We start from the raw sequence: 144,179 nt of genomic DNA on the forward strand, positions 1-144,179 counted from the left end.
TTTTGGAGTTAAGGTTGGTAATGGAGCACTAAAGATCTCTTCAGCCCATGAACTCAAATAAAACTTAATTACCTTCTTTCACAATTGAAGCATTCAAATTTTATAGTGTCATTTTCAGTTTTTAAACAATTTTCATAACCATTATTATTCATAAATGCCTGCACAACCAATTCAAGAACTATTTTTGTTTACCTTGTGCCAAATAATCGTTTGATGTTTTTTATTGAATGATGAAATCAGTAGGTATTTTGATGTCATATATACAACAAATATACTTGCCCATTTTGCAGACCTCTGCTTCCTCAGACTCTCAATATTCAGAAATAAATGAAATTTATTTATGGCATATCACTAAGCTTCACTGTAACACTTACTTATGACAACACATACGTAGTAGGTTGGTTTTCTGAAATGATTCCCACCGCCCTCCCCACCGCAATTTTGGGTCTTTGTACAAGAATTAAATTAAATATAATGCTTGAATCACGACACATTTGAATCATGGGTCAATGCATAGCCCATATTTATTTAGTTATATTTTAATAGTATAATAAGCGTTAACGAATACACCACTCTGAAGAAAAATCTAAGATCTTGAAAATAACCCTATCCTGTTTTGTATCTGGCAACCTTATTAAACTCTTCATTACTTCTAATAATTTGCCTTTAGCTATTTGTTGACTTTCATATATAAATGAGTATATCATTTAAAACAATAATTTTATTTCATCTGTTTCAACTTTTTTGCCAATGACATTTTTTTTTGGTATTATTTCACTGGCTAGGTTCTTCTATAGTATATGAAGTAAAAATAGAGCTTGTGGGCATACATTTTTCCCCCTATTTTAGAGGAGAGAGTCTCAAGTATTCTTATTTAGATGGCTATAAGTTTTAAGTTTTTATTTTATTTTTAAAAGTAACTTACAGGTTAACAAACTTTCCTTCTGCAACTAATTGACTAAGTTTCTTTAATCAGAAATGAACTTATGGGCCGGGCGTGGTGGCTCTTGCCTATGATCCCAGCACTTTGGGAGGCCAAGGCAGGTGGATCACCTGAGGCCAGGAGTTCGAGACCAGCCTGACCAATATGGAGAAATCCTGTCTCTACTAAAAATTACATAATTCGCCGGGTATGGTGGCACATACCTGTAATACCAGCTACTCGGGAGGCTGAGGCAGGAGAATTGTTTGAACCTGGGAGGCGGAGGTTGCAGTGAGCTGAAATCGCGCCATTGCACTTCAGCCTGGGCAACAAGAGTGAAACGCCATCTTAAAAAAAAAAAAAAAAAAAAAAAAAAAAAAAAAAAAAAAACAAAGAAAAAAGAAAGAAATGGAGTTAATATTTGACTTTTTAATAATAGCCATTCTAACTGATGTATCTCGTTGTAGTTTTGATTTGCATTTTCCTGATGATTAGCAATGATGAACCTTTTTCCCCATATTTCTTGGCCACTTGTCTTCTTTTCAGAAGTGTCTCTTCCTGTTTTTTGTCCATTTTTTTTAATAGGGTTGTTTTTACTTATTGATTTGTTTAAATTTCTTATAGATTCTGGGTATTAAACCTTTGTCAGATGTATAGTTTGTGAATATTTTCTCCAGTTCTATAGGTTGTCTGTTTATTCTGTGGATAGTTTCTTTTGCTATGCAGTAGTTCTTTACTTTAATTAGGTCTCACTTACCATTTTTTGTTTTTGTTGCAATTGTTTTTCAGGACTTAGCCAACAATTACCTGACAAGGCCGAAGTCAACAAGGGCATTTCCTGTGTTTTCTTCTAGGATTCTTATAGTTTGAGGTCTCACATTTAAATCTTTAGTTAATCTTGAGCTATTTTGGTATATGGTGAGAGATAGGGGTCCATTTTCTTTCTTTTGCATACGACTAAACAGCTATTCCAGCACCATTTATTGAATAGGGAATCCTTTCCCCATTGCTTCCTTTTGTCAATTTTGTTGAGGATCCGATGGCTGTAGATGTGTGGTATTATTTCTGCGTTGTCTCTTCTGTTCCATTGGTCTATGTGTTTGTTTTAGCCTTGTAGTATAGTTTGAAGGCAGGTAGTGTAATGCCTCCAGCTTTGTTCTTTTTGCTTATGATTGCTTTGGCTATTTTTCTGATTCCATATGAATTTCAGAATAGTTTTTTTGTAATTCTGTGAAGAATGATGTTGGTAATTTGATAGGAATAGTGTGGAATCTGTAAGTTGCTTTGGGTAGTATGACCTTTTTAATAATAGTGATTCTTCCTATCCATGAGCATAGAATATTTTTCTATTTATTTGCGTTGTCTCTGATTTCTTTTTGCTATATTTTATGTTTTCCTTGTAGAGATCTTTTACCTCCTTTGTTAGCTGTATTCCTGGGTATTTCCATTTTTTGTGGTTATTGTAAATGAGACTAGGTTTTTGATTTGACTCTCAGCTTGAATGTTACTGAGGTATAGAAATACTAATTTTTGTACATTGATTTTGTATCTTAAAACTTTACTGAAGTTGTTTATCAGTCCTAGGAGCCTTTGGCAGAGTATTTAGGGTTTTCTAGGTATAGAATCATATCACGATCAAAGAGAGATAATTTTATTTCTTCTTTTCTACTTGGATGTCTTTTATTTCTTTCTCTTGCCTGATTGCTCTGGCTAGGAATTCAAGTACTATATTGAATAGGGGTGATGAGAGTGGGCATTCTTATCTTATTTAAGTTCTCAAGGAACCTGGTTCTAGCTTTTGGCTATTCCATAAGATGTTGGGTTTGGGTTCGTCATAGATGGCTCTTACCATTTTGAAGTATGTTCCTTCACTTCCCAGTCTGTTGAGATTTTTTTTTTTTTTATCATAAACAGGTATTGAATTGTACCTAAAGCTTTTTTCTATGTTCATTGGGATGATTATGTGTTTTTTGTTTTTAATTTTGTTTACATGAAAAATCATATTTACTGGTTGCATATGTTGAAACAGCCTTGTAGTCCAGGAATAACACTTGATCATGGTGTATGAACATTTTGATGTTCTGCTGGATTCAGTTTGCTAGAATTTTATTAAGAATTGTTCATCAGGGCTGTTTGTCTAAAGTTTGTGTGTGTGTGTGTGTGTGTGTGTCTATTCCTGATTTTGGTCTCAGGCTGATGCTAGCTTCACAGAATGAGTTAGAAAGGAGTCCCTTCTCCTCAATTTTTTGGAACACTTTCAGTAGGATTGGTGCTGGTTCTTTGTATATTTGATAGGATTCATCTGTGAACCATCTAGTCCAGGGCTTTTTTTGGTTGGCAGGTTTTTTTATTACCAATTAAATTTTATGACTTGTTATTGGTATGGTCAGGATGGCTATTATTAAAAAGTCAAATAATAACAAATGTTGGCAAAGGCTGCAGAGAAAAGCGAATACTTATACACTGTCGGTGGGAATGTAAATTAGTTCAGCCATGGTGGAGAGTAGTTTGGAGATTTCTCAAAAAACTTAAAACAGCAAGTATTTAACCCAGCAATCCCATTACTGGGTATATATACAGAAGAAAACATTGTTCTACCAAAAAGACACATATACTCCTACATTAATTGCAATGCTATTGATAATGGCTAAGACATGGAGTCCACCTAGGTGCCCATCAATGGTGAAATGGATAAAGAACATGTGGTGCATATATACCATGAAGTATTTACGCAGTCACAAAAAAAGAACAAAATATGTCTCTTGCAGTAATGTGGATACAGTTGGAGGCCATAATCCTAAGAGAATTAATGTAGAAACAGAAAACCAAATACTGCATGTTCTTACTTATAAGTGAAAACTAAACATTAAGTACACATGGACATAAAGATGGGAAGAAGTAACACTGTGGAATGCTATGGTCTCACATTGCTACAAAGAAATACCTTAGACTAGGTAATTTATGAATAAAAGATGTTTAATTGGCTCATGGTTCTGCAGCTTGCAGAGGAAGCACAGTGGCCTCTGCCTTCAGGGAGGCCTCACAAAGCTCCCAATCATGGCAGAAAGTAAAAGACATGCAAGACATCCCATATGCCAGCAGCAGGAGCAAAAAAGAACAAGGAAGGGAATATTCCTTACTTTCAAATAACCAGATATCACGAGAAGTCACTCACTATCATGAAAACAGCACCAAGGTCATGGTGCTAAGCCATTCATGACAAATCCACCCTCATGATTCAACCACCTCCCACTAGGCCCCACCTCCAACATTGGGGACTACAATTCAATATGAGATTTGGTGAGGACACAGATTCAAATCATATCCTGCCCCTGGGCTCCCTTGTGTCCTTCTCATATTGCAAAATGCAATTATCCCTTCTCAACAGTCCCCCAAAACCTTAACTCATTTCAGCATTAACTTAAAATTACAAAGTTCAAAGTCTCATCTGACATATGGGTCTTCTTCCTATGAGCCTCTAAAATCATAAACAGGTTAGTTACTTTCAAGAATGTGGTATAGGCATTGAGTAAATAATTTCATTCCGAAAGGGAGAAATTAGCCAAAAGAAATGGGCTAGAGACCCTGTGCAAGTCAGAAATTCAGCAGAGCAGTCATTAAATCTTAAAGCTTCAAAATAAACTCTTTTGACTCCATGTCACACATCCAAGGCACACTGATGCAAGAGGTGGCCTTCTTAGGCCTTGGGCAGCTCTGCTCCTGTGGCTTTGCAGGTTTCAGACCCCATGGCTGCTTTCAAGTGCTGGCATTGTGTGCCTGCAGCTTTTCCAGTCATAAGGTGCAAGCTGTTGGTGGATCTACCATTCTTGGGGCTGGAGGACAGTGACCCTCTTCTCACAGCTCTGCTAGGCAGTACCCCAGTGGGGACTCTGTGTGGGGGCTCCAACCCCACATTTCCCCTCCACATTGCCCTAGTAGAAGTTCTTCATGAGGGCTCCACCCCTGCAGCAGACTTCTCCCTGGGATTCCAGGCTTTTCCATATCTCCTCTGAAATTTAGTCAGAGGCTCCCTAGCCTCAACTTTCACACTCTGTATACTTGCAGCCCTAACACCACATGGAAGCCATCAAGGCTTGTGGCTTGCACCCTTTGAATCAGTGGCCTGAAATGTACTTGGGCTCCTTTGGGCCATAGCTAAAACTGGAATGGCTGGGATGCAGGGACCAGTATCCAAAGGCTGTGAAGGGCAGTGGGACAATGGACCTGGCCCATGAAGCCATTCAGTCCTCCTAGGCTTCCAGGCCTGTGGTGGGAGGGGCTGCCTTGAAAATCTCTGAAATGCCTTGGATGTCTTTTCCCTATTGTCTTGGCTATTAGCACTTGGCCCCTTTTTGCTTTTGCAAATACCTGCAGTCTGCTTGAATTCCTACCCTGAAAATGGATTTTTCTTTTTCACCACATGGCCACTCTTCAAATTTTACAAACTTTTGTATTCTGCTTTCCCTTTAAATATAAGTTCCAAGTTTATGCCATTTGCTAATGCATATGAACATAGGTTGTTAGAAGCAGCCAGTCCATGTCTTGAACATGTTGCTTCTTATAAATTTATTCTGCCAGATACCCTAAATCATCATTCTCAAGTTTAAAGTTCTGCATATCCCTAGGGGAGGAACACAATACAGCCTAGTTCTTTGCTAAGGCATAACAAAAGTGACTCTTATTCCAGTTCCAAATAAGTTCCTCATTTCCATATGAGATCTTCTCACCCTGGATTTCACTGTGTACATTTCTATCAGCAGTTTGGTCAGAACCATTTAGCCAGTCTCTAAGATGTTTCAAACTTTCCTTCATCTTCCTATCTTTTTCTGAGACCTTCATATTCTTTCAGCCTCTGCCTGGTACCCAATTCCAAAACTGCTTCCACATTTTTAGGTATCTTTATATCAATATCCTACTCCTAGTACTATTTTCTTTGTATCAGTTTGTTCTCATCTTGCTACCAAGGAATACCTGAGACTGAGTAATTTGTAAACAAAAGAGGCTTAATTGACTCATGCTTCTGCAGGCTGTATAGCAAGCATAGTATCTTCTGTTTTTGGGGAGGCCTCAGGAAGCATCCAATCATGGCAAAAGTTGAAAGGGGAGTGAAGTGCCTCACATGATGGGAGCAGGAGCAAGAGAGACCAAGGGGTAGGTGCTGCACACTTTTAAACAACCAAGTCTCGAGAGAACTCACTCACTATCATGAGAACAGCTCCAGGGCCATGGTGCCAAACCATTCACAAGAAATCCACATGTATGAAGGAACCACCTCCCACCAGGCCCAACCTCCAATATTGGGGACCACAATTTGACATGAAATTTGATGGGGACACAGGCCCAAACCATATCAAGGAGGGAAGGAGTTGTGTAAGGGTTGATCAACTATCTATGGGTAATATGCTCATTACCTGGGTGATAGGATTTGTACCCCAAACCCAATATGCCCGTGTAACAAACCTGCACATGTACTCTCATATCTAAAATAATCATTGAAATTATTTTAAAAAAGAAATTATTTTAAATGTTGTCAAATGCTTTATTTATTTAGAGATGTTTTCTTTTAATATCTTACTGTGGTAACGTATTAAATGTTAATGGGTGGTAACTCAGTAACGTATTAAAAACATACATTACAGTAACAATAACATATTAAAAGAATCACATTAGTGAATTTTCTAATGTTGAGTAATTCTTAATATATAAGATACATCCAATTTGGTTTTGCTATATTATCTTTTCTCCAGAGTTGGACTTAATTTAAATTTTTTATATTTAGAATTTTTATACCTATATTTATTAAAAAGTATGGGTCTACAATTTTTTGTCTTTCTGTAACATTTTTGGGTTTGGTAATAAGCTTATGCTGAACACAGAATAAATTGGTCCATGATCCTTTTATTTTTAAAGTTTTGTAGATCTCAACTTTAAAGTAGACAAGGTCTGGAGTTTTCTTGTGAGAAAATTTTAAATCACTATTTAGTTTCTTTAAAAACCACGGGACTAATTATGCTTTATTATTGCTTCATGAATTAATTATAAGTCACATTTTACTAGAGATATGTTCATGTATCTCAGTTTTCTAAGTTGCTAGCAGATAGTTGATAATATTTGTATATCTGTTTTGTAACAGGTTTATGGAGATATAGTTCATAAATCATACAACTTACCCACTTAAAGTGTACAATTTAATAGTTTTTAGTACATTCACAGAGTTATACAACTGTCATCATAATGTAATTTTAGAATATTTTCATAGCCCCCAAACCCTATTCTCAATAGCTGTCAATTCCTATTCTCTGTCACCCCCAAGCACTAGACAACCGCCTATCTACTTATTTTGACAGATTTGTCATTTGGGGACATTTTATACACATGGAATCATATCATTTGTGGTATTTCATTATTGGTTTTTTTAATTTAACATACTTCATTTTTTTCAAATTCATTTATATCACACCGTGTGTTAATACTTCATTTCTTTTAATAGTTGAATGATATTCTATTGTTTAGATATACAACAATCTGTTAATCCAATCATTCATTGATTAATATTTGCATTGTTTACACATTTTGGCTATTATGAGTAATGCTACTATTTATATTTCTGTATAATATTTTGTGTAGACATATATTTTAATTTTTCTTGGGTATGTATCTAAGAATAGAATTGCTGGGACATGTGTTAATTCTAAGTTGAATTTTGTAAGAAACTCCCAGACTGTTTTCCAAAATGGCTGTGCCATTTTACATTCCCACCAGCTATGTGTGCAGATTTTGATTTCTCCACATCCTCACCAACACTTGCTGTTTTCTGCTTTTATAATTCTATCCATTCTGTGCTTTAAATGATATTTAACTGTAGTTTTGATTTGCTGCTCCCTAATTATATTAAACATTGTTTATATCCTAATTGACTCTTGTGTAACTTTTTAAAGAGAAATGTCAATTTAGATCCTTTGCCCATTTTGGGGTCTTTGGAGTTTGTTTTTTTTTTTTTTTTTTTTTTTTTTTTAATTGAGTCGTAGGAGTTCTATATATATTCTAGCTACAAGTCCTTATTAGATATATAACTTACCAATATTTTCTCACATTTGCTGAGTTATATTTTTACTTTCCTGATAGCGTCCTTTGAAGCATGAGCTTTAAATTCAATTAAACATAATTTCTATCCCATTTTTTCAACAAGGATGCCCGCTTTCACCACTATTTTTCAGCATAATACTGGAAGCCCTGGCCAGAACAATTAAGCAATAGAATGAAAGGGTATCCAAATTGTAAAGGAATAGATCAAATTAGCCTTGTTTGCAGGCAATATGATCTTATTCTTAGAAAATCCAAAAGACTCCACCAAAAAACTGTTAAAACTGATGTCAGTTCATAAAGTTGAAGAATACAAAATCAACATAGAAAAATCAGTAGCATTTACATATGCCAACAATGAACAATCTGAAAAAGAAATCAAGAAAGCTATTTCATTTAAAATAGCTATGAAAATACAAAATACCTAGAAGTAAATTCAGTGAAAGTGAAAGAACTACATTAAAAAAAAATGGAACTCTGGTGAAAGAAATAGAGGTTTACACACAAACAAAATGAAAGATATTCCATGATTATAGATTGGAACACTTACGATTGTTAAAATGATGATACTACTAAGAGTAGTAGACAAATTCAATGCAATCTCTATCAAAATGCCGATGACATTCTTCACAGAAATAGAAAAAAATATATATAAAATGTATATGGAACCACAAAAGACCACAAAGGGCCAAAGCAATCCTGAGAAAAAGAACAAAACTGGAGGCATCACGTTACCTGAATTCAAAACTTACTACAAAGTGCTGGCAACCAAAGCAGCATGATATTGTCATAAAAACAGGCACATAGAGCAGTGGAACAAAACCGAGAACCTGATATAAATGTACACATTTGCAATGAACTCATTTTCAACAAAGGTGCCAAGAACGTACTAAGAGAAAAGAACCATCTTTTCAATAAATAGTGCTGAGAAAACTGGGTAACTATATGTAGAAGAATGAAACTAGATCCCTGTATCTCACCATCACAAAAAAAAAATTAAAATGGATTAAACGCTTAAATCTAAGAAGTGAAATTTCAAAACTACTCAAAGAAAACATTGGAGAAATGTTCTAGGACATTGGTCTAGGCAAAGATAGTTTGTGTAAGACTTCGAAAGCACAGGCAATCAAAGCAAAAATAGACAACTGGGATTACATCAAACTAAAAATTTTCTGCACAGCAAAGAAAACAAATTGAGAAAACTCGCAGAATGGAAAAAAGATATTTGCAAACTATTCATCTGAAAATGGATTAATAACCTGTATTAGTTTGTTTTCATGCTACTGATTAAAGACATACCTGAGACTGGGAATTTACAAAAGAATGATGCTGTTTATTGGACTTACAGTTCCACATGGCTGGGGAGGCCTCACAATCAGGGAGGAGGGCAAGGAGAAGCAATTCACATTTTATGTGGATGGCAGTAGGCAAAGAGAGAGCTTGTGCAGAGAAATTCCCGTTTTTAAAACCATCAGATCTCATGAAACTCATTCACTATCACAAGAACAGCACGGGAAAGACCCACCCCCATGATTCAATCATCTCTCACTGGGTCCCTCCAACAACATGTGGGAATTATGGCAGCTATAAAATGAGATTTGGGTGAGGACACAGAGCCAAACCGTATCATTCCATCCCCGGCTCATCCCAAATCCCGTATCTTCACATTTCAAAACCGATTATGAGACTCGTAATCTTCACCTGTCTAGGGAGGGACCTGTAATCCCCAAGTGTGGAGAGAGGAAAGTGATTGGATTATAGGGGTGGGTTCCCCCATGCTGTTCTCATGATAGTGAGTGAATTCTCGCAAGATCTGATGGTTGTATAAATGGTAGTTTTTCTGCGCTGACACACGTGCTCTGACTTGACTGCTACCATGTAAGATGTGACTGTTTCCCCTTCTGCCATGATTGTAAGTATCCTGAGGCTCCCCCAGCCGTGTGGAACTGTGAGTCAGTGAGGCAATTAAACCTCTTTTCTTTATAAATTACCGAGTCTTGGGCATGTCTTCATGGTAGTGTAAAAACAGACTAATGCAATATGATAAAGTCTTTTTATTTCTGGGTTATGGTAAATACATCTTAGTTTTTTGTTTTTCGTTTTTGTTTTGTTTTGTTTGTTTGCTCTAGCTTTATTTTGTTTTATTATCAACAAACTTTTTTCTGGATGTTTTATCATTTTTACTTCATAGATCTTTGCAGTATTACATGGATTTGTCTTTATTCTTATTTAAGTATTTTATTCTAAATTTTAATGAGTCTTTTGTAACAAAAAATACAATTAACAGTTTTTTTTAAATTATGCTTTCATATTTGAATGATAGCTTGGTTAATATGACAGCTTTGATTCTAGGTCATATTTCTTCCTTACTTTGAAAAAACTACTTATTGTCATTTTGCATTGTTTTGTTATTTAAAAAATATGATATAACTCTGTTTTTTCTTTACATAGGATTTACTTTGTATATAAATCTTTTTCTAGTTCTGTAATTTTAGATTTTGGTTATTTGTCTCTGCTTATTCTTAAATTTTAGGTATGACACTGTAAATTCCTTATGATCTAAGTTTACACTTTATATGTATTCTAGAAAATTTCCTATTAAAATATTTCCTTTTCTTTATTTACATTAATCTTTCTGACACACGATCTTCTAGATGTTAGATCTTCTTTTTTTTATCCTCCACATCTTTTAGCTTTTATTTTTATATTTTTAACTATTTTTCCTTTTATTTTTTCTGGAAGTTCTCTGTAATCTGATTTTCCATTTTACAAATATACTCCCTTACTATATTTATTTTTCTCTTTATTCTGTCTATTGAATTATTTATTACAACTATTATTTTTTTATTATTAATGTTTCTGCTTGATTATTTGAATATTTTAGTCCCATATTGCTAATATTTTCTTGTATGTTTATTGTGTTAATCTCCTTTTAAATTTTTTTGCCTATTTTTCTACTTTTAATGAAATATATCATTCAGTTGATATTCATTTGAAAAAGACTGGATCCTCAAATGTCTTGTTATTTTGACATTTGCGTCTATTTTCCCCTAGAAGTATCGAATACTCTTTCAGGTAATACATAATGTGTAAAGTTAGGCCCAACTGTAAGTCAGCCCCAATAAAGTCACTGGAAGACGGGGAGAAGAAAAGTAGCAGAAAGTGATGGAATAAAGACTGGCTCCAGGAAACACTCAATCATATCACTTCCCATAATCAACTGCTTAGGCAAGACTTTATTCTTTTTGGGAAAGATAAATGAAATTGTAGACTATAATCTCCAATTATATTTCTTTAGCCCAGGGGTATTTGATGGAGGGTATAAACAACTTACTACTTGGAGTTAGTTACTCCCTCTGTCCCATTTTTCCCAGCTATGTTCAAGACTGACCTAATATAACTCTTGAGGACATGTGAACCAGAGCTACCACAAATGTGGCAGTAGATATATTTTGTTCCAAGGCCATGACAGAAGAACAATATCAGAATTTCAGGACTACCATTCCTATTTCAACACATCATAGCTATGCCAGGATGCTTCCTACCTGGGGATGGCAAAGCAATCACCTCATACACACCACTTCAAAACAGTACTCCGCTATCTGAGAATATAATTTCACTATTTCTCTCTAGTTATTTTCCCTCTAAAATTTATATTGGATTGTTCTTGGAGGAGGGAGCCAGATGTCATATCTAGTTTTTATTTAGAAGTAGAATCTTCACATATCTTTTTAAAGATTTCTTTGTTTGGAGTTATGAAAAGAATAACAATTAACAATTAGTGAGAACAAAAATGGAATTTTTGCTTTTTTATATTTGTGAAAACACCTTCACATTGTATTGTATGCACAAAATTTGCTAAGAGAGTAGATCTTAAATGTTATTACCACACACACACACAAATGAAAACTGGCCTGGCGTGGTGGCTCATGTCTGTAATCCCAGCACTTTTGGAAGCCGAGAAGGGTGAATCACAAGGTCAGGAGTTCAAGACCAGCTTGGCCAATATGGTGAAACCCCATCTCTACTTAAAACAGAAAAATTAACAGGCACGGGGATGGTCTCCTGTAGTCCCGGCTACTTGGGAGGCTGAGGCAGGAGAATCGCTTGAACCCAAGAGGCAGAGGTTGCAGTGAGCTGAGTTGGTGCCACTGCACTCCAGCTTTGGTGACAGAGCAAGACTCCATCTTAAAAAAAAAAAAAAAAAAAAAAAAAGGAAACTATATGAGGTGATGGATATGTTAATTAGCTTGATTGTGGTAATCATTTCATGATGTACACATGTAACAAAACATCACATTGTACAGCATAAATATTTACAATTTTTATTTTTCAATCCTATCTTAATAAAGCTTGAAATTAGTAAACCAAACAACTGATTAAAAAAAAAAAAAGAAAAAAAACACCTTCACACTTCACACTTATTAACTAGTTTGGTCATCATAACTATCCAGTTAAATAGACAAAATATATTGATATTTGAATCTCAGTTTCATAAGGAAACTATGCTTTCTTAGAGTCGAAGAAGCTTGGTGATTTGCCAAGATCCCATATTTAGTTTTTCATGTCTAATGACGCCTTACTCCTTCCTTAGAAAATTTTTTCTCAGTGACTGAACCTCAGCTCTTAATTACCCTCCCAATTTTTAAGCAAATTCCTGGTATCCTCCCTATGACCTCAAATTGTGTGTGATTTATTTTTCCTACTAGATGTTGGGAACTTACGATTTGAAGTAATAACAAAAGTAGGTACTTTGTGGTAAGAATCTGGGAACTGTGTACCCATACAAGATACCATCAATAGTCATAGCTTTTATTTCCTTTTATAAATAAATATTAATATGTAATATGTATAAATATTTTTATAAATAAATATTGATATTGACATATTTGTATGTCATATATAAATATTAATATGCAATCTTTTATTTTTGGTCATTTTCTTGAATTCTAGTTTTTTGAATTTTTTTGCATTTTTGTTTTTTTTTTATTTCAAGACTCCTATTATATGTATGTTAGATTTTCTTAGCCTGCCTTCTTTTTGTTTCAAATCCTTTTTATTTCTCTCTTTACATCTTTTGACCTTAATTTTTTTCTTTTTCCTCCTTCTTCATCTTACACTTCTTTTAAGTTCTTGTTATGTTTAATTGTTCTTGTGTTTTCAAAATTATTAATTCTTTGACATTTGTTTTTCCTTTGCAATTTTTTTTATTTGTCACTTCTCTTTAAATCTTTTTATCAGATCACCTCATCTCTGAATTTATTTAATTTTAATTTTTATTGTCATATCATACATAGCATCTGCCATTTTCCTAATTTGTTTACTTCATTTAGTTTATTTTAAAACATCAGCATTTATCTGCTTTGTGAACATATCTTCCTAGAATTTTTTTGTGGTCTTTAGGGATAATCTTTTCTTTATTTTCTTTAATTTATAAGCAACATCTATGAATTTGAAAGCCATCATTTTCTATTGCTCAAGTTTTAGACACCTAGTTTATCTTTAATTTTTGGATACTAGGTCTGCACATGCATAATTTACCCAGCGTCATAGTTCCAGAGAAACCTCTTTTATTGTTTCCACAAAATAATAAGATTATATGCCTCTTTGGAAAGTTTGCCTCCCCAGCTCTTTTCCACAGTTTTAATCTGACAGTTTATTTCACGGCTGATGTCTACCATCCTTGTCTTGTCCAATTAGGGAGATATTTCTGACAGTTTCTTCTCAGTGTAGATCTTTGTTTTGGTAGGGAGTGTCAGGTTGCCAGTATCAAGAGTTCATAGCCCACATGCAGCAAAGACATTTCAGGAACAACGAGCGTACCTACCTCTGGTATCTTGGCCTCCAATGCCTCACTAAAAAAAAGCCAGGGATCCTTGGAGAATGGGTGATTCTGACACTTGACAAGATAAGTACAAAATGAGCCTGCAACTTTTTTGTTGTTGCTGTTAATTGAAATGGAATATCACTCTGTTGCCCAGGCTGGAGTTTAGTGGCATGATCTCTGCTCACTGCAACCTCTGCCACCCAGGTTCAATTAATTCTCCTGCCTCAGTCTCCCGAGTAGCTGGGATTACAGGTGGCTGCCACCACACCCAGTTAATTTTTTGATATTTTTTTTTTTTTTAGTAGAGACAGGGTTTCACCATCTTGGCCATGCTGCTCTTGAACTCCTGACCTCTTGATCCACCCACCTCGGCCTCCCAGAGTGCTGGGATTACAGGTGTGAGTCACAACACCTAGTCCAGCCTAGAACATTTTTTATGTGTAAAAGTAAAGAAAAGTATTTAAGGAAAGAACAATTGCAGATACATCACAAGGACACTGAAGGCAGCTTGATGTGGTTTCCCCTAGTCAAATAGTTGAAAACACTTGCAGCATCTAAAATAATAAATTATAGGAACAAACGATATGCCATTGAAAAATCAGAATTTATGAGTTCATATAGATAATAAATTGACAAATAGCACAGATAAGAGGGATCTGTGTTCAGCGGGATAGTCATTGTTAATTGGTGAATATATAGAAAGAGGTTGGGCATGGTGGCTCGCATGCTGCAATCTCAGCATTTTGGGAGGCCAAGGCGGTTTGATCGCTTGAGCTCAGGAGTTTGAGAACAGTCTAAGCAACATGGTGAAATCCCATCTCTACCACAAATACAAAAAAAAAAAGAAAACAACAAAAAACTATCTGGGCATGGTGACGTGTGCCTGTGCTCTCAACTACTCGGGAGACTGAGGTGGGAGGATGGCTTGAGCCTGGGAGGTGGAGGTTAGAGTGAGCCAAGATTGTGCCATAGCATTCCATCCTGGGTGACAGATCAAGACCCCATCTCAAAGAAAAAACAACAAAAAACCACAAATATATGTATATATATGTATATATACGTATGTATATATGTATGTATATATGTATATATGTGTATATATGTATGTATATATGCATACATATGTTGGGACCTTATGATTTCAAGTAATAACAAAAGTAGTTACTTTATGGTAAGAGTCTGGGAACTGTGTATCCATACAAGATACCATCAATAGTCATAGCTGTTATTTCCTTTTATAAATAAATATTAATATGTAATATGTATAAATATTTTATAAATATTGATATTGATATATATTATTTATATGTATACATGTATACATACATATATGTATACATATATGTATATGTGTATATTATGTATACATGTGTGTATGTATATACATACTTGTATATATACGTGTATGTGTGTATATAGAGAGAGAGAGAGAGCTGGGGTTGGCACATCAGTATTTAGCAACTCTTACAGTAAAAAGTAAATCAGCCAAGGACAATCAATTGTTGCTAAATCAGAAGAAACATTTTGATAAGGATCAGAATATTTTAAAATGGCTCCCCACAGACTGCTTTAGTTGAATATATATATATAGTAATTTTAAAGTGGAGAAATCAAATAGCTGGTTGAACAGATAATGTAAACTAATATTACCAATGGGGAACAAATGGATATTGTTTTCCTCAGATGTGATGCCATGAGAAAGCACATCTCTTACACACTACTGTCCTAAAATACCTAACCTGAGTATAATCATAGCAAAATATCAAAAAAACCAAAATGAGGCCCTTTCTATCAAAAAGGGCAAATACTGTATTTTTCAAAATGTTAATGTCATACAATATACAAGATAACAGAATTTACAGATTGAAGGAATATGAAGAGCTCTGACAGATCAAAGCAACACCTGACCTTTATCTGGATCCTGCACTGAAGGGAAAAAAATGTTATAAGTAATATTAACAAGGTCAATTGAAAAAAATTTGAATAGGGATAATTGGTTAAATAAAATAAATTTGAGTGTCAAATTTACTGAATTTGATAACTACACTATAGTTATATATAATATCTCCCTTCTTAAGAAAAATACACCAAGCGACGTAGAGGTTATTCACTTCCTTCAAATGGTTCAGAAAAAAAATAAAATATATATTTTGTGAATGTGTACATATGGAGACATATTGACACACACAAACATGGATAAAGAAAAAAAGCAAATGGGATAAACATAATATACAATGTAAAGAATATGCAGTGTGGCTAAATGGTATATGGGTGTTCTTTGTATTAAGTTCTTCTAACTTTTCTGTGCATTTGAAATTACTTCTCAATAAAAAGTTTAAAATTTAAAAAGAAAAATATTTTATAGTTTAGACATCTTCAGCTAGCTCAGACCTTAGCCCAGTATGTTTGAATGGGAAGCCACAGCTCCCCTGATCCCCCCACCCCTACCTCCATCCCTACCTGGCTTCATCTAACATTCTCGTTGTTCTTTAGTGCTCTCCAGTGATAATTTGGGGATTTTTCATATCTTTACATCTGTCATTCTTCTACTGCTTTTCTTCCTCTTCTACAAAAATGCTTACATCATTTGGTTCTATTGGTTATTTATTCTCACTTATTTGTAACACATGCATAATATTCTAAGGGATGAATCATCACAATTTAATTAAGTACTTTTATATTTTTGGACAGAAGGCTACTTCTATTTTTTTCCTTCTAATAAATAGGAAATTTTTGTTGAAAATAGTTTTGTCCAGATTTTTTATTGTTGCTTTAAAGTTTTAGAAGTATAATTCCTGGATTAATGGATATGGAGTTCTTTTTAGAAGAAACTTAATACATATTGCCTGATTATGTAGCAATCCAGAAAGAATATATTTTTGTTAAAATATAGTATTTGCACACACCTCTAGAGAATACCTTAACAACAAAAAGGACTGCATTACAAAAGGATGTTAACTGGTAGTACTAATCATATTTTTGGTGGTCATGTTAATATTGCTATTTTGAGACAGATCTAGGGGGTAATGTGGAATAAAAAGAACAAGTAAGTGATATTCTAATCCTGTCATCCTTACTGATCTTGAAAATCAGAAGCGTTGGTGTGAAACAGAGTACACGAGGTTCACTAATAATCTCATAGTCCTGAATTTGAATAGGAAGTATTAATATGAACTCCTAATATATTTTATCTTATAAACAAAACATTTTCTTAGTTTTTCCACTAAAAAGACACAATGATCAACCCAGTAACAATGAGCACTCCTAGGTCCCAGATTGCAGTCTCTAAGTACAATTCCCTACTAGAAGGAACCAGCTCATCTTGAGAAACGGCTGATTACATGACTGGAGTAGGAAATACACAAGATGGTGTTAGAACACTTTGTTATACCAGATATCAAGGAGATTATGAAAGACTGCCAGGGTCATGTCCAAATGACTCAGTAGCCAATGTGAAAAGATTTATTTTTCAAAAGGTAGAGACATGACTTGAGGACTCATCCAATGGTATTACAGGTTATATTGAAAACGAATGAGGTTGTGCTATGTGTACTGCCATTAGAAGAGTTCTAGAATACCCTGTTAAATCTTTAAAAAGGGCTGGGAATGGTGGTTCACGCTTGTAATCCCGGTGCTTTGGGAGTCTGAGGAGGGAAGATCTCTTGAGGCCAGTAGGTCAAGACCAGCCTGGGCAACATAGTGAGACCTTGTCTCTACAAAAAGTTTAAAAAATTAGCCAAGTATGGTGACAAACACCTATATCTCCAACTACTTGAGAGGCTGAGGCAGGAGGATTCCTTGAGCCCAGGAGTTTGATGCTGCAGTGAGCAATAATCATGCCTCTGTATTGCAGTCTGGGCAACAAAGTGAGACCCGCATCTCAAAAACAACAACAACAACAAAACAAAACAGAAAAGAAAACTAATTAATAATAGAGTCATTAAGCAATATATAACATAAAACAATATGTAATATTATGCTTTTTATAGTGGTAAATATTCTGTGATAAATCAATTTGGTTTCAAGATTTTGCAAATTTTCTTGGCTGGTACATAGTCTTTTAATTTGAGATGTTATAGTAACTATTGTCAGTAGTTATAGCACTAGATTTTGAGCCTCAGTGGACAGGAATTATGCACATTTGGTGAGCTATTTGGCATTTATAAGGGTTTTATGCAAATAAATACATAAATGATTTTAGTAGATGCATTGACAAAAATAGAGAGATGTGTTAATCATATTTATTAAGAGGGAGGTTATTAAAACTTTTAATTCATGTAGTTTTCTCCTTTTTGTATCAGAATCACATATTTCTTTTATAATCAGACAAATAAAACAAGGTAAAGAACAAATAAAATGGAAAAATATAAGGGAAAGCTTAAGAATATGCGTCGCACACATCACCATCTGGAACCAAAATATTTTCACCATGCCAATGTTCACTGACCCAATAATTCCCTCTTGACCAATATGTGAGTGGAATGGATAACTTCCTATGAAGTTACTTCCGGTTCATTGGCAAAGAGCAGCCTATTGCACAACTGAGTGTCTGCTTACTTCCCTCCCATATTTTTATTTACAGAACAAGTACAAAAGCATTTGTTGCCGATTAGGAAGAAAAAGGAAATTCCAGAGAGTTTCTCAGAATGACTTTTATTTTGATGGATATTTTTTAATGAACCAAATTTATGTGAAAGGTTGTTCTGTTAAAAGTTCACAAAAATATCATGCATGATTGATCTCAAGACTGTGCCTTGTTCCAAAGACAACACACAACAGCAGTCAAACATACATTTTATGGGCATTTGGCTGTTTTGCAATAACACCGGAAAACATTCTTTAATTAAAATTTAAAACCGTAACTGATTAATTTTCTGAGTAAACAATCCTTGTAAACATGGAATGTCAGCATTTTAAGGCTGTGTGAGTATAAATTTTACTTCCGTTGCATAGACATCTGGGAAGGACTTTGGCACAAGCAAAAAAGATGACAAGGTGACCTGGAGGAGAAGGGCTATTTGGAGACCTTGCAAATTCTGTAATGTCACTCCTGTCCATGAGGTCGAGGCCCAGTCAGGGGTAGGAAAGCTGCCCTGTCCTGTGTGACCATGTTGGCTTGGGCAGCTGTCACTCCATCTATAACTCTTTGCTAGCTGTAAATTGCCAGGGGCGGGTGGTGTCCAAAAAGCCCACCCAGTAGCTGAACCTGCTGCTGCCTCATTGGGACAATGAGGAAGAAATTCTTAGGAATTTCGTTGTTGACATGACTGTGCAGAATTTAGACTGAGCACTTCCATTTGGTTTCTGTTGTTAAACATCATTACCAATTGTTACAGGAGCCAGAAAGCAATCTCATTTCTCTTAAGCAATTATATATATATATATTTTATTTTTTATTTTTTTTTTAATAGGGGGAGGTTTAAAACTGCTACTTAAAGTACTCTTGAATGGCTTTTTGAAGAAACATGGAAATATATTGCCAGGAAAATGGGGGAGTATGTTCAAAGTAAGAAAAAAATCTAAGACTCTCTGCTTAGGCATTTGTGTAAAACCTGAAATGTTTTTTCAAAAAGCTCATAATCAAGTTATTTTTATTAGACATTTATAGTCTTGCCAATAATAAATTTCGTGACCTTTGTTCTTCTAAAGTCTAGAAAGAGAACCAGAACTGAAGTGCTTTGAGCTCCTCCAGGTGATGTTCACAGCTTGGGTTTGTGTTTCCAGCCTCGTTCAGCTCTTTTGAACTCACTTCAACCTTTAGCTTACTTATCCAGACCAATCCTGCATGACAGATACCCTCCCTGGGGTGGGGAATGAAACCATTCAAATAAATACTTTCCTATTTCTGGACCCTGTTTTAGTCCTAGTAAACTTATTTTTTTCTCATCAGTGTGTATAGAAGCTTTTTAAAAGAAGTTTCCTAGCTAATTAATTATATTATTATTACTAGAGGAAGAAGAAGAAGAAGAAACTTTCCCCAATAAGAGAAACTTCAGTTTTTTGCCCTCTGCCTCCCAAGGAGGTCACGTATTGGCCATCCTTTAAAACTTTGCATGTGTCTGTGAAGGGATCTATTAGTTAATTTTTCCATCCTGTTGATTAGCAGTTTTTATTAAGTGCCTGATTCCTATAGTAAGTGGCATAGAAGACAAACATTCTGCATTTCTTTCATAAAGGAAGTGGAGAGGAAAAGAAGGTGCATCTGTAAGCTCTGCACTGAGAGGCAGACCTCAGGGTACTATAGGTTTGCTTCCAGATCACTGCAATAAAGCAAATATCACAATAAAGGGAGTCACACAAATTTTTTGGGTTCCCAGTACATATGAAAGTTATATTTATTTTATACTGAAGTTGATTAAGTGTGCAACTGCATTATATCTAGAAAAGTACACACCTTGATTAAAAAATAATTTATTGTTAAAAACACTGACACTAAGGCACAGAATGAGCACACGCTTTTGGAAAAATGGCACTGATGGACTTGCTCAGTGCAGGGCTGCCACAAATCTTCAGTTTGTAAAAAACATGCTATATCTGCAAAGCACAATAAGGTGAGATGCAATAAAATGAGGTGTGCATGTAAACAGTGAGGAATTCACATTTAATGAGCACCAACTGCAAGTCTACCGAGATATGTTATCTGATATTATACATGTAATTTCAGTTTTTCCATGCCTTTGGGAGATGGGGGAAGTGACATTTTTATGAAGCTAGAAAACTTGGCAAAGGAGGCAAAGACAAAATGCTACTGAGTCAGGATTTCAGGATTTAACCTGTAGTGCAGTTAACTTCAAGCCCGAGTACTTCCTGTCATAGCATCTTGTCTCATAGTCGACAGAATCAGTCGGGCAAAGGGATAATGTGGGTCTTATTCCATACTTTAGAGGAGAGTCAGATGTGAACCTTAAGGAAAGAGAATGAGAAAGCAGCAACCTGGGAAGCTAAACTGGGAGGCATGGTTAGGGGTAATTTTGTTGGGATAAAGGGAACGGGAGCAAACTGAAGCTGGGACACAAGATGGCTAGGCTTTTCCTTTAGGCAGTGAAACACCTGGGCATGTTACAATTCCTAAGGAACATACCCAGGTATTTTCTCGTTTCTCCTTTCAAAGACTCCCTAAGACTTGGGTCTTTGTGGCTAAAGGCCACTCCTTTTTAACTTATGGTACGCTGTTTAGGTGAATCATACCTACAATGGTCTTACTCAGACAACCATGCAACCACAGTCTAGACCCAGAGGTCTTTTTTTTTTTTTTTTTTTTTTTTTTTGAGACAAAGTTTCACTCTTGTTGCCCAGGCTGGAGTGCAGTGGCGTGATCTCAGCTCACCGCAACCTCTGCCTCCTGGGTTCAAGCGATTCTCCTGCCCTGGACTCCCAAGTATCTGGGCTTACAGGCATCTGCCACCACGCCTGGCTAATTTTTGTATTTTTAGTAGACATGGGGTTTCTCCAGGTTGGTCAGACTGGTCTCAAACTCCCGACCTCAGGTGATCTGCCTCCCTCAGCCTCCCAGAGTGCTGGGATTACAAGTGTGAGCCACCGTGGCCGGCCCAAAGGTCTGTCTTAATGGAACAGGTGGATTGGTTTCTAGGAAAGTAGCTGGGAACATGAGATGAGATCTTCTGACATCCAAGTTATCCAAGTCTTCCCTTGGCATAAAATAAAACGAACATATAAATGCCTAAGATGCCTACTTGCTCTTAACCATTAAACCAGAAAGCATATCTGTGGTATTAAATACGTACACTCTCCCACATGATCAGTGTTTCTAGATCATCAACCTTAGCAACCACTACGAAGCAACATTCAACCTTTGCCTTATTCCTATTTAGAATAGTACTGTGTACCTAATTAGACTAGAACTACTCTAGAACTCAATACGTTACCGGCAATGTTGGATGCCTGGCTTAGACAAAGTACTTGGGAATCTTGCTGGAAGGCATGGTGAACAGTTATCGCCAATAAAGCATCTAAACCTATTTTCCACATAGGCATTTATTCTCCAAACCATTTTGAAAACTATCAGACCAAGAGGTACTGAAGATCATCATCATCATGCTCATTTTTCAGATAAGAAAACGGACTGCATAAAGATAACATCTTAATCTCAAACAATCAGACCCACAGTTCTCATGAATACATGTGGAATTGCCAGAATATGCATATGGAATCTTGACTAGGAAATGGGGTCATCATCTATCAAACTGGAGAACCTCACACAGTAAGCACTTTTTTCATGAAAGTGATATAATACAGAGTTAGATGAGGATTTTTATCCTGGCTTCATTTTCCACGCATGTAACCTTAGATAAATTACATAACTTCTCTAACTCACAGCCTCCTCATCTGTAAAATTAGAAAACAAGAGTACCTGATTCATAAAGTTGTTGTGAGGATTACAACAACTTGTTAAGGAGGAGAAGATAAACAGGAGAAAATGAAATAATGCACACAAAGTGTGTTAACACAGTGATTAACACATTCATGGTTCAATATGTATTGACCTGGGCTAGTGTCAGCATTGGGCTTCCCCATTTCCAACTTACTCAGTTTGTCTTTTTAAACTTCTGCCTCCAACAGTGTGCACACGGCCTCACACACAACTGATAATCCTCTCCCTCTATAAATGCTAGTGGAATCCATTAATATGTTCTCTATTCAAGTCTTAAGCTATAGGTTAGACATCCAGAAATAATAGCTGGTATTTAACTCTCGTCTCACTTTGTCCCAACAAATCCTTCCCTACCCTCTTCTGCTCTGAGTCACAGGCACACACATGGCATCGTATTTCTTTATGTTGAGCTGGAAGAGGTGTTCATGTCGATACGAAACCTTCCTCCCACCCCACTTTGTCTGCCCTGCACTTAGGAACCAAGGTTGAGTTCAAACAGGGGTCAGGGAGATAAAAGCCTGAGGCTTAACCACCAATTCACTAGTCTGGTGGCTAAAAATTTCGTCATTTATTTATTGCCATTAAAAAGGATGAGTCGGGTCCTGTGTCTTGATGGCTGTAGGCAGAAGCGCCTGCCGTTTATTATCTACCCCTCAGTTGGGAAACAGAGCTGGCAAATGCCCCTTCCCCGGGACATGCTACCCTGCCTGTGTACTGCGATCTAAATGGAAATAGAAGTTTCCTTGCGCTTTATGGGCTCTTTTGTTTGTCATCAAGAGGCCAAGTACGGACATTTTGAAATAATTGTCAAAGACAGCACATGCAGGCTGAGGGGGGAGAAGCGGAGGGAGGAAAAAGGACAAACACCCAAGGGCTGTAGCCTCCAGACTGAAAGAGATTTACTGCAGCCACTACAGAGACTATTTGTTAAGGAGGAGAAGATAAACAGGAGGCATCTTTAGAGCCAATGGTCACACGGAAGGTGCTAGAAGCATTCCTAGGCAAGAGTAGAGCCCAGCAGAAGCGCCAGCTGGTTGCGGTTGAGTCAGGTCTGTCGTGCACAAAATCTTTATCCCCTGTTCAGTTCTTTGCATGGGCTCTTTTTAAATGTTAGTGCTAGGGAATCCAGCCAGGCACACAAAAAGGACAATTGCACAACAGATTTGAGCTAACAAGCTCGTACTCATGCATCCAAAGAAAACCTGGAAGGCACCAGCCAGTGGAGCCTGGACGAGAAAAGGGGTCTTCAGAATCCCTGCATTGGCTGACGAGCTTGCAGGAGTCTGAGCGGTGCCATTTCCCTCCTGCTGTAGATCCCCCAAGCTGTCTGCCCCCCTCCTCCACTTTGGCAAAGCGAACAAGATCATAAACGTCAGATGTGGGCTTGTCGCTGTAATGATCTCGTGGCTATGAATAAAAATGTCCGGGTAACACATTTGTGAATCGAATCCCCTTTCTGTGCGGTGGACCTGCGTGGGCCAGGGCTGCTGCTCGCGCTGACTGGGTGTGTGCGCTGCTCATATTAAACTTCTAGCCATTGAGAGTCCACAGGGTTAAGCCTAGAAGGCTAGAATGATATTTTCACCGCCTTTGATGACACACTAAAATAAAGAACGTCTCATTTTGCAGCAGAACATTGAGTCTGTGAAGCCAATGTACATGTGGTTACTATTTGCAGAATTTGGCATTTTCTGTGAATAGTATAAAGCAGGCATTGGATCGGCTGTCATGTTTTGACAGGGTTGTCCTTTTTTTCCAGAATGCCACTCTCCCTACTCCCCACCCTCCACTCCCTCTTATTTGAGCAGCAACCCTACCACTTTTTTTTTTTAAGTGGACTAAGAAAATTGATGAATAATGAATTAAAAGCTGGACTGGGTCAGGAGTTTAAGGCACAAGGAAACAGTCACCCTGAAGAGAGTGGGGCCCCCTAAGGGGAGCCCAAGTCCCTGTTATGACTCTTGGTCAGATTGTCTCCAGACACCGAGGGCCTCCCCCAGCCCCAGGAATGGGAACAAGGTCAGCTGCCAGATTAGTTAACAATGTGAAGCAGGAGTTTAAAGCTGTTTTGTTTACAAAGAGCTAATCAGCCTGACAGCAAAGGACCCCAGCCCCTCCCTCTGCTTAATATATTAATATTTGATTGCTGTTTGGGCCTTTGTTTTCCTATTCTCTCAACTTTAGACCTTTCTTTCATCCACAACCTAGACAGGAATGAAGTTGACAATGAGAAATAAGTTTATCTCCTCACGGTGACACACATCCATCAGTTTCAGGCATGGAGGTAAACCTGGGTGTGAGGCTTCAAGTTCTCTGTTTGCTGTGTTTTACCTGTAAGCCATTATTAAACACACACACACACACACACACACACAGAGAGAGAGAGAGAGAGAAAGAGAGAGAGAGAGAGAGAGAGAGAGAGAGAGAGAGAGAGAGAGAGAGAGAGAGAGAGAGAGAAAGACCTCTTTGAAACTCCTGAGAATTTGGGACTTTAGATTTTCACCTTGAGTCCTCCATTTGTTAATTAAACTTTTATTTCAAAAGCTGGATTCGACTCTCCAAGGACAACTTTATTTTTCTTTTACTTTTGTTCAACATATGTCACTTTTTCCTCTGTTTTCAAAGGAACAAAAGTCAGAGTGACCCTACATTGAATACCTTTTTTAACCAATCCTTCAGGTTTATATCAAAATGGTCTCATTGTGTATCTGTTTTTCTGTATTAGCAGAAGCAACTGATCTGGCAGTGGAAAAAATAGCTCTTGCATGTATTTCAAAGAAACAATGGTATTCTGATTAAGCAGCATTATCTTGCATGTTTTAATGAATGATACAATTACAGTAAAGACTGAAACCAATTGTCACGATGTCGACGTTGGCTTGGAATGACTGTAGTATAAATCTACTCATGGAATTTTGCAGAGCAGTAATAGGAATATCAAACAGGTCATGCACTGTATTCTCATTTCATTGTTATTTATGTTTGCCTGGACTTGATTCAAAGTCTCAGAAACCTCTTACTCTCATGATATTTTTACCTATGAAATCATCATATCCTACCAGAAGCCTGTAGATGAGCCATTCCTTAAAGAAAATGAAGTTCTAAAATTAAATTTGTCTTTTTGTCTATCTCTGATTTGTGTAGAGGTCACCACACCTCATGGCCATAAACACACTCGTTAATCAGATGAAAATGAATGCATTTAGCCATTCATTTATTTTTCATAAAACCTACTGAGAATCTACTGTGGGATAAACACTGTGATGACAATTTCCAGAGATATGAAGAAGATAAAAAAAGTGTGTCTCGAATTGCTCTTGAAATGACAGATAAAACGATGCACATGTAATCAATGATGGAATATATTTTATGTATGTAATACTGTGTATCAGATAGATATATATTTGTTTCTCTCTGTTCAGGGAAGACTCTATGGCATGAAGCTATTATCATTATTCATCATCTATTGAAAGAATATTACCATGCATGTCTTCAACATTGTACAGTTTAGTTTTTATATAATTAGTAAAGATAATTTGCTTTATACAAGGAGAGTTTCAAAAGACATTTACATCTATTAACTCATTTATCTGTGCTCATAATCTTTTTCACCTCACATTTCACATAATAAGGCATAACAGAAATTCTTTATCTAGGGACTTAGCAAATGCAAGAGTTTGAAGCGAGCAGTTCATTCATTCAACAACAAATGCATTTTGTTGTTAGCAAATATTAATAAATACATATATTTTGCCCGATCTTGGGTCGTGTAAGTAGTAACGAACAAAACAGTTCTTTTCCTTGCCTTATGTGGTGCATGCAGACTAGTGAAAGAAGACAGACATTGTACAACGAAACACATAATTAAATATTGGACAAATTGTTATTAGGAAACAGAATAGGGTTCTACGAAAGAGAAGATCAATGAAAGCATACAATTTAGAATCAAGAACAAAGAACCCCCCTCTGAGGAACTGGTTGGTACATGATCTGAGAATTGAAGATCAAATTAGTCAAAGAGTATTAGAAAGAGTGTCCCTAACACAGAAAAAATATATGCAAAGTGACAAAGTATAAAATTACAAATGTATTTAAGAAACTGAAGAATGCAAGAGTGCTGAGAATGTAACATGCAAGAGGAAAATAGTGCACAATGAGCCTGGAGAACTAGGCAAGAAGTGTATCAGAGAGGGCCAATAGGCTAGACTATACTGCAATAACAAATAACTCCTCAAATATCAGTGGCATAGCAAAAAAAAAAATTATACTAGTTTACATATATCATAGTCTGATATAATGGTGGTGATAGTAGATAGAAAACTTCAGCTCTGCCGGACATGGTGGCTCATGCCTTTAATCCTAGCACTTTGGAAGGCTGAGGTGGGTGGATCACTTGAGGCCGGGTATTGGAGACCACCCTGGCCAACATGGCAAAACCCCCTCTCTATTAAAAACACAAAAAATTAGCCAGGTGTAGTGCCACACGCCTGTAATCCCAGTTACTTGGGAGGCTGAGGCATGAGAATTGCTTAAATCCTGGAAACGGAGTCTACAGTAAGCTGAGAGAGTGCCATTGCATACCAGCCTGGGCAGCAGAGCAAGACCCTGTCTAGGGGGAAAAAAAAAAAAGAGAACTTCACCCCAGTCATATAGTCACAGGGGTTGGGGTGGGGAGAGCTACACAGAGAAGGTATGCATGCTTTAATTGCCTTAATTTATACGAGGCACTTATCACTTAAACACAATTTAATTGATGGAAACTAGTTCACAAGGGCCCACCAGGATGCAAATGGGTTTGGAATTGTTGTTTAGTTGCATGCCCAGTACAAATAAATGATTTGGCAAGGTGCTATCCGGTGTCTATTCAGATCATAGAGGAAGAAACTTTGTACTTTATCCTAAAGGTTACTACGGGGTGGTAACATTGCTATGGTCTGAATGTTTGTGTTCCACCAAAATGTGGGAGATTGTTAGGTCATGAGGGTGGGACCCTTATGAATGAAATTAGAGCCTTTATAAAACAAGCCTGAAATGTGATTGTGTCACTGTACTCTAGGCTGGGTGACAACAGGAGTGAGAACCTGTCTCAAAAAACCCCAAACAAACAAACAAAACCAGACAAAACAAGCAAAAGAGGCCTGAGGGAGCTCAGTTGGCCCACAGAGGGGAAGACACAAGGAGAGTGCATCCTTTCTGAGCCAGGAAGCAGGATCTTACTGGACACCAAATCTGCTGGTACCTTGATTTTGGACTTCCCATCCACCAGAACTGTGAGAAATAAATTTCTGTTGTTCGTAAGCTACCCAGTCTGATATATTTTGTTATGGTAACTCGAATGGACTTACAAACATAATCAATTTTTGTGTGATCACTCTACTATCAGTGTGAAGAACAGAGTAGAGAGGCTCCCTCTGGCCTCTGAGTAAACTTATGAGATAGATATATTTTTCTCTTCTGTTAGGCAAATGAATGATCCTTATGTTTCCATCTTCCTTTTCCAAAAAACTAAAACTTATAGCTAACTTTTCCTGAGAATCACACGAGGAAAAACAAAGTATCGCTGAAGTTGAGTCCACAATTTAAAAAAAAACTAACAGAGGGTTGGGCTCACACCTGTAATCCCAGCACTTTAGGAGGCCGAGGCGGGAGGATCACGAGGTCAGGAGATCGAGACTATCCTGGATAACAAGGTGAAACCCCATCTCTACTACAAATACAAAAATGTAGTCAGGTGTGGTGACACGCGCCTGTAGTCCCAGCTACTCTGGAAGCTGAGGCAGGAGAATCGCTTGAACCTGGGAGGCAGAGGTTGCAGTGAGCCAAGATCGTGCCACTACACTCCAGCCTGGGTGACAGAGCGAGATTCCATCTCAAAATAAATAAATAAATAAATAAATAAAATAAATAAACTAACAGAATAGATAAATAAAAACTCTTCCAAGATAAAGAACCAAAAAAATACAATAAACAACCTTCAGAGCTCCAAGAAGTAAAATTAGAATACTTAAAGTTATAAAAGAGCCTTAAAAACACCACACTAAAAAAAGCAACACTAAGCGATAAAATACAGAAACAGTATGAAGTAGAATTATAATTGTAGCATATAGTTCTTAAAATAAAATGACAGTAGTTAATAGAGTTAATAGATGAAATGGCAAATTAGACATATATAATAAATGCATTAGTGACTTGATTGAAAGTTCCATATCGAGGATCCAGTGTAAATGCCAAGATGGAGAATATAAGGGTGAGATCAAGTAATATGGGGAAGAGAATGGAAGGGCCGAAAGAGGGAATGGGGAAAGGGTATTTTGAAAAGGCAATGCAGCACTTTGGGAGGCCGAAGCAGGTGGATCACCTGAGGTCAGGAGTTCAAGACCAGCCTGGCCAACATGACCCGTATCTACTAAAAATACAAAAAAAAAAAAAAAAAAAGAAAGACAATTAACCAGGGGTGGTGTCAGGTGCCTGTAATCCCAGCTACTCAGGAGGCTGAGGCAGGAGAATCGCTTGAACCTAGGAGGTGAAGGTTGCAGTGAGCCTAGATCATGCCACTGCACTCCAGTTTGGGCAACAGAGTGAGACGCTGTCTCAAAGAAAAAAAAAAAAAAAGGCAATTCCTTGCCATTTTACAAAGGAGTTGCTCCTCGTATGTAAGAGGCATGAGACTGAAACATAAAACAATTAGAAGCAGTGCTGGACTGGACATGGAGGCAAACATCAGGAAATTGAAGAAAAGGAAAATTTTTAAAATGACTGTTAAGAATAGACATATTACCTCCAAATGCATATGCACTCGTTATATCAACCTTACATTTTTCAAAAAAAATTTTTCAAAAAAAGAAACATTTTCAAAACAGAATTTTTTTTTAATAGAGGAGAGAGGACATAACATTTTCTTATTCCTCTTTCTATCTGTATACCTCCAAATAGTTATAGAACCTGTATCTCTCATGGTATGTACAGCTGAAAAAGGAAAAATCATAAAAATGTCCAAAAGACATGCTATTTAATTGTGTGGAGGGATGAACAAACATTTAAAGAAATCATAAAATGTGTTATTTTTATTATTATCTGCATTCTCATCTAAATGATCACCTTTCTACATTTCCCATGTTATAATTTCAGTTTTTACACAGTGAGGTTTCTAACAGTCCACACACTTACAGTTTGTATAAAGGTGTATGTGTATGTGTATGTATATATGTGTATTTGAATATTTAGAAGTGAAGGCTCTGTGTTTAATGAAACCATGATAGAAAAGCATTCTCTGTGATATTAATTAAATTTTATTTCAGGGTGTCATCTCCTCCAGCTCTTATTCCATCTGCTTGTCTATTCCTACTTCTTAATTGACTACTTTCCCATAGACTAAAACCACATCCAAGATTGTGCCATACAATGAAACCCAACAATGAAACCTTGAGTTTAAGCCTCTAGCTGATGTGGTCTTAATAACAAATGCCACCAACCTCGCATGTCTCTCTGGCTCCAATTATCTCTTTCTCCTTCCCCTCACTGAGGGGTGTTTCCAAAAATGACCAGTCACCGAGGTCCTTACTTTAAATTTTCCTTTTCTCTAAATTTTTACCGAGCACAGGCTTTATCTTTTTGCTTTTTCACTATCGTCCCTCTGAAACTACCTTAGCAAGCTCATCAATCACATCACATTTCTAAACCCAATGCTTTCATCTTGCTCTCTTCCTCAGATGTTAGAGGATTTGACATCGTTGAACTCTCTATTCTTCTTGAAGTTCTAATGCTGGGCTTAGAGTCCTCACACTGTCCTGGCTTTTCTCCAGTCACCCTGGGCCTTCCTTTTCCGTTATTAATGCTGACTCCTCTTCATCTGATCCTCCCGGAACCGTGCCCCACCTCACCCCTGTGTTAGATGATGGTTTCTTCTGGAGAGCTTACGTTCAGCATAATCTGGAATGAATTAGCCAATTTGACGGCTGAGAAGCTTTTCGTCCAAGCCTTTGTGAATATCTTCTGGCTCAGCAAGACCCAAGGACATCAAGTCCCTTGTAAAATTCCGTGGTCTAGAATAAGGGATTTAGTGGGGAAGACGAGAAGGCCAAGGGAAACTAGAGGCACATTATAAACATCTGTTATTACAAATCTCTTCTCTAAGGCTGAGATTGTGAATCACAAGCCATTTAATTTCCACTGCCGAGTGGGAGGGTGAACAGTGTGAATCAGTGGTTAAGATGAGTAACTTAGGAAAACAGATACCTATGGTGATAGGGTCAGCTTCCAACTTGAATAACATTACCTCATTAGCTAAAGTATTTGATGTCTGTAATGTTGACGTTTTTGTTACTTTTCTCTATTACTTAAAAATAGTTGAATTTTGTATTCCAAATTCTTCTTCTATTCTAGAAATTTTTTTTTGCAAGTTTACCCAGTGAGATTCTGTATAAACTAGAAGAATATTAAGTCCTTCAAAACAATGAAACCTTGAGTTTAGGCCTCTAGCTGGTGTGGTCTTCATATACATAGTCCTTTTATAGCTGGCTGACAGTCCGTCAAAGGGACTATGGGTCGACCAGCAAGTGTTCATGCTCTAAATTGAGGAACATAAAACAAGGGGTGGGAGTACGCTTTGGGACAAAAATGCCGTAAGAAAACATTCGATTATTTTTGAAGTGGAAAGATAGATATTTTTGGAGACAGATACTTCTCTGGGTACTAATAGAAAATCCATTCCTTCATTCCTTTTCACCGATGGAATTTCTATTTTGTTGGGGCAGCAATGTTATAAGATAAAAATCACATTTCTAGGAAGATTAGATGACCAGCAATGATCATGTGAGACACATTTTTGGTCATTTCTGTGTATTTCTGAAAAATACTTTGCTTTCCTGATGTAAATGCAACGTCTTCTTGTTTCTAACTCGTTTCTGCAGTCTGGATTACAGTCACAATGGCTGGAATTGCAACTGCCTTCATGTGCCCAATCACATGAGAAACCAGAAAGCATTTTCTTTCCACCAGTTTCAGACTGTTTATGTCTGAATTTATTGTTATATGGAAGAAAAATAAATCTCTGTTTAGTCTAACTGGCGGTCACTTGGATTTTTTTGTATGCAGCTGAACCCAAACCCTAACTGATGCAGTTTCGAGTCAGATGAGCCAGTGCAGCAGAATGAAAAGAACGAAGACTTGATTCAGGCATCTGGTTTGCATCCCAGATTAGCTACTAACATCTGAGAGACCTGGGGCAAGATGTTAAAGCTTCTGAACCTCAGTTTCTGCGTCTGTGCATTGGAGCTTACGATACAGAACTCACTCCCTAAGTCAGCAATAAGGACTAATTGAATTAATGAATAGCTTCTGTAGACAGGAGTTAAAATTATAATGAAAACCTTAATAGAAGAATGTTTTGAAAGTGCTCTCCAAAGTAACATACATCCAGAAGAATCCATTTAAAGGTGGAGTCAGACTATTTCTGACCCAGTCCATTTGTTTTATGCACTGCCAGCAATATCATTGTAGCGGAAAACATATTTTATGGTGTGCTGGGTGGCTGGAGTAGCAGCACTCAGATGCACGTGCACTAATTCCAGGTCAGCAAGAAAGTTCCAAAACACCCCTGACAAGACCCAAACTGACCCCTTTTAACTCTTGAGTGAAATGTTATTTTACTCACCCAAGAAATCACTGAAAATAAAGCTATTTCTCAAAGGGGAATTTAAATAAATGCCAGAGAAAGAATAGTTCTCTCCAGGGCCTCATTCTGAACTTCCAGTTTGTTCTTATTGCTGTTTTTAAAATAATAATGCAGAGTATCAGGTGTGTTTTCCATTTCTAACCTCAGTATAACTACATACACTAACACACATTCTAGTTTGTCTTTTCCTGCCATGTTCTTTCCACTTTCAGGAGTGTGGGAATATTTATGGGAAATTTCCAATAACTCGAGTGTATCTTTGAGATAAGGTAAGCATAATGGGCCATGTAATTGGACAGAGGTGGCTGGTGGGGGGCCCTTCTTTTGGGTAAAAGGAACAGAGATATATCTGAGCAACTTCAGAAGGTAGCAGAAGAGAGAGGTGGTTACCATGTCCTGGCTAGAAAACTGAAGCAGGGAAGTAGATTGAAAGCAACATCCCTCTAGGAACCCGTTCTCCTGCATTGCACTCTCTTGTCTGTCGCTGACAGGCTTCTCTCTATTTTCTCTACCAAAGAATTCCCTTTGCAACAGAGTACAGAAAAACTAAATCCAGAGCTTCGTGACTCTGACTTTCCTAAGTAGGATCATAATGATGATTGTCTATAGCATGATTTAAAAATTCACTAAATGTTTTTATACCTATTTTCTTATTCCTCAAAGTACAACTTCTCTCACCCTTCATTTGAATTCATCTCTATTCTACTCTAAATTAATATATTATCTATGAGGATTCAAAATCTTCATGGAAAGCAATCTCCCAAAATCCAAGTTACAAATCCTGAACAAAATATCTATCTACACCCCTGAACTAAAATCAAAGTCGAATTTATTCTTCATATTCACTCTGCACTGCTCTTTTATTCATCACCATAACCATCACCTATAACTTTGGTTTTGCTCAAGCCATGGTCAAAGTACCATGTTGCTGAAAGATTGGAGACTTTGTGACTCAAACAATTGAACAGAGACTTGACAATCCCCTTTGATTCAATTGCCATATGTCAGTGTTTCCTGTCTGTCCTGGAAAGCTGCACCTTTCTCAGAATCACCCATGTCCTGCTTTCTTTTCCCGTGTTGGGTGTATGGCTTCCGTCAGTTCCTCTGGGGAGTGAGCTGCCCTTCTGTTGTGAAGCCTGTTTGCTTATCAACCTTTCAGGGAGGTTTTTGTTAAGGAGTCAGGAGGAAGTGCTCATCCAGATAGCACATGTGTCCATTCTTTTGGTGGTTGTAGTCACTAGGATTTCAAAAGATGTTCAATACATTAGCAATGATCAGTTTCTTTCAGCTTTTTCAGGGTTGCCAAAGAAAAGAAATGACAGGAACTATTTCACATAATAGAAAAAACACAAACAGCCAACCAACAAAAGACCTCACACAAATCAATTAGAGAATTATTAGGAAGCAATAGCAAACTTTTCAAGAGAGAAGTAGACTTAGTTACGTCTTCATCTATATGCAAAGATTTGGAGGGAAATAAACCACAAATTTGTATTTCAGTTGCAATGTGAAATTAGTATATTTTATTAGTCTTATACTTCTGTTTACATGTTGAAAACTATCCTAAATACCCAAAACATGAATGTGAATAGATTTCTTTATCATATTTGTAAGGCTACAGGGGTAATTCATGAGCAAAACAGATATACAGTAAATTCATGTATCTTCCACAAGGAAAGGCATCTTAGATTTCATTGTAATTTCTTAAAGCATTTCCAAAAATACAACCAAGTCTGTAAGAATGGAGGTTAGAGCGAAAGAAGTCACTGAAGCACCAACCTTTAAGTGGTTATTTCTACTCTCCTGTGTCTAAAGACATCCAGGAAGAACATTTCTCACCAGCCAGAAGCCAGATGAAAGGATATGTTAAGTATCCTTATGGCTTCCCACAACTCTAAGATAAGTTCTTTCACTTATTCCCCCTTTTTAACAAAGTTATAAAATAACATCAGTGTGAGAATGTTTCATAATGTACTACCTGGGGTGAAAACAACCCAAAATACTCCTCCATAGAAAAACCTATAGAATATATCTTAAAACCCCAAATTATGCTCTTTAAATGGATAGCCCATCTACAGATCTTTTGTGAAGCAATTTTGTCCATAAAGAAAAATAATCATTTTCTCTATGATCTCTTGAGTAGGGTGACTCTTCTTGGTGCTCCCATTGTCAACACAATTGGTGCTCCCATTGTTTACTTTTATCATCACTGTGGTTGCTGATTGCTTTCCCAGTAGATTAACAAAAAGCTAATTCCAAGGGATTGTAGTGGCCAGAAAACTAATATGCATAAATGATTTTTCAGGGAAGGAAAGGTGACTAATGTATCAATTATTGAGAAATATATATAATATTGTGTGTTACAAGTGCTATACTCTGCAGCCATTAGTCAGTTCTACAATTACATGTACATTTTACATAAATCACTATTTAATAAAAATAGGCATGATACAAATGTCAAAGCTATTGCTTTGTCTTTGAAAATCCACATTTAGGAAAATAATCAGCTTGCATATGGGAGGGATGAAAAAGAATAATGGGAGATTAACTAATGGAGATACAATACTTACAAGAGAATCTCTGGACCCAGTAACTGCTTCTTCAAAATTTTCAACTAAGGAAACAAAAGAAGGTTCTTTATAAATATTCTCTTGCAGCATTACTTTCAATAATAAAAGTTTGAGAACAACTTAAATGTTCAACAGAGGGGATTGATTAGGGGAAAACAGGGGTAAGTTGATAGAATATTAGTAACCATTAAAATTGAAAATTATAAAAAAGGAGCAGTGAAACAGCCACACTAAAATATGGCATCTCTTTCCTCATTGGAACCATTTAAAATTCATATGTGATTTTTTACAAGGCCTGGAGAGAAAGTGAAAAACTTGAAAAGAGTAAATTTGTTACAGTAGTGGAGTTATATATATATATTTAATTTGGCACTCTTGCTGTATCCTAGTGTACTAGTTGAACTAAAAAAAGTGTAAACTTAAAATTTCTTAGAAAGTCTAAGATAGCAAGAAATAAATTGACAAATATCAAGAGTTATAGGAGGCCAACACCTGAGACGCACATGATGAATGTACACAGTCAATGCTGAAATGTGAAGAGTGAAATCTTCCATGCCAACTGGACTGGACAGAGAGAGCCTTTGGGTGAGAGTCCTTCACTTATCTCTGTGCTTAATGACTTGAATCCCAAAGCTATGATTTTAGTTTTTTGCCTTGAACTTGTTTGTCCGCTTTGTCATGACAATGTTCTCCTGTTCCCACTTACAAACTGCAATACCTTGCTAGAGGAAGTCCCTGAATTGGGTGGAAGTGAATACTGCTGTCTTACACTATCTAAATACAATGGAGCTACCAATATGAATATGGATATTATCTGTTGATTTTACAGTCCATCGAAACTATTGTTAAGTATCTTCTTCACTCTGTAAAATAAGAGACATATGCCTTTGAGAGTGTGCTATGGTGGCAGGAGGATGGTTTTGCAGTCAGACAGACCTGAGGTCAGTTCTGGTTCTCCATCTATTATCATGTGAACTCCAACAAGATACTTACCTTCTGAAAGCCTCAGTGTCCTCCCACAAAAATGTACAACTTCAACAGTGCTGCTCTGAGACTTAACTATAGTGCTAGGCACATGAAAGGGGTTTAGCAAATGGTATTATTATTAAAACACTGCCAGCCAGGGGTGGGTGTTGGATGGGAAAGCATTCACAGCCAGGAGTTGAATGAGTGGGAGGAAGCATGGAAGGAGTGTAAGGTAACCCAAACTTTTCAGGCATGAGTGATTGGAGAGGGCTGTTCTTGCCACTAAGACAGACAAATACATGAATACAAAGTTGTAATTTTAGAAGAGCTGGTAGTAGGTTTTTATTTTCTTAGGGACCCATTCCATTTTTACCCTTCTCCTCTCTTAGAAGAAAAGGTGTCTAGCTTTCTTGAAGTCCTTTCTTTCTGATCGAAGCTCCTGCTCTCACTTCCTCCTTCAACTCTCCCTTGTGTCCATGACCTCTGGCCCTCCCTTTCAGCTGACAAGCCTTATGCCTGCCTCTTTCATGTACGCGTTCCCTGTACTGAGGACAGCACATGTGACTCTTCAATGCTAGCTACCCTGTTTTCCTTTCCACTCTAAGGCTTCTAGGATGACTCGTTTTTCTAAACTCTGCCACATCTTCGTTATCGTCTCACAACTTAACTCCCTGCATCTGATGTCTACTCTCATGACTAATCTAAAATTGTATTTTCTCGAAACTCCAACCATGGCTTTCTTTTCTTTGGATTCACATCTTAATCTATATTTTCCTTGGTGTACAGCCTTGATGTAGGACATGTTTTGATACTGCCATCTTCCTAAATGTTTCTCCTCATAGTCGCTTCTATATTTGTCAGCATTTTCCCCTCTGTTCTCTTTACTTCAGTTAAACACTATCCAATAGCTATGTAGTTAAGAAACTGTGTTGTAGTCAAGTACATTCTATTTGTATTTTCTTTGACCTTGCAACCTGGGCTTCTCTAAGCTTTAATTTTCCCATCTATAAAATGGGGTTAATAATCATATAACTGTTGTGAGGTTTAAACAAGATAATGGTCAGCACAGGGCTTTATACACAGAAACCATCGAACAATGCTATTTGTGTTGCTGTTACTCTTTTTTTTTCTTTTTTACGTTTTGGGACAGAGTCTCACTCTTTTGCCCAGGCTGGAGTGCAGGGGCACGATCTTGGCTTACTGCAACCTCCACCTCCCAGGTCCAAGTGATTCTCCTGCCTCACCCTCCTGAGTAGCTGGGATTACAGGGGCACACCACTATACCCGGATAATTTTTGCATTATTGGTAGAGATGGGATTTCACACGTTGGTCAGGCTGGTCTCAAACTCCTGACCTCAGGCGATCTGCCAGCCTTAGCCTCCCAAACTGCTGGGATTATAGGTGTGAGCCACTGCGCCCGGCCTGTTGTTTTCTTTTTTAAAAATTAGATTATAAAAGAGTGCTTGGGATTGGAATTTCCTTGCTTGGGACTGGAAACACTTGGCACTCTCATGAAACAATTTTACCTGTTCTTGGGAACAGCTGAGACTAATTAGTCAATTATGACAATTTCTTTTAGGCAATATTTACAGTATTTCCTGAAAGATACTACAGTTGAATGAATACTATCTAAACATCTATAATTAAATTTCCTTTGCTTAAGGGTTATGGTCACTTGCTCTTTATGTCATCCATCTCCTTGGACAGATGAGAAAGCAGCTTATCCCTCCTTATGCTAAATAAGGCAGTGATATGCTATTGCTTTTTTTCCCTACAAAACCACAAATAGCAACCTGGCAAACATAATTAAAAAGTCAGATAAGCCCTCTTTAGGTTAGAATTGATACCTTGCTTGTTCCAAACTCTAAACTTGACTCTAAGCCATAGTCAAGAAATCTCTTTCCTGTGCTCTCAACCACTAAACGAGCAACATCAGCACTGGCTTTTGAGATTAATCAAAAGGTAAAAGATTCAGAGGTTCAGACGGAGTGTACTGGAGGCATTAGGGAAAATATCTGGATTTTGGTCAGCATTGTTTCTGATGAGGAGTACATTGGGAGAAAGACTGTGAAACCCATTATGAGTTTTCTGTCTTTGGTATATCTCATTGAAATAAAAATATCAAAAAGTTGCCTGAGCTTTATAAGGGAGATGTCCCGCAAGAAGTAGACTCAAGCACAAATCCTCAAATACCTCATTTGTTTCCAAATGTCTTCAAATATTGCCTTATTTAGACATCTTCCAAAACTTTTTCTCTAGAAACATTAGAGGTTTATCTAGACACAGTTTGCTACAGTGATGATGTCACATGTGTTTCACCTTAAATGGCTCACTGTCTAAATGAACTCAACACTCTTGCCCTCTTCCCTTGTTGCAGATGAACCAGCTTCATAAAGAAAGTCCCCATTTGTGCAGTCCTCCAGCTCTGAAACCTCACAGTCATCATTAACTCCTTGTTTCCTTTCCTCTAAAGCCCAAACTGTATCAGTCCCCAAATTCTCTTGACATTATCATTGAGATCTTGTTATTTATCTCCAGTTTCTTCTGTCTTTAACTTAATTCAGATCCTTTTGTGTCACTGTATGTCTGGAGAACAATGAAAGCCTCATAACTCTCTCATCTCACCAATCCATCTTGCAGGAATAATTGAACTAAGAGATTGCTTTTCATCATCTTTGACCTTTCAAAGACCCTGTATCTTCAGAGTGAAGACCAGATTGACATTACAGTCTTCAACCAGCTGGTACAGACTATCATTACAAACTCACGCCTCTCACTGCTCTGGCGCATAAATTGTTTTCTATTCAAACTTGTACCAAAACCTGCTTTGTAGACTCTATATAATACACTAAGAATAACAGTTCTTCTCCTCTCTGTCTTTGAACTATTGCCCCTTCTCCAGAGCCTAATTCAAATTTCATCTTTTCTGTGTGACTGCCCTAATCATTTAGTCAGATTTTTTGCCTACAATTTTTTAATACTTTCTCTAATAGTCTGTTCTCATGCTGCTGAGACTAAGCAATTTGCAAAAGAAAGGTTTAATGAACTTATAGTTCCACATGGCTGGGGGAGGCCTCACAATCATAATGGAAAGCAAAGAGGAACAAGTCACATCTTACATGGATGGCAGCAGGCAAAGAGAGAGCTTGTGCATGGGAATTCCTCTTTAAAAAACCATCAGATCTTGTGAGACTTATTCACTATCATGAGAACAACATGGGAAAGACTTGCCCCCATGATTCAATTACCTCCTACTGGGTCCTTCCCACAACATGTGGGAATTCAAGTTGAGATTTGGGTGGGGACACAGCCAAACCATATCACTTTCTATAATATTAATAAATTTTTCAATCATGTCAGTTTCATTTCTCCATAGAATCTTTAACTTCATTGATGGTAAGGCCTACATTTCATACCTTTTGCAGTCCCTCCAACGGTCTGGCATAAGGACTTGTGCACGACATTAAAGATATTATTGATTGATGGCAGTAGAGTAGATGCTTGCATTCCAAAAGATGACTGAAAACATTAGAGTAAATGGATAATTCCTCACATCAGAAAGAGCCAAGTTTGGAATGTAAAGAATTAGCTGCCACTTAATCAGGGTTGGTGCATATGACAGGATAGGTTGTGCACAACTTCAACAACTGTGCATAGCAGCACAACAAAAGGACTTACCCCAGAGGTCAGAGCTGTAGGTGTTGATACAAACTTGTAAGAGTCCGTGAATTAGTTGCTTCCTGTGAAATTCATTCTATGCAGCTTACAAAATCTGGATGTGTCAGAGTTCTCACCTGTAAACGGAGAATGCACATAAATGAAAACTGTTGCACCACAGTTGTTACCAAACTGTCAAGGGGCATTCTTTTGTGTGCACAAACATCACAGTATATAATTTTTCTATCCTCGAAATTGTATTTTTCACGGAAAATGGTTCAGCCACTATGGGAACGTGTTTGGCAGGTTTTCAAGAAGCTAAACATAGAATTACCATATGACCCAGCAATTCCGCTTGTAGGTATATATCCAACAGAACTGAAAACAGATACTCAAATACACATATACACATGCTCCTGGCAGCACAATTTACAAGAACTAAAAGATGGAAACAACATAGTGTCTATCAATGAATAAATAAACTAATTGTGACAGATACATATAATAAGATATTTTTAGCCATGCTATGATATGGATTAAACTTTGAAACAATATGCTAAGTGGAAGAAGCCAGACCCAAAAGTCCACATATTGTATGGTTCTATTTATATGAATTACTCAAAATAGGCAAATCCATAGAGACAGAAAGTAAATTGGTGTTTTGTAGGGATAAGTAGGGGGAGGATACGGAATAATTATTTAGTAGGTACAGGGTACCCTTTTTGGGGTGATTAAAGTTATTTTGGGACTAGATTAAAGCAGTGTTCTCATATAGTTGTGAGTATATTAAATGACACCTAATTGTTAACTTTAAAATGGTTAATTTTATGTGAATTTTGCCTCAATTAAAAACATGGTTCTCCTTATTACTATGCAACATATTCATTATACTCATTGCTTTTTTAGTGTGTTTCCAGCATTACACTGTAAAGAAAAACAGTAAATAAATAAAACAGTTTCCCTGCTATCAAAGGTTTTTGAAACCATTTGGGAAGTAAGTCCTAATCAAAGCAATTGGATAATGATACAAAACAAGCTATAAAAAGATAGTACCATTAGCATCTGAGGAGGGTTTGCTTTCCTTAATTCCTCCCCGGGTTTTCCAGATAGCTTTTGAACCTGGGCCAGTCACTTGATGTCTCTTACTTAATAGAAAGAAAAGATTGAATGTGAGAGTCTCCAGGATTACTACTGGGTTCAAAAAGATTGGGAGATTTTAAAGGTGATATTGTATGGCAGAGATAATATATGTTATAAGGAGCAAATTTCTGGAAAATACATGAGTGGCAATAGTCCCCGGCAAATACTTCAGAGGAGAGTCGAAAGGGTGGATGTTGTCTTTAGCCTAGAGGACAGCGTTGGAGAGGTTGCCATTGCCATGTTACATGAGAAGAGAACCTAAACATATTTTTTATATTGAACTAATATGAGAGAGTATATTTTCTGTTAAAAAAAAAAAAGTGTGTTCTTAAGTTATAGCTAAGTCACTCACAGATTATCTTCTATTCAAGTTATCTAAGGGCATATTCTTCTCCATAACTGAGACCCAACCATATAAAAACATGGTGTCTATAATAAAATCATTAGAATCCCAACAGAAAACACATTATATTTCATCATAATGACAGTTAAATTTCTCCACATATGAAATGAAGTTCTCAATTGTGAATTTTGTCCGGTTTTATCCTCTGGCAGTTTGGATTTAATGAACCGAAGTTGGGATGAGTAAGATTGAGGTGTGAAAGCATGGAAGGATTCATCTTTCATACTGTGTATTACCAACCTCAAATCTATCAGTTATGTCATTCTCTCTATAAATCACACAAAACAAACTTCTCCCTAAGCAATAATTACACTAACGCCTTAAGTAGACATTTTCTCAACATCCCTAGAGTAAATGCATTATTTCAAAGGATGATAAAATGTCTGATGAAAGGCTACCAGGATTGCTGCACAACTTTGCATTCCCCATTACCATGTTACAGAGAAGAGGACCCGGATTTTCTTCTTTCACATTCTTTTACGATACACGAATAGTCTTTGAAAGGTGCTCTCCTTATCGCATTTCATCTGGTATGTAAATTGCCAAACTGCAAGTCTGCTTGTCTGAGATTGTTTTATAAACCATCATTGTTTATACATGTCACTGATTAGTTTCTCTTTCGTAGCTTGGATTGTTACTTATTTGAAAAAAGTGTTGCTCTTCAACTGAAGTGCCCTTGCGTCTCCTTTCTCCAACTGGAGTGGGGTGGGACAGTGGAAGTAGACTGAGCAATTCTTAACCTGGGGGGGAGCCACTTCCGGTCAGAACATCAATGACTGCCACTTGAATCAACAAAAAGAAGGAAATATCAATTTGAGTTTTGGAGAGGATGAATTTTCTTAATCGCAAAACTTGGAAGGCTATGATTACCTGTGGCCAGATTGACACACGACCCTCTTCGCACCCTCCCTCCAGAAGCCCCTTCACACACATATCCACTGATAACATGCCCAGGTAGAGAGGGAACCCTGAACACATTGCCCCAGCCATTGCCTCTGGCTCCTTGGGTGCTGTGGCTGCAAGTACACCTTTCAGAAAAGCAAGCAGGGATTTATGTTCCTTTTCACACCTTCTTCAGCAATCTTCTGTGGCAGAATCTTTGGGAATGGGAACAAGTACAGTAGCAAAAAAGAAAAAAAAAGAAAAAGAAAAACTGTTTATGAATAATGGAACATTTCAAATCCATCTGGTTTCTGAGACATTTTTTAGTTTCTCACTACAGCCAATTATATAGCATGCTTGAGTGAGAACTGGTTCTATCCTGAGGCTCATTCTGCTCTCAAATTTCTACATTGATAGTTGCTACCAACCTCTGAGGTTGGTAGCCATATGGTAGTCCAATATGGTACTTTATACTCTACTTGTTATATAGTAGGTGATATTCTGGTGAACATAAATCCACATTGTAGTAGGCATCATAAAGGGAGACCCAGGGTGGGGAAGCTGGAGGGCCTTCCCAGATTTTGGCAACATGCAATAGTTTCCCTTTTTAGTTTAAGGATGCTGGGGAATTATTTCCATAGTTTTTCCTTTTGCTGTCTATGTATATCCAGTGTGTCCCTGAGTAAATGACGAGAGCCCATGAGAAAAATAGGGAAAAAATATTTTGGTTTTGGGAAAAGGCATTTCATTCATTCCATTCTTCAAGCATCTTGCATTTCTATAAACTTTTATTATGAAATATTTGAACTTATAAATACATATCTATATACTATTTTTTCAATTTGTATATTTCAACTTATAATACTTATATGTATTTCAATTTATATATTTCGTTATGTAAAAGTAGAGCTAATACTATATTGAACCTTTGTATATGTCCATACATAGCTTCAAAAGACTACTCTCAAAAAATAAACTTAATATCATTGCTTCTAAAATTTTATATCAGTAAAGCTTTATCATCATTAAATATCCAGTCAATTTACAGAGTAATAAGGACTTTATATTTGCCTATTAAATAAGCAGTTTTCTTGTTATCTAAAGGCCTCTCTAGATGACTCACTAGAGACTACTATGATTGTCCATTTCTACAGATAAGGGACTGAGGCTCCAGAAATGTAAATACATTGTCCAAACTTGCAAGGTAAACAAGGAACAAAGTGCAGCTCAATCTCAAATCTCTGCCACTCAAGTCTGTTGTATTAAACTGCTTTGCCAGGAGCTCTCTGGGTCTAGCCTTAACCTTAGAGAGGCAGGGCCATTGTGGACAGTCCCATGCAAACACCCAATTTCCAACAACATTTGGCTGACTCTATGTCTGTAGAACTGGACCCTCAGGAGGGTTATGAATATGCACTGAATACACATGATGCATTTATATGCATGGTGTATGTGGTTGAAGTTTAACCTCGCCACAGGAGACAATGAGGTTTTGCAGTCCTTGTTCAGTGACTGTAGCCTTCTCTGGCTTATTCTCAAGTCCACTCTCTTTTCCTCTTATTATTGCCACTAAATTACAAATCTTTCAAGGCAGAAATGTATTTTAAATGTTAGCATACTTCTCCCCTTTGGCCAGCACTATATGTTGTATGTAGAAGTGAGAGGTGAAGCCTGCTGGACTTCCTGGGTCGAGTGGGGACTTGCAGAACTTTTCTGCCTTACAAGAGGATTGTAAAATGCACCAATCAGCACTCTGTAGCTAGGATTGTAAAACACACCAATCAGCGCCCTATAGCTAGCTAGAGGTTTGTAAAATGCACAAATCAGTGCTCTGTACAAACACATCAATCAGCACTCTGTGGCTAGAGAGAGGTTTATAAAATGGACCAATCAGCATTCTGTAAAATGGACCAATCAACAGAACATGGGCAGGGACAAATAAGGGAATAAGAGCTGGCCACCCCAGCCAGCAGTGGCAACCCGCTGGGTTCCCCTTCCATGCTGCGGAAGCTTTGTTCTTTCACTCTTCACAATAAATCTTGCTGCTGCTCACTCTGGGTCTGTGCCACCTTTAAGAACACTCACTGCAAAGGTCTGCGGCTTCATTCACGAAGTCAGCGAGACCACAAACCCACCGGAAGCAACCAACTCCAGACACAGAGGGACTAGATAAATACTGGTTGAATGAAGGAATATGAACAAAGCCACTTGTAAGTATTGTAAATTTACTGTTAACCATTTTAGGTAACATGTATCTACATTTCATTCCAAACAGCCTATAATAGATTATGTAATATGTGCAATAGCTCCTCAAGCTAAACTGAACAAGACAGTAAAAATGTAGAATATTTAATACCATATTCCAAGTCACAGTCCAATGAAGGATGGCGTATCTCAACAAGTGATTAATTTTTTTTTTTTTTTTTTTTTTTTTTTTTTTTTTTTTTTTGGTCTCTCTGTCGCCCAGGCTGGAGTGCAGTGGCGGGATCTTGGCTCACTGAAACCTTCGCCTCCTAGGCGGGAGTTCAAGCAATTCTCCCGCCTCAACCTCCAGAATAGCTGGGACTACAGGTGTGCACCACCACATTTGGCTAATTTTTTGTATTTTTAGTAGAGACAGGGTTTCACCGTGTTAGCCAGGATGGTCTCCATCTCCTGACCTCATGATCCGCCCACTTCGGCCTCCCACCATACTGGGTATTACAGGCATGAGCCACTGTGTCCAACCTGAATTTTGAATTTTCTGCATGTATCTACTCTGACCTTGGCATAGAGCATGTCAATCTGCTTTAGCTAACTACGTGCTTCTTCAACACGTAGAAACATGGCTGCTTCAACAGGAAGATCTGAGTGGTTTTATGTGGCCGGAGGCTTTCATTTCTCCACTGAATGGTAAATTTTAAGCAGCAGAAGATGATTAACCCACAACTTTATGTATCATGGAACAGTATTTTAATTCAGGTGTATCAAAGAAGTATTCATGTTCTCTAGTTTTTACATTTATATTAGGTTTAATGTCTTTCATATTTATGGGGTGCCAGGTACCTGTGCAGTTGTGATTTCCCTTTTCATTAAAAGGTGTTTATACTGTTTTCCTTATTTCAAAACTAAGAAAACCGAGATATGTAAAGATTGATTGGATCAAAGTGACGTCAGCTGGGTGTGTTGAGCTGGCCCTCATACCGGCATCTCTGACATTTTAACTTGTACTCTTCCCTCTTCAGGAATCCCTACTTTTTGGGTTTCTCCAATAAAGTAGAGTCACCAGTATAAGAATGAGAGGCATCTGTGTTCTCTAATTTCTAAAAGTGATTTCTAACTTAAAAATAATAATTAGGTTGAAGCAACCAGATACCTTCTCAACCATGATCTTACATGTAAAGTGCCTGGTATAGAGCTCAGCATATTGTCATTCTCACGAGTGGCAGGTAATTAAAATGATGTGTCGGTGCCTATTCCCTTCATTTCCTCATCTTTAGTGGTGGGCAAAAGGAGCTACAAGGGAAAGAGAGAACGGCTTTTCACCTACTTATTCAACCTTTTAAGCAAGTCTGCCTAGGGATCATCTGCTTGCAGGAGAATTGCTGTTCCTCTGTATGCATGAATTTTAGCACAATCCCTCAATGAGCTAGGCTCACCAAGTTTAATTCATTTAACACTCCAATACTAGCAAAATTTGTTAAGATTTTCTTGCTTGGTATTTGTGGAAATTGGTGAGGGGAAAAAAAACACGAAGAACAAATAGCTCTGGGCAAAACCAGGCATCTGAGAACAGATGGTGTGCGAGCTTCTACCGCTGAGCGTAGCTGATAAACCGTAACAGTGACCTGTTCCGACACACAACTACTGGGAGTTTCGTGAGAAACTAGAGAATTCCCAGCAAAGCCAAAACGTTCCCGAGTGACCTTGACTTTATTTTGTCATAACACCACTAGACATATCTTTTCTGGTGACATTATGGGATAACAGCAATATAAAAGTCCTTTTTAATAGAAATACTATAGGAAATATGTGGCCTCATCGTGCTGTAGAGAAGATACAGACATTGATACACTCAAAACAGATCTACAGTGACCTGGGGTATTCAGGCATTAGTCTGATTCCAGAAGGATTTTCACAAGTTTGGGAAAATCACAAGTCCTTAGTGACTGTGTATTCAGCCTCCATCTTTTACCCACCATTGGTCTCTTCCCTGAAAAAGTACAAAATAAGTCAAAAATAGCAAAAAGAAACCATTTAACTTGGCCAAATAGCTCTTTTAAATCAGGGATGCAATTGTTTTAACAGTATTCTAATCTGGAAACCTTAAGGTCATTTGTTATCCAGAATTTCCAATCTATGTTCCACATTCATTTTTGTCCTTTAATCCTAGGGATTATTTCTTTAACTGTCTCTCAAATCTGTGCCTTTCTGTCTTCCTCATTGTCAATCACACTTTTAATTCATACCCATATCATTTCAAACCTGGAACACTGTGACAGCCTCCCATCTGGTCTCTTTGTCTTGCATATAGTGATCATATCCTGTAGCTGTGAGAACACTTTGAGAAACTTCTCTTCTCGGACCCCGTGTATGTCCTGAGGGCCTCTGTCGACACCACAAACCCTCTCAGATAATGAGTTATTATCTTAGTTTAGCCAATATGTGATATAACCTAGCGATTTCTGCCATATTAATTTCCACATATTTTCACATAGCCAAAAATCTTGTGTCTCAGTATCCCTCTACTTCACTGCCTAAATTCAAAGCCTACCATAGATCAGACTTGTATAGGCACAGCCATTTATTCATTCAACAAATATTTATTGAGTCTGTTCTGTAAAAGGCACTATGTTCAGTGCAAGGAATGTAGCAACGGATACAACATTGACCCTTTCTCTATGGAGCTTATGTCCTAGGGGGAGGAGACAGACAGTAAATGGATAAGTAAAATATATATAGTGTATGATATTATGATAAATGTGAGACAGGAAAATAGGGCAGGGAAAGCGGATCAAGAACACCAGTGATCACTGTGCTGTTGCAACTTGTAAAAGGGGAAGTAAAAGACTAGAAAGAGATGAGAGAGTAAACCATGGCTGGCATTTGGGTAAAGAAAAGTTTATGCAGAGAGAATATCCATTGCACAGCCTTGAGGTCAAAGCGGGTCACATCTTTTAAAAAGAATATTATTATTATAGCAAGAATACCTGGGAAGCTGGAGTGTTGTTGGAGAGATGACAGAAGGCCACATTTGTAGAATCTTTAGGCCATTTCAAGGACTTAGGCTTTCCCGGATGGGGTGGAAACCCACCATTAGCAGGTTATAAGCAAATATGCAGCATGGATCATTTAGATGCTGTTATTCGTAGACCGAATGGGAGCAAGGCTCAAAGAAGACAGTCTAGTTAGAAGACAGTGGTGATAGTCCAGATGATGATAATGATGTCTTGTCCCAAGGGGACAGCAGTAGCTGGTGACAAGCAATTACATTCTAGGTATGTTTTAAATATTGAACATAAAGGAATTGACACTGAACTATATGTGAAGTGTGAGAGAAGAGTTGAGAATAATGGCAAAAACATGTAGAATGATGGCATTACAGCTTGCTGAGATTGGAGAAGAGGTAAGAAGAGCAGGTATGGGTCAGAAAATTATCAGCAATTTGGCTTTGTGTACGGAAAGTTTGGTAAACTCACTGGATATCTCAATAAACATGATGAGTAGGCAGCTGGAGATACAAATACAGAGTCCAGACAGTAGTCTAAAGATTTGCATTTGTAAGTCATTAGCAAATTACTTTATAATGGTTTCTACTTTGTGAATGAGCTGGAAATAAAGGTCATCAACTGAGAGTGAGAATGGGGAACAGTGGATTGGAAGTTTGAAGAGTTAGAAAGAATCATGAAATAGTGGTCTAGGAGAGCAGTGGAGTCAACAGATTAGGGATGTGATATGATTTCCTGTTGCTGACTTGAGCTGATGATGATGCTTGTCTCTTTTACACATGTGAGTGCAGGCAGAGCTGACTGAGCATACAATTTAACAACTTCCCTGACTTCTGTCCCATAAAGCTCCAAAGGTTTCTCGGGAATGCACGCTCTCGCACGTCTCAAACACTTTGCATTCCTCTTTCCTACATATCTTTCATTTCTTGTGTTCTGTTATTTAAATCATAACAAACTTTTAAAGCCATTCTCATGTCCTTCCTCCTTTATCGATTTTCTTTCTGATTTCACCTAGTATTTATTTATACCGCCTATCATATATCTTAGAATTTTATTTAATAATGAATAGTAGAAAAATAGAGTGAAAAACTTTGGAGTAAAAATAATTGGAATTAAATTTTGGCTATGTCACATATTATCTGAGAGATCTAGGAAAGTCACTTAATTTCTTTAAACTCCAATTTATTCTTTTAAAGAATGAGAACAAATGTAATAATCTTATTTCACAAAGTTCTAAGAATTTAATGAGAAGTCATCTCAAAATAGTTTGGAAATTATATGGGGTTAAATAAATTGAAGATTGTATTATTCAATTTTATATTTTCCATAAATTATATTAATACATTTAGTTTTCTTTCCCAAAGTAGATTTTCAGATCTTTAGCTATAAGGATTTCAGATCTATTTTATCTCTTACTGCAACCAGCCTAGTAACTTGTCTTACACACAGCAGAAATTTAATAAAAATAAAGTTGTTAAATAAAACCTTAGTAAAAATAATTCATTTTAAGAATAAATTAGTAAAAATGAACACACTTTAATGAAGGATTTTTACCCAGGAAATTCCAGAATTTATAATACAAACAGAATATAACCCACATATTGGTTAAGATTCTTTTAATTTGAGGTTGTCAGATTTAGCAAATAAACAACCAGGATGACCAGTTAAATTTAAATTTCAAGTAAACAAAAAATAATTTTTAGTACACATATATGTTTCGTGCAATATTAGGGACATACCTATACTAAGACATTTTTCCTTCTGTTTGTCTGGTTTTGAATTTAACTGGGTACCAGGGTTTGAATATTTGTCTCCTCCGAAACTCATGTTGAAATTTAACAGCCATTGTGATGATATTGAGAAGTGGGACTTTGGAGAGGTGTTCACATCACAAGAGTCCTTCCCTGGTGAGTAGACTAGTGCCATGATGAGGAGACTGGGTTTGTTATCATGAGAGTGTGATCATCCCCTCTCTTGCTTTCTCTCTCTCTCGTGGTCTCTTGCCCTTCTGCTTTCCCCCAAATAGGACACAGCAATAAGGCCTGGTTAGATGTTGACACCTTGATATTTGATTTTCCAGTGTCCAGAACCGTGAGCCAGTGTATTTCTATTTGTTGTAATTGCCCAGCCTCTGGTATTTGGTTGCAGCAGGACGAAACAGACTAAGACACTGGGCATACTCTATTTTATTTGGCAACCCTATAAATTTAGTTACAAATTAAAGGAATCCAACTCAAAGTAGCTTAGATCAAAAAAGAATAATTTAATGGACCATTTGTCCGAACTGTTGGCAGGGCAGGGAGTAAAGCAGCCTCTTGGTCAGTGGGGCAGAATGCGCAAATATCATCAGAAGTTTGGCTATTATTAACCTTTGCTTTTCTCTGTAGGAGCTTCATTACCTATAATGGTCTCATTCTGCCAGACACTTTGGGCTCACATCTTTCTAGAGCTGTCATCACATAAAATAAAGACTTTTTAAATAAGTTTAACTCACATAATCCCAGGCAAGGTCTAGGTTGATCGACCAGGACCAGGTCACCTGTCCATCCCCCAGAGCCATAACTGTAGAGAAGGAAATGTGATCTTCAGATTGGGAAACCTTTCCACACCTAGACCATATCCTCTGACCACGGAAGTAGATGGAGGCACCATTTCAGATCACGTATTTGTATAAGCAAGGAGAAACTGTTTCTCCAAAACGGGGAGAAAGAGATTCCCCCCAGCAAAAAGAGAAGAGATTCAGAACAGAAAAAGTAATAAATATTCACTATTACTTGAAATGTGAACAAATGGATTTCCTTTTAACATTATTAAACTGACTTCTTTCCCTCATTTTGACTGACAGCTTCATGGAAGTCTGCGTAATCTCTCCCGCTGTGATATGTATGTAGGTACATGGCTCAAAATTCTTGTGAGTCCTCACTGAAAACCTTGAATTAATTTTTGGATAGTTTTACACAACTTTAGATTCAAATCTCTCAGTCAAACTGTCCCAAGCTTTTATTCTTTTGCCTTGATAGAGGGCATTCTACATGAAATAAGAGGCCCGTGTTTCCTAATTTAGTAAGACAGGTTGTAGATCCTTTCTCAAATCTTTATAACTGGTACTTGATAACTCTGCAAATAAATTCTAGAAAATATATGCAAGTCTAAGTGACCAGTTCAGAATTTTATCTCCTGAAGAAGCTGGCCAGGCATTTTAGAATGAAATACATGCATTGCCCAGACTCTAAATTGGAAATGAGCATGTTTTAAACAAGTCCAGTGGAAAAGAATTAACAGTAGAACTAAAAACACCATATGCTTGTAACAGGAAAAGTCTCTCAGAGCAATATGCTATAATGATATAATTGAGTAAGGACCCAATTACATCAGGACAAAAGCTAAGATGCAGTGAGTAAGTTAGGCCTGATAACTCATGTTGCCTAGTTAAATTTACATATAAAAAACAAGGAGAATCTTATTGCCTTTTATTTATATTATAGAACAAAAATATCTCCAGTCGGACTTCTGCTTTTAATAATAATGTACTAGGCAATTTGGACTGGTGAGGATAACCAGAAAAGTCATTTATATCTTCTCTTTGAAGATACAAAATTGCTATCAGGACACTGCAAAGTGGCTAGGCCAGGATACAGAGGAGGAAAGAGATCTAATGAACAGGAGCCTGAGATTTGGAATCATTTTTCTCCTGGGGGAAGTTGCCATTCAAAATGGGGTGGTTGAGAGGAGAAGAGATCATCGATGATTATGACCACCCAAGGAGACTAGAGAATCAGAGAACAGAGTCTGGAACTTGGCAAAGGGGACCCAGATGAACATCCTTGTTTAAGCTGATCCACAGAAGAATTCACAGCTTAGGAGGAAGAGTAAAGTGGATGTTGACAGTCTCTCATAGAAATTGCAGCTCAGCTTTGAATCTTCCTAACCAATAAATTGGATGAAGAAAATTCCATTTTGATATTGCATCCAGTACCTGGTAGAAACAACTGTTAATCATCTCTAAAGGAGGGGACATTATCCTAGCTCTTACACTATTTCTACAAATAATTTTAAAAATATAACTTAAAGCACACAATAAAATTTCACCAGTTTACAAAAAAAAAAGTAACATGAATAAAATCCAGCAAAAACCTAAAGCACTACATAAAGCTGTTCAAAAGCTTGAGGGATTGGAACTATCAAACACAGAATTTAAAATATTCATGCCTACTATATACCAGGACATGGAACATAACCCACAGGTCAAAGAAAAAGTCAAAATGAGAATTAAAAAGATATCTGAAGATGGGTGATAATAAAAAAGTATGATATGTAAAAACAATGAAAGACGTCTAAAGCCATGCTTAAAGGAATATTTCTAGCCTTAAATGCACACCTTGGTAAATACGAAAGGCTGAAAGGTAATAAACTAAAAATTCGTCTCAGGTAAGAAAGAGAACAAACCAGCCCCAAAAGAAGTAGGAAAAAAATGAAATAATGAATATAAGAGCAAAAATTAATTAAAAGTAACTGCATCATAGAGAGAATCAGGACAGCCAAAAGTTGTTCACTGGAAAAAAAAATGCTGTAGTTGTAATGAATTTGTTCAAGAAATATCTGAGAAGGAGCAAGTAACTTATATCTGAGCCATAACCACTAATCCTATGATAAAAGGTTCAAGTATAAAAGAGGATAAAAGAGGATATTTTTGACAAAACTTGTGTTAACAAATTTCAAAATTTAGATAAAAAGGCAAACTTCTAAAAAATTTATTTAACAAAATAAATACAAAAATGAATGGGAGCATTGACTAACACCACTACTTTAAAAAAAAAATTGAATCGATAATGTAAAATTCTTGCCTCAAGGAAAAATCTTCTATAAATTAACGATAAGGAAAAGGCAACCAATTAGAAAAATTGACACCAGCCTTGTAAAGAGAATCCATAAAAGACTATGTCCATATGATCAAAAACATACAAAAGAGCACTCAACATTATCGTGTATAATAGAAATAAAATTAGAATCATGTATAATAGAAACAAAGTGATACTACTAAATATCTACCAGAATATCTAAATTAAAAGAAATACAAAAACAGAAACACTGGCTGTGTGAAGCAATGCAAACACATCCAGTTGTGTAAATTGGTCACATCCACTTTGAGAAACTGTTTAAGAATTTTTTCTAACATTGAGGATATGCATCTTGTATGATTTCTTAATTTGATTCCTAGGTATATACCCAGCAAAATGTGTTCAAATATCCACCATGAGACGGTGATATGGTTTGGCTGTGTCCCCACCCAAATCTCATCTTGAATTGTAATCCTCATAATCCCCATGGGTTGAGGGAGGATCCAGGAGAGAGGTGATTGGATCATGGCGGCAGTTTTTCCAATGCTGTTCTTGTGATAGTGAGTGAGTTGTCACGACATCTAATGGTTTTCTAACGCAGTTTTTACTGCTCTTTCTCACACATATAAGACATGCCTGCTTTCCCTCCCACCATAATTGTTAAGTTTCCTGAGGTCTCCCCAGCATTGCAGAACTGGGAGTCAATTAAACTTCCTTTGTTTATAAATTACCCAGTCTTGGGCAGTATCTTGGGTAGTAGCAGTGTGAGAACAGACTAATACAGATACAAGAAAGTTCATAGAGACATCATTTTTAATAAACTTAAACTAAAACAACCCAAATGTCCAACAATAACAGAATGGGTAAATAATGTATTTCTAAACACTGAAGTTTGTAGAGACTGAGTTCAGAGGATAATCACCCAACACATATCTCTGGTCCCTTGTCATATAGGTTCTGCATAAGCCAGAGAGACATCTGTGGGGAGGGTTAGATATTTGATGCCTTTTACAGTACTCTCAGTATCACTGTGTAGTGACATGACTGGTTGTACAAGCCAAAAATCTTAAACTTTTGAGAAAGATATAAGAACATATATTTTATGACCAATATATGTATCAAATAGCCTTGCCAACTAACCATCGTGGAAAGATCATAGGATTCAGAAAATATAGGTTCAAATTCTAATCCTGTTTCTTACTGGTATGTGATCCAGGACCATTTTCAGTGTGGACATCAATTTCCCATCTACATTGACAGTGAACATTATATGAGATAATGCAAGTGTAAGTGGCTAGCTGTTACTTGTGATACGGGCTATACAGTAGGTGCTCCATAAATGTTGGTCAAGTATTCACAGAAAATTCCCAAAACAATAAATAGAATGCATTGGGGAATATTTTAAAGGAAAGACACAATTTTGGAAAACATATCTCGAGAGATGGTTAATGCTTAACTTGATGGATTTTATTTTCCTTTGTCAGACATCCAAAGAGAACTAGAAATAAAGTGTACACTCCTGTGGGATAGAGACCTTTCTTCTGAGGTCCCTTTGAGGCTTCTTCCTTCCCTGCCCAGTAGTCAATGCTAGTGTTTCACAGGGTTCTGAGGCTAGTCGTCTCCTCTTTCAGTTACATCTGCTCTCTCCTCACTCGTCAATCCTCCCTGCTAAGTCACCATCTTTACACTGGCCACATCCAAATCTCCATCTTCATCACCATTGTACCACCTGAGCTCCAAAGCCCAGAATCATGGAAGAGATCCTTCCTGCATCAAATCTGCAGCTCTTTTTCTTTTAAATGAATATATTAATGGAGTTTGGAATACTTAAATGATGAGTTTTGACAGCACACTTCAGCCTGTGATATATATATCTGAGAAGTCAGTCAAGCAGAGGTCTCCTGGAATGCTTCTCAGGTTTCCACTGGTGTTCTGAGGGATTCAGTTCACCTGGAGTTATGATTGATTCTGAGCCTCAGGCAGTAAATGAGCAGCTGTCTACACAGACATCTCCTTTAGTCTTCAGTTATTACCATGAGAGTCTCATGTACTTGCAGTGGAACTTTTACTGGTATAATAGTCCTGTCATATACAAATTTTAATTCATTTAATTTTTAAGGAATTCGGTTTTCTATCAGCAAGAAGGACATAATTGAGTTTCCATGAAGGTGTAATTAAATACAGTGTATGTTGACCTTGCGGAGATTTAACTCACTTCACACAGGTTTGTATTCCAATGCCTTCAAATAATTTCCATCAAAATAATAGGTGTTTCCCTGGAAAATAGTAACAGAAAATGTGTTCACCATGTCTTCCCCAGTCCTTCAATGACTTCGCAGTCCATTACAGAGTTCCAGGCACTAGGTTGGAAACTGAGACTCTCCCAATAACTTAAAAACTCAACTGACTACAATAGCTCAATCCAGCACTGCGGTTTGAGGAAGCAGACAAAAAAGACTAGCTTGTAGATTCAAAGGAACTAACATGATCTATGATAGAGATGCTTATCTCCCTTATCTAAATTTTTTGAAAAAAACTACTCAGCACGTTTCCTTTTTTCTCCTCCCTCACTCTTCACATCTTTGTAATTTGTCTTGGGCCCCTACGCACCCCTAAGAATGCTCCAACTAAGTCCACCAATGACTTATTCACTCCTTAAAATTATATAGATGCTTATCAATCCTATGGTTTACTTTACTTCCTTGAAATGTACTACACTTGGCCTTCACTTCTTTCTTGACGTGTTCTTTTTCCTTGGTTTCTGTGGGAATGAATTCTCCCTCTGGGTTTCCTCCTACTTCTCTGGTATTTCTTCTTAGTCCTCTCTCCAAATCATAATAGCTTTTTTCCCCAACTGGCACAAAATAGTTTCTATTCTGAAAGCAAACACACCATAGAAATATATACCTTCTTAGACATCCCAAATGAATGTTTCATAGGCAAATTAAACTCCACACTGAAACAATCAGACTCCATATTTTCTCCCTGGAACAGGTTCTTTCTACTGAGTTCCCTATCAACCAAAGATATCACTGCCTTGCGGTTTCTTGGAACAGAAATTTGTGTATTTTCTGTGTTTCTTTGTATTTGGCTCCCATACCCAAGTAGTCAACAGTCTCTGTTGATTCTGTCTCCTGATAATTGCTGACTCTCCAGACTTTTGTCCATTCCACTAACCTTTCACTGCATTCAGATCTCCACAATGACTCACCTGTAAGTCCTAACTTCCATTGGCCTAGTAAGAAAATATAAATTCTTAATCCTTTACAGACTGACCTCTACTTAATTATCCAGTCTATTTTTTAATTCTATTCTTACCATTGAATTCTATATTTAAACCAATTCGTTCTACCTGTAGTTTTCCCCCAAAATGTGTTCTTCTGACAAGAGAAAGCATTCATCATCAATTTCCTAATGATATAAAGTTTTTTTTTTTTTTTTTTTCCTTTTCCCTATTTCTGCTTGGGTCATGACCTTAACTCAACAAGGAAGATAGGAAGATGCCCTTCTTACATGGCCCTATATCTTGAGCTTATGGATGATTTATTGCAACTGACTGTTACTTCTCTCCCTTGAGCTCACGGAGGGTGTCTTGGTCCTGATTATATTTCAAGCTGTGAGTAACACGGTTTCTAAAAGTGTAATAAGTTGTGTTGACTATTGAATGAATCAAAGAGTATCCAAAGTCCCACTGGGAACACAGAGGAGGGAGCAGTACATGCAGGTTCTGGAATGACTAAGTGTTTCATAATGGAAATGATATTAGGACTGGGTCTTACAAGAATATGAAGAGTGATACACAATTATGTGTCTATTATTGAAGAGATACCTCGGTTATGTTTATCTTTGCAACATAAGGTAAAATGCATCTGGTTATTCCGGCCATCCTTCTGATTCAAACTATCCCCTTTCCTGGTATGATATTTAAATTAGATGTTAGTCAACATTGGCCAGTACATGAAACTCACTGATTCTAGCTATGGAAGAAAGTGACCTAATTCTGAATAGTGTCCACTATCCAGGCCAATACTTTGTGAGTTGAACAAAGTTAAATGGAAATAAGAGATTAAATTAGTATGATTTCAGCTTGCACATTTAATCAGCATAAGTTAGAGAACAAAGACAGGCCAGGGAGGCAGTGAGGCTCATGGCGGGAGTTTATTGTATCACTGTTGTTCAATTACATGGCTGCTTCCTCCTCCAGTCCCTATGTTATAAAACTGGTGGGCCTGGGGCTGCCTTTGGATTACAGCCCCTTGAAGTGATAAACATGCTGTTTCTCTGAGATTTGCCCCAGGAGATAAACATTTCCGATGGATTTTTCTGACAAAGGCAAGAAAGCTAATAATTGCAATGTCAGGCAAAGAAAAAAAGTGAAAACTAATTCAGTGGGATCCCTTATGAAAGAAGGAAGAAGAGCAAAAGATGTTTCACAACTGGAAGCATGAATTGTCAAAGCCTTTTGAGGATCTTTTGAATAAGCACATCCGCCAGGTTATAAATAATGACAACAGACAGTAATTTGCATGGATTAAGGTTGTTAACATTTATCAATTTCTGCATTTTAAGATACTCCCAAATTCTGGATGAGGAGTGTCTCTTTGTAGTGAAGGATTGATAGTGGGAGTAAAAGAATCTGATGAATTTAAAACTCAGATGAGAGAAAGCAAAGCTGTCCAGATCTAAACGGAGATACCATTAGTAGTTCCCATAAATCAAATCATGTTTATAGTGAGGATACAGTTGAATTGCCATCTGGACTTTTTAACCTCGACATTTATTTCCGAATCATTCCCTAATATTGGAAGTAAACTTAACCCTTGCTTTCATCTCCAGGGTTTGCCTTGATGCCAGTTTTTTTCTCTTTAAGAGAAATGATCTGATTTTTGATAAGGACAGAATGCCATGTGTGGCATTAAGTTGGAAGAACCAGAGAAATTCTTGTGTAACGTTAAGCTATAAAAGAAAGAAAACATACTTAGCTTTAAACCACATCAGCTGAGAAGAATTTAAAGTGAAGTCAGGGGTTGGGGAAAAGCAGGAAATCTATATTTCATCTGCTTAAGATTGGGGCACCTAAATGAAGTTAAAATATATAAATATATAATTATTTGATTTCTTTCCCCCCAAAAAGTCCTATGTATATATAGAAAGGTTAGACTACAAATAGAGAGAACTCCACATAGATTTTCAACAACTAAGACCAAACCTCTCATTAAATGACTAAATAATCAAGTCACATATATCTTGAACTTTTTGGAACTCTTATTTTTCTTTTAAAATTTTCTATTGACAATGTTTACAGTGACAAAAAGAAAAAGCCAAACTTCACATATGAAGTACTCTTTTGTTGTTGTTGTTGTTGTTGTTGTTTTTGAGACAGAGGCTACAGTGCAGTGTTGCCATCTCAGGAGAATTTAAACTGCAAACTCCGCCTCTGGGTTCAAGCGATTCTCCTGCCTCAGTCTCCAAAGTCGCTGGGATTACAGGCACCCGCCACCATGCCCATCTAATTTTTGTATTTTTAGTAGGGACAGGGCTTCACCATGTTTGTCAAGCTGGTCTCAAACTCCTCACCTCAAATGATGCACCATGTCCGCCCTCTTTTCTTTTTAATCTTTAGACTTTAACACTTTACAAGGTGGGACTCATCAACTGCTTTAGTAATTAGTATAGTGTTAAACATAAATCAAGTGGCTCAACAGGAAAGAGAACCTTAGGGTAGGTATTGGCAGTGATGGTGATGGGTGAGGGGTGGTACTGAACAGTGGATACATTGCTTCCTCTGGACCTGAAGGGACAGACAAGAGGCGTGTGGATTCTTCTTGGAACAAATTTGGAATCAAATTATGAGAACACATCTTTGACTATTCAGATATTGCTATCCTATATAATAGAAAACCACTGCTTTAAGAGAATAGACATTTATGATTGAAGGGAAGTTTGTAAGCTGCAAGGCTATATAGTGGAAAGGATGAAGAATACAGACTTGGGAAATAGAAACACATAGGCTCAAATTTCAGATGTCACTTATTGGTGAAACGAAGTTGAACAAGTTTCTTAAATTCTCCTGAGTCAAAATTGGTATTACCCTTAAACTGAAGATAACAGCATCTAGCTGGAAGTTTTAACATGAAACCTAAATTATAAACAGTGCAGGTCATGACTGGATATATGGGTAGGTGATAGCTGATGTTCTATATAAATAAAACATTTAAAAAATGGGTTTTGTGTCAAATCATGAGATGATGGATGGGTGCAGCCCAAGCAACATGTGTGAAATTCACATTTGAGAGGCTTAAATAACCCCTAGAAAAACATGAAGAAACAATGAACAAGACAACCTGTGGTTTCAGATGTCAGCCTCAAACTCCAATTCAGAATGGCCGGCAATCCATAGTGATGGCTCCGACAGGCATGCAAGTGACTTTTCACCCAAGAATGTGCTGTGTTCCAGGGCAGTTAGCATTTTCTCTGATGGTTTATGATCCTGCCTATCAACCCCGGTGGAAGACAGTTATTCACTGCTACCAAGTGCAGAACTTTTTCACTTACTTTACCATTTAACTGTGAATATTATTAAAGACAAAGATCTTTTTCTTCTCCTTTCTAACATGTTAAACTAAGAACCTTCCCACTCTGAATTACTGGCATCTTACTTTTTGACCCCTTGACAAGAAGAGTTGGAGTTACTAAAATGCTGTCATTTAAAGTGTTAGAGTGGAAACCAGAACATTACCTATATCAAGAAGGGGTTCCTTCTCAGGCATTCAGGTCTGGATAACATTTGTGCAAAATGAATGGTCCATTTGGAAATGAGTGGTTGGAAAACAGTCTGAAACTTAATACAGAATGGTGAGTCAGACTTTAGAAGCAGGTACCTTAGCTCAGGCTGTTATAGCTTCCAGCTTAGACTTGGAGGCTTAGAAACAATAGACATTTATTTCTCACAATTCTCAGGCTAGAAGTCCAAGACCAGGGAGCCAGCATGATCAGGTTCTGGTGAGGACCCTCTTCTAGGTTACAGATTGCTGATTTATATCTTCACATGGTGGAGAGAGACAGCCCTCTCTGGGGTCCCTTGTATAAGAACACTAATAGCATTCATGAGCACTCTGCCATCATGACTTAACTCCCAAATTCCCCACCTCGTAATGCCGTCACATTTGTAGAAGTGTATTGGGATTTCAACATATTAATTTTGGGGGACAAATATTTAATTCACTGAAGCCCAAAGAAACAATCTTTTCAATTGCAGGATCTCTGAAATTAGCCTATCCTTTCCCCCCATGATACAGCTCTGATCTTGTTGTTAACATCTTTCTCAGAAGTTCAGCATTTCTAGTGCCAGGAGAACTAAATGTTAACTCCTGAGAAAAAATACCTTCCTTCTCCCTGGAATGTGCTCTTTCATCTTCCAGTTTTAAAGTGGAATGGAACATTTTTCTTTTCTCATTTTATACATGAACCAATTCTCTTGTCAATACCAACTGTATTTCGTCAGTGTCATTTATAGTTATTATGAAAAGTTAAATGGAATGAAATTTGATAAAAAATATAAACCACTTATTAAAGCTACCTAATTGGGGAAAGGTGAGTTTAATCTACTGTTTCATTTTTAAGTTTCTGTTTCCTCTCCTTTTCCTCATAAATAGGAAAAAAAAATTGGCACAGAAACTTGGCTCTTGAGATTGTGAAGAAAGTTTATTCTACATGGAATTTGACACAAGCTGATCAGGGAATGTCTTTTGTCTGCAGACTTTCTTTAAAAAAGAAGAATTGGTTTCTTAACTGCTTTCAAAGGTTGCCTTGATAAGTTTCTTTGTGTCATTGTATCTTTCATTTTGAGTTGAAGGTTTTTCACCCAGCCCTTATTATAGATGACCTAACATTTTGCTCTGGGGCTGATGCCAGAATCCTTTTCCTTTAGTTCCTGGCAAGGTTGCTGCCATTTCCTATCTCACGCCTTCCTGAATTTACCTAAACTGAAGTTCCAGGCTTTTGTTGAAATGCTTTTCTCCCTTCCGCTCTTGTGTACCCTGTGTCACATTATCTGCAAAAGGTTGCAACCAACTTCCCTTCACTGTGGACACAGGAAGGGGAAATGAAGAGGGGAGAAGTTACTGATCTGATTCTAGAGGTCAAGGGTGTGGGAGGGTGAATGTACATTTCTCAATAGCTTTCGCTGCCATGTGTGCTTTCCTTTGTTGACCATCCCTTGCTATTGTGTTGGGGAGTCTTTTAATAACACCCAGCAGAGTTGACTCAATGGCAATACCAAGATGAAAAAGACTTGGTTAAAAAAAAAAAAATTATATGTGCACATTTGCCTGGCACATACGCAACAAATAACCAGCTATTTATTTCTGCAGGATATTCTGCGTCTGCAGCTTTTCTCACGTCATAAAGAGTATCAACGTACTTAATTCTCACAGAGTCTCATTAAATTAAGTGTTCTTTCACCACTCTAAAGTGAATAAAACTATAAACAGAGAATTAGGGAGGAGCAGTCTGTTGTCTAAGATCACACAGCGAGTGACAGGGCCACTGTTCAAAATCGATGCCCACCCCTGCTTTTTCAAACTTCCAGGCTGCTGTTAATGTATGAGCACACAGGCTGCTGACGTGGAAATCAAAGTTACAATCTAGGACAACTTTTTCACATCAAAAGGGCAGTGAGATTATCTTTTCCATTTAAATTATTCTCTTCTGGTGCAGCAGGCTAATTAATGTTAGTGTATTTCCATTTTTCCAGCCCAGAGATCCTTGGATGACTCTCAAGGTGCCTCACTTGCAACCTGGGTCTCTTGCAGGCCTTAATTAATGAGATTCCTCTGCTCCACTGTCTCTGCAGGGCTGATGGTAACCCTGTGGCTCTTCCATCCAGTTTGTGGTGATTACAAAAGGAGCCTCGGAGTCATGTAATAGGCAGGACCACTGCTCTTAACAGGGTCCAGCATCTGGGAGGGTAAGGCCTGGCATGAGGCTGGGACAAAGCATGTTTACAACACCCTGAAGAGTGAGCTTGAGCTTTTCAAGACCATTGAGAGGATACTTTGGAAAGTGCAGGAGTGCATTAATGAACACACAAATGTCTTTGATTTATTAGCATCCCTTAAGCATGAGAACTAATAGAATAACACATCAAAGGTAACATTTGCGTTATGAACGGAGGGCTCTGTAAACATGAACAATGGAGAGAAAGAAAATAGACCTTCTGTAGAGATATCATATCCATCCTCACACCTGCTTCTGGTCGGAAGATGCAATCCTTCATTCTGAGCATTTCCTCTGGCCAAGTCCATACTTTGGGGCCAGAATTAAAGGGAAAGAAAAGGAAAGAGAGAGAGAGAGAGGAAAACAGAAAGGAAAGAGAGGAGAGGTGAAGCAGATAAATGGAAAAATCAATGAGGACCCAGAGAAGTAATTGTTTGCACTTACTTTAAATGTTGAAAGTTGTCTTCTTCACTGCTTAATTCAAGGACAAATAGTGAAAGTATTTTCTAGAGGGAAATAATGAGGCATCGAGAGGTTAAGTGGGCGGCTGGGAGGAGCATCCAAGGCTCTGACTTTCCGTCCCCATCCAGCTGCTCTTCCTCCTCAGTTGGGGCCAAGTCCAAGACCACAAAAGACGCACTAGGCGTCCAAATAAAGCAAATAAAACAGAACGTGCAAACCTTTATGCAGACTTAATCAAAGCAAATGGATGGGACATTTTAAAGATATAACTCTAACCAGACCATTGCCTAATGGCCATATTTTCAAGTCAAAATGTATCACAATCACATACTAATTTAAATTATCACTCTTACAGAAATTAGATAGGAAAATTTTAAAACTGTATGCATCTCTGAAACATTTAGAAATGCATTGCTCTCCAAAGCTAAATTTTGAGAGAAGCTGAGAGCTTACACTTATCGACATAATTTTTCTTCTCCACCCTTAACCTGCCTTTTATGTTACTTCCTTAATGGTCTTTCTTAAACAAACACAAAAGTAAAGATTTTCTTCTGATTTTAGAAGCAATAGGTACCTGTTTTAGAAAATTTGGAAAGCACACAAAAGTATCAACAATAAAAATAAAAGCCACCTATAAATGCAAACATTCCTTTACTTTGGAGCACCATATGGGGTAAGAGGCACTGGGAGTTAGATATGAACTGACCCAGGTTTAGCCCCAGCTCTGTCCCTCAATATTGATGAGTCTCCAGGAAAATTACTTAGCCCTTTCAGGACTCACAATGTCCTTTGCAAAATGGAGGTACTAAGAGTGCTTATATTGTAAGATGCCAAAGAGGACTAAAGGGTGTGTGTCCAGTGCCTGGCATGACAGCACCCAGCAGGTTTTATTGAGCACTAACTCTTTGCCAGATGATAAGTTCAGCTTTAAGTACAGATTATCAAGTTATCAGTGGGGGAGTTGAGATTTGACACCCCACCCACAATGATAAAAAAATTTTATTAAAATTCTTGCGATTATGTTTCCCAGAAATATTTTTCTAAAGTTGATATTATAAAATATGTATAATTTTGCATATTATGTGGAGTGCTGTAGCATAAATCCCCCAATAATATATACACTCAAATATTTGTGACAGCTGCATGATACTTCAATATAGACTATTACATGGTTTACGTAAGTAATCCTCAGTTATTGGACTTCTAAGTTTTCGTTTGTTTGCTTGTTTTTTGAAGAAAACACTTTTGTTTATCAACCTTTTAAGGAATCTTAGATTTCCCTTTACTTAGAATAATATGATTGAGTCAACATTAAGGTACACTTTTAAGGTGTAAGTTTCATCTCGATGAATTACTTTCTATATTATTATGTCAATTATTCATGTTAATATATAAAGGCAAAGAAACTCCAATTAAAACCCTAAAATGATTTATTTGAAGATCAGCTCTTTGACAGAAATTGTAAATTTCACCCAAAACACTAGTTGTTAGAATAGACAGAACTTTTTCTCAAGTGAAAAACTGAGATCTACAAAAGTTCAATTTCCTTAGTTCTAAAAATGTAAAATGAAAATTATATATGTATGTATAATTGGCTCTGAATTTTACTCTCTGAATGTAACAGCATTTTGGTCTTACTATGCTGCCCCCAGATTTAAATATTATGCTTTCATGTTTTAAAATACTGCAAATGAATTAACCCCCAATTTGCCATAGGTAAACCAGTCAATACTTAGAACTCTGAATTTTTCTCCAAAGCTGCGGGGTTTGCACATGCACAGTAATGAAGTCCAAAAATCTCACTTAGCACATATATCATATAACAGAAATATTTACCAGTTGTTCTCAAAAAATAAATAGAGGTAAAAAAATAATTTCTGTACAAATGGATTCAAAATCCCAAATTGGGACCCCAACTACGTAATGACATCCCTGCTTTGTCCCAGCTCACCTGCCCACCAGACAGCAGCTCCTGTCTCAGTTGCTGGATATATCTGGTGGCTTAGTTAGTGCAGGGTTTAAAGCAGGCAGGGTGAGGGCTGCTTTTGCGTTGTTAAGGGAGGCTGGAGAAGGGGATGGTAGAAGCTCAGGGCTGTGACCCTGTGGTGTAATGCTTGTCAGAAACTTGAAAGTCTTCAGCCTTTTATCCATTCCAAGTGTTATACATTTGGTCAATTTGTTTTGATGTCTACTTTCCCTAGCTTTCTCAAATCGTTATCCCCATCACATCCTGGTTATTGCTTATCAGCTCAAATCCTCATTATCCTGATACATTTAGAAGGCAAATAAATGCAGCCACAGCACAGTAAAATACAAGGACTTGGCTGAGAGTGAGATCAGAACTTCCTGTGAGGAAGCTACAATGGACTATAAAAGAGGTCATTTAAAGCCCTTGTTAGATGTAGTAACATTCCTTAAAATCATGTGGTTTGCTTAGGATTAGGGTGCTTGTAAGTCAGTTGGAAAAAGGATACTCGTAAAAATCAGTCTTTCCTTAGCCTCTTCACTCATAAGCTACTTTTCATATTCCTTATGAGAATATCCTATTCATTATTCTTATATAATGGTTTTAATGTTTGCCTGATATTTTCTTTATGAATGTATCCTGATTTTATAAAATACCCTTCTTTGAAGACTTAGATTTTTTTCTTTCTAATTTTGACTTGCTATAAACTACACCAGGATGAACATAGTTTTAGCTATTGCATTGTAAATGTTCGTGATTATTTCCTTAGGGCAAATTCCTGGAGAGGGAAATGCTGCACCAATGGATACATGAGATGTCTCCCAGAAAAATCATACCAAGGTTTATTCCTGCCAGTAAATATATATAATACATGTATACATACACAGATATAAGCACATAATTATATAAGCCAATGAATAGCACATATATGTCCACAAGCTTATACATATATATTAAATAATTGTCATTTTCAGTTTTTAGAACTAAAGAAATTGAGCTTTTATAGTCCTCAATTTTTTCACTTAAAAATTCTATCTATTCTAAGAATAAGTGTCTTTGGTGAAATTTGGAATGTTTTGTCAAATAGCCCATCTCCAGATAATTTATGTTGGGGTTTTAATTAGAATTGCATTGTCTTTATATATTAACTTGTGAATAATTGACTTTTGTTTAACAATTAATTTTTGGATTAGAGCATTCCATCTTTCACTGTCTATTCAAGTACTTTTAAGTGTCAGAAAAATACTTTGTAATTTTGTAAATGCTTATTGATACAAGAATTTCTAGACATTTTATAATATTAGTCTTACAGTAAATGGGATATTTTTTAATGTTAGAATCTAACTGATATGGTTATCTATAAGCAAAAGTGTTTATTTCATTATGTTAACTGTGTAACTGGTAATTTTAGAGCTTCTCTTATCAATTCCAGTAGTTCACTTTTTTAAGTTAATTATTTTCAGTTTTCCAGCCAGACAGTTATATTATCTGCAAATGATGATAATTGTTTTTCATTATATATACTTAATTACATATATTATCTATATTAGATGTTTACAGATATTTTTTATTATGTTGTATTTGTTAGCATTTGAAAACAACATTACACAGTGATGGGAATAGTTGGAATTCCTTTCCCTAGCTTTAATGAGAATATCTCTAGTGAATTATCATTAGGCATAATGTTGATGGCTTATTTTATCAGAACATAGAATTTATCATACTAAATAAATGTCATTCAATTTGTATATATTTTGAAAGTTTTATTCCAAATGTATGTTGAACTCTACCAGATGCCTTTTGGAAGATTTTTAGATGAATAGATGGTGTTTCCTCTTTGATATATTGATGAGGTAGCATATTAGTAGATGTCTTCACATTGAAAGATCCTCATACTTACAGGATAAACCCCATTTTACCGTGGATATTAGTCACCTGATATGATACTGCTGTGGCATTCTTTAATTATGGGAAGTTGATTTTCCATGTGTACTCAAGTCTGAGAGAAATTCATTTTGTTTTTATGGTGTGCCACCTCATGATAATAATTGTAGTTTTCCATTTTTTTTTCATCCTTGAAATTGGTATAAGAAGTAACTATTGGCCAGGCGCGGTGGCTCAAGCCTGTAATCCCAGCACTTTGGGAGGCCGAGACGGGCGGATCACGAGGTCAGGAAATCGGGACCATCCTGGCTAACACGGTGAAACCCCGTCTCTACTAAAAAATACAAAAAAAACTAGCCGGGCGAGGTGGCGGGCGCCTGTAGTCCCAGCTACTCGGAAGGCTGAGGCAGGAGAATGGCGTGAACCCGGGAGGCGGAGCTTGCAGTGAGCTGAGATCCGGCCACTGCACTCTAGCCTGGGCGACAGGGCGAGACTCCATCTCAAAACAACAACAACAACAACAACAACAACAAAGAAGTAACTATTCCTTGATGTGTGAAACACTTACATGTAATTAAGTGATGTGCCTTTGGTTGGACATAAGGTGGACATTAGAAGCAGCTGTATTTTGACAAATTTTCAAATTCCTGCCAGAGTTTTTGTACAAAAAGTTTGTATGTATAGTTTGGTTATGCAGTAGAAAACCACTTTTTTTAAACAAAATGTTCAACTTTATTACCACTAAAATGAAATATTTCCTTATAAATGGTCTACTAAATCTTTTTATAGATGTGAAATTTTTAAAAAATTCTTTGTAGGTTATTCTGTCCTTTCTTATCAGTAACAGAGATCTTTTCAAGAAACTATTCACAGATCTTATTGGTCTTTTCAAAGTCCATTCCAGATTAACCAATATTTACTGCTCTTTTAATTCATTAATTTCTGCTTTTATCTATATTATCTTCTTTCTTCTACTTTCCTTACATTCAATTCATTTTTTTTTTTTTTTTGGTTCAGTTGAATATGTGATTTATTTACCTTCTTTTTAATTTTTTTTTGTGTTTAATAAACACTAATACAAATGATTTTTCTTTACCTCTACGATATGGCCATCCGTACCCACAGCATAATTGCTAGGTCCGCTGGTAAGTATTCTGCTTAAACTTGATTTCTACTTAAACTTGAAGAGGATAAGTCTGAAGGAGATGGTTGTAAGGTTGTAATGGTCACTTTAAGCATGGGAAGTGTTGGTCTGAGTCATTCATTTATCAGTTTTTGGCTCTTAAGCACCAGAAATTAAGGACCTAGGTCCTGAAACTATAAAGTATAGAGCTTATTTTACGAATTTCTCTTTATTTGAATGGCTATTTTCTTCATCTTTGACTGGCTGTCTATATTTACAATTACGTCCTTCCATTTGTCCTTCCCAGAATTAAACCATAAATACAACTTAAAGCTGCTAGTTTCTTAAAATATTTTTAATCATCCAGAGATTCCGTGCACAAATGACAAATCTTTTTCTCTCCCCTAGCATATTAACAAAAATATGTTACCCTTGTACCTACTTTAATCAGATCTGGCCTAATAAACGTGGTAGGGAGGCTATGAACAGAAGTTAGAAACAGCATGAGCCTCAAAGTAGAAATACGAATCCAGAAAAATTATTTGCTGAATGAGGAAGATAGCAGGAATGATTGGGGAAAACACATACCCCAACAGCCATGAAGCAGAACTTTCATTCCAAACCATCTTTACATTAAGTTTATTTTATATTTAAATTACATTTTTATATATAGATTCATGATTGACTGCACCATGTACTATTTCTATTGTTACATTATATATATGTGACTTTAGATGAGGAAGGCATATTAATGAAAGAATTCTTGTGTTGGAAAATTTATTTCACTATAAATTTATTTTTTCATCTTCTGTTGAGGAAAAGGCTTATCCTGTACTTTATTATTTGAAGGACTGGTTTTATAGAAAGAAGTGCAAAAGGATACTTAGAAAAAGGGAAATACTCAGGGAAAATAGAAAGGACGGTAAGAAGAAATAAAAGTTGGGAAAATTAGTACAGCTTGTATGGAAAGAGAGTGGGAGAAGAGGCTGCACTTTACTGACTTGTTTCAAGACCCAAGTAACTTGCAATCCTTTTTCGGGGCACAAAGAACCCCTATCTTAGTAGGTGTGGTACCTGCATCACAAGTCAGGCTCTCCTGGATTCTCTGGATTCTTTTTTTTTTTTTTTTTTTTTTGCTTCCTAATGACTAATAAGAGACATCAACTTCTCCTGTGACTTCCACATCCTTGTTCAGTTTAGGGTCTTGGGAGCCTGAGATGCCTAGTCTTCCAAAAGTAAGGATTACCGATATGGATCTCAAGGTCCTTATGCAACTACAAACGTGATGGAAGATTCGTCTCTAGATCAACTAGAATTGTAGCCCGTATAACCCATTAGATTTTCTAAGGCCCTCATAAAACCTACCCTGGTCTCTCCATGCTTTATCAGAAATCATCTATTGCCTGAGGGAAGATAATGGGAAAACAATGTCAATCTTATTAAGTTTTCTTGTTCATTTCTCTGTTGTCTGTATCCACTCCCTAGAATAATTTTTATGAGAGCAGTGATTTAGTTTTCTTATTCCCTATCACATCCTCAATGCCTGAATCAGTGTCTGACACATAGTAGGCCATCAGTAAATACATGTTGAACAAATAATAAACACAGAGGAATATTTTCTTACAATCTGGCTGATTGTCACAAAGACAAAGTATGTTCATCTTAAATGAAACTCAGAAGGTTGTAAACAGCATTTCAAACTTGGAACTGCTCTTTAACTGTTAAGTACATTTACAGTTCAGTTTAACACAGCCTACATCTTCATTTATAAGCCTGGTGAGGGTAAGGATTTGTGGCTTTTGTAATTATTTTGTTAATTCTCTTTCCCAGAAGCCCCATGGTTTTGTCAGCTGAAATAGTACACCCACTATAGAGTAGAGTGAATTCAGTGTTTATTTCTGCTGATGATGAAGGAACCATTCCAAATTACTGTACCAGATTTACATTGAACATGGACAAAAATCTTTAATCAAATAAATTCATACAAAAGGAACTCGGGGTATTTAATCAGAAGAGAAGGAGACAGAGGAGGCAAAGATGCCATCGTCAAGTGTCGGGGAGTCCATATTGTCATTTAGAAGAGGGCGTGGTCCTGATCAGTGTTGCATATGTTATTGCTCCTTTCCATGCCTATCTCAGTAAAGAAAATAGAGCAGATTTTAGTTCAATATAATCAGTAAACAACACTCAGGTATAACACAGAAGCAACAGTTCTCTAGAAATACAAAGCTCTCCAAAATTGTATCAATTCAAATAGAAGCTAAGTTCCTATATGACTTTTTATAAATATGGTAAGAATGACTTCTTGCCTATGTGAAAAATGGGATTCAACTAGATGGCCCATAATTTGCGTTCCAACTCTAAATTTCTAGTGTATATGACTGAATGAGGACCTGTAAAATAGTTTGCATTCCCTAAGAGGTTAGGGAGCTCTTAAAAAGTGTAAAACTGGTCACAAATATTAATTAAGAAGGTTGCAATCTATTGAGGAGCTCACTGTCAGTTTTAAGAAAAAGAAATGAAACAATGCAATGCAGGAGTTCAATAAAGAAATTTCAGAATACATTGCTGCTTAGTCCTGTAATTTTCCATAGCTACAACATCTAAGGCAGATACGTGGTGTGTCCAGCCCAATCAAATATCGTTTGCTATATGAGCGCAAGTCCTTCTACTATAGGGGTTGTAGGATGGTCTTTAAAAAGTCAAGAAACTGGATTTGGAGAGTAAGGTATACTGTGATCAATAAAAGACCTTACTAGCAAAAGACCCAATAAGGTGCATTCTATTAATCCTCAGAGATAAGTGAATGGATATTTGAGGACTGGATTAAATGCTCTCAACTTGGAGCATTTCTAAAGTTTTTTAACTTTGCTCACTCATGAGCTTAAATGTAGAAGAACAGGTGCCACTGAGCTAGGCGATCAGTGCTTAAATCCGTAAGTGTCTGCATCAGAGTTCATTGATCTGTTTCATATCTAATATATAGTTCCATTCATTCCTCACATCTGCCCTGTGAGATAGGTATCTTTTTTCCCATTTTACGGATCAGAGCAGAAAACATCAACATCCTCAGAATATAGCCCTAATACAGCCCAAAACCTGGACTAACATAGCTGGAATGATGAATGGGTTTTGGGAGTGAAATAGGAGATTGGAGAATAACACCCACATGGAAAGATGGAGGACTACATATTTGGCTCCTTCAAGCTGTCTGTTCTCAGTCATATTTGGAGAAACGGAGGTAGTTGAATAACTCCTGTGGTTGAAAGCCCCTAGGATAGCTCCCAGTGACCCTGCCTCCTGATGTTCACCCACTGTGTAATCCCTTCCCCTGGAGTATAGGTTGAATTACTTTATTCTCTAGAATAGAATGCAAAAAAAAAAAAAAAAAAAAAAAAAAAGTGATACGTTGTCACTTCTGAGATTAGGTTACAAAAGCATCGTGACTTCCGTCTTGCTTGTCCTCTCTGGCTCTCTGGGAGAACCCCAGTGCCATATTGTGGTGGAACTCTGGAAAGGCCCAGGTAGCAAGAAACTGCCATCCCCAGGAGTAAATAAGGACTTGAGGCCTCCCAACAGTAGTGTGAGTGAGCATGGAAACAGGTCCTTCCCATGGAGCCTTGAGGTGACTGCTGTGCAGGCTGACACCTTGATTGCAACCTTGTGAGAAGCCCTGAGTCAGAGACACTCAGCTAAGCCATACCTGGATTCCCAACTCACATAAATTATGAGATAATAAGTTTGCTGTTTTAAGCTGATAAATCTTGCTATAACCTGTTACACAACAAATGATAACTCATACACTCCTGTTAAAAGTGAGTTATCTTTGGGATCTAGGAAAGTTTAAGAAGATTTTAGGAGGAGGAGTGGAAGTTTGAACTAGAAAATCTCGGCTAATAGAAAGTCTTGAATCAGTGCAGAAAACAAACCGGGAATATACAAAGATGCTGAGACTGATTTCCCCCGATACAGATAAGCAGAGCAGGAACTATAGAGCCACTAATATTAAGTGACAGATGATGTGCCAGGAAATAATGACACTTAAAACAGCTACCTGAACAGGTAGGGCAGTTGTTTACATTTGCTTTATTACAAGGATGCTTTATTCTGTTTTACTCTGGGGGTGTAGAAAACCAACCTTGTCACATTCTCATCCAGCACCTTTCCTTGGCTCCCCACTATCTACACAAACATGCCTGATCTTTCTAGTGAGGCACAGCAGGCCCTCCCGTTGTCAAGCATCTTCCTGCCCCTTCAGGTTCACCTCTTGCCCATCACTTCTTCAGACTTTATGCAAGGAGGTCTCTAAATGCATCAAAGACTTTAACACCTCTTGACCTTACAGCGATGGTCTCATGTTCCTGGAACGTTCTTTATCACCTTCTTCAAAGGTTAACTCCTCAGATGCTTTTATGATTTCCTGGAACCGTCCCACTGCCAAGGCAGAGTTTCCTTTCTGTGTGTCCCCTGAGGACCAGCTTTAAAGGCAACTGTAGAACACCCCATGTTATATTGAGATGATCTTTTCCTAGGTCTTTCTTTCCATCCCTCCCTACGGTAGGCGCTGAGCTGAACTGCCCTATCACTTGAAATATTTTGTGTGTAAACCCAATTTTATAACTGTGTTTTGCTTCATCAAAAGCTTGTATAGCTGCCCATTAGAGCTTAATATCAGACTGAGACAAGATCGGGATAGATTCAAACATACTCAATATATATCATTTATGTCAAAAGCAGATCATCTCAACATTTTTGTAATTTTACAGAGATGATGACATGGTTGCTCCGTTGCTCTTAGTCTCTTTAAAATGTTTTAGTAGCTCAAAGACACCTCCCTCCCCACTACTAGTGTTCTTAAAACCTGTAGAGGTCCTTGTGCAGCCCTGTGATTTCTTGTTTTCCTGTAGAATCTGTTGACTTTTTGTGAGCTACAAAGCAAAAATAAAATAAGGAAACCCATATGTATGCTTGTGTTATATATGCATCTTGAGTAAGTTCTTAGAAGTGCTGGAGCAGTGTTTTTCAACATGTTGCAGCCTCTGTGGTAGGGTTTAATGTTGTTAATTTTAATCAAACACAATGCCAACTACTATAGTCCATGCACCCCTTTGTCATATCTGCAAAACGAAACAGGGACATCTAATGGTTCTTGTCAACTCGTGTTTAGTAAAAAACCTCATATAATATTAGAAAAAAAGGAGACAGTGGCCAAAACGTCTCTAAAAGAGTGACATAGTTCGAAGGCTGGAAAGGATGTCAGAGACCGGCTGGTGCAACATCCTCACTTTTCCAGTGGCAAAAGTGACTGAAAGTTGTGAACTAACAGACTCAGTCACACAGCTGGTTAGTAGCAATGCTGGGAGTGATGTGGGAACACAGGCAAGTCAACAATTTTCTATTTTATAGGGAAAGGCAAATATCCTCAATTTTGCTTCAACTCTCTGAATATTTGGGACAGATCATATATTACCGTTAACAATGCAGATATCAGCCTTGGGCTCTGCTTCCTTTTGTCTGTATAAAGAGCTCACACTAGATCAATCAACATGATGCATTTGCATGGTGTTGTACTGGCTCACATTTTCTCTTGGATCCTGCCTTCTGTTCTTTCCATATCCCTTTTGTGTATGAAAACATGGAACACGTTGCGGTCTGCAGTTACACTGGCTGAGAACAGACATTGAATCAATCCCTGGGAGCAATAGATTCAACCTTGGGAAGCTCCAGCATGTTCTGGCAGCTGCTAGTGAAACTTGTACTATACATGTCTCCCAGAAATTTCCTGGGCATGTTGCTTTTTAAGAGAAACATTTATATAAACTACCCGTTGTGCAAACTTAACATCAGTTAGTGGTTTCTCATGCAACTTGTAGAAACTTTGCACAATTCTCTGAAGAGAAAGCAGTGATTAACCCAGAAAGAGACTTGCTGAGAGAAATAGGGCCCTGAGTAACTAGAAAGAAAACTCAAGTCTGTTGGAGACAGGGTTACTGACGTTCTGATTCTTCCTTTGCCTTTTCCTTGCTGTGCTAGAGAGAAATCAGTCCACATGACAAGATTTTAAGTATATATGAAATCTTACTTTTTAGGAGTTCAAGGAGAAAAACAAACTGAAACAAACAAACAAAAAAACAGCAGGTATATAAAAAACACGTGTGAAAAGGTGAGCATTTCAAAGGAGAGAGGGATAACAAATAATGAAGAAATGCACTGAAATATCCTCAAATAGATGTAAAGCAAAGTAATAATGCTGTATTCCTTTCTGCAAATTAAATTAAATACACTACATTTTATTACATTAATTTTTGTGGGTGTATGGTAGGCTTATAGATTCATGCGGTGCATGAAATATTTGGATACAAGTATGCAGTGTGTAATAATCACATCAGGGTAAATGGGGTATAGATCACTTCTACTATTTATCCTTTGCGTTAAAAACAATCCAATGATACTCTTTGTTATTTTAAAATGTACAATTAAATTATTTTTGATGATAGTCTCCCTGTTGCTTTATCAAATACTAGAACTTATTTATTCTCTCCATTTTTGTGTCAATTAACCACCCCAGCTTCTGGTAACCATTCTTCTACTCTCTATGTCCATGATTTCAATTGTTTCAATTTTTAGCTTCCACAAATAAGTGACAACATGCAAAGTTTGTCTTTCTGTGCCTGTCTTATTTAACTTATAATGACATCCAGTTCCATCTATGTTGTTGCAAATGACAGAATCTCATTATCCTGTAAGATTTCTACTGAAAAGCCCACTGCCAAATGTATTTGAACTTCATCACATGCTATTTGTTTCTTTTCTTTTGCTGCTTTTAGAATTCTTTCTTTATCCTTGACTTGGGGGATTTGATCATTAATGCCTTGAAGTAGTCACCTTTGGGTTATATCTGCTTGGTGTTCTCTAACCTTCTTGAACTTGAGTGTTGATATCTTTCCCTAGGTTTGGGAAGTTCTCTAACATTATCTCTTTGAATAACTTTTTCATCTCTGTCTCTTTTTCTACCTCCTCTTTAAGACTATTGACTCTTACATTTGCCCTTTAGAGGCCATTTTCAAGATCTTATAGGCATGCTTCATTGTTTTTCATTCTTTTTTCTTTTGTCTCCTCTGAGTGTGTATTTTCTTTTCTTTTTCTTTTTTCTTTTTTTATTTTTGAGACAGAATCTTGCTCTGTCACCCAGGCTAGAGTGCAGTGGTGCAATCTTGGCTCACTGCAACCTCCAACTCCCAGATTCGCTGCCTCACAGGTTCAAACGATTCTCATGCCTCAGCCTCCTGAGTAACTGGGACTACAGGTGCAACCACCATGTATGGCTACTTTTCTTTAATTTTTAGTTTTAGTAGAGACAGGGTTTCACTAGGTTGCCCAGGCTGGTCTCGAACTCCTGGAGAAACTTGCAGGCATCTACCAGCTTCAGCTTCAGGTATAAGCAAGGATTATAGGTGTGAGCGACCATGCCCAGCCTGACTGTATTTTCAAATAGCCTGCCTTCAAGCTCACTAATTCTTTCTTCTGCTTGATTAATTCTGCTATTAAGAGACTCTGATGCTTTCATCAACATAACAATTGCATTTTTCAACTGCAGAATTCCTGGTTAATTCTTTTAACTTCTTCGTTAAATTTATCTGATAGAATTCTGAATTCCTTCTCTGTGTTTTCTTTAATTTCTTTGAGTTTCCTCAAAGCAGCTGTTTGAATCCTCTGACTGATAGGTTATATAGCTCTGCTTCTCTAGGATTGGTCTTATTTATTTCATTTGGTGAGGTCATGTTTTCCCAGATGGCCTTGATGCTTTTTGATGTTCGTCTGCGTCTGGGCATTGAAGAGTTAGGTATTTATTATAGTTGTCACATTCTGGGCTTGTTTGAGCCTGTCCTTTTTGAGAGAGATTTCCAGGTATTCAAAGGGACTTGGGCCCCAAGTCCAATAATGCTGTGTTTTTTGTAGACTTGTATAGGTACTACCTTGGTGGTCTTGGATAAGATCCAGAAGAGTTCTCTGGATTAACAGGCAAAGACTCTTGTTCTTTTTCCGTACTTTCTCCCAAACAAATGGAGCCTCTCTCTCTGTACTGAGCCACCTGGAACTAGGGGTATATTGATGTAAACACCCCTATGGCCACCACCACTGAGACTGCACTAGGTCAGACCTGAAACTAGCACAGCATTGGGTCTGGTTGAAAGTCCTTCCCTTCAGGATGGCAAGCTCTCCGAGACCCTGGATATGTCCAGTGATGCTGTCTGGGAGCCAGGGATTGGAGTCAAAAACCTTAGCAATTTACATGATGTTCTACTCTACTACAGCTAAGCTGGCACTCAAATTATAATACAAAGTCCTTCCCACTCTTCCCTCCTCTTTCCACAGTGGCGGAACTGGTCCCTTTCTCTGTGGTCACAGCCAACAGTGGTCAACAGGGGATTCTGCCAGGTGATTGCCATTGCTCACTTAGAGCCCAAGGGCTCTTCAGTCAGCTTGTGGAGAATGCTGACTGGCCAGGGATTCACCCTTCATGGTAGGTCCAGAAATGTTGTCCAAGAGCCTAGGCCTGGACTCAGGGCCCCCAAGAGCCTGCTTGTTGCTCTGCTCCACTGAGGCTGAGTTGGCACCTGATTTTTAGTTTCTGTGACAGTGTTTATCTGTGTGCAGACAGTTGTTAAAATTTGGTGTTCTAGCTGTGGGGATGAATGGTATAGGTTTCTATTCCATCATCTTGCTCCACCAAAAAAAAAAAAAAAAAAAAAAAAAAGCAACATACAAAGATACTTTATTTCACTTATTGATAATACACTATCATTATTTATGTAGAATATTTTATTCATGCTAAAATTAGAGTCAACTTTAATATCCATCTAAAAAGAACAAATAATTATTTTATCTGTTACATTAGGGAAATTTTAATAAACATAGTAACAATGTGTTACCTGTCAAAAAATGCTTTTTTAACTTTTTATCTCAGTTGTTTTCACAAAAAAGTCTCATGAGGAAAGAAGAGTAAGAATTATCCCAATTTTACAAATATAAGCAATTCATCTCAGAGATTAAGTAATTTGGCCAAGGTCATCAAAAGTTAGAAGTGTAGTTGGCAAAGATTCAAGAGTTGATTATGCCCAGGGACATTCCTATGATATTAACCTGCCTTGGAAGGCCTGGAAAGTCCCTTATAGACCCAGAAAACTTGATTAATAAAGAATTGAGGAGAGCTGCAAGAGTATGGATCAGGGCGTCTCAAAAGTGACACTGTCAGGGTTATCCACTGGAGTGGAGTAAAGAGAACAGGCCCAAGGATACCTCATGTGGGCTCCTACCCAAAATGAGCAGGCCCAGAATCCAGCAGAGGAGAGAACTGAGATGATAGGGAAGTCAAATACTAAAGAAGAGATCAGGGGACATTAAAGAGAAACTGACTTATTGACAATTTAAACCACGGTCCTTTTAATCACCACAATCTATTTTTCCTTCTACAGTAATTGAGTTGGAGGCAGGCACATGGCAAGACAATATTTCTCAGCCACCCTTTCAGTAAGGTTTGGCAAGGATCTAAGCTGTCCCTAGTGGATATGTGTCTTCAGGTGTAGCTCATGATAGAGTATGTGACTTCTCCCTATTTCCTTCTGCTTTCCCACCTGCTAGAACCCAGATATGGTGGTACCATGCAATACTAAGGAATGCAGTCCCTGATTGTCTATGTGGGGCAGGCTGACTGCCAGCCGAAACTCTCACCTGTGTCTATATGAGCAAGAGAAAAATATCTTTGTTTCCCCAAACTTTTTGGCATGAGGGACTGGTTTCATGGAAAGCAATTTTTCCACGGACTGGGAGGGAGATGGTTTTGGGTTGATTCAAGTGCATTACCTTTATTGTGCACTTTCTTTGTTATTATTACATTGTAATATATAATGAAAAAGTTATGTAACTCACCATAATATAGAATCAGTGGGAGTCCTCAGCTTGTTTTCCTGCAACTAGACAGTCCCATCTCAGGGAGATGAGAGAGACAGCAACAGATCATCAGGTATTAGAGTCTCATAAGGAATACGCAACCTAGATCCCTTGCATATGCAGTTTGCAATAGGGTTTGTGCTCCTATGAGAATCTAATGCTGCTACTAATCTGACAGAAGGTGGAGCTCTGGCAGTAATGCAAGCGACGGGGAGTGACGGTAAATACTGATGAAGTTTCACTTGCTGCCCACCTCCTGCTGTGTGGCCCACTTCTTAACAGGCTATAGAACAGTACCAGTTCATGACCCTGGGGTTGGGGACCCCTGTCCTAAGATATGTATTTTTTTCAAATTGTATCAACTTTGTTTTACCTCCTGAATGCAGGAGTAAACTAACATTTACATCCTATGCCCACACCCAATTAGATGCTTTACCAGTGTCTGATCAGATAGTTGTAACAACTCTGCAAGGTGGATATAATTCTTCTTATTCTGTAAATGAGAAAACTGGGTCTAAGAAGAGATTAACTAACTTGATGAAGGCTCCATGGGAGACAGTGAAATGTAAGGGTGGGAAGTGGAGTTTTGACTAGCTGGTTGCAAACCCTGCCTGTGCTCTTCATTGAAATGTAATTTTTAATCTCCCTAAGCCTCATTTTCTTCTTCTGTAAAATAGGGATAATTACAGAACCTGTCTCTTAGGGTTCTTGGGAAATTCAATAAGATAATCAATCTGAAGTGTCTGATATAGAGTAAGAGCTCAGTAAGTGCTGATGTCTTTATTCCACAGCTAGTAAACGGTTGAGATAAGATCCGAACCAAATTCTCTGATGCTCCAAAACCCATAATCTTGTCACCCAGGGAGCAAGATCTGATCCGTCTTTGTGCTGCCTGTTTCCTGCTTTTAGAGCACGTTTTTCCTCCCTTCCCACACTTGTAGCTGCTACCTTTTTAGTGGATTGCTTGTGAGGCTTAGGCCTAGTATTGTATCTGCTACTGAAACTAAAAGTGGTCATAAAGAAAATATAGTTTCCTGCCATTAGAAAGACTTTCCTCTGCGTCCAGGGAAAGATGTTTCATCCTTTTAATACATAACACAGTTATACAGGTCCTCCAGTCAAAACACTCCAAAATATATATTTGTAAAAACATAGTTAAGATGTCATAGTTTTCCCTACAGTACTTTAGAACTAAATGTGTAGCATCATTTGTTTCTGTTTCCTCATCCTGAGGTCCCTCCCCTTTCTTCCAGGTCACCCATCTGCTGACTGTTCTGGTCCTTTTTATGTAAGCACATCAGTGTGGCCACTCGAAGATCCACACACCTGAAGGAATTCACTTCCAGGAAATGTAAATGCATTTGCCCAGTATCAGTGTCCCATTTTATTTTTAGTCCTTTTCTTTCCTAATAGAATTCTTATCACCATCAGTGAAAACCAAAATTGGGGGTTGGGGAGAGGTGGGTCAAAGGACATAACTTTAAGTTAGGAGAAATAAGTTCAAGAGATCTTATGTTGTACAATAGTTAGTAACAACAAATTGTATTCTTGAAAATCGTTAAGAGAGTAGATTTTAAGTGTTTTTACCACACAGACACAAAAATGGTATGTGCGTGAGGTAATGCATATGTTAATTAGCTCAATTCCACCATTCCATAATGTATACATATTTCAAAACATCACATTGTACACAATAAATGCATACACTTATTTTTGGTCAATGAAAAAAAATGGGAAGTCTTTTTCATATTCCTCTAGGGCATCCCTGCTCATTAGAACTGTATTAGTCCATTTTCAAGCTGCTGATAAAGACATACCTGAGACTGGGTAGTTTATAAAAGAAAGAGGCTTAATGGACTCACAGTTCCACATGACCAGGAAGGCCTCACAATCATGGTGGAAGGTGAAAGGTATGTCTTACATGGGGGAAGACAAGAAAGAATGAGAGCCAAGCAAAAGGGGGTTCCCCTTATGAAATCATCAGATCTCCTGAGACTTATCCACTATTAATTATCTCCGACCAGGGCCCTCCCACAATATGTGGGAATTATGGGAGCTACAATTCAAGATGAAATGTGGGTGGGGATACAGCCAAACCATATTAAGAACTCTCTGCAATGATGGAAATGATTTGTATCTGTGCTATGCTGGCCAGTATGGTAGCCTCTAGCCACATGTGCTGTTGAGTACTTGAAATATGGCTAGTTTAACTCAAGAAACCAAAACTATAATTGCAGCATATTTAATTTTTATTAAGTTAAATTTAAACTGCAATAGGTAGCTAGTGACTACTGTATTGGCAGCACATTTCTAAAGTCTAGTCCAATAGGAAGCATAATATACAAGCCACATATGTAATTTAAAATTTTCTAGTAGCCACGTTAAAAAGCTAAAAGAAAAGAAATGAATGCAGATAAAAGTTATTTTTAGCAACATATTTTATTATCATGTTATTATGGAATCTTCACGTACAATAATAAACATGTAATTAATATTAACATTTTTTCAGACTTTTTTTTTACACTAATTCTTTGGAAAGCTCTTTTGTATTATATTTTAGGCTTTCAGACATCTCAGTTGAAACCACTCAGATTTCAAGCACTCAACAGACACAGGACCTGTGGCTACCGTATTGGATGATGCAGCCCTATAGCATTAAAGTGTATGCTTCTTAGCGGCAGGGGTCTGTCTTATCTGTCAATAAATCCCTTGCTTTCAACACTACACTGGCCCATAAGAAGTCTTTAATAATTGTGTTTATTGACTCCCATTCAAGATGATCAATTCTCACACTGGATTTACAGTTAAACCAAATAATGCCTACAAAAATATATTAAGCTCTTATATTAGCACTTACATTTAGAGTTAAATCTGTTTTATTTTTACAAGTACCTAAATGTTATGAGTTTCCATGTATATTGTGAATTTTAATGCTTGAGAGCAGGAATCAGCAACCATTTTCTATAAAGGACCAGATAGTAAATATTTTAAGCTTTGCAAGTCATATAGGCTCTGCCGTAACTACTCAAGTCTGCTGCTCTAGGGCAAAGTGATCATAAACCGTATGTAAATATATGGGTGTGGCTGTGTTTCAATAAAGCTTTATTTACAAAAATCAAGCATCAGGCAGGATTTGGTCCTGAATGCTGAATTTTGCTAGCTCTTGCTGTACCTTACAGTAAGGTCTGTATTTTAAATATATGTTGTCCTTAACACTTAACATGGTACTGCATAAACTAGAGGTGTTCAATATGTAAATGCTGACCTAATATGAGAAAAGTATTCTGCTTCTGTTTAAAACCATCAGTTCACGTAGTTACTCTTTTATGAAACATTTATTGCATGCTTAAATTGCTGCATCCTCAGGACCTTGCACCATGCCGGACACATAGCAAGTAATTAACAAATGTTTATTAATGACTAATAAATGGATTAAATAGCTTACTAGGGGCTGAAGGAATCCAGGAGGACTTCAAAGAGGTGGTAGCATTTGAAATGAGTATTAAAGGTAAGAGATAGCAGAGAAACCTGTCAAATACTACCTCAGCTAGGTGAAAAAAGTCAAGGTCAATATCAGTAGTCACAAATTATGTTAATAGTAGGTATTCTTCTTTGGGAGGTTGGGGCGTGTGCAGCGTTTCACTCTGTCACCCAGGCTGGAGTGCAATGGCGCGATCTCCCCTCACTGCAACCTCCGCCTCCCAGGTTAAAGCAGTTCTCCCGCCTCATCCTCCGGAGTAGCTGGGATTACAGGCGAGCGCAATCACTCCTGGCTAACTTTTGTATTTTTTGTAGAGACGGGGTTTCTCCATGTTGGCCAGGCTGGTCTCGAGCTGACTCAAGTGATCCGCCCACCTCAGCCTCCCAAAGTGCTGGGATTACAGGCATGCGCTACCGCGCCCAGCTGATAGTAGGTATTCTTGATGTGGTGTAATAAAAATAGCCCTTTACCTCTGCATTTTTCTTCCCAATAACTCATAGAACCAGTCTTATTATGTGAAAAATATTAGATAAATTCCCATAGAGGGACATCCTACAGAACATTTGAACAGTACACCCAAATTGTCAAGGTCATCAAAAACAAACAAAGTCAGAGAAACTATCATGACCAGGAGGAGCCTAAGGAGACATGAGCACTAAATGTCATGTGTTATCCTGGGACAGAAAAGGGAATTCTGTAAAGACGAAGGAAATCTGAATAAAGTATGGGTTTTAGTATATGATAATGTATCAGCATTAATTCATTAGTTGTGACAAATATCCCATAATAATCTAAGATGTTAATAATAGGGGACACTGAATCTGGGGTATATGGAAACGCTGTGTACTCTCTGCTTATATTTTTCTGTAAATATAAAAATTTTTTTAAAAATAAAGTCTATTTAAAAATAAAGAGCAGATGCAATCTACCAGCCAGCAGGCCTGGAATGCTAATTGCAAAACTGGCCAAAAATTTAAAAGTAAGGTTCTCTAGAAAGAAGAAAAGGGCACCTGAATCCAGCTACAATGAACAGCATGAGCAAGGACATGGAGACTTGGCATAGTCAGTGGCATACACTTCTTGCTAATGACAGGATGAGACATGAAAGGTTTGGAGGTGAGGTGGAAAAATATGACCAAATTTGTGTTTTAAATCTGAGGAGTGGGACAGTGACATTGGTGGTGGGAGTCACCTCTGTGTGTTTTATAGTGGACAATATCACATTGCATCACATCAAGAATAGTGCAGCATTAATCTGCTTTTTACTGTTAAAAGAACCCTCTAGGCTCAGCCCTTTTACACTGGCAGAAGGAGGCAGATGAACTCATACAACAAAATCAGTTAGTTCTAAATAGTTTCTTTTTTCCTTTTCTTCTGTTTTGTTTTTGAATTAGTGATATGGTAACGGTAGTGAGAGCCAAAGCTTGCAGTTGCAAGAACTAGACTGAGGACCTCAGCATGAAGTTGAGACAGTGAATGCCAACTACATCTCTGCTAATAGCCTCATTTTCTAGATGAATAAACAGAGCCATGGAGGGATTAAGTTACTGATCCAAGGCCTTACAGTCAGAATTCAAACCTTAATACCACACAGTACTACTGTTGCTGTAACAGATATCATTCTGGTTAAAATCATACTCTCTTGTTTAAGTGAGAAATGATTAAGGTTATCACTTTGGTTTTTAAAACTTCCATTAATGGGTAAGTGAAGCCATGTAGACTTGCAAATATATATATATATATGCCTGATATCCTAGCCACTTAGAGGGAGATTTTGAAAAGTTGCCACCTTGAATCACCAGATGGTGCAACGTTCATGTCAGTGGTAATGATAATAACACAGAACTGGAAAGAACCTATCTGTAGAAAGCTATTTAGTCATGTTGAATCCAGTATGTAAGTTTCTTGTGGCTGCTGTAACAAATAAGGACAAGAATAGTAGCGTAAAACAACAGAAATCAATTCCCTCACAATTCTCGAAGCCAGAAGTCAAAAATCAAGGTGCTGGCAAGGTCATAGTCCCACTGGAGCTTCTAGGGGGATTTTCTTGATGCCTCTTTTAATTTCAGGTATGTTGCTGAGAGAGGAAGAAGAGGGAGTGGTAGTCTGATAAATAATAACAATTTAAACTTCTTCCTTATGTGTCATATTAAACCACATGAATTAATTTTATACTCTCACCACCTGTACCTTGGAATGTCAATGATTTAAGATACCAAGAAGTAGTTCTTTCATACTCTAATTTTTTTTTTTTTTTTTTTTTTTTTTTGAGACAGAGTCTCGCTGTCACCCAGGCTGGAGTTCAGTGGCACGATCTCAGCTCACTGCAACCTCTGCCTCCCATGTTCAATCAATCATTCTGCCTCAGCCTCCTAAGTAGCTGGGATTGCAGGCACCCACCGCTGCACCCAGCTAATTTTTGTATTTTTAGTAGAGACGGGGTTTCACCATGTTGGCCAGGCTGGTTTTGAACTCCTGACCTCAGGTGATCTGCCTGCCTCGGCCTCCCAAAGTGCAGGGATTACACATACTCTGAATTTAAGGACCTCTAGTACAAGGCATTTTTAGTTGCTTGACTTCCAGTTATCTTAATACAAATATATTCCATTTACTCTTGTGAGTTGGTCTGTATAGAGAATTCATGTGGGGATCTGGTTTGAATATGAAAATGTACCCTTGGACACAGGTGTCCATATATGTGTCTGTTCTCATGGCTATAGTCACCACAATTCTAAGATCAAAAACAGTGGAGTGAGATGGTATTCAGACTGATGAGAACGTGTTTGGCAGAGACTTTCAGTGCTGAATCTCAGCGGCTTTGTGAGGATGCAAAGCCTGTGGTTCAGGCCTAGTGTGTGAGGGATGAGGCCTTCAAACTCTGACTGTCTCCATACTCTGACAGAGTTTTTATCATAGGCATGGGGCTTCAGATATTTATCATTTTCGTCCCTTCTTAACAATGATGATAACTTCTTATATCTGAGTTCACCATTATTATGGAATTTCCTCAGAGTGTTGGAGATTTTACCTTCAACTCTGCTGTGGAAATTTCACATACCAAGGAGATTACAACACCATGGCTCTCCATATCATTTTTCTCCTAAGTATGCATTTGAAAGCGCTGCAAAGTAGCATGCGTTTGTGGTTGAACATGAGGTGTATGACTGTAGCTGCGACTTCATGGCCTGAGGTTGCTGACAGATTTGGTGATTGTCCAATTAATTTGATTAATATTGACAACATAAACAGGCATTTCATCTCAATGTGAGACATGTCTGTTTTACATTTTTAAAAACAGGTTTATTGAGATTTAATTCCATGTCATCGAGTGTAATAGTTTAATGTGTACAAGTAAGTGGTTTTTACTATGTTCATAAAAGTTCAGTTATGTGTAGATCAGCATTGGCTAATTTCAGAACATTTTCACCACCCCTAAAAGAAACCTCATATGTATTAGCAGTCACCTCCCATTCCCCCTGCCCCCAGCCCATGGCAACCACTACTATAATTTCTGTCTCTATGGATTTGCTTCTTCTGAACATTTCGTATATGTGGAATCACATAACACTACAGCCTTTTGTGCCTGATTTCTTTCACTTAACAGAACATTGTTAAGGTTTGTCCCATGTTTATAGCACACATCAGAACTTCATTCCTTTTTGTGTCTCAGTAACATTCTGTTGCATGTATATATCACATGTTAATCTTTTCAACACACATGTGGTGTATACATGCAATAGAATGGACATGGATTGTTTCTACTTTTTTGCTATTATAAATAATGCTGCTATAACAATTTGTGATAATTTGTTGTGTGGACACATTATCATATCTCTTGAGTATATATCTAATAGTAGAATTATGAAGCCACATGGCAACTATGTTTAACATTTTGAAGACCTGGCAAACAGATTTTCAATGTGGCTTCACCATTTTACCTTGCCGCCAGCAATGTATGTATATTTCAGTTTCTCCAAACCCTCTTCAATACTTCTTAGTGCCCACCATTTTTTACTATGGTCATAGTACTAGGTATGAAGTAGCATCTCATTTTGGTTTTAATTTTTATTGCTCCAGTGACAATGATGTTGAGCATTGTTTCATATACTTATTGGCCATTTCTATATGCTCTTTGGAGAAATGTGTATGTAGATCCTTTGTCTATTTTATATTTGTGTTGTCTTTCTATTGTTGAGTTTAATCAATTCGTTAAATACTTGGAAAGTGGTCTCTTGACAGACATATGACTTATAAATACGCATTCAATTCTTGCATTCAATGGATTGTCTTTTCACATTATTGATAGTGCCCTTTGAAGCACAAACATTTCAGATTGTTGTAATGTTCAATTATCTATTTTTCTTTTGTTGCTTGAGCCTTTGTTTTCATATCAAAGAAACATCTCCTAATCCAGGGTCATGAAGCTCTATAACTGCTTTCTTCTAAGAATTATATAGTTTTAATATATGCATTTGGCTTCTGATCCAATAAGAGTTAACATATGTATGTGGTATGTGGTAAGAGGTCAACTTTATTTTTTTTTGCATGTGGATATCTAGTAGTCCTAGTCCCATTTGTTGGAAAGAATTTTCTTACTCTTATTCAATTTTCTTGCAACACTTGTCAAAAAATCAGTTCCCCATAAATGTAAGGGTTTATTTCTGTACACTCAATTTCATTTTATTGACTTATATATCTATCCTATGCCAGCACCACACTGTCTTGATTACTATAGTTTTGTAGCAAGTTTTGAAAATCAGAAAGTATGAGTTTTTCAATGATATGTTTTTTCATTTGTTTGGTTCTTCCTTAGTTTATTTCAATAATGTTTTGCAGTTTTCAATGTGTAAGTGTTTCACTTCTTTTGCTACAGTTATTTTTAAATATCATATTATTTTATGCTCTTATAGATGGAATTTTTTAAATTTCATCTTTGTTACTCCTCTTTTTTTACATTGGCTTGTATCTTGCAATCTTGTTGAATTCATTTATTAAATCTAATAGTTTTTTGGCAGATTTGATAGAATTTTCTATATACACAGTAATGTCATCGGCAAATAGAGATAATTTCACTTCTTTCTTTTCAATTTGGATGTCTTTATTTCCTTGCTTAATTGCCCTGGCTAGAATCACCGGTACAATGTTGAATAGAAATGATGGGAGTGGACATCTACATCTTGTTCCTGATCTTCAGGGAAAGTATGCAGTCTTTACCATTAAATGTAATATTAATTGTGAGGTTTTTGTAGATGCTCTTTATCAGGTTGAGGAAGTTTCATTCTATTCCTACTGTGTAAGTTGTTTTTATCGTGAAAATATATTGAATTTTGTCAAATGCTTTCTTTTCATCTATTCGGCTGATTACGTAGATTTTGCCCTTTCCTCTATTAACAGGGTGTATTACATTGATTAACCTTAGTACGTTAAAGTAACCTTGAATTCTTGTAACATATTCCACTTTGTTACAGTGTTTAAGTCTTTATATATGCTGCCAATAGTGACTTCATAGAATGAATTAGAAATTGTTCTTCCCTCTGGAATTTTTTGGAAGAGTTTGAGAAGGATTGGCATCAATTCTTCTTCGAAAGTTTGATAGAATTCACTCAAGAATCCATAGAGGACTGGGTTTCTCATAGTGGAATTATTTTATTGTAATTCAATACCTTCATTTGTTATAGGTCTATTTCTTTTTTTTGTTATACTTTAAGTTCTGGGATACATGTGCAGAACATGCAGGTTTCTTACATAGGTATACACGTGCCATGGTGGTTCACTGCACCCATCAACCCATCATCTATATTAGGTATTTCTCCTAATGCTATCCCTCCCCTAGTCCGCCACTCGGCCGACAGACCCCAGTGTGTGATGTTCCCCTCCCTGGGTCCATGTGTTCTCATTGTTCAACTCCCACTTATGAGTGAGAACATGCAGTGTTTGGTTTTCTCTACCTGTGTTAGTTTGCTGAGAATGATGGTTTCCAGTTTCATCCATGTCTCTGCAAAGGACAAGAACTCATCTTTTTTATTTTTATTTTTTGGCTGCATAGTATTCCATGGTGTGTATGTGTCACATTTTCTTTATCCAGTCTACCATTGATGGGCATTTGGGTTGGTTCCAAGTCTTTGTTATTGTGAAGAATGCTGCAATAAACATATGTGTGCGTGTCTCTCTATAGTAGAATGATTTATAATCATTCGGGTATATACCTAGTAATGGGATTGCTGGGTTAAATGATATTTCTGGTTCTAGATCCTTGAGGAATCACTACACTGTCTTCCACAATGGTTGAACTAATTTACACCCCCACCAACAGCGTAAAAGTGTTCCTATTTCTCCACATCCTCTCCAGCATCTGTTGTTTCCTGACTTTTTAATGATTGTCATTCTAACTGGCATGAGATGGCATCTCATTGTGGTTTTGATTTGCATTTCTCTAATGACCAGTGATGATGAGCTTTTTTTCATATGTTTATTGGCCACATAAATGGCTTATTTTGAGAAGTGCCTGTTTATATCCTTTGCCCACTTTTTGATGGATTTTTTTTCTTGTAAGTTTGTTTAAGTTACTTGTAGATTCTGGGTATTAGCCCTTTGTCAGATGGATAGATTGCAAACATTTTCTCCCATTCTGTAGGTTGCCTGTTCATTCCAGTGATATTTCTTTTGGTGTGCAGAAGCTCTTTAGTTTAATTAGATCCCATTTGTCAATTTTGACTTTTGTTGCCATTGCTTTTGGTGTTTTAGTCATGAAGTCTTTGTCCATGCCTATGTCCTGAATGGTATTGCCTAGGTTTTCTTCCAGGGTTTTTAAGATTTTAGGTCTTACATTTAAATCTGTAATACAGCTTGAGTTAATTTTTGTATAAGGTGTAAGGAAGGGGTCCAGTTTCAGTTTTCTACATATGGCTAGCCAGTTTTCCCAGCACCATTTATTAAATAGGGAATCATTTCCCCATGACTTGTTTTTGTCAGGTTGGTCAAAGATCAGATGATTTTAGATGTGTGTTGTTATTTCTGAGGCCTCTTTTCTGTTGCATTCATCTATATATCTGTTGTGGTACCAGTACAATGCTGCTTTGATTACTGTAGCCTTGTAGTATTGTTTGAAATCAGGTAGCATGATGCCTCCAGCTTTGTTCTTTTTGCTTAGGATTGTCTTTGCTATACAGGCTCTTTTTTGATTGCATATGAAATTTAAAGTAGTTTTTTTCTAATTCTGTGTAGAAAGTCAATGGTAGCTTGATGGGAATAGCACTAAATCTATAAATTACTTTGGGCAGTATGGCCATTTTCACAATATTGATTCTTCCTATCCATGAGCATGGAATGCTTTTCCATTTGTTTGTGTCCTCTCTTATTTCCTTGAGGAGTGGTTTGTAGTTCCCCTTGAAGAGGTCCTTCACAACCCTTGTAAGTTGGATTCCTAGGTATTTTATTCTTATTGTAGCAATTGTGAATGGGAGTTCACTTATGATTTGGCTCTCTGTTTGTCTCTTATTGGTGTATAAGAATGCTTGTGATTTTTGCAGGTTGATTTTGTATCCTGAGACTTTGCTGAAGTTGCTTATCGCTTAAGGAGATTTGGGGTGGAGACAATGGGGTTTTCTAAATATACAAACATGTCATCTGCAAACAGAGACAATTTGACTTCTTCTCTTCTTATTCAAATGCCCTTTATTTTTTTCTCTTGCCTGATTGCCCTGGCCAGAACTTCCAATACTATGTTGAATAGGAGTGGTCAGAGAGGGTATCCTTGTCTTGTGTGTTTTCAAAGGGAATGCTTCCTGTTTTTGCCCATTCAGTATGATATTGGCTGTGGGTTTGTCATAAATAGCTCTTATTATCTTGAGATATATTTCATCAGTATCTAGTTCATAGAGAGGTTTTAGCATGAAGGGGTGTTGAATATTATTGAAGGCCTTTTCTGCGTCTATTGAGATAATCATGTGGTTTTCGTCATTGGCTCTGTTTATGTGATGGATTACGTTTATTGATTCGTGTATTTCGAACCAGCCTTGCATCCCAGGGATGAAGCCGACTTGAACGTGGTGGATAAGCTTTTTGATGTGCTGCTGGATTCGATTTGCCAGTATTTTATTGCAGATTTTCGCATCCATGTTCATCGCTGAAACTGGCCTGAAATTCTCTTTTTGTTGTGTCTCTGACAGATTTTGGTATCAGGATGATTGATGCTGGCCCATAAAGTGAATTAGGGAGCAGTCCGTCTTTTTCTATTGTTTGGAATACTTGCAGAAGAAATGGTACCAGTTTCTTTTTGTACCTCTGATAGAATTCGGCTGTGAAACCGTCTGGTCCTGGGTTTTTTTGTTGTTGGTAGGCTATTAATTACTGCCTCAATTTCAGAACTTGTTATTGGTCTATTCAGAGATTTGACTTCTTCCTGGTTCCATCATGGGAGGGTGCATGTTTCTAGGAGTTTATCCATTTCTTCTAGATTTTCTAGTTTATTTGCGTAGGGGTGTTTATAGTATTCTCTGATGGTAGTTTGTATTTCTGTGTGATCAGTGGTGATATCCCCTTTATCATTTTTTATTGTGTCTATTTGATTCTTCTCTCTTTCCTTCTTTATTAGTCTGGCTAGCACTCTATTTTGTTAATCTTTTCAAAAAAAAAACCAGCTTCTGGATTCATTGATTTTTGAAGGGATTTTCGTGTCTCTATTGTCCATTTCTAGTTTCTATGTCTTCCTAAATCAGATTCAACAGTTCATGTCTTTATAGAAATTTGTCAATTTCATCTAGGTTATCTAGTTTGCTGGCCTACAGTTGTTCTTAATATTCCATTATAACCTTTCAAAGTTTTGCATAGGTCTGTAGTGACATCCATTCTTTTATTCCTGATTTTAGTAATTTGAGGCTTCTTTGTTAGGTAATCTAGATACTGGTTTGTTAACTCTGTTTATCTTCTTAAAGAACCAGTTTTTAGTTTTTTAAAATTTTTTATTGTTTTTGTTTTCTCTTTTTAAGTTGATTTCTGTTCTAGTATTTATTATTGTATTCCTTATGCTTGCATTAGGTTTAGTTTTCTTTTTATGGGGTTTTTTTCAGGTGAAAGGTTAGGTTACCAATTTGAAATTTTAAAATATAGGTGTTTATAGCTATAAATTTTTCCTCTAGTGATCACTTTAACTTTATTCCAAAAGTTTCAGTATATTGTGTTACCATTTTTATTAAATTCAAAGTGTTTCCTAATTTTCGTTTTTATTCTTTCTTGCCCATTGGTTACTTAAACACATGTTTTTTCATTTCCACACATTTCTGAATTTCCTAATTTTTTTTTTCTGTTTTTGATTTCTAATTTCCTTCTGTTGTGATCAGATAATATATTTTGTGCAACATCATTTCTTTAGAATTAATTCAAGCTTGTTTTATTGCCTAAAATAATGTTCTGCCCTTGAGAATGTCATATGCACTTGACAATAATCTGTATTCTTCTTTTATTGGGAGGGATAATCTATAGATACATGTTTAGCGTAGTTGGTACATGGTGTTGTTCAAGTTATCCATATCCTTGTTGATTTTTATGCCTAGTTGTCCTATCCATTATTAAAAGTGTAATGTTGAAGTCCCCAGTTGTTGAATTATCTATGTCTCTCTTCCATGTTGTCAGTTTTTGTAACATATATGTTGGAGCTCTCTCTTTAGGTACATATATATTGTCTTTTTTATAATTATAAAATACCCTTCTTTGTCTCTAGTACCAATTTTTGTCATAAAGTCTATTTTTTCTGATACTGGTTTAGTACCTCTAGATTCCTGTTGTGTACTATCTGCATAGTACTTCTGTTTTGATGCTTTATCTTTCAACTATTTGTGCGTTTTAATCTAAACTGTATTTCTTACTGATCACATATAGTTGGTTCATGTTTATTTCTCCATTCTGTCAATCTTGGTTTTTCTAATGTAAGCATTTAATTTATGTTCAATGTAATTACCAATAATGTCCAATTTACATTTGACACTTTGCTATTTATTTTTCTCCATGACTTATGTCTTTTTTATTTCCTTATTTCTGCCTTCTTTTGTGTTAAATATTTTATAGAATATCCTTATTTCTTTTACTATATGTTTTTGTGTCTTTTTTTAACAGGTGCCCTGGGGGGCATAATTAACATATTAACTTAAAACAATCTAGTTTAAATTAATACCAACTTATTTGCTATTAATTCAGTGGTGTGCAACATGATTGCTCCATTTCAGCTTCATTTCCTCTCTTCTCTACTCTTACTGACATACAAATTCCATCTTTTTTTTTTTTTTTTTTGAGATGGAGTCTCACTCTGTTGCCCAGGCTGGAGTGCAGTGGCATAATCTCAGCTCACTGCAACCTCTGCCTCCGGGGTTCAAGTGATTCTCCTGCCTCAGCCTCCCGAGTAGCTGGGATTACAGGTGCACTCCACCACGCCCAGCTAATTTTTGTATTTTTAGTAGATACAGGGTTTCACTGTGTTGGTCAGGCTGGTCTTGAACTCCTGACCTTGTGATCCACCCACGTGGGTGACCCAAAGTGCTGGGATTACAGGCATGAGCCACAGCGCCCGGCCACAAATTACATCTTTATACATTATAATCCTGTCAATAAAGAGTTATGATAGTTTACACAGTTGCTGCTGTCTAATCAAATAGAATAAGAAAAGTATTAGGAATGAAGATATATTTATAATGTTTTTTAAATTTATGTATGGATTTACCATTGCCAGTGTGTTTTATTTCATATGTGTTTAAGTTACTGTCTAATATCCTTTCATTTAACCTGAAGCAATCTCATTAGTGTTTCTTGTGGACCAGATCTGCAAGCCATGAATTCTGATTTGCTTCTCTGGTTTGTTTCATCTCCTCTTCATTCTTCATTTTTCATTGGTAGTTTTGCTGGATATATATATATATATAATTTTCTTTTTTTTTTCTCGACAGTCTTCTATTTCAACATTTTTAGTGTGCTATCCCACTGCCTTCTGGGCTTCATGGTTTCTAATGAAAAGTCAGATATTAATCCTATGGACAATCACTGGTTTGCAATAAGTTGCTTTTCTCAGATTACTTTCAAGAGTGTCTCTTTGTCTCTGGCTTTCAGCAGATTGATTGAATGTCTCTAGGTATAGGTCTTTGTGTTTATTTTACTTGGAGTTCATTGAACTACTTGCATTGCAGATTAATATTTTTGTGTCAAATTTGGAAGGTTTTGGCTATTCTTTTTAAAATATTTTTTGCATGAAGTTTTAGGTTCACAGCAAAATGAGAGGAAGGTACAGAGAGTTTATATGTACTCTCTGCCCTCGCACATTTAGAGCCTCTCCCATTATCAACATCCTCTATACTTGTTAAAATTAATGGACCTACGTTGACATATCATAGTCACCCAATTCTGTCTTCAAATATAGTCTCTTCCCCTTTCTTTCTCTTCTCTTCTTCTGGATACCCCAATATGCATATGTTTGTATGCTTCATGGTGTCCCTAAGTTTCTGAGGCCCAATTCTTGTTCCTTTTCCTTCAGTTTTCTTTCTCAGATTAGGTAATCTCAACCTACGCATCTGCGTATTTGTTGTTTCTTCATTCTGTCAATTGTAATCCATTGTCAAGTCCCTCTAGTGAATGTCTTATAGCACTAATTTTACTTTTCAAATGTAGAATTTCTAATTGGTTCATTATTTATTTTATGTCTCTATTGATCTTTATTTGTGATAACATATAGTTCTGATTATTTTCTTTAATTTTGTGTATATATTTTCTTTAGTTCTTTGAACATATTTAGGATAGCTGATTTTAAGTCTTGGTCTAGTAGGTTCAACGTCTGAATTTCCTTAGGGAAGTCTCTGTTTTTTCCCTTGCACATGGATCGTAGTTTTCTGATTTTTGTGTGTCTTGCAATTTTTTATTGAAAATTAGATATTTAAGATAATGTAATGTGTTACCTCTAGAGATCATATCCTATCTCCCACCATGGTTTGTTGTTGCTGCTTTTTTATAGTTATTATTTAGTAATTTTCCTTGATTGTTTCTTTAAAGTTTGTATTTTTTTTTGTCATGTGTGGCCCCTGATGTCTGCTCAGTTAGTTTAGCATAAGCTAATGAGCAGACAGAGATTACCTTAAATGCTTGAACCAATGAGTCTCCCCACCTTTTCAGAGAGGCCCTGTTGAGCATGCTTTCAATGTTCTGACAGTCTAGCACTATGTCTTAACCTTCACTACTTCTTTGTAAGGAGCCTAAAAGTCAGCCAGAGGCACAAGCTTAAGGCCTTCTCAGGTCTTTCCTGAACATACACACAACTCAGATAATATGCACAATCTTGCACATATGCATGGCTTTAGAGATTTCCAGGAATATGTTACAGCTCTTTAAAGACCCCTTTGCAATATTATTCCCTAATTTATCCCTTTCAGTTTTTTTGGTCAGTGCATTGTTAGATTAACACATATCACGGTTCTGGCAATTGTAATGTTAAATAATTGCTGCTGATTCTTTTCAGCAAATACCCAGTGGGTAGGACTGCTCACGCAGAGTGAGCTTCAAGTCAGGTCAAGTAAAGGCAAGCTCGGCAAGCAGACTTTTTCTCAAGCAGCATTCAGGTCAAATAGTACTGCTCCCTAGGAGCAGTTATTCGAGGCTTTTAGAGAGCTCCAAACTGTTCTGGGCCTTCAAGTGGATAGTAGCCTACTTCCTTTCATCACTACTGTAGTTGTGATACTGTTGGCTTTCCAGGCCATTATGGTCTGGAAATAGCGTGATGAAATTAGGGCAAGTTAAAATACTAGAAGGCTTACTGTTCTTATTAACATTCAGTTAACTTCTTCAATAAACACTTCTCAGATTGTTGCAAGCCTTAATTAATTTCCCGACTTCATATGCTTTTGTAGAGGAGTGGATTTCAGAAGTCCTTACTCAGCCATTTTGGAAATCAAGCTCCTCTGCTTTGCTTTTGATGATCATAACATTTGAATAGCATAATAGCTTTTAAAAGGGACCTCACGTATTATCTCTTTGCTTCTTTTTAAATTTGATCTATGGAATATTTTAAAAATCAATGTAGAAAAAACAATATATCAGATACTCAGATTTCAAAGATGTTCATATTTTTCTATATTTTCTTCAAATTCCTCTATTTATAAAGAAAAAATTTTTTATCACCCTTCCTTCTCTCCCTCTGAAGAGGTTGACCCTCTTTTGATGTTGATATGCCTTAATTCTAATCACACTTATTTCATTTACATATGAATGCATAGTGTGTGTGTGTACAGTTTTGCATGTTATTTAAATAATGTCTTATGATAAATATATGCCCTTTGAAATTACCTTTCCTTTACTTGGTATTAATTTTTTGAGATTAACAAAATAGTATTCTATTGAATGATCAACTGAAATCTATTTATTCAATCTTACAATAATGAGAACTCAGCATAGTGGTTCTCACTGTGAGCCCTGAATTGTGAGCCCTGAAGCTAGACTTCCTGAGATCTAACCCTTATTTGGTTAACTCTGTTTGTTTTTTTGATCTTGGGAAAATTATTTGATCGCTCTGCCTTCATTTACTTATACTATACCAATATTAATAACTCTATGTCACTGTATGACCACATAGTAATTTGGGGGATTAAATTATTATTATTATTATTAGTTTGAGATGGAGTCTTGCTCTATTGCTGGGTTGTAGTGCAGTGGTGCGATCTTGGCTCACTGCAACCTCCACCTCCTGTGTTCAAGCAATTCTCCTGCCTCAGCTCTCAGGGAGCTGGGACTACAGGCATGCGCCACCAAGCGCAGTCAATATTTGCATTTTCAGTAGAGACAGGGTTTCACCATGTTGACCAGGATTATTTTGCTCTCGTGACCTCATGATCCACCCACCTCAGCCCTCCAAAGTGCTGGCATTACAGGCATGAGCCACCACACCAGGTCTATTATTATTATTATTGTTACTCAGGCTGAATTGTATTATTTTTAGCTAATAAAAAGTTTAGACTAGTTCTCAGGAATCAGCTAGTGTTTAGAATGAATTAAATATTCCTATAAACAGTGCTGCAGAAAACATCTTTATACATATCTCATGAAATTTCTGGATTATAGCACCTACAGCATCCAGTTCCAACTGATGATATCAAGGTGCATTTCCACCAACAATTCTTGCTTGCCAATTACACTGACATAATTAGACAACCCACAGTCTAGGAAAAGGTGATTTCTGTGCATATATATATTCAAAAATCACTGTTTAAATACACATTTAATAAAACTTCCTACAAGTTGAAAAAAAAATTCCCACTAGAAAAATGAAAAAATAAAAATAAAAAGAGAATTCACTTAAAACCCATATGACTAATAAACTGAGCAAAACTAACTGACTAAGTGGTAGTTAGAAACCTTGTTAATAAGTGATCCAATGTATCTTGGATGTATATCCAGCCTTTTTCCACTATTCCACTTTTTTTCTTCCAAATAATCAGCAACTATCGAACGACAGTAAGTGTCTGCTTCTGTAAGTGATGCGTAACAGCATCGTCCTTTCCCTCCTTTTGGAATATCCTTTTATTTAAAGAAAAACAATTTTTTTTTTTTTTTTTGCTAGGAAGAGTTTCTCTGAGCTGAAATTAGCTGGTGCAACTTGTAACACATGGCGTATTGTCCACAGTTGTGAGCATGTGTTTTTAAAAGCCTGTGTAGGTGTTTCTACAAGTGTATGAATGTAACAGGTGTCCAGGCACACATGTTTTTTTAAAGCTAATGCTAGTAAAATAGTCAATGTAAGTAATCTCCTTTCAGAATGGCAACACAGCTAACACTGCTATTCATTTCAATTCGCATTTACTGAAATAAAATGAGAATCTGGCAACTTGACTCAGAGTAACCAGAGGCTGGTATGCTCATGGGCCTCTGAAATATATGAGGGGAAAACATTTCCTATCCAATCTTTGACATTCTATGTTCCAAAAGATTTTTATTTTAACCCCAGTCTTAATTGCCCTTCAGTATCAGAATTAATTGTGTTTTCCACTAAAAGGCCAGTGCAGCTTAAGGTTACTCCAGGGTCTCAGCAGCCAATGCATCTTCTGTAAATGGCTTGATTGCCGTCTGAGGAGAGGAGGGCTGGGAAAGATGTGCTTGATCGAGGCTATCCATTATAGTCCAATTAGTGTGGAGATCACTACATGAGAGTCTTTAACTTTATCTAGTAACTGTCGGAATCTCTCATGGAGACCACAGATAGAGTGGACAGGAATTTAGAACCCACTTTCTCTGCCAGGCAGAAGGGGAATGGCTTTGGCTGTGTACCAGATGACCACCAGGTCTACTTTTCTCAATTTTTCTTTTCCTCACACTCATCTAGTCCTCCCACCATCCAAAGAGTTAAAAACAAAGCCAGAACATTGAAGGTACATGCAAGCATAGGCAATATAAAGTCTAGCAATGGTTCCTTGTAAAGACTCTGGAGTCAAGGACCTTGGTTGGAATTTCAGGCTATTTGACTTCAGTTATTCAAAACTCTCTAAGCTGTAGACTCATCAATTAATAACAGGAATAATAATTACAACCATCTTTATGGAATTATCAGAATTATTAAATGGCATTTCAATTTTAAAAAGCCTATCTGGCACGCAGTAAGTAATTCATACATGTTTGCTTTTACTATATCATTATTGAATATTAAAGGAAAATAAAGTTCTAAAGGGGTTCCAAAGTCAGGATCTGTATGTTAACTCATCACAATTGTTCATTATGTGGTCTTATAAAGTCAGCTTCCAGGCATTTTCTCCATTGCCCTAATTTCTCTCTGGTCATTGAACATTTTCTAGAACCACTTAAGCTCAACTCTCTGCTTGTGATAAGGTTTTATTATAGGAGTTCTCTGATCTCCATCATAGGAGGACTGGCCCCATCCAACCTATTTCTTGTGAGTGCTGCTTGTCAATACTACTTATCAGTGCTTCCTTTTATCTCCCTTTTCCTAAAGACTTACCTTCCACCTGACCACAGGTTTGAGGTTGAAATCTGCACTTTCATTTCTGGTCTGACCATGCCCCTTTCTCATGGATACACTCCAGGCTTGTTTCATCTCTCACTTAATAACATCTGGCTCTACTGAGAACAGGAGGAAAATGTATGCCACCTCATATCCATGGACTTAGTCAATTTCCTTACTCCATCTCTTCCTTTTTGAGAAAAGAGTCTTCTCTTCTTAGATATCTCCAAGGTCAAAGGCAGAGTAGAAGATTTAAACCAGCCTCCGCCTAGTGAATTATAGGATCTTAAACACTCTCCATTCTCTCATTATAGCCTAAGTACATACAATTCTGTGCAAAGGAGACTACTTAATGGGCCAGTGCACTTCTGCTGAACAGCAAAATTTGCAACAAGATGTTTCGTGAATATGATGCTTACCAAGAATCAGTTGTTTGTTCAAAATATATTCATACCATGTTTACCATTATTATAATTACATACTTTCATTAATTAATATAGAAATGGATAATACATTTACGTGAGTTGTTACCACTATTGAAACTAAATTGCAAGCTTTAGAAAGATAAGATAAAGTAAAATCATTGTCTTAGCCAGTGTGGGCTGCTGTAACAAAAATGTCATAGACTGGGTGGCATAAACAATAAACGTTTGTTTATCATAGTTCTGGAGGTTGGGAAGTCCAAGTTTCAGAGCCTGGCCAATTTTATTCTTGGTGTAGGCCCTCTTTCTTGTTTGCAGATAGATGCTTTCCTGCTGTATCCTCACATGGAGGAGAGAGTTCTAGTCTCTTTTCTCCTCCTGTAAGGACATTAATCCCATAATGGAGTTGTTACTCTCATAATCTCATCTAAACTTGATTATCACCCAAGGGCCCCACATCCTAATAATATCCCATTGGGGGTTAAGGTTTCAAACATGCAGTCCAACAAGCATCGAAATATTTTTTAGAAATCAATTAGGGATGATAAAACAAATAGGAAATAATTGTAAAAAATCAAGACTCTGTAGCAAGTGCTGTATGTCAGGGGTCCGCAGTCCCCAGGCTGCTAACTGGTACCAGTCCCTAGGAACCAGGCAGCACCGGGGTGGGGAGGGGTGCAGGGGTAGAAGGGTGGGGGGATGGGAGTTTGGGAGGCAGTGAGCATGAGCACCTGAGCTCTGCCTCCAGTCAGATCAGCAGTGACATTAGATTCTCACAGGAGTGCTAACCCTATTGTGAACTGCACATGCCAGGGATCTAGGTTGTGTGCTCCTTATGAGCATCTAACTAATGGCTGATGATATGAGGTAGAACGGCTTCATCCCAAAGCCATTCTCCCCCTAACTCTGGTCCATGGAAAAATTGTCTTCTGTGAAACCAGTCTCTGGTGCCAAAAAGGTTGCGGACTGCTGCTTTATGTTATTGCCAATTTTAAGGAACTTAAAAATCATTGATGATACATTATAGACGTAATTTACACTTTTCATTCTTGGGATAATTTCCATGGTTTGAGATAAAAATAAAATGTTTTAAGTAGTATGCATGTTTTTTTGTTGGTTTGTTTTTGAGATGGAGTCTCACTCTTTTGCCCATGCTGGAGTGCAGTGGCGCAATCTCGGCTCACTGCAACCTCTGCCTCCCAAGTTCAAGCAACTTTCCTGCCTCAGCCTCCCTAGTAACTGGGATTACAAGTGCCCACCACCACACCTGGCTAATTTTTGTATTTTTAGTAGAGATGGGGTTTCACCATGTTGGCCAGGCTGGTCTTGAACTCCTGACCTTTGGTGCATAATGGCTTATTTTAAATGAGTTTAAAAAAAGGAAAAGGAAGACCAAATACTAAGTTAACTGCAGAGTCAGAGAATAGGCTTCTACTTTAGATGAGAAGTTTGGGATACATTCTAGAATATGGACTTAGGCTTCGGTCAGGATCAATCATTTTATCCTATCTCCTTTGCCTTCTCCGCTGAATCAGGTGACCATGTCCGAGGAGAAAGCTGTGAAACCACTACCTAGTATGGACACTAAGAGACCTTAAACCAAAGACAGGAAGTAAGAAGACTTAGGAGTGACACACTGGGAAGGGCTAGGAGAAAACAAAGAATTAAAGAGAGCAAGGACAGAGAATTTTGTGGGGTAAGGATACTTAGTAATTAAATATACATGCATTTATAAATCCACAAATAATTAAATAGTGAATATTTAATGAGAATTTACTACATGTTAAGTGCCCGTGTATAGTCTCATTATAAAAGAAGTTGTTTTTTTTTTTTTTTTTTTTGTATTGAGTCCAAGAGGATCAGCCTTCAATCCATATCTCAGAAAACCCACATCACACTGAACAATTTGTAGGCTCCTATTAATTATGTTAATCAAGGAAAATGTTTCATAAACTTTTTTATGAAAAACATTCAACATAGTGAAGGTCATTGATGGTCCTGGCTCTCAGTAAAGTCTTTGAAAATATTTTCAAGGGCCTCTTCAGGGCCTCTTCAAGACTACCTTCTACTCTCAAACACCAACTCTTAAGGTAAATAAAGACTATTTCCCATGTAATTTTATTGACTTCTATTTTTAGTTTTTTATGTGTATGACAAAATGAAAATAATGATATAACAAATTTCAAAATTCTTAACACATTATGAAATTGATAAAGTAAATGTACTTATGATGTTAAAAAGAAAAAAATTACTCCATCATTCTGCCTTCAGTGAAAAATTACAAATATAAATAATTCAGGGTCCATATGGATTAAAGGTGATGTATATAAATTGCTTGGCATATAGAAGTTGCTCAATAATGTTAAATATCATTACTGAAAGAGTTCTGTGAGCTTTGTTCTACTCTCCTGGGAGATAGACGTGTATTTTTAATGTTATTTACATAGAAAAATACTTTCCCAGTGCCAAGCGTCCAATTTGCAAATGAAGTTTCTGGACAACACATTCAGACATCATACATTATCTACACGAAGAGAGAGAGATAGATGCTTAACCTGCAAAGCATAGAAAGAGCAATGCCAGAATCTCATCATTTGCATCATCCCTTTGTTTCCACCTGTTCCCAAGGTGGCTCAAATTTGAATGTTGGTAGAAATGTTGCCATGTTTAGGAGAAAAGTTCTTCCAAATCAACTTGGAGATTATGAAGGCAGATGAGAGGGATCAATCAAAAATAACAGAGTAAAAAATGATCCAGACTTCTTTTTATATTTAGAAATAGGAATGTTTAATCATAGAAATGCCTAAAGACTAAAGCACAATATTTATTGTAATTTTTAAAAATAGTCAAATCTAAGTGCATAATCCAGGGGATTAGTAAGTCTAACGATGGTGCATGTGCACAATGGAATACTCGGCAGCTGATAAAAGTGATGATAGAAAATTATTATTTCCTGCTTCTTGCAATTACAGTGTATTCATGCGATATTGTAAGCTGAGTGTGTGTGTGTGTGTGTGTGTGTGCGTGCATGCCTACGAAAGCCATGTACAAAATACTCACAGCTGTGATGTCTAGGTATTTAGATATTTGGTGACTCTACAAGAAGTTATTTTTTTCCTGTCAATATTTTCTGTTTTCCATACTGATTTCGTAACTTACTAAGTGAGATATCTGGTTATGCTTTATTTCTCATTGTTTGTATGTTTTCTTTTCCCAGGGCACTCAGAAACATACATCTAAGGAAAGATTCACTTAAAAACCAGCCAAGACACAATCATATAATTGGGATCTCCAGGGCCCTGATTAAAGACAGTCTCCTTCCACTTGGTTGTCAGTAAATCAAACCCACAGATGGTAATAAATTTAATAAAATGAAGTCTTTAATTGCAACAAATACCACATAGAGGAAAAGATGGCTTTCAAATTGATTATTTTTTTTCCAGGGCATTTCCAGGCTTTCCTGTGAATTTCTTGCAGCTACAGAGCCTGGCCAAATACCACAATTCTGAAGGCCCAGAAACACTGGGAATGCACAGGGGAGTCCAACTAGACACGAGGCTCTGCGCCTTCTCACTCGTCTTCAGAATAGTTTGTGGAAAGTCCCCTTGCCCTCTGCCCTAGCTCGAGTATGCCATCTGCCCTTAGTCCAGCCGTGGTGGCCTCAGCCAAATTTAGATGCATTAATACCACGTGCGGTTAATGGATGGTACCAAAAGGGCGCACGGCTCCTATCTCCCTCAGCCTCGCTTTGTTACCTCTGACAACCACTCGAGGCTGGGAAGAGACCTGTGTCGTTTCCACTCAGCTCCAGCCCAGCAACTAAGTACATTCATACTAGGGACATCAATCTCAGATGCCAAAGCCTGGAGATTTGCATTGCAAATAGCCGAACGTGGTGACATTTCACCACTGGGAGCAGAACCTGAGGCATCCTCCTCCGTGAGAGCTAGGCAGGGGAAATCCACTTTGTAGTCAAATTGAGTGCAGAAGGAAGGCAAGAAGAGGGAGGGCAGAAATTGGACCACTCTGATTTTGAACGACAGAAAGAATATTGATTTTTGAAATATTGAGGTCACCGGTTTGTTTGTTTTGTTTTGTTTTTTTGTTTGTTTTTTCAAACCATGGGCTTTTCCTCCAGTACTGAGATCAGCCTTCTGCATTCCCACTTCCAACCCATGGCTGAGGCCCAACCTGTCTGTGTGTATCCTATGGACTGCCTTTTCCTGACCCATGTCTTCTGGAAGGCTTACTTACTTATTTTTAAATTCTTACGTGCCATTCAGATGTCTCACTTCTGTAATTCTCTATCATTTAAAATCTTTAATAAGGATTCTTCTACAAAATGGTGATAAACAGAAAACTTTTCTTTGAGTATTAAATAAGTTACTGTAAAGAAAGGGTTTTGTACTTGATACATCTTAGCTGTTACTGTCTTTGCTATTTTGTTAGGGCAGTTATTTTTTTAGGAGGCAGTGTTGGGGGTGGAGAACCTGGTTTTGACATAGAAAGATCTGGGTACCAGGCCAGGTGCGGTGGCTCACATCTGTAATCCCAGCACTTTGGGAGACTGAGGCAGGCGGATCACAAGGTCAAGAGATCGACACCATCCTGGTCAACATGGTGAAACACTGTCCCTACTAGAAATACAAATATTAGCTGGGCACGGTGGCGCACACCTGTAGTCCCAGCTACTTGGGAGGCTGAGGCAGGAGAATCGTTTGAACTCAGGAGGTGTAGGTTGCAGTGAGCTGAGATTGCACGACTGCACTCCAACCTGGTGACAGAGTGAGACTCTGTCTCAAAAAAATAAATAAATAAATAAGTAAATAAGTAAATAAAAATAAAAAAAAGAAAGAAAGATCTGGGTATGAATCTACTCTACCAAGTTTATCACTTGACTTCAGAAAGTTGCTTAACATCTACAGCTGGAGTATGCATATATAAAATGGGGATAAATATAGCACTTACTTTCTAATGTTGTTGTAGGAATTGAATGTTGGACATAATGGTCTTAGCCCAAGGATTTACAAATACTAAAGTCTGATGAAGAACTGGATATTGTTATTTAATTATATACTGGCTTGCTGAATAGCCTCATGTTCTTGGATTTGTAGTAAGACAGACCTGGTTTGGATTCCAGACCTGCTGCTCAGTTGCTGTAGAACTTATTGAAACTTTCAAAGACTAATTTTTCTCAACTGCAAAATATAGATGTTAAATCATACCTTGGATGGTTGTGTGTTAGAACACTCAGGCTGCTATAACAAAATGCCATAGACTGGAGAGCTTAAAAGCAACAGAATTTTATTTCTCACAGTTCTGGGAAGTCCAAGATCAAGGCCGCAGCCTGTGGATCAGGTGTCTGGTGAGGGCCCACTTTTTGGTTTATAGTTAGATGGCGCCTGCTCACTGTATGTTACCATAGTGGAAGGAGCTAGCTAATTGTCTAGGATCTCTTTCATAAGGGTGCTAACCCCATTCATAAAAGCTCTGCTCTCATGACCTAATCATCTCCCAAAAGCTCTGCCTCCTAATACAGTCACACTGGGGGTTAGGTTTTAACACAGGAATTTGTGGGGGGGTGCAAACATCCAGACCATAGCAAATTGTTTTGAATATTAAATGAGATAATATGGGGCCAACATCTGGTAACATTTGTTTTTAAATTTTGTGTTATTCAAACAGTATAAATTGGATACAGTTTGGGACTGAACTGCAGCTACACCCCTCCTCCCCCTTTTTTTTTCTACTAGAGCTCCATCTTATTACAATGGTTCTCTCAGCATGGCCTAGGAAACTGTCAGAGTCCCTGACACTCTTTCAGGGTTTTGTGAGGTCAATACTATTTTCATAGTAATACTAAAATATTATTTACCTTTCCTACTATCATTTTCACACAACTGTACAGTGAAGTTTTCCAGAGAACGCATGGGATGATCATCACCTTGAAGCTAACATGCAATGAGTTTACAGTTTTCCATTTTAAAATAAGTGTTTATAAATGAAATCAGTATGTTGAAGAGATATCTGCACTCTCATGCTCATTGAGGCATTATTTGCAATAGCCAAGACATGGAGTCAACCTAAGCATCCATCAACAGATGAACAGATAAAGATAATGGGATACATATATACACAATGGAATACTATTTAGCCTTAGAAAGAAGGAAATCTTGTCATTTGCATCAACATAGATGAACCTGGGGAACTTTATGCTAAGTGAAATAAGCCAGACATAGGAAAACAAATATCCCATGGTCTCATTTATATGTGGAATCTAAAAAAGTTGAACTTCCAAAAGTAGAGAGTAGAATGATGGTATTAGTAGATGGGACTGGGGAAGGGAGGAGTGAGATTAAGGAGATGATGGTGAAAGGGTAATAAAATCTCAGACTGAAGGAATAAGTTCAGGAGATCTATTATAAAACATGGTGACTATAGTTAATAACTACATAAAATCTCTGGAAGAATGGATTGTAATGTTCTCACCAAACACAAAAATATTGGTAAGCATGTGAGGTAAAGCATATGTTAACTAGCTTGATTTAGCCTTTCCACAATGCATACATATATGCAAACATTATGTTGTTCACCATGAATATATGTAACTTTTATTTACTAATTAAACCAAATGAATGCATTGAAAAACCACAAAAAATAAATGTTGTAAATAAATATTTTAAACTTTTAAAAATGTAATTCCTAACAGGAAATACTGGCAGATATAATCCATATAAACAAAATCTTTTCGAAGGTCCTCAATACTTTTTAAGAGTGTAAAAGAGTCCAGTGACCCAGTTTGATAATCACTATCCTATTATATTGTAATTTATTTGTATATGCACATCTGCATATATTTGTATACGCATCTCTCTAGGAGATCCTTTGAGACAAGTGCTATATTTAATGTTTTGTTCATAGTTCCTAGCTCAGTACCTGCAACCAGTAAAGGTTCACCACCTGTGTGCTGAGAAAACCAATGACCTATAATTTATGTTGGTTGTTACAGCTCCCCACTTAGAATGTAATCCAGTTAATTTGTACATTTTCTATATACTATTGTTTTCCCCTCCCTGTAGCATCTAATCATGCTGTATGTGAATCAGCTGTCCCTGGGCTCCGGTAAAACGAGTGTTATCGTAGGAGATGTGTTCTGGTTTTTAGTGGTGAGGTGGAGTCTCCAGGTACAGCCTGACTGCCAGGAAGTCCCCTGGACTCCTTAGGTCCTGATCACTTCCTAGGCTGGAGTTGTGGCTGAGCTACTTCTGCCAGCGCCAAAATCACAAAACAGTGAGCTCTGCCCGCTCTGTCTCCTCTGTTTCATCAATGGTTTGTGTTTATTATTGCAGTATTCCCACAATACTTGTGGAAGAATTAGGGTGCAATTATTCTCTACTTTTCCCACCAATTCCTTACTTCTTCAGCCTATTTTTATTTTATTTATTTATTTATTTATTTTCTGATATCTCCATCCTTAATGCCTGGTGCCCTTAGCTATGAATAGTTTCTGACATGTCTGGATCTTTGCCCACCCTGTCTCTTTCCCCTAATATTACCTGTCCTTTGTCTCTACCTATCAAAATCTATCCGTTCGTCAAGATCCAAACTTACTGTCGTACGTCCATGAAACCTATACGAATTCAGCACCTTTCCTTATGGTTGCATAGCCTTTATCACTGTCAGTCTGATAAAAATCCATCATCCTTGGAATGCCTATTTTTCCAGTATCCTGTAAGTTTCATATGGGAAAGAACTAATTCTTGCTCAACGTCATTGAACACTGTACATGACTTTTAATGAAAGTTCCCTATGAAATCTGGAATCTCTTTTATTCAAACCTTGATTGCACACCCTAAGTATCTTTCCATATTGTTAAAATCATCCTCTTGGAAAATCACAGGGAGAGACAATTTCTTTTCACTCATATTCTATGAAAGAAAACCAGGTACTATGAAATATATCCAAAAGGAAAAGGAAGTCATTTTTATCCACGAGGGCTGTTCATCAGTGTTTGACAACGGGCATTTCACTGTTGCCTGCAATAGCATGTACGTTCAGGGGGTATATAAACATGTATGGGATGCTTGCTGAGTGCAAAGATCTGTGCTCAGTGCAGTGGTTACAAAACTTTAGCCTTGATATGCACACCCAGAGAGCACATCCCCATTAAAGCACAAAAGCAAATTACCAAGTGAGAATAACTAGTTAACGAGAAAGATGTTGGTAAAGAGAAAAGAAAGAGGTTGTTGTAGCAAAAGCCAGATTATGGAGGGTCCCATATGCCATATTCAAGAGTTTCCAACTTTTTCTATGCAAAACTCTATAAAATAATGTAACAGGAAGTGATAGAATCCTCATGACTCACAGGGGAAAGATTTACAGGTTCACGAACTAGAGGCCATCAATGCTGCCCTCAAACCACGGAGCTGATAAGAAGAGCCTCAGCCGCCCCAGTTTGCAGGTTCAGTTGTTCTTAGGCAAACTGCATTTGAGTGTATCATTCCCACCTCTAAACTTTTCTTGAGTTAAAAGCACAATTTAATATTTATGTTTTTTCTGGAGCATATCATGACCCCTCAGGACTTCAAAATTAGTCAGGAAATATCCCACAGGCAGGCTCGTCTGACATGCTTTCCAGACTTCACAAGAGAATCTCAAAGGGTTTTATTTCTCAGGGAAATACAGTATTCCTCCCTCAGCCCAAAGTTAGCTCTTTATCTTCAAGTAACTATAAACAAATACAGTTTTGGCAATCACCACTGGGAAAGATAATGCTGATGCGGTTATCAAAAATTCCACTTTCACTCAGCCTCTCTTTTTCCCAGGATTTCACAGCTGTTTCATGTTTCCTTGCATTCTTCAGTTGCACTACATTTTGTTCAGTATTAAATGGGCAAAGCAGAGACTCTGCTTTCTTTAGAACATGACTTTCTGTCTCTGAACTGGAAGCTCTGTTTTAAGTGTTAAGACTCTCGGTTCCCAATTTACCAGTTGCTCTCCATTTAAAGCAGCAACAATATCCCCAGGGCAATTGAGTAAATGAGGTTACATTCTCTACAATTAATGAAACACATTAATATCATTACACTTTTCTCCACTTCTTCTTCCAAATTTTTAAATAAGATTTCCAGGCATATCTGCTTTATACTGCAAAACCAGAAGAATGATACTGAATAAAAAGGAACATAAATGAGCAATATTTTACATTAAGGGGGAAAAATCATTTTACAGCATTTTTAGTCCTGTATGCCCTTTCTTGATGAATTGTGTTGACCCAAGGCTAAATTGGCTTAGTGGACTTTTCTTAAAGATACAACATGCTAATTTGCTTTTATATTAAACATTTAATTTAATTTAATATATTTTCTGGGCTTATTCTGGAAAATATTTTCCTCATTTCTTGGTAAGAATAGACTTCAATTTTACTAGCATCAGAAAGCAATAACAACAGAAAAGACTAGTGCCACCAATGACAACATTAGAATACTACTACAAACGTGTGACTTAAATTATAGCTCTATATGAATAAAAGATGGGGAAATTCTCTAGTGTTATCAACAGATAAACAGATAACTGATAGCTATTAGTCCACTTGATTATGACTTTTTATATATTTTTAATTTTTCTACTAAAAATTTATCTTACTTTTGAAGTCAGAAAAATAATGTAAATTTATTAAAAATTTTAAAATATATGTAATTTGAAATTATGTATATATTGCCTTGATCCAAAACTGATTTCAGGCAAATTTTAGAGATGTGTAGGCTTAAAATTTATATTTTGATTATCTCGAATAATAGATACATTCATCAAACATTCATTGTAAACCTACTGTGTGCTAAGCACTGTGCTAGGAGAATAGACATCGTTTGTAATATCTGGTTAAAGTGCACCTGCACACACACACACACACACACACACACACAGAGCAGATATAATTTGTCCCTCAGCAGATTTACCTTTCTAATTATGCTTTTCTTAAGCCAATATTAAAATCAGCTAGCACTCCCTAAACACAAATCCACTAATGGTAGAGGAAGTGACTCTGGAGTAAAAGTAATCTCAGGGTATTAGCAGTTCAAGCTCTTCAGGCTCTCTCAGTTTCACACCAAAAGGACTACAGCAGGCCCTCTCTTGCAGAAAGTGTAGCAATGATTTACTACCCCACTAATTCCTCATGTGTTGTGCTGTAAGCAGCAGACCCTTGGTTGTCAGAGATGACGTCTTTCAGATGCGAAGTCAAGATGATCATTAAAGCACCCATAGCATGTTCCACCAGTGCAGGATGGTTGTTAGTTCTAATGATCCTGGCAGCATTCCAAGCTGGGAAGCCATGTGCTACCTCTCTTGAACATTCCCCTGAAATTTCAGCTGAAGAAGTTGCTTTTCAGTTACCATCCCCATCTATTTCTAGTGCTTCAGACAGCTGCTAGACAGATGCCATGTCACACCCCAGACATGACTGATTTCAATAATAGGCACAACAATGTCATTGGAATCATTATTTTGGATTCAGGGTCCAAACATGCTAGTTTCTGTGGAAGTTATGACTATAAAATTATTAATATTGCTGGCCGTAATGGTTGTACTAGGATGGAAGTTGCACTATTTTAGATATTTTCTTTTTTCATTTTTTGAGACAGTCTCTCTCTGTCACCCATGCTGGAGTGCAAGGGCGCTGTCTCGGCTCACTGCAACCACTGCCTCTCGGGTTCAAGTGATTCTCCTGCTTCCACCTCTCAAGTAGCCAGAATTATAGTCACCACGCCTGGCTAATTTTTGTATTTTTAGTAGAAACGAGGTTTCACCATGTTGATCAGGCTGGTCTCGAACTTCTGAGCTCAAGTGATCCATCTGCCTTGGCCTCCCAAAGTACTGGGATTACAGGTGTGAGCTATGGTGCCCACCCAGAAATGGTTTTACTAGTTGTTATCTTGAATGTGATTTAATCTGGCATAAGTGAATATGACTGATGTTTTCTTTTTGTCTACTACTTTTACACTTTCACTTACTATCATCTAATGGTTAGAGTAGGTACCGCCCTCTTCTTACAGCTGAGGAAGTTGAGGCTCAGAGAGTCTAATTCATAGCTCGTTTAAGGTAACTTAATAAGTGACAGGGTCTAATTTCTCCCTTATTACACTGTTGTCTACACCTATTAAATTGTGAGTTCCAGGAGGGCTTGGAGCAAGTCTGTTTCATTTATCCAGCACCAGCATTCTCTTAAAACTTGAGAATAATTCAATAAAAATTTTGAATTCATGAGCAAAAAGGAGTTGAGTTTTAAACTCATGCCTCCCACGAAACTAGGATTTTTCAATCTGGAACATATTCTACAGACCCATTTTCTGGAAATTGCCATCCTCTACAATTACTTTGCAATTTTTTAGTGATCCTATAAAGAAAACATGAGCATATTCTGGACTGTCTGGAAATTAAGTTCTGCCACTCAATTTCAGTGCTGTAATTTACATTTTTTTGTTTTCAATGTATTAAGCCAAAATGAAGGCCAAATTGCATCTGAGTTCATTATTTAAACTGTGTTTAAGATGAATACCATATTCACCTTCAAGACAGACATATTGCATGGATCATGTTTTTATGTATAACAGCATGCGCCATTTCCTTAGCAGTAGGTGTAATGCTGAAAAGACAATGACGAATTTTTTTCTATTTCTATTTCCAGTTTCAGCAACAATTGAATGAATTACATACCCATTTAATGCAGTTATCACTAATGCAATAACACCAACATTATATTCAAGTGAACGAGAACGTCTTACAGATGTAACAAATAATTCTTGTTGTTCAAGGTAATGAAAAACAGTGCACCAAACCAAATGGTGTTTGAAGGTACGTCACATGCAGTCTGTATAAAATTTGAGGCTCAGTAATCTCAGAATAGCAAACAGGGTCTTAGAAAAGTTGTTATGTGTATATAGAGAACAATCGTTTATATATATATATATATATATATATATATATAGAAATTACATATCCATGGAACAATTGTTTTATATCTAGAAATTGTTTTATATATAGAAGTTATATGTATACATAATCAGTGCTATGTCTTCTAAGAATTTCATTCCTTTACTGAATTATCATATATGAGTGTGTGTTATATCATATACATATATAAATAATCATTTCTTTAATAAATTATTCCTATACAATTGTAATTATATAACTCTAACTATATATATATAGTTTCACCACACAAAAATTCTGTAATAACAATGAAGTTGAAATACACACATAAACTTTTTGCATAGCCATATACGAGGCTACATGCTTCTACTAGAAACCTCAACTTTTTAGTTTCAGTAAAATAAAATAATCTACCACATTAAAGGTAATGTTTTTAATGGGACTTTATTGGCTTTATGGTTTTGCATGCATTGAATTTATGAATTTGCTTAGAACTTCTAGTTGTAAAGGAATTGTAAGCATAAATATTTTCTATCTAGTTACATCTATATGCATTTAACAACATTATAACAATGATGACTTAATGCTATGTCTTCTAATAATTAATTTCTTTACTGAATTATCACATATGAGTGGGTGTCATATAATATAAACATATGTGTAATAATCATTTATTAAATAAATTATCCCTGTATAATTGTAAATTTCCCAAAAGAATTTATTATAACATTGTTGTTGTTTACAAAGTATAAGTGTGCTTGTATGTATGTACATAATAAACTAATCTCAATGGAGGGAAATGATAGGCTTCAAAAAGAATTAAAAAGTAAAAACTAGAATGCCAAATTTCAAAAAAAAGATGAAAAATAACAGCATTTTACTTTTTACTTTTAAGTCCTGGTTTTTGTGTAAATAGTAACATTTCAAACTTTAAAAAAAAGCCTGAGATGAAATTACTTTAATGTTTTATCATTATACTTAAACATAGTATTTTCAAATATCCAGTATCATATTTTACTCCTGAAGGGATATTTTGAGAAATTACATGTATATTGGAAACTAACAGCAATTTTGAAAACATTATTCACTAAAAATGTATCAATAAGTACAAATCACGTTTTAAAAACATTTGACAAATTTGGGGTAAAAAATGGTAACAAGTTATTGTAAATAATTCAAGCAGAAAAATATAAAGGAAAAAAAATGAATTGTTGAGTCCCACCATTCAGAGACAGCCACTGTTAACATTTTAGGGTACTTTCCTTCAGACATTCTACTATATATTTACATACATTATAATGCGTATGTTTTATTTTGAAGCTGTTTCTAAGTAGGTACCAGGTACATGCAAGGAATGATTGAAGCAAGTGAATCCATTTAATAAAGGCAACTAACATCAGTCTCACTATTGAAGAAAACTAAGTAGAAGAACCCATAGATTATGCAATTGATTAGTGTAATTAAATTTAACAGTAAAGAAACAATTATTATAGGATAAAGGAATTACCAATAATTTAAACCAAGGAACTGTAACATGAGTTTTTCCCACTGGATCTAGCTTACGTTGAGCAATTATAATGTTCCTTTAAGAAAGCTTGAATTTGTAATAAAGTAATAGGAAGAGGGAAAGGTGTTATTATGTTAGCGTTTTAGGAATTGCACGCAATTACATTATTTGCTAGTATCTCTAAATTAATTAAGAAGTCTTTTAGAAGTATTCTTAATAAAGCTGGCCAATTTTTAATTCAGGTTGACACCCCTGAAGATATAATTGCTATTGGTTCAGAATCTGGAGATTATCTGATACCAGGCCTTAGCACATGTTCAAGCGTAGTAAAACCCTCATTAATTTAAACTTCTTCATTTGAATTTCATGACAATTTGAACAAGGTACACTGTCCTTCATTAATTTGAAATAGAAGTTCCCAATAGGAAAAAAAAAATAGATAAATAAGCCCAACATGATCTCAGAGTACAATGTAAAGAATGAATAGAACAAACAATTTTCAAAAATTTAGTGTTATTTGTGTGTACACAAATGTAGTGACTATGCAATGAACAGATATAACCTGCTCTTGAAGAGAAAGTACATTTATCATGACTTGTATTTGGAAATACTCCTAGTGTAATGTGTTTTCTATTTGTCTGTCTGCCTATCTGTTCATCCATCTTTCTGCCTCATCTATCTAACTCTTAAAGTTCATATCTCTACTAATTAATAATGGCACCCTTCCATGCTTTTTCATATTAATTGCATTTAATTTATTGGGGAAAAGTATGTTATCAAACTTGTTGAAACACCCACATTCATATAGACAGTATCTCACAGGAAATGTAAATATGGAAGATCATTTCAATATCTTGAAATCTTTGCTATTGTGAATAGTCCGCAATAAACATATGTGTGCATGTGTCTTTATAGTGGCATGATTTATAATGCTTTGGGTATATACCCAGTAATGGGATGGCTGGGTCAAATGGTATTTCTAGTTCTAGGTCTTTGAGGAATTGCCACATTGTCTTCCACAATGGTTGAACTAGTTTACAGTCCCACCAACAGTGTAAAAGGATTCCTATTTCTCCACATCCTCTCCAGCACCTGTTGTTTCCTGACTTTTTAATAATCACCATTCTAACTGGTGTGAGATGGCATCTCATTGTAGTTTGATTTGCATTTCTCTGATGGCCAGTTATGATGAGCATTTTTTCATGTGTCTGTTGACTGCATAAATGTCTTCTTTTGAGAAGTGTCTGTTCCTATCCTTACAATAGCAAAGACTTGGAACCAACCCAAATGTCCATCAATGATAGACTGGATTAAGAAAATGTGGCACATATACACCATGGCATACTATGCAGCCATAAAAATCGATGAGTTCATGTCCTTTGTAGGGACATGGATGCAGCTGGAAACCATAATTCTCAGCAAACTATCGTGAGAACAGAAAACCAAACACTGCATGTTCTCACTCATAGGTGGGAATTGAACAATGAGAACACGTGGACACAGGAAGGGGAACATCACACACTGGGGCCTGTCATGGGGTGGGAGGAGGGGGGAGGGATAGCATTAGGAAATATACCTAATGTAAATGACGAGTTAATGGGTGCAGCACACCAACATGGCACATGTATACATATGTAACAAACCTGCACGTTGTGCACATGTACCCTAGAACTTAAAGTATAATACATAATAATAATAATAAAATGTAAAAAATATATCTTGAAATCATGGCTTAACCTTGAAAACTTCAAGCTACCAAAATGTTAATGGCAATGCTTCACAACCAGGACTTGTTTTTGCCCATCAGAGAATATTTGACAAGCTCTAGAGGCATTTTTATTTGTCACAACTGGGGGTGCTACTGGAATCTAATCAATAGATTCCAGGGATGCTGTTAAACACCCTACAATGTACATGGCATTCCCTGACAACAAGGTACTCAATAGGGCCAACATAGTATTTTGATTTTAATGATGATGAAATTGGTTATTGACATAATTTAATACATTTATTGTCCAAAATGCCAAACATGAAATTGACTGGCTGGGCAGAGTGGCTCATGCCTGCAATCCCAGCACTTTGGGAGGCTGAGGCAGGCAGATTATGAGGTCAGGAGATTGAGACCATCCTGACCAACATGGCGAAACCCCATCTCCACTAAAAATACAAAAATTAGCTGGGTGTGTTGGCTCATGCCTGTAGTTCTAGCTACTCAAGAGGTTGCAGTGAGCCGAAATCGCCCATTGCGCTCCAGCCTCGCAACAGAGCGAGACTTTCTAGAAAGATAGAAAGGAAGGAAGGAAGGAAGGAAGGAAGGAAGGAAGGAAGGAAGGAAGGAAGGAAGGAAGGAAGGAAGAAAGAAAGAAATTGACCAAAAACATTAGTTTGGCAATACTGAGGTCCACTGCAAATCACCTCCCAAAAAATATGACCTAGTTTGCCCCCAAGTTGAATCAGAAATATTAAAGTTGGTGAGACTTTTATAATAATTCCATGTAAAAGCAGGACCTACAACAGACTTGTTGACCCAATGCACGCTCAGGTTAGTCAAGATGAAGAAAAAGCAACTTGAGGCAAGGGAAGATGTGAAACAATTCAAAGCGATGCATATGACTCCAGCTGCTGCCATGTGAAGTACCACTGTGAGATACAGCAGCTTTCTCAGCAGGCTTGTCTACGAAAACATCAGGGACTCCCCTGGATATTGTGCAAAGTAAAACCTCAGAGTCTTTTTTGGAAGGTAGCAAAGAAGAAAATTTTATTTTTGTCATTGGTCAGAGTTTACCCCATGAGGCATTTAACTCTCAAACACATTTCTGATTGGCATCATCTCTTCCCTTTTGTGACTTAAAGGATGCCAGAATCCTGCCTTTGCCTTTCATCAAAGTGTTAGTGTGGTAGAAGACTCCAGGTGTGTGGCTGTTTGGCTGGCATCGTCTCAAGCCCAGACCTATATTTACTGACTTAGAATCTATATTTTAACAAATGGGTGATTTGTGCATACAGTGAGGTTTAAAAACCACTACACTATACCACACGGCCTTTCCACAACCTCATATGGGTCAATTATTCCTTGATATTGGTTCAGAACCAACTTGGGTGCACATCTCAAGGAACAATTGTTTTCTCTTCTTCAGCTATTTCCTTTGAAGACCTGGGGAAATTGTTTGTATGCCACAGACCCCAAAAGTGGGGTACACGCTCAAACCGTCTAGGAGGTTTACTTCAACATGAAATGGCAATGAAAGTTTAGGTTTCTGTCCTGGGCATGCCCAATATGAAATCTCTCCCAGGTAGTCAGGCAAATTTTGTCTGTGGCCTTGAAAATTATGGCCCATGCTTGGAGCTTGGAGCTACCCCAAGCTCTCATGAACGTGATTCAAGATCCTTTCTAATCTGGTCTCATGTTTCTAATGCTCCAGATACCATTTGCAATAACTGTCCACCAAGTGGTAAAGCATTATAACAATTGAATACCGGTGGCTTGAGTATTAGTCTTCATTCAGCACACTTTTAGTAAATACCATCTCTGTGCAGACAAGAGGCAAAGTACTGGAAATACAAAATGGATCAAGACACAGCCTCGTTCTCAAGAAGTTCACAATCATTTTGGACGTATTGCTTGACATTAACAAATAAGCAGGCTCACAGTGGGCTTTAACACAGAAAAAACAGCACTAAATGATATACATTGATAACAAGGTCATAGTCAGTGAGAATGTTCATGATAATGATCATCTAATATGTATCATATGCAGATAAATTATGGTTCCACGCTTATGTGGCTCTAATAAGCAGTGTCCGGTATTTGTGGGAGCACAAATTGTAACAGTTGTAACTGTTGTATGTGCTCTACTTGCTTGCAGCAGAATATCTTGTTTGTGTGGGATTCTTCAGTCTGCCCTCCCATGGGAAAACTGATCAAGAGAAAGCAGAGGCATCTACCTGTGATGGATGTGTTGGAAAGTTTATTTGGCATGCATATTCCATGGCAGCATATGTAAATACATTTAAAAGGTACTGACATGTCCTGGGGAAATTAATTTTTGTGTATTAAAATTATTCCAGTCTCCCTGGATATGTGAGGCTGCCTTGGATCAGTTTCTCTAATTTTTAACACTGGCTTGGTCCCTAAGCATAGCTACTGTGGGTCTGTTTCATGACTGGGATAAGTCCAGGGAATACCTAAACACTTTACAGAGTTTATTTTTAACATTGAAAACTTCTATAAGAAAGGTGTATCTGGAAAAGGATAGAAAACGAACAAATAGAAATGTTATAGCAATTGCAAAAGTGGTCATGATTGTATTTTCATTCTCTACCCTAAAGGTGTCTTTGAATACCATTCTTGGAAAATTCTTGGCTCTTTAAAAGTATGGCATAAACTGACAAAATTCTCATTTCGGGGATAAACAATTCCCAAACAGACTCTTCTTATAAAACCAAATACTTTTAAAGCTTTGAAAATAGTTTTTTAGTCTTCTTTAACTTCCAACGACAGCTTGGGGGATAGAAAAGAAGAGGTTATTTGGCAGGAATCCAAAGGTTGAAATGCTTTCAGTTGACTTCATTTTTATTTCTGTCCAAAGTTTGACCATGTTTGCTTAAAACTGCACTGACCTTCACGAGAGGGCCAGTGGTTGGAAAAATTTCAAAATACAAATAAAGGCTAATTCCAAAATTAAGCCTACAACATATGGTATAATCTCCTGAACAACATATGCAAATAAAATGTTTCTAACAGAGTTTCAATGCCATGATTATATGAAACAGAGACTTGACATAACTTAAAAACAAGAAAGACAAGAGGGGGTGCTCTAAGGTACAAGTATCTGAGAAAAACTCCACATTTGCCATTTCAGAGAGCACCCTAGCATGTCACACATAGAACCAGAAGCATATAATCCTGGGGCTATTACCTGCTCTGTGTATCACAGAAAGAGTTAGGTAGCTTGAATAAGTTGCCAAAGGCCTAGGGTTCTTATTTGTTGAATAGAACTGTTAGCAACTTCATTTGGTGTGGGTGTTACATGAGGATTCATTAATTAGTGTTTGCATAGCACACCAAGGATGAAAAGCTCTAAACATTAATGATAACCAATTTCACATTCCTCAGCAATGCCTGCAGTGATTTCTGCATGTAGAGAAATGATAGAAATAAGCTTTCATACTTCATCAACACATCACTTAAAAGGTGACTCTTCAGTGGATTAAACAGAATGCAAAATTGAAAACTGGGAGACAAGGGAGTTTGCAACGGTATTAATTATATACATGGGCATTTTAATGATTGACAAATGAAAGAGAGAAGCACACAATTTACATACATCTCTGAGCAAGTGAAGTTTGTTTGGTCGAATAATTTAAGGAACAAGATTCTTTGCTGTTTGACCCCAAAGACAATGGATAATCACTGTTTCACATTAGACCATCAACATTGGCTTAAATTTTTCAAATGTCTACAAGGAAAATACTGGCACTATCTAGTTGTTAATAGACTATTTTTTTTTCTTTGCAAAGTAATTAGTATTGGCTTTATTTTGTTTGACATAATACATGTTCAGTTCAAGGATAACAATTGCAGACACTGGGTTATTTTTCTTTTTCTTTTTTTTTTTTTCATTCAAATTAGTTTTTCGGTTAAAAGTAGCAGTCTTGCCTCCTAGGACATCAAGCATGAAACTTTTACATTATCCCTAAATTCTCTCAAGTATTTTTTCAGAAATAAATGATCTATCCCAATTGATGAGATCCACAGAAAGGACTACAACACTCAGTGTCATAATTTTATCATTCACTCAGCTTTATTTTGTAACTCAAAGAGGAAGTTATTTATTTCTTTTCAACTAGACATATGTGCCTTAAAGTATAATGAGTTTCAGCAAAAAGAGCTTTCCTGCCCCTGTAGAACATTTTTAAATTTTAGACTTATGTGGAAAATTCTATTTTGCAATTGATATACATACAACATATACATATGGATAGAATCCAATGAATTTGGTACGATAGCTAGACATGTTCAAATTAGCAGTCTTCATTTGGAGCACAAATCTTGCTAAGGCACCAGCAGAACCTGTCTAGGAAAAAGATGGAGTTCAAGATGGCCAGAGTAATCACTGTAACACCCTTTAGTGTTTCATAGAGAAAACTAAGGAAAGATGACAATAGCCTTTAAAAGTGCCAGAAAAAGGAAAAAAAGGATCCAATTTCCAAAGAAAAGTAAGTCAGGGGTCAGACCAGATATCAGCATGCACAGCTCACGAGAAATATGCCCCAAGCTCCAGCTGCTAAGTGATTTCTTTAAACTGTCAGATCATTGTCTCTTTTGATAGATATTTAAAACAAATAAATAAACTTGTTAGTGGGATAACAGGTCATGGAATCCTCCTGCTTGCTACAGAAGAAAAAGACAATAAATCGGACCAAAGCAAGTTTATATCTGAGATTCACTTCCTAGTCTACAGCTTAGAATACAGCCTAGTAAAATTGTTTGTGTGTGTGTGTGTGAATGTGTGTGTGTATATATTACCACGTTGAGTGACAAAATGGTAGCTGTCATAATGTGCCAGTTAACATGTTCAATAGAAGCTGATTGTTGAGTGTCCCCTGGGAAAAGAAGACAGAAACATGACAAAGAACAAAGAACTTGGATCAATAATGCTTGGGGAAATAAGACAGAGAAGGTTATTTACTTGCATTGATCCGCTGCTGCCGTGGCGTAAACTTGGCCTGTTTTTCTTTTGTTAACCTTTAAGCCTGAGTATACTCAGAGGCAACCAAGGAGCCAACTAACAGGTGTAGATTAAGGATCGAAGGAGGTCATCGTACCTCTGTCACCACCAGGCACCCATGTAACAACATCCCTGAAGAAATTTAAACATCAATAGCCATAATAAGGGCAAATTTATCAAGCCTGGCCAGCTCTAGCTGTGAACCTGCCTGCGTCCAGCTGGTTTGCCCTTGCTAAAGCTCAATTGATTTGGACATTCTTTTACTAGAGTTGATTATCAATTGTGACATAGCAAATTTGTTACCTTCCAAGTGCTGAGCGTAATGTAGCCATTGGAGTCTCTGAAGTGAAAACACCTGGACTTAAGTTACCCCTCACTAGTGAAAAGACTGAAGGGGGTGACAGTCTTGCTCTTTGGTGCACAGGCCAAGCCAGCTGCACTTTGGATGCAGTCTGGGCTTCTCCTGGAGAAGAAGATGAGGAAGACACAGAAAGAAAGGATTTTTCAGATCAGTTGAGATTTGTTGAGAAAAAAGTTAAGTGCCCTATTGAAAGCCCCATCTGTAAGCTAGATCAAATTCCTTTTTTTTTTTTTTTTTTTTTTTTTTTTTTGAGATGGAGTCTCACTCACTTGCCAGGCTGGAGTGCAGTGGCGCAATCTCGATTCAATGCAACCTCCGCCTCCCAGGTTCAAGCGATTCTCCTGCATCAGTCTTCCAAGTGGCTGGGACTACAGGTGCACGTCACCACACCCAGCTAATTTTTGTATTTTTAGTAGAGAAAGGGTTTCACCATGTTGGCCAGGATGGTCTCGAACTCTTGACCTCATGATCCGCCCGCCTTGGCCTCCTAAAGTACTAGGATTATAGGCATGAGCCACCACACCTGGCCTAGATCAAACTCAAGACATGCTATTTTCTGCACCTGGAACATCCTTGCCCATCCATCTCCATTTACCCAAATTGGACCCAATCTCCAAGCCAGAACTTGGAAGCTCCTTCTCTGAAATTTGGGATGTTAAGTAGTTTTCTCTCACTCTCTCTCACTACTCTGTATTACATTTACTTTTCTAATGTCTCTTTCTTCCCTTGAAAGAGTTTATCTACTTGAAAGAGATAAGAGTAGATAAACTCTTTCCAGTAGATAAACTCCTTGAAAGCAGGTGGTTGGTTTACATACTACCGTATTTACTAGGTCACAATACTGCAAGTATCAACTATATTTAATAAAACTTGCTGGTGGCTGAGTTCTGTGGCTCGTGCCTATAATTCTAGCACTTTGGAAGGCTGAGCGGGGTGGATTGCTTGAGCCCAGGAATTGGAGACCAGCCTGGGCAACGTGGTGAAACTCCATCTCTACAATAAATACAAAAATTAGCCAGTATGGTGGTGCGCACCTGTAGTCCCAGCTATTCATGGCGACTGTGGTGGGAGGATTGCTTCAGCCTGAGAGGCAGAAGTTGCAGTGAGTTGAGATGGCACCATTGTACTCCAGCCTGGGTGACAGAGTGAGACCCTGTCTCAAAAATAAATAAAACTTGCTGGTGCATGAGTGTAAATGAATAGAGAAATATCATAATTTAGATGTAAGTAATAATTCCAAATTGAGGGATTAAATGATTAATATCAGGGTCTAATCAGAGGCAAAATTGCACATAGGTGGTTCATGTTCCGTAACTAGATTTTCTTTTCTGGGGCAATTTCCCATGACTAGTATAGCTCTCTCTTCTCCACCTCCGCCTCAGCTGCACCTCCAGGCCTCTCTTCTGTGTACGTTGAGTTCCCTTATCTGCCACTAGCAGTCATAATTAGTTACTGGTTATTTATGGGTCAGTGTAACTCAGTAGTAGGACTCTGAGGGATACATATATTTGCTAACATTTTGTTAAGAATTTTTGTATCTAAGTTTGTGATAGGTACTGGTCTTCATTTTTCTTTTTTATACTGTTTTGGTATCAGGATAATGCTGGTTTCATTCAACTATTTTTGTAAAGAAAGTTACCAGTGGTGGAGTAACTGACCACCCTTGTAGAAAGCTTTGTACCCATAGCATCCTTTAGATTTACAGTACCAGGTATTTCACATATAAAGTACCCTGCTGGTGTGCACAATAGCCATGTGGTAGAAGTATGTCCTACTACCTCTGCTCCACTGTTAAGGAAATTGAGGCTTAGGGTGGCTCATTATTAGCCCAACATCACCCAGCTAGGAATTGGATAGCTTAGACAGGAACCAGCATCTTCTGACTTAACACTCCTGTTCTTTGGAGGCCTCTGGATTTTAATCTGTATCCATATAGTGCTATTTCATACAAAACACAAACTATACAAGAAAAAGTAGGACTTATTCTGTAAAAGATTGTAGATGGAAGAAGTAGGGAGCGGATATGCATTACAGAAAGTACAATTCCACATTGTTCCTGCACAGTACTTCTCACCTACTTTCTCTCTTGATCCATAAGGCAGGTGGGATCACATTCAGAAAACCACTCAGACCACCTTATTCTCCAGTGCCCAAAAAGGATAAGTAGTTTAGCAACTTGTAACCATTCCAGCTTCACAATGCATTGTCAACTGTTTCCTACCCAGGGCTGTGGTGGAACTCAGAATCCCTATGAAGTGTCAATGATCTGTGGCAGGATGATCTATATAGCCAGAGTGCACCAGGACCCCCAGGTAAAAAGGCGCCCCTCCACTGTCCTCCCCTTCCCTTGTGGAGAAGGTCTATGTGGTACGGTCCTCATTAAGACCCGTGGTAGCCTTGCTCTGCAGTGTCTGGAAAGCTGCTGTCTCCCAGCAATGTGTCCTTTTCCTAAAACACAAGAGTTTTCGGTTCACTCTTTCCAGGCCTGGTATCCACATCAGGAAAACAAAATAAATTAAAAACCCGAAACACCTTTCTAATGAGCCCTAATTGCTGCCTCTGCTGATGAGATCTGCAGAAAGGCCGAGCTTGGAAGGGGCCTTAGAAAACAGACTTCTTTGTCTCGTGAACTAGACTCCCCCAAGGCGGCAGTAAGTGCTGGACTTGAGGACATGTTGCTTTCCAGTTGCCCATGTGTCCTGCCTCCTGCACGCAAAAGCTGGAGGGTCTCCTGTGGTCACAGTGGGGTTTCCTGAAATGATCCCTCACCTAAAGATGACAAAGAGCAACACTGAACTCTTCCTTTTTAATTTTGCCTGATTTGGTAGCAAAATGCAAGCAAACATACTCTACATAACATGATAATGCCATGTTGTGACAACTGGAGGGTAAAGGAGTCAGGAATGTGTTTCCAGGAGATTGAATGAACCCCACAACTAGACTTTTGAGTGGAACAGCCAATATGACGATTTTTTTATTCATGCATTTATCACAGAATTCCTCACGGTATTGGTGAGGCCAGCCTGAGCTATGTACTCAAGATAAAGTAGTGCACCTGGCTGGCACAGTCGTTCCCTAATAGAGCTACCTACAAGAACAAGATAGATACTAAACATAGTTGGCAAGTACATGTCAATTTTCTTTCCATTTTTCATAAATTGTAAGAAGGAAAACCAGAAGGTGCTACTGAAATCATAATAAGGGAATGATTTAAGGTAAAGATTTAAGGAAGTTTCCTCAGAAGAAGGACCATTTAAGCCTTAGACATGAAGTGGAAATAGGAGGTAGTGGGGCCCAGAATGAAGGAGGAAGCAAAGAGAATCAAGTCTTTGAGGGGCAAAAGAGCCTGTTGCATCTGAAAAGCTGAGGAAAATGCACTCTCTGGAGTAGGGTAAATGCTGTGTTGGGGCCATTATCAAGCAAAGAGAAAGGATTTTGTCCCATGTGCAGCAAGAACCCACTGAAATATTTAAATTAGTTTGATGACATCATCTGGTTAACATTTAAAAAACCATCTTGGGCCATTCTTTGGCAATTGGAGGTTGGCAAGAAAGAAAGTAGAGGTTCAGAATAGGAGGGTCTTGAAATAACCAATGAAGAAGATGATCAGAACTAAGAGTGTAGGATGTACACACACACACAGAGACACATACACACGCCCCTATTATGTGGATACAGGTTAAAAGATAATTTAATATCTTTAGAGAGATGAGAGACTGTATCACATACTTTAAATAAGAGTAGGTTATGTATATAGCTTTATATAATTAAAGATCTTGAAAAAGACAAATACAATCATCAAAATAAAGAAGTAGAACCTAATCCTGGAGAAGCTCAATGGATGGGATGGACAACCTAGACATAGCTGAAGAACAATTGTCAGTGTCCTGAAAACCGAAGGAACTCTTCCAGAACACAGATCAAAGAATGTGAGAAAAATCGAGAAAATGAAGCAACATGGAAAATGTGGATGATATTCTTCTTACCTCCCTTTCTAGGAAGGGTCAGTCTAACCCTCCTGGGTTATGTTAAGTGTAGGGAGAAAAAGATAGGCATCAAGCTGTTGCATACTCCTATCCCAAGCCATCTCATGTTAGTCAACAAGAGAATAACTTGCTTATTTCTGTTATTTCAGGGCACTATCCAGGCAGGGTGCTGCTAATAGATGACAGAAGCACAATATGGATGAAGAGTCACATAATTAATTATCTACACTGGCTTTCAACAAAGTCAGGAGGAGGGAAAAATGTGCAGGAGGTATGGCTCTAGAAGGTCTCCACTCATGTTCAATTTAACTAATTTATACACGACCCGATTTATTTCCTTGTGATTTTTTTTTTTTCCCCCTGGGGAAACAAACCCATTCCAAACTCTTTCCAAAAGTATTTCCCATTAAGTATCAAGACAGACAACAAATAGCTCCACTTTTAATTTTCACTTATTTCACACCTGCTATTTTCTAATTATAATGTCATCAGCATGTAGAAGGATTTCCCAAAGCAATGATGGTCCGTGTGTACATAATTCAGGCTTTATTGAAATTTTAACCCCATTTGGTCAAACTCCAGTTTGTAAGTAGTAGAGTCAGGATTGAAATCCAGGCAGTCTGTCTCCAGAGGCCACTTCTGTAAACACTAGGCTGGACCCTGAGCTAAGGCAGGCTTTCCTAACAGTGACATTATTGATATTATGGGTCAGATAATTGTTGTGGGATTCTTTCCCGTGCATTATAGGATGTTTAACAGTGTCACTGCCTTCTACCCACTAGATGCCAGTAGCAACCCTCTGCAGACATTGCCAAATGTCTCCAGGGTGGGGGTGACAACAGTGCCTCTGGTGAGAACCACTGGGCTAGGGCACCCACCGGAAACTTAGAGCAAGCACTATACTTAGGTTGACTATTAAACCATTCCCATTAACATCTATGCACCTGACTTTTATAATTCACCATTGTTTTAGATGGTCTAATCAATGCAATAAAATAAAACAAGATATATAATGTATATCAAACCTACCACTATTTGTAACTGTGAACTCATTTACAAAGAAGACGTTCCTTTCTGATGGCTTCTCTCTTATCTTGGGAGAGTTTTAAGAGAAGTCATTTACTGAAGTCAAGGAGGAGGGAAAAGCATGGAGTTCTGAGAAGAGACAAAAATATGAGATGTGTCTTAGGGAGAGTGAGAGCATGGTGAGAGACGAAAACAGCTTGATTATAGGTCGTATTCATTGTGGTTGAGGTTGCTGATCATGAAGTCTTCATGTTTTTATTTCCAAAAAATTGTAGCAGAGATTTTGGTCAGCTGCTTGCCAATGGCCCCACCAACATCTTCCAAGTGGGCTCCTACTCCCACTCCTTAATAAGCACTTTTATTCCAGTTATGTGAAAACTACCAGCTGCTATCTTTTCCTAGACTGCAAACAAAAATTCATTCATAAATATATAAAGTTTTATAAAATTCAGTGTTAAGAATATGTAAATCAATAAAGTATTTTTTGGAAAGTTTATCAGTATATATCAAAGAGAAGAATGTTCCTACCATTGTCTCAACAGTCCAGTTTCTAGGAAATTTTCCTAAAGTAATAACTGAACAAGTACAAAAAGATGTAACCAGCAGCATTGCAATAGTACTAGAAAACTGGAAACAATCTAAATATTCTCCCTAGGAGATCACTTAAGTAAACATCAGTGCACAGATGCAGTGGTCTCTGATACTGTATTAAAAAATAATGTTGATAATGTATTATTGAATAAAATATTACAGGTTATAGGCAAGCATTCATGGTGTAATTTCATTTGTAACATACTGTATTTAGGAATATAGGTACTTCTTTAAGGCTATTTTTGTTTGTTTGTTTCAAAGACAGGGTCTTCCTCTGTCACCATGACTGGAGTGCAGTGGCCTAATCACAATTCGCTGAAACTTCAAACTCCTAGGCTCAAGCAATCCTCCTGCCTCAGCACCTAGATAGAGTAACTGAGATACAAGCATCCGCCACAATGCATGGCTACTTTTATACATTTTTTGTAGAGTTGAGGTCTCTTTATGTTGCCCAGGCCAGTCTTAAATTCCTGGTCTCAAGTGATTCTCCTGGCTTGGCCTCCCAAAATACTTGGATTATAGGCATGAGTCACAGTGACCAGCCATCTTTAAGACTATTTTTCAAAGTATTACCTATGATTATATCTAGGCAGTGGTATTTGGATAATTTTCATGTTCTTTTTTTGTACTTTTTGGATCATTCGACTTTTCTACATAGAGCATACTTTTTTTTGATAAAACAGCAAAGTGGTTTCCAAAAGAATGAAAATGGTCAAATGACTGACATTGACAGTCAGTGCTGAAGACAAAATGCTTTGATAAACTGAATAGCAGAAACTTTGATTGTTAGATCCCTCCTCTTTGAGATGGCTAAGTCCATTTTATACATAAGAAGGCTGACTCACAGGATCTGGTCTAAAAGAAGAAGGTGATGTGCTTTGCATGTATATTTAGTCTGCAAAGCTATCATTCTATTGAAAACTCTACAGCTAATTTAGCAAAAACAAATAATAATATTCAGCTCTGCAGCCACACTCAAGACCTGCCTGTGCGTTCATTTTTCTAGCGTATGGCCTCTGTGTGGCTGGGTACAAGCAGGCCTGCCTTGCCCAGAGCCCTGGTACATTCTGACCTGCTCACTAGTGTTGGCCAGTTGGCTGCTTGGCACCTTTCCCGGCAGTCATTGCTCTCCAAGCACGACATCTATCATTGCTCCAGTCAGAAAGATGACACCTACCTGATGGGTGGGCAGAAGCGTCTTCTTTTACCATATGCTGGGAATTGTCAGGGACTGTTCATGCCAAGGCTGGCTACTTTTAGTGCCAGGAAACAGGCCTTTTCCAAAGCCTGCCAAAAAAAATACAAATAAAAATTTAAAAAACCAATTTTCACATATCAAATTTTGCGTTGAGTAGTTGTGTAACAAGTGATGCAGAACAGAGAATTATGGACATTTTTCTGGCGTCGACACATGCAACACAGAAGAGAAGAGCAGTTCTCATCTGTGAAATGAGAGAGAGAGAACAAAAAAAATTTCTGACCTACATAAATATTAGGTTTAGACCTAGCCTCAGGCAGAGACAGTGGGTGGCTCACCTATCCAGTGTAATTTAATGAACATCGAAATGCCCACCTGGGGTGGAAGCTGCAGTTCTCACCATATGAGTCATTCTTTGGGGTTAAAGCATTCTCTGATGAAGGATCCTGTTGAGTCCCTGTCTGTTCTTTGGGGGGACAGAACAACATTAAGCCACTGTCTCCAGTGACTGTATTTGTGCAGATTACCTGAGTAGATAGAGTGGATAGGTATATTTTAATGAAATCATGCAAAATCAGGAAATGTTGGAGGCAAAAGATGCCACTGTTTGCTGTTGCATCGAGACTTCTGTGCCATCAGGGAACATGACAAGGACACAGGCCTGCAATTCTGAGGAACATCTCCAAAAAGAAACTCAGAAGAGAGGGAGGAATCACAGTCCTGTCAAAAATGAAATAGGAGAATGGCCCCAAGCACAGTTTGGGAACTCAGGCTGGAAAGAACCCCTGAGCTAAGCTTGGGACACTGTCAGAATGGAGAGAAAGAATCCAGCTGAGAGGTGCTGGGAGAGTGAAAGGCAGAGACAGAATGAACATCAAATTTGAGGAAAAAGAATGGGGAATGCAAGCAGCTGCTGCTGCATGGGCAGAAGATAATCGTCTCGCAGAGAATGGGGAAGACACAGGGGTGGATAGGGTCAGGCAGTTCAGGCACATGTCCAGGGACTCGCTCAAGGAATTTATTCCATTGCCCTGGAGCATGTGCTCAGAGCAGGCAAAGCTGCTTTCACACACCTATCAACTCCACAGGCTGCTGCAGGATGTCCAGTCTTCATTTTAACTTAGAGCAGTCTCATCAGGTCTTCTCCAGTAGCCTGAGGTTTCTGCTCCTGAGGTTTCTGTTTGCTTTGTGTTTCCACCTGGCTGTGCCCATCCTCACCGACTTTTTACAAGAGCATGTGTGTGCAAGTGTGTAGGAGGGCATGCTTGTGTATATATTCTTGTAAAATATATTGCTAATTGTTCCCTTAACAAGTTTTTGCTCTCAAAACATACTTTGATGTTTTTATTTATGCCTTTTTTGGTTATTTGGCCATTGTTATAGGAAGACCAAAACAGAGTGATATGGTTTGGCTGTGTCCCACACAAATCTCATCTTGAATTGTAGCTCCCATAATTCCCACATGCGGTGGGAGGGACCTGGTGAGAGGTAACTGAATCATGGGGGCAGGTCTTCCCTGTGCTGTTCTCATGATCGTGAATGAGTCTCATGAGATCTGATGGTTTTTTAAAGGGGGAGTTTCCCTGCACAAGCTCTCTCTTGTCTGCCACCAAGTAAGACATGCCTTTCACCTTCTGCCATGATTGTGAGGCCTCCCCAGCCATGTGGAACTGTGAGTCCATTAAACCCCTTTTTCTTTACAAATTACCCAGTCTTGGGTGTGGCTTTATCAGCAGCCTGAAAATGGACTAATACACAGAGCTATAATCAAAGGCAATACACTCTCCAACACTTTTTCCTGACGTTTTGTGGGAAGTGAGAAGTATTCTAAAACCTCCTTTCTTCTCCTGGGAAGCTTAGAACTTAGTAATTCTGCTAACCTATGTTTGGAATTTCAGAAGCCATTAAGGGGAGAAAAATCAACAGAAAAATCTCTATGTTCTAGTAGCCCTGGTGTTAGACCCAGGTTCCAAACCTGGTTAGCAGTTTGCTAGCTGGGTGTCTCTATGTGTTTCAGGGTTCTCATCTATACAGCAGGGAATATAACAGAACACAACTCATAGAAATACTACTTAAAAGAGATTTGACTACACATTTTTTTGGTCTACTAATGTAGCAAGAGGCAGTTAAACAGGATATAAAGACAAATAAGACAGCAACAAAACATTGGTATTCATACTATATACATGGTTTCTACAAGTCAATTAAAAAAAAAGAATATGAACAGATAATTCTCAAAAAATATATAAATAACCCACAAATGTATGAAATGACACTAAACATTCTTTTAAAAGTAAGAAAAATGCAATGAAAACATATTCGCATTTTTGTTCCCTAAGAAGTTGGTAAAATTTTAAAAGTTTGATATTATCCAAGTTGGCCAGTGGAGTGGAACACAGGCTATCCCCAACAGTGTTGGGGCAAATATAAATCATTGTGACTGTAAAAAGAATGTTACTGTTATTTTTTAAATTGACACATTATACATATTTGTGTAGTACAATAAAGTGTTTCCATACATATTTTTTGTCATGCAATGATTCAATCAGGTTAGTTAGTGGATCCCATCACCTCATGCATTTATCATTTCTTTGTGGTGAGAGCATTCAGAAGTCTCTCTTCTAGCTACTTGGTAGCATACAATATTTTACTATTAACCATCATCAACCTATTGTGCAACAGAACACTAGAACTTATTCCTCCTATCTAATTCTAGCTTTCTACCCATTGATGAACCTCTCCTTATCCTCCCCTCCCCACTCTCTTCCACAGTTTCTGGTACTTACTGTTCTACTCTTTGCTTCTATGAAAACTTTTTTTTTTTTTCCATAGATTCCTCCATATGAGTGAGATTATGTGGCATTTGTGTTTATATGTCTGGCTTATTTCACTTAACATGATATTCTCAGGGTTCATCAATGGTGTTGCAAACAACATGATTTCATTCCTTTTTATGGCTGAATAGTATTCTGTTGTGTATTTATATATTATTTTCTTTATTCATTCCTTCACTGTTAGACATTTAGGTTGATTCCATACCCTTGCTGTTGTAAATGGTGCTGCAATAAACATGAATGTGTGGATATCTCTTTAACATACAGATTTCATTCCCTTTGGAATATATACCTAGTAGAGGGATTGCTGGATCATAAGGTAGTTCTATTTTTAAGTTTTTGAGGACCCCTGATACTGTTTTCCATAATGAATTTACTAGTTTACAATCCTGCCAACAGCCTGTAAGTGATTCGTTTCCTCCACATCTTCCACAATATAGTGAGGTGGTATCTCTATTGTGGTTTTAATTTGCATTTTCCTAATAATTTGTGATATTGAACTGATGATCTTCTGTGTATTCTTTTGAGAAATATTTAAGTACTTTTTCCCCTTTTTTTTTTTTTAGATGGAGTCTTGCTCTGTCACACAGGCTGGAGGGCAGGGGCGCAATCTCTGCTCACTGCAAGCTCTGCCTCCAGGGGCACACCCTTCTCTTGCCTCAGCCTCCCGAGTAGCTGGGACTACAGGTGCCCACCACCATGTCTGGCTAATTTTTTGTATATTTAGTAGACATGGGGTTTCACCGTGTTAGCCAGGATGGTCTCAATTTCCTGACCTCATGATACACTCGCCTCAGCCTCCCAAAGTGCTGGGATTACAGGCGTGAGCCACCGTACCTGGCCACTTTTTCCAATTTTTTAATCAGGTTGTTCATGGCATTTGCTGTTTTTATGTTCTGGATATAACCCCTTGTCAGATGTATAGTTTGAAAATATTTTCTCCCATTTTGTCAATTGTTTTTCATTCTGTTACTGGTTTCTTTTTTTTTTTTTTCTTTTTTTTTTTCTTTTATTATTATACTTTAAGTTCTAGGGTACATGTGCATAACGTGCAGGTTTGTTACATATGTATACTTGTGCCATGTTGGTGTTTCTTTTGCTGTGCAAAAGGTTTTTAGTTTGATGTAATCCCGTTTGTCTTTTTTTGTTTTTGTTGCCTAAGCTTTCAAGCTTTTATTTTAAAAATCCTTGCCCAGTTTAATGTCATGAAGTGCTTTCCTTATATTTTCTTCTGATTCTTTTATAGTTTAGGGCATGACATGTAAGTTTTTAATCCATTTTGAGTTTATTTTGCAATATGGTAAAAGTAGGGGACTAGTCTTATTCTTTGGTGTGTGTGTATACAATTGTTCCAGCATCATTTATTGAAGACATTCTTTTCTGCATTGTGTGTTCTTGGCACCTTTGTTGAAAATCAGTTGTCTGTAGGCATGTGAATTTATTTTTGCATTCTCTATTCTATTCCATCATTTTTTATGCCAGTACCATGTTGTTCGTGTAATGTATTTTAAAACCAGGTAGTGTGATGCCTCTAGCTTTCTTCTTTTTGCTCAAAATTGTTTTGGATATTTAGGATCTTTTGGGGTTCCCAATTTTGGGATCGATTTTCTATTTCGTGAAAATTTTTTATTTCTGTGAGTCATTGGTATTTTGACAAGAATTGCATTAAATCTGTAGATTGCTTTGGGGAGTGTGGCCATTTTTAACAATATCAATTCTTCCAATCCACGAATATGGGATTCTTTCTGTTTATTTATGTCATCTTCATTTATTTTTGGTAAAGTTTCATAGTTTTCCATGTAGAGCCTTTTCACCTTATTGGTTAAGTTTATTCCTAAGTTTTGTAGCTATTTAAAGTGAAATTGTTTTCTTGATTTTTTTTTTTTTTTGACAGTTTGCTATTAGTACATAGAAACACCACTGATTTTTGTATGTTGATTTTGTATCCTTCAATTTCACTGAATTTGTTTAGTAGTTCTAACAGTTTTTTGGTCAAATGTTTAGGGTTTTCTCTACACAAGATCATGTCATCTCCAAACGGGGACAATTTGGCTTCCTCTTCTATTATTTGGTTCTTTTTTTATTTTTGTCTTGTCTAGTTGCTCTGACTTGAACTTATAGTTTTATGTTGAATAGAAGTGGTGACAGTGGGCATCCTTGTCTTGTTTCTGATCTTAGAGACAAATCCTTCAGCTTTTCCCTGTTTAGTATGATGTTAGCTGTGAGAACATTATGTATGGCCTTTATTGTGTTGAGGGACAAGCCTTCTATACCTAATTTATTGAGACTTTTTACCATGAAGCGATATTAAATTTTCTCAAATGCTTTTTCTGCTTCTATCCAAAAGAAGATCACATGGTTTTGGTCTTTTGTTGTTGTTGTTAATGTGGTAAATCACATTTATTCATTTGTATGTTAAGCAATCTTTGAATATCTGTGAGGAATTCCACTTCATCAGTGAATAATCTTTCTCATATTGTTTTAGACTCAGTTTGTTAGTATCTTGTGGAGAATTCGTTATCATCAGTGATGGTATGTCATTTTTTTTTGGTGTATCTTTGTCCAGTTTTGGAGTCAGGATAATGCTGATCTCATAAAATAACTTTAGAAGTATTTTCTTCTCCTCAATTTTATGGAATACTTGGAGGAGAATTAGTATTCCTTCTTCTTTATATCTTTGGTAGAGTTCAACAGTGAAATCATCAAATCCTGCATTTTCATTTGATGGAAAGCTTTTTATTATTAACTTAATCTTCTTTTTTATTCTGTTCAGATTTTTGTATTTCTTCAAACATATTTATAAATTTTCATTTAGTATTGGTAGATTGTACATGTACATGATTTATTCATTTCTTCTGATATAAAATTTATTGGCATATAGTTGTTCACAATAATTTGTCATGATTTTTTGTATTTCTGTGATATCTGTTGTAATGACTCTTTATTCATCTCCGAATTTACTTATTTGACTTTTATTTTTTCTCAATTAGTCTAGCTAAAGTTTTGTGCATCTTTTTTTTCTTTTCAAAAAATTAATTCTGGAGAGGGGAGCCAAGATGGGTGACTAGACTCATCCAGGAAGAGCATCTCCCACTGAGACATCAGACCATCAAGAATACTAGCACACTCCAAGTAGATATTTGGAAGAAAGGCATTAAGGGTGAAAAGAGGGAGGACACAGTCCCTGAGCTGAGGAAGGTGAAATCCCTGCAGAGTGCTGCCAAGCACCATGACTCATTCCAGCCCCCAGTGGTTCCTAGAGAAGGGGAGACTTAAATAGGTGAAGAGTGGTTCATGCCCTTCATGGGCCTCCAGAATCCTAGCTTCAGGAGACCCTCATGATGCCCTCAGACATTTGAGCTTGCAGGAAGAGATGCATGAAGAAGTGGCAGGGATAGTACTCTAGCCTCTATGGAGCCCAGAGAGTTTGGTGTGAGAATGGCTGCAATGGAGCATGACCAGGGACACCCATCCTCTAAGGCATGCCATGCTCCTCTACGTGGCTTTGGGCTTTGTTGGCTCTCTAACCTGGACACAGAAGGACTCTCTTGCCCATGGGGACAAGGTCAGTTTGTTCTGAACACCCTTCATTTGCTGGCTTCTTGCTGGGTCCCTTCTGACTACATCCACTTGCAGTGCAGGCTCGGATTCCAAAACTAGGATTTCTTGTGCAGCAGACATCACAGCAGATCCCACCTAACCACTTGACAACTTCAGCAGACAGGCCTTAGTAGACACAGGCGTGCCAAACCCCTCCTCCCACTGCTTTTCCAGTGTGCACTTGCCTGTGGCTTTCCCCCACTGCTACACAGGTGCACACATGGAATTCACCATTTTGGTGACACTGGTTCACATGTGTGCATGGGCCTCGCCACCCCAAAGTCCCACCCCTGACAGCATGCATGCACTCAGACACCACCACATTACCCCCCACTGTTGCTGGCAAACACATGTGCAGACATCACCACACCACTGCCCTATTGCTGCTGGCACACATACAAACACGCACCCCAATGCACTGCTGCCCAGTCACCAGCATGTGCACATGGGCACAACTCCACTATCACTCACTCCTCCAGTGAAGTGCTTTTACAAGCATCTCCCATTGTTGTTGCCAACAGACTCAGAAACTTGGCCCCTCCAGTGAAGCAAGTGTTTGTCCTCAAGGGGACAGAGAACACAGATGTGGGCCTCCTACCAACACTCAGGGTTAGAGCACACAAGCCAGAAGTGCTGAGCTTAGCCTGGGCCCCCTAATATCATCCAGAAATGAAGCCAGTCAACTAAACCCAACTTATGCCACAGTCAAAACCTCATGAGCATCAAAGAATATAAAAGCAAAGAGCACCATCTAAAAGACAAAAATGACAAAGATTAAAAGAACATAAGGGCACACAGATAAGAAAGAACCAGCACAAGAACTCTGGTGACTCAAATACCAGAGTGTCTTCTTGCCTCCAGATGATCACAGTAGCTCACCAGTAATAGTTCGTAAATAGGTTGAAATGACTGAAATGTCAGACATAGAATTCAGAATCTGGATGGCAATGAAGATGAAATAATCTAGTAAAACAATACAAGACATGAAAGACAAAAGAGGCATTTTAAGGAAGAACAAAACTGATCTGATAAAGCTGAAAACTCACTACAAAAATATTATAATACAATTAGAAATATTAAGCAGAATAGAACAAGTTGAGAAAAGAACTTAAAGACTGTTTTTTTAATCAGATAAAAATAAATTAAAAAAATTTTGAAACAATGAACAAAACCTCCAAGAAATATGGGATTATGTAGAGACCAAACATATGACTCTTTGTCGTCCCTGAAAGAGAAGTAGAGAGAGCAAACAACTTGTAAAATACATTTGAGAATATTGTCCATGAAAAATCCCCCAATCTCACTAGAGAGGTTGACATTCAAATTGAGAAAATTCAGAGAACTCCAGTGAGATACTGTATGGGATAACCATCTGATGACACATAGTCATCAGATTATCCAAGGTAAAGGCAAAGAGAAAATATTAAAGGGAACTGGAGAGAAGGGGCAGGCTACCTACAAAGGAAACCCCATTAGCCTAACAGTAGAGTTCTCAGCAAAAACCCTACAAACCAGAAAAGATTGGGGCCTATATTCACCTTCTTTGTTTTTTTTGTTTTTGTTTTTTTGTTTTTTTTTTTGATGAAGTCTCTCCCTGTCGCCAGGCTGGAGTGCAACAGCGTGATCTGATCTCGGCTCACAGCAACCTCCAACTCCCGGGTTCAAATGATTCTCCTGCCTCAGCCTCCCAAGTAGCTGGGACTACAGGTGCCCACCACCAAGCCCAGCTAATTTTTGTATTTTTAGTAGAGACGGGGTTTCACCACATTGGCCAAGATGGTCTCGATCTCCTGACCTCATGATCTGCCTGCCTCAGGTTCCCAAAGTGCTGGGATTACAGGTGTGAGCCACTGTGCTCAGCCTCAGCATTCTTAAAGAAAAAATATTTCAACCAAGAATTTCATGTCTAGCCAAACTAAACTTCACAAGTGAAGGAGAAATAAAATCCTTTTCAGACAATCAAACAGGAAGGGAATTTGTTACTACCAGGCTTGCCTCACAAGAGGTCTTGAGGGGAGAGCTAAACATGGAAACTAAAGACTGTTAGTAGCCACAACAAAAACATACTTAAATGCATAGACCATAAACACTATAAAGCAACTACACAATCAAGTCTGCATAACAACCAGCTAACAACACAATGACAGGATCAAATCAGCACATATCAATATTAACCTTGAATGTAAACAGGATATGTGCCCCACTTAAAAGGCAGTGATTGGCAATTTGGATTAAGAAAAAGTATCTCCCATAAAATGGCAGACAGGAGATAGGATTAACAAGCAGCTCCTGCTTAGATGGACAGGACAGTGTCTGGAGACTCACATTGTGAACTTTTGCTCCATGAACCACTGCAGGAACATACCAGAAAAACTGGAAGAATTCACAGACCCTTTGAAAAAAGAGGCTTGCCGCTGAAAACCCCATGAGACAACCAAACACTGTGAGTTCCCAAAAAGTGAGGGGGAAAAAATCAGCCTTTAAACACACATCCTCACTGGAGAACCTGAAAATTCAGATCACAGGAGAAGGATTTAACCTTACCTAGAGCTGAAATGGATTTAGGCAGCCAAGCAAAATATAAAAGTAGAAGAGGCATCAGGACCCTCCCGGTTCTTAGCTTGAGCCCCAGAGAAGTCATTCCTGGCCTTATCTCACAGAGGTCCTTCTGGAAGGGAAGGTGGCCAGCAGAACTGGGGAGGGACCACAGGCAAATAAAGCTCCTAGCTGAACTTTGTAATAATTTTGACTGAGCACAAACTTTCCTGAGCAGAGTCTGAGGGGGGCAAATGGGAAGTGCAGATACAAGTACAGAAGCCATATCCAATGGTGAGAACAGGTGGGGAGGCAAGGTCTAAGAGCCCTGCCCATGTTCTTAGTAGGAAGTCTTTTGTGCCCTAGGGTAAGATCTCAGCTTCGCTGACCTGGATATAAACTCAGTGAAGTTGGGGGAGCCATGGTGTGAGAGAGACTGGTCATGCTGGCTGCCTAGGAGCTAGGTGAGGCCTGTCACTTCTGGCTTCCTCCCATTTACCTGGCAACCTGTATGAAACAGCAAGGGCAGCCATAATCACCCAGACAACATAACTCCACTAACGTGAGAACCACCCCCAACTCCCCACAGTGGCAGCAGCAAGCCCCACCCAGAGAGTCTGAGCTCAGACCTGTCTAATCCTGCCCCCACCTGATGGTATTTCTCTACTAACCCTGGTAGCTGAAAACAAAAGATGTAATCTCTTGGGAGTTCTATGACCACCTCCCCGCCCCCCACCCGCCCATCACCTAGGAAACCTGAGTACTCATCCTGGCCAACACAGGGCAAGATTATGTTCCCCTTCTACTACTGCAGCTGGCACTCTCCTGAAAATGCCACCTCCTGGTTGGAGGAAAACCAACTCAAGCCTCTACAGCAACTCAGAACAGAACATCCTTGCTCCAAAGAAGGAGAAAACAACAGCTAATTCCACCACCTTTAACACCCTGGATAAAGAGAGGTCCTGAGATTGTCCACGTAACAACTTCACTGCTGGCACAACCAGCATTAGAGAAAACCAGTGCACTAAACAAAACTATAACCAAGGACTCTCACAGAGTCCGCTTCACTCCCCTGTCACCTCCAATGGAGCAGTTGATGGTATCCATGACTGGAAGACCTGAAGACAGATCATATCACAGGACTTTTTGCAGACATTCCCCAGCACAAGCCTGGAGTCTCATAGCCCTGCTGGGTGGCTAGACCCAGAAGGGCAATAACAATCACTGCAGTCTGGCTCTCAGGGAGCCCTATCCTAGAGGAAGGGAGAGAGCACTATATCAATGGATCATCCTGTAGGAAAAAAGAAGCTGAACAGCAGCCCTTGAGTTCAAAATCATTCCACTGAAACAGTCGTCCCAAATGAGGAAAAAGAAAGGTAGTTCTTGTAATATGACAAAGTAAGGTTTTATAACACCCCTAAAAGATCACACTCGACTTCCAACAATGGATCTAAACCAAGAAGAAACTTCTGAATTACCAGATAAAGAATTGATAAGAATGATTATTAAACTACTCAATAAGGCACCAGAGAAAGGTGAAATTCAGTTTAAAGAAATTAAAAAGCACAATACAGGACACGAATGAAAAAGTCTCCAGAGAAATAGATATCATAAAGAAAAGACAATCACAACTTATGGAAATGAAAGACACACTTAGAGAGATGCAAAATTCACTGGAAAGTTTCAACAACAGAAACAAATAAGTAGAAGAAGGAACTTCAGAGCTCAAAGGCAAGTCTTTTGAATTAAGCCAATCTGACAAAAACAAAGACAAAAGAGTTTTAAAAAATGAACAAAGTCTCCAAGAAATTTGGGATTATGTTGGACATCCAGGCATAAGAATAATTGGTGTTCCTGAGGAAAAAGAGAAATCTAAAAGTTAGAAAACTAATTTGAGGAAATAATCAAGAAAAAGCTCTCTGGTCTTGCAAGAGATCATACAAATACAAGAAGCTCAAAGAACACCTAGAAAATTCATAGCAAAAAGATCATCACCTAGGCACATTGTCATCAGGTTATCTAAAGTCAAGATGAATCAAAGAATCTTAAGAGCTATGAGGCACAAGTATCAGGTAACCTATAAAAGAAAATCTATCAGATTAATAGCAGATTTCTCAGCAGAAACCTTGAAAGCCAGAAGGGATTGGGGGTCATATATTTAGACTCCTTAAACAAAATAATTATTAGCAAACACTTTTGTATCAAGAGAAACTAAGCTTCAGGAATGAAGGAAAGATAGTCTTTTTCAGACAAACAAATAACCTAACATCCCTTCATGATTAAAACCCTCAGTAAAATTGGCATAGAAGGGACATACCTTAATGTAATAAAAGCCATCTATGACAAACCCACAGCCAATATTATACTGAATGGGGAAAAGTTGAAAGTATTCGCCCTGAGAATAAGAATAAAACAAGGATGCCCACTCTCACCACTTCTATTCAACATAGTACTGGAAGTCCTAGCCAGAGCAATTAGACAACAGAAAGAAAAAAAGGGCATCCAAACTGATAGTAAGGAGTCCAACTATTGCTGTTTGCTGATGATATGATCATATACCTAGAAAACCCTAAAGACTCATCCAAAAAGCTCCTAGATCTGATAAGTGAATTCGGTCAAATTTCAGAATATAAAATCAATCTACACAAATCAGTAGCTCTGCAAAACACCAACAGCGACAAAGCTGAAAATCAAATCAAGAACTCAACTCCTCTTACGACAGCTGCAAAAAATTTAAAATACTTAGGAATATACCTAACCAAAGAGGCAAAAGATCTCTATAGGTAAAACTAGAAAACACTACTGAAACAAATCATAGATGACACAAACAAATGGAAACACATCTCATGCTCATGGATGATAGAATCAATATTGTGAAAATGACCCTACTGCCAAAAACCATCTACAAATTCAATGCAATTCTCATCGAAATACCATCATCATTCTTCATGGAACTAGAAAAAACAATCCTAAAATTCATATGGAACCAAAAAATAGCCCACAAAATAATGTTATTCACAGCAACCTGGATGGAGTTGAAGACCATTATTCTAAGTGAAGTAACTCAGGAATGGAAAAGCAAGGATTGTATGTTCTCACTTATAAGTGGGAGATAAGCTATGAGGACATGAAAGCATAATAATTATATAATGGTGTCTGGGGACTAAGGGGAAGGCTGATATGAGGGGTGAGGGATAAAAGACTACGCACTGGGTACAGTGGACAGTACTTGGGTTATGGGTGCACCAAAATCTCAGAAATCACCACCATAGAACTTATCCATGTAACCAAACACTACGTGTTCCCCCAAAGTGATTGAAATAATAATAAAACAAGAAAAGAAAAAAGTTACCATAATTCCACAACCCAGCAGATATTACCACCAGCATTTTGGCATTTGTACTTTCAGATATTTTCTATCTCTACAAATGCATGCATGTGAATAAACATTCTGCAAAAGTGAAATAATAGTACACATATTCTGTAATCTATTTTCTAATTTTATAATATGATGTGAACATCTTTCCTTGTCAAGATATGTACAGGTATATCATCGTTCTTGATGACTATAAAAAATTCAATTTTATGACTCTACCACAATTTAAATAGCCACAGATGTTGAACATTTAGTTTGTTTCCAGTTGTAAATACTGCTATAACAAACGTTCTTGTATGTCCATCTTTGTTCACTGATTTATTGCATCAGAATAAATTCAGAAAATTTACAAAAAAAAAAAAAAGAGAAGAAAGACCCATCTATATGCTCTTTTAAAGAAACCCATTTCACGTGTCATGATATCCATAGGCTCAAAGCAAAGGTATGGAGAAATATCTATCAAGCAAATGGGAAACAAAGTAAAGCAGTGGTTGCTATTCTAATTCCAAACAAAACATACTTTAAAGTAACGATGATCAAAAAAGGATAAGAAGGGCACAACATAGTGATAAAGGGTTCAATTCAACAAGAAAACTTAACTATCCTAAATATGTATACACCTAACACTGAGGCACCCAGATTCACAAAACAAGTTCTTAAAGATCTACATAGAGGCTAGATAACCACATAACAATAGTGGGAGATGTCAATACCCCACTGGCAGTATTAGACACATCATCAAGGCAGAAACTATCAAAGATATTTGGGACCTAAACTTGACACTTGACTAAATGGACACAACAGATATCTACAGAACATTCCACCCAACCAAAACAGAATACACATGCTTGTCATCTGCACATGACACATAATCGAAAATTCACCACATGTTCAAGCATAAAGCAATTCTAAACATATGTATACACCCTAACTACACTCACAGATCACAGCAAGACAAAAATAGAAATCAATACTAAGAAGACTTCTCTAAGCCATTTGATTACTTGACAATTAAACAACTTGCTTCTGAATGACTTTTGGATAAACAGTAAGATTAAGACAGAAATCAAAAAAATTCTTAGAAAGTAAAGAAAACAAAGATAAAACATATCAGAATCTCTGGGAAACAGCTAAAGCAGTGTTAAGAGGAAAATTTATAGAGCTAAATGCTAATATAAAAAAGGTAGAAAAGCGTCAAATTAACAACCCAGCATGACACCTAGAGGAGCAAGGAAAACAATAGCAAACAAAACCAACCCCAAAGCTGAACTGAATGAAACTGAGATGCACAAGACCGTTCAAAAGATACATGGGCTGGGCGCAGTGGCTCACGCCTGTCATCAAAACACTTTGGGAGGCCGAGGTGGACAGATCATGAGGTCAGGAGAGCGAGACTATCCTGACTAACACGGTGAAACCCCGTCTCTACTAAACATACAAAAAATTAGCCAAGCGTGGTGGCACGCGCCTATAGTCCCAGTTACTTGGGAGGCTGAGGCAGGAGAATCGCTTGAACACAGGAGGCAGAGGTTGCAGTGAGCCGAGATGGCGCCACTGCACTCCAGCCTGGGTGACAGAGCGAGACTCAGTCTCAAAAAAAAGCATGAATGAACCCAAAAGTTGTTTTTTCGAAAAAATAAATAAAATCAATAGACCACCACATAGACTAATAAAGAAAAAGAGAGAAAATAAAAATACACACAATTAGAAATGACAAACAGTATATTACCATCTACCCCACAGAAATACAAAAAAACCTTCAGAGACTATTATGAACACCTCTATGCATGTGAACCAGAAAACCTAGAAGAAATGAATATATTCCTGAAAATATACAACATCCCAAAATTAAACCAAAGAGGAATTGAAACCCTAAAAGATGAATAATGAGTTCCAAAATTGAATCAGTGGAAAAAAACAAAAACAAAAACAAAAACAAAAACCTATCACCTAGAGGTCGGGTGTGGTGGCTCACGTCTTTAATCCCAGCACTTTGGGAGGCCAAGGCAGGTAGATCACCTGAAGTCAGGAGTTTGAGACCAGCCTGGCCAACATGGTGAAACCCCATCTCTGCTAAAAATACAAAAATTAGCTGGGCTAACGTGGTGGTGGGTGCCTGTAATCCCAGCTACTCGGGAAGCTGAGGCAGAATTGCTTGAATCCAGGAAGCAGAGATTGCAGTGAGCCAAGATCACGCCATTGCACTCCAGCCTGGACAACAAGAGTGAAAATCTGTCTCAAAACACAAACAAACAAACAAAAAAACCCTACCAACTAGAAAAAGCCCTGAACCAGAAGAATTCACAGCTGAATTCTATGAGACATATAAAGAAGAGCTGGTACCAATTCTACATAAACTATTCCAAAAAAATTGAGGAGTAGGAACTCCTCCCTAAGTCATTCTATGAGGCCAGTATAATTCTGTTTTTTTGTTTGTTTGTTTGTTTGTTTGTTTTGAGATGGAGTCTGGGTCTGTCGCCCAGGCTGGAGTGCAGTGGCCGGATCTCAGCTCACTGCAAGCTCCGCCTCCCGGGTTTACGCCATTTTCCTGCCTCAACCTCCCAAGTAGCTGGGACTACAGGCGCCCGCCACCTCGCCCGGCTAGTTTTTTGTATTTTTTAGTAGAGACGGGGTTTCACCGTGTTCGCCAGGATGGTCTCGATCTCCTGACCTCGTGATCTGCCCGTCTCGGCCTCCCAAAGTGCTGGGATTACAGGCTTGAGCCACTGCGCCCGGCGAGGCCAGTATAATTCTGATACCAAAACTTGGCAGAGACACAACAAAAAGAAAATATCAGGACAATATACTCGATGAACATACATGCAAAAATTCTCAGCAAATACTAGCCAACTGAATCCAGGAGACCATCAAAGCGCTAACCCATCACAATCAAGTAGGTGTTATTCATGGGATACAAGGTTGGTTCAAAATACACAAATCAATAAATGTGATTCATCACATAAAATGAACCAAAAACAAAAATAGATCATACTTATTTCAATAGATGCAGAAAAGGCTTTTGATAAAATTCAACATCATTTCATATTAAAAACCTGCAGTAAACTAGGCATCAGAGGAGCAAACCTCAGAATAATAATAATGATCTATAACCAAACCACAACCAATAACATACCGAATGTGCAAAAGCTGGAAGCACTTCCCTTGAAAAACCAGAGCAAGACAAGGATGCCCACTCTCACCATGTTTATTCAACATAGTATTGGAAGTCCTAACCAAAGCAATCAGACAAGAGAAGGAAATAAAAGACATTCAAATAGGAAGAGAGAAAGTCAAATTATCTCTCTTCACAGATGATATAATTTTATAAATAAAAAAAAAATCTCTGCCCAAAGGTTTCTAGATCCGTTAAACAACCTCAGCAAAGTTTCAGGTTACAAAATCAATGTACAAAAAGCAGTAGCATTTCTGTACACCAATAACGTCCAAGCTGACAGCAAAATCAAGACTGCAGTCACATTCACAATAGCCGCTAAAAGAGCAAAATATCTAGAAATACAGCTAACCAAGGAAGTGAATGATCTCTACGATGAGAATTACAAAACACTGCTGAAAGAAATCAGAGATGACACAAGCAAATGGGAAAACATTCTATGCTCATGGATAGGAAGAATTATTATTGTTTAATGTCCATACTGTACAAAGCAACTTGTGGATTTAATGCTATCCCTATGAAACTACCAATGATATTTTTCACAGAATTATTAAAAACCTATTCTAAATTTCCTATGCAACCAAAAAGAAGACTGAGTAGCCAAGACAATCCTGAACAAAAAGAACAAACCTGGAAGCATCAGACTACTTGACTTCACACTATACTATAAGGCTATAGTAACCAAAACCAGCACAATAATGGTACAAAAACGACACATAGACCAATAGAATAGGTTAGAAAACCTAGAAATGAAGCCACACAATCTACAACCATCTTATCTTTGGCAAAGTGGGCAAAAACAAGCAATGGGGAAAAACTCCGTATTGATTAAATGTTACTGGGATAACTAGCTAGCTATATGCAGAAGAATGAAACTGGACTCTTTCTCCCACCATATGCAAAAATAAACTCAACATGGACTACAGATCTTCAGTATAAAAACTAAAACTGTAAAAGCCCCAGGAGAAAACCTTGGTAATACTATTCTGGACATAGACCCTGACAAGGATTTCATGAAGAAGTTTTCAAAAGCAATTGCAACAACAACAAAAAAATGACAAGTGGGACCTAATTCAAATAAAGAATTGTTGCACAGCAATAGAAATTATCAGTGGAGAAAACAGCCAACCTACATAATGGGGGAAAATATGTTCAAACTATGCATCTGACAAAGGTCTAATATTCAGAATCTATAAGGAATTTAAACAAATTAACACACATAAAACAAACACTATTAATAATGGGGAAGAGACATGAACAGACACCTCTCAAAAGAAGACATACACATGGCCAACAAACACGTGAAAAAATGATCAACATCACTAATCATCAGAGAAATGCAAATCAAAACAGCGATGAGATAACACCTCACATTAGTCAGAATGGATATTAAAAAATAAAAAACAGAAAAAGGAAATGCCTATACACTGCTGGTAGGAATGTGAATTAATTCAGGCACTTTAAAAAGCAGTTTGGAGATCTCACAAAGAACTTAAAACAGAAATACCATTCAACCCAGTAATCCCATTACCAGGTACATACCTAAAGGAGTATAAATTGTACCATAAAGACTCATACACACATATGCCCATTGTAGCATTATACACAATAGCAAAGACATGGAATCAACATAGATGCCCATCAGTGGTGGACTGGATAGAGAAAATGTTGTACATATACAACATGGAATACTATGCAACCATAACAAATGTATAAAATTATGTCCTTTACAGCAACATGGTGGAGCTGGAGGCCATTATCCTCAGTGAATTAATACAGCAACAGAAAAACAAATACTGCATGTTCTAACTTATAAATGGAAGCTAAACGTTGAGTACACATGGCCAAAAGAAGGGAAAAATAAACAGTTTGTCCTACTTGAGGGTGAAGAGTGAGAGTAGGGTAAGTATCAAAAAACTACCTATCAGGTACTATGCTTATTAGCTAGGTAATGACATAATATGCACACCAAATCCCTATGGTGCACAATTTGCCCATGTAACAAACCTGTACATGTATCCCCTGAACCTAAAATAAAAGTTGGGAAGAAAAAAAAAATAATTATTTGCTCCATTAATTTTTTAAAATTTTTTTGGTGGGTCTCTATTTTGTTTATTTCTCCTCTAACTTTTGTTATTTCCCTCCTTCTATCAATTTTGGATTTGGTTTATTATTGTTTTCCTAGCTTCTTGATGTGTATTAATAGGTTCTTTATTCAGTATTTTCCTTCTTCTTTGATGTAGGTATTTATTGCCATAAGATTCCCTCCTAGAACTGCTTTTGCTGTGTTTTGGTATAATGTGTTTCTATTTTTGTCTCAATTTTTTTTTATTTACCTTTCAATTTCTTCATGGACCTATTGGTTGTTGAGGAGCATGTTGTTTAATTTGTATGTATTTGTAAAACTTCTGAAGTTTTTCTTAATTTCTAATTTTATACTGCTGTGTATAAGAAAAAATATACTTGATATAATCTTCTTCTTATTAAATTTGTTAGGACTTATTAGGGGCATAGCATATGATCTATCCTGGAGAATCTTCTATGTGTAGCTAAGAAGAATCTGTATTCTCTAGCTGTTACATAAAACATTCTGTAAATATCTGTTAGGACTATTTGGTCTATGATGTTTCAGTTCAGTTGTTCAGTTTCTCTGTTGTTTTTTGTCTGGATGATATGTTCAATGTTGAACATGGGGTGTTGAAGTCACCTACTATTATTGTATTGCTGTCTGTATCTTCCTTTAGATTTAATAATATTTACCTTATCTATTTGAGTGATCCAGTGTTGGGCACATATATATTTAGAATTGTTGTGTCCTCTCACTAAATTGATCCCTTTATTGTTATGTATTGACCTTCCTGTATTTTTTTTCACAATTTTTGACTTAAAGTCTTCTTTATCTGATAAAATTATTGATACCTTACTTGCTTTTGATTTTCATTTGCATGAAATCTTTCTTTACTTTGTTACTCTCATTCTATCTTTGTCTTTAATGGTGAAGTGTGCTTCTATTAGGCAGTATATACCTGGATTTTATTTTTATATTCACTCAGCTACTCTGTATCTTTTAGTGGGGAAATTTAAATCATTATGTTGAAGATTGCTATTAATACACAAGGACTTACTCCTGCCATTTTGTTAGTTGTTTTTCGATTGCTTTGTAAGTCTTTTGATTATTTCTTTTTCTCTTCTTGTTTACTTCTTTCGTTTGGTGGTTTTCTGTGCTTCAAAGCTTTATTTCCTTTTTCTTTTTTATTTTCTGTATCTGCTGTAATTTATGTGATTTGCATGACTCTAACATGAAGAGTCTTGTAGTTATAACTGATTGATTTAAACTAATAGCAACTTAACATTGTTTGCATAAAAATACTTTAGAGTTTATCCCCACAAACACAATTGATATTTTATTGCCTCAATTTACTTCTTTATGTATTATATGTTTCTTAGCTACTAATTATAGCTGTTGTTGCTTTGATTATTTTCGATTATTTTGTCTTTAAGTCTCCATACTATAGGATTGAATGATTTACATAATACTTTACAACACTAGAATATTCTGAGTTTGATTAATGACCTTACCTCTGCTGCTGAGTTTTAAACTTGGTGTGTTTTCATAATAGAAAATATTGTCCTTTTATTTTGAGTTGTAGTACTCCTTTAAGCCTTTCTTGGAAAGTCAGCACAGTGGTGATAAATTCTGTCATTGTCTGCTTGATGGCGAAGGTGTTCATTTATCCTTCATTTTTAAAGAAGAGCTTTACTGAATATAGTATTTTTGGAAGGCGTTTTTTCTTTTTCTCAGCATTTTGAATATATCAACACATTCTTTCCTAGCTTGCACAATTTTTGCTAAAAAAAATCTGCCAATGATCAATTGGAGATTCTCTTATATGTAATTTGATGCTTTTCTCTTTCAGCTTCTAGAATTCTTTTCGTTTTTTTCTTTTGATATTTTTATTACAGTGTGCCTTGGAGAGAATCTTTTTGGACTGAATCTGATTGGGAACCTATGAGCTTCTTGGATCTGGATGTCCATATCTCTCTCAATATGTTTAAAGTTTTTAACTAATACTTTGTTACACAGGTTTTCAATGTCTTTGATCTCTTCTCTCTCTTGCACCATTACATTGCAAAGATTTGTTTGCCTGTGTCCCTTGAGTTCCACAGACTTTCTTTATTCTTCTTTATTCTTAAGTCTTTTTTCCCCTCTGACTGAGTTATATCAAAAACCCTATCTTCAAGTTCAAAAAAATTATTTCTTCAGCTTGAACTAACTTGTGGTTGAAACTCTCAATTTGTTTTTTATTTTATTCATTGAATTCTTTAGTTCCAAGGTTTCTATTGGGTTCTTTTTGTATAATATCTCTCTGTTGAATTTCTCATTCTGATGTTGAATTATTTTTTGAATTTTTATTAAATTATTTGTCTGTTTTATCTTGTGTCTTACTGAGCTTCTTTAAGATCATCATTTTTCATTTTTTTTCCTGCATTTTGTAAATGTCCCTTTTTGGGGGGTCTGTACTGGAGACTTACTGTGTTCCTTTGGAAGTGTCATGGTTCCTTGTTTTTCATCTTTGTTGTGTCACTTTATTGATACCTATACATCTCGTGGAATAGTTGCATTTTCCAATTTTATGGAATAGCTTTCATAGGAAGAAACATTTTCCCTATGAGTTGATGGGTCCTAGCATATCAGTAGGATGCAGTACATTAATTTCAATTCTGGATAGATTCAGTCGCATGGACTTCGTGCAGTTTCTTCTGCTATAATCTTTGTAACTAGTGTGTCTGATTGTCTCAGTAGTCTAAGCTGAGGAAGTTTGTGATAATGATAGCATGGGTTTTGTTTCAGGATAGGGCACTTGGCTGGTTATGTACTGAGCATGATGGACAAGACCGCTCTACCACAGTCTGTCAAAGGGTCAGGACCACCACAGGACCAGCTCTTGGGTTGGCCATGGTCATATGCAAGCTCATCATCAGGCTGGTTGTGCTGCGTGGGTATGCACAGGTGAGGTTGGCCAGCCAACTTTTCAGCAATTTCCCTGATGTGAAGGTCTGGCTGTTTCCTGGAGGAAGTGGAGTGCTACATGGGTTTGAACATCATGGTTTTGTTTGTTTCATCTGCCCTAGGCTCCAAGCAACAGGAGTTCTATTGTAGCAAGTACTATCGTTAATATTATGTTATGATAGCAGAGACTCAAGGATGAAGAGAGGCAGTGGCTACCGGCCCCCAGAGCAGGATACACTCTGGCAGTAGCAAGAGGTGAAGCTGGCTAGGCTTCTGGGTCAGGTGGGGACTTGGAGAACTTTTCTGTCTAGCTAAAGGATTGTAACCACACCAATCAGTGCTCTGTGTCTAGCTAAAGGTTTGTAAATGCACCAGTCAGCACTCTGTAAAATGGACCAATCAGCACTCTGTAAAATGGACCAATCAGCAGGATGTGGGTGGGGTCAAATAAGGAATAAAAGCTGGCCCCCCCAGCCAGCAGCACAACCTACTGGGGT

The 144,179-nt window shown here is 37.4% G+C and overlaps 1 long non-coding RNA gene across 2 annotated transcripts; it reads right to left on the minus strand.

Moving 5' to 3' along the window:
• Positions 1 to 575: 575 nt before the first annotated feature.
• LOC103231238 (uncharacterized) lies at positions 576 to 61,486 on the minus strand. Of its 2 annotated transcripts, none has more exons than XR_012091797.1 (4): positions 61,003 to 61,486; positions 39,113 to 39,228; positions 34,468 to 34,511; positions 576 to 1,269 (listed from the first exon to the last, which is right to left on the minus strand). It is a non-coding gene; the product is annotated as an uncharacterized lncRNA (long non-coding RNA). The 2 variants fall into 2 exon arrangements; XR_012091798.1 differs by lacking the exon at positions 576 to 1,269 and adding an exon at positions 29,151 to 33,134.
• Positions 61,487 to 144,179: the final 82,693 nt, after the last annotated feature.

Source organism: Chlorocebus sabaeus, chromosome 29, assembly GCF_047675955.1.
Source record: "Chlorocebus sabaeus isolate Y175 chromosome 29, mChlSab1.0.hap1, whole genome shotgun sequence".
Lineage (NCBI taxonomy): Eukaryota > Metazoa > Chordata > Mammalia > Primates > Cercopithecidae > Chlorocebus > Chlorocebus sabaeus.